The sequence below is a fragment of the Triturus cristatus genome, chromosome 7 (genome assembly GCF_964204655.1).
Source record: "Triturus cristatus chromosome 7, aTriCri1.1, whole genome shotgun sequence".
Taxonomy (NCBI): Eukaryota; Metazoa; Chordata; class Amphibia; order Caudata; family Salamandridae; genus Triturus; species Triturus cristatus.
The window spans coordinates 384,920,391-385,064,569 of record NC_140590.1 but is presented as its reverse complement, the minus strand read 5'-3'; the positions used below and the strand labels follow the sequence as shown (position 1 = coordinate 385,064,569).

Here is a 144,179-nt window from a genome sequence, read left to right as displayed (position 1 = left end):
GAAGGAAAGCTGGATGATTACGAAGGCCGTAGTAGGCGCAATAACGTGCGCATCATTGGTGTTCCGAAACGGGCGGAGGGACCAGCAGCGGACCTCTTTGTGGAAAGCCTGATTACCAAGTACCTCCAGCCCAAAGGCCTGTCTAATATCTTCGTCGTGGAGAGAGCCCATCGAGTACCGGGAGGACGACCGAAGCCAGGGGCCCGCCCCATCCCATACTGGCCATACTCTTGAACTATAGGGACAGGGACCTAATATTGCAAACGGCCAGAGTAGCTCCGCCAATACGACTGGAAAACTCGGAAATCAGCTTCTTTCCGGACTTCACCCAAGTAGTTCAAAAACAGCGCAGATCGTTCCTGGGAGTCAAAAAACGTCTGAGAGACAAAGGCCTCAAATACGCCATGTTATTCCCAGCGCGGCTCAGGGTGGAGGCCGGGGGAAAGACCAGGTTCTTTGAGACTCCGGAGGAGGCCTCCGAGTGGCTGGACGGATGGAGAAACTCAGTGGAACAAGGATCACAACGGGAATAGCACGGCGATTCGAACAACGGACCTTGGGTTTTCTGGAGACCGGCTGAGGTTCAGGTCATCTCACAGCTATGTCCGATACGAGATATGAGACTTACGGTACTATGGGGTAATCAGCTGTCACCGGGGGTCTCTTTTACAATCATTAGTGGGAGGGAGGGGAGAGTTGGAGGAGAGTATACCCCCAATTTTCTTCATTTAGTCTAAACTCAGTGGGCGACAGGCACTCTGCATAGTTGTAATCATGGGCAGTTTTGAGCCCAGAGTACAGGGGAGCAGGGAGGGGGGAAGTTGGGAGGAGTTTATGTTTTGTTCTATGTTTACTAGGAATCGTCAAGGCATCAGGATCCGGCGACGCAGACACATAGGTGATAAGTGAATGTTTATTAATATGCAAGGGGACAAAGGGTTCAAGTTGATGAGCTGGAACGTCAATGGGCTGGGGGACAAAGTTAAGAGGACAGTGGTGCTACAGTATATTAAGAGACATTCCCCTGACGCGATACTCCTACAGGAGACGCATCTGGTGGGGAATTCCTGCAAAGCTCTCAAAAGATGGGGATACAGTCTGGTAGCACACTCTGGCTTTACCTCGGGATTGAGAGGAACAGGAATACTACTGAGAAACTCCTTTCCCTTCACAGTCAAATCTACCTGGGTGGATGCCGGGGGGAGATATGTGGGCATTTCAGGCCTATGGGAAGGGAAACTATTGACTCTCATGTCAGTTTATGTACCGCCAGCCCTCCAAGACTTAGCTTTCAAGGACCTGGGCTCCATCCTGATAACAATCCCGGAGGGACTCTTAATAGTGGGTGGGGACCTGAACGCAGTAGTCGATGGTGCACGCGATAGAAACCCGCCAAGACAATTTCGCCCATCCAACAGTTGGTTAGCAAATTTTCTGGGGGCTTTGGGGTTGCAGGATGCATGGCGTTCATTACACCCAGACACCGCTCAATACACCTTCTACTCGGGTGCCCACAACACCCAATCCAGAATAGACTACATATTAGTCCCCCCTGAACAATTGCAATACGTAAGAGAGGTCAGACATATGGCGAGAGGTATATTTGATCATTCCCCGTTGTGGATGCGCATAGTGGTGGGGCACCACAGAGTGGGAAGGGTGGCCCCCATCAACCCCTGGTATCTTCGCAACCCAGTAGTACACAAAGCAGTCCGTGCCTCCATTGAACACTATTGCTTGGAGAATGAGGGATCGGTGAGTTCGCACCAAACACTATGGGAAGCCTTTAAGACGGTGGTCAGGGACCAAGCCCTCTCACAAATAGCGGGGTTTAGAAAAGAAAAGGTCAAGGAGGAGGAAGCGCTAGAGCTGGATATCCACTGTCTAGAAAAGTAGATGGCGGGGCAACCCCACCCAGATACCCTACACACTTTACTGCTAAAACAAGATAACTATAAGGCTCTCGTGACTGATAGGGCCAAAGAACTGGGTAGGGAGACGCTGGGCAGAATCTACGATCAGGGGGATAAGGCTGGGAAGTTAATCGCGTGGCTAGACAAACAAAAACTGGCAAGTAGATTAGTACCGGAACTACTTGATAAAGACGCGCACGTAGTCACAGACCCTCAGGACACCGCAAACACATTTCCCCACCATTTTCAGCAGGTCTATGCTTCCCAGAACCCCTAAACGACACAGGAATCTATCGTCCTTCTCAGGCCCAAGCTTTCAGAGTCGGAATTCGCGTATCTGGAGGGAGACCTCACGCCAGACGAGGTGGCACTGGCAATTAGAGGACTCAATTCAGGGAAGGCATCGGGACCCAACGGCCTTCCGATAGAACTCTATAAACTAGGGACGGATATCCTCGCCCCCCACCTGTGTAATATGTTCAAGGAGAGTCGGGAGATTGGGGAGCTACCCAGGATCAAAGAATCGCGATCTTAGGGATGATTCACAAAGAGGGTAAAAGCCGAACAGAGTGCGCCTCATATAGACCAATCTCTTTACTGAACGCCAAACCAAAAATCCTAGCCAAACTACTTGCTAATCGACTAATCAAGGTCATTCATAACCTCGTACATCCGGATCAATCCGGCTTTATGCCTCAGCGGAACACAGCGCTAAACCTGCGTAGAGTACATGGCGTGGTAGGGAGGGCACACACAATACAGGAGGAGGCGGTCTAAGAGTTTGAGCTGGGTAGGGGTACAAGGCAGGGGTGTCCGCTCTCCCCCATCCTATTTGCCTTAGCCCTGGAACCTCTGGCATCTTGGATAAGGAAGGATCCAATGATCCGTGGTCTTAGGTGGGCTGACTCCTGGGAGGACCGCATCTCACTGTATGCGTACGACATTTTGCTGTTTCTACCCTCCCCGAAGGCCTCGTTAAAAGCAGTGTTTGATATCTTTGCCATCTTTGGTAGAGACTCAGGATACACCATAAACTGGCTCAAATCAGTGTTGTATGTCCTCAGGGGACCCCGTACAGGCCTCCCTAGGGGCTGCCCAATACAGATCACCACACAGGGCTTTAAATACCTTGGCATTTATATAACCACTAACTCTGCAGACAGATTTGCCCAAAACCTGCTACCTCCTCTGCAGAGACTGAAAAGAGATTCCGAGCGCTGGATGAAACTCCCGCTCTCGCTGCTGGGCAGAGCCTCCCTGTTCAAGATGATGTCCCTGCCCCGGTTCCTCTACGTCCTGCAAAATTCGCTGGACCCAGTCCCCACTAGCTACTTCAAAGAGATTGAGACCCTACAACGCCGCCTCCTATGGTATGGGAAACAACGTATAGCATTGCCAAAACTGAACCTCTCCTGGTATGACGGGAGGATCGCCCTCCCGGACCTTAAAAAATATTATTGGGCAGCACATTTGGCTGCCATTAACCATGGCACCTATAGACAAGCAGGCGACCCGGGATACGCGATGGATCGGTGGCTACTACCTGGCGGGAACTACGACCAAGCGCTCTACTCGAATGCCAGGGGACGCCAATTAACCGGACCAACCAAGCACTCAGTGCAGGTCTGGAGGGCAGCCACCAGGAGCACAGGATGGGAACACAAGATAACCCTGGCGACGCCACTATGGGCCTCGGAACAGCTCGGGCACCTCTGGTCCACTAAAGGTTTTGACAAATGGGACCTCATAGGCAACTCAAAAGTGGGCGACCTATGGGTAAAGGGGGAGGTCAAGTCATTTCCCACTCTGCAGCAAGAGTTCGAGCTTGCCTCTACAGAACACTTTAGATACCTTCAAGTCCGCCACGCCTTATACTCCTGTCTCCAAAAGGGGGAGACCCCCCTGAAGCCACTCCCCTCGAGGACAGACTCCTGGATGGCTATCTTCCAGCAAAGGCCATCTCGCTCACATATAAGAAGCTAGTTAATCATTCTGTAGACCCCCTAATGAGATTGCGAGAGAAGTGGGAAGGGGATGGTATAATCCTAGACGAGGAGGACTGGGTGGCAGCCGTGTCTTCACCGTGGGAAGTAGCCATTGCAGCGAAATTGAGGCTAATACAACTCAAACTTTTACACCGGGTCTATATCACAGGACCTGGGATGGTACGAATGGGTAGAGCACCAGATGGAGGATGTAGAAGGGGCTGCGGACACGAAGGTACCTTCCTACACATACTATGGAAATACCCCTTGGTCCAGAGGTACTGGAAGAAAATACATGAGGTTATGGGTGAAGTGGTAAATCAGGCTCTCCCACTGGAAGCTAAGAGATGCCTCCTGACTGTATGGGAGCCCACTGACTTAAACAACACACGTATGACCTGGGTTACATTGGGGCTGATGATAGCGAAACGTAATATAGCCCAGAAACGGGGGGCATTACAGGCTCCAGAAGTGTGTGCGTGGAAGAAAGACATGGACTGGTGCATGTTCCGGGAAAAATATGTTTATGTAGCCAGGGGATGTCCTAAGAAGTGTTTCCGCATTTGGAACGATTGGAATGAATATAGAGGGACTATATGCACCCCACCACTGTTACCTGCTCAAGATGAACCACTATAGTAATTGCACAAATCACCTGTAACCAACAGATTATGCTTTGTACAAAAGATGTGTCCAACCAAGACATCTGAACGCATTGTATTCTTGCCTTGTAACTCTGATTCCTACTGTTAATAAAAAGAAATATAAAAAAAAAAAGAATCCCAGAATCTCACCCTCCTTAGAGACCCAAACATGGAGAGGTGTGCATCATGCCTCAACCCTTAAAAGCTGCACTTTTGTAGGTGCGAGTGCCGCATCTGTGTGCTTTATTCGTTGTTTAGTGGTATGTTAGGAAGCACTGAAATCTTGTCAACATTTTTTATTTCAAAGCTGAAACATGAAAATATCGGCGTTTGAATATTGTCTCCCTTTTTTTCAAGCCTCAGGGTAATGTATGAAGCCTCAGTCCCTCCTGCCCCCTACCCTTCAGGCTCTAGTTTTGAAGGGGGTCCGGACATGGAAACATTCGGTTCAAGGGGGGCTTGGGAGAAGAAGGTTTGGAGGTCTCTGCCCCAGAGGCACCCTGCGCTCTGAACATCCTGTTTACGAATGCTGCAGAAATCATGATAAAGCATCATACATATACCTATTATAAACAACCTCGATCATCTCCGTAGCGAGAGGCAGATTCTCAAATTAAAAATGCCACCTCCTAGAGCTCTAGCAGTGTTTGGTGCGGTCTGTCTGTCCATCGCTGACCTTGGCGTCGCCTGGACTATTTGCATCCGTTTATCTAACCTTCGACAGTAAGAGGCCTCATGCAGCGCTTAAACCATCTCAATTTACACCTAGCGCTTGAAGACCCTGTTTAACACTGATCCACCCCGTCCTGCTTTGCACACACTCGTTTCAATGGTAGTTGTTATTTGCCCGTCACCCTCCGGCCTCTACCTCCCTGCCCCCTTACCCTAGCAATTTACATGTCTCTTCAAAAAAGCATTATGTTTAGTTTCGTGCAACAGAATTTCATAGCGCTTAAAAGTCTATTTCTATATAATGACTGTATAACCACCTGTTGTCTTTATTTCAGCCCGGTTTCCCACAAGGAGTCTTTCACTGACCTCTCAAGGTTGTGACCTCAGAACCCCCTTTTGGGTGAAATTTCAGGGGGGCCTATTTTATTGATGTTGTTAATAAGGTGGCGATGTGTTGGGTTCAGCGCTACACGCTTGGTTGCAAATAGGCGCTTCCATGGGTTTTGTGCCCGAAAGAGGGCCTGGTCTAGAAGCACTGAGGTCTTCCTAAAAAAGACACTTAATATATTTAATTAAATCATTTTCGGCAGTTACATTTCAAATGCTGTTAATACCAAACAGTGAATGAATCCTATATTCCTCCCAGGAATACCTTTAACATTAACAGTTTTTTAATTTTATATCTCATGTTTCTGTCACCCTCACAGAGGCGTTATATCCGTCGTCTCATAGGAATGGGCAGGAAACTCACTGGGACGCTACACATTTAAGTGGACATCAGACATTTACGTGGTTAAGGGGCAGTGCAGTCTGGTGAAAGCTACAGCCAGGAGGTCAGGATGCTAGGGCGGAGTCTAGGGGACTTGTTGAACCTTTACTCAGACAGCAGGTTTAGAACAGCATTACTCCCCAAAACATGCCACTGGTTGGAGAGGCGAGGCCCATCGTGTCTTCCATTGCAGCTTCCAGTATTCAAGATGGCACCCCTTTAGGTGAATGGCTAATTGGAGCCATGCCCGTAGCCAGGGGTAGATGTTTAGGGGGGCATGGCCTCAAGGCATAACTAAAGGAGGGCTTCTGTTCTCAATATTTTACATTGGTTTTGTTCCACCAGAAATTTTTCGTCATTAATGGCACAATAAGTTAACATTTTAAAGAATGCAGCATATTTTGCAGTTTTTCTAAAGTGTTACCATTATTCGACATTTACCACTATTTTGTTTATCAGAGTTTTATATAGCGCAAACTTGACCCAAAAGTATCAGGTATCAGAGCGCTTTACATGAGCACCAGTTACGTTACACAATGGCACATTCCTTTTTGTTAGTCACGGGGAGATTAAGGGCCATATGTAGGAAGCCCAATACCGGTCGGTAACGGCCGATTTTCGGTAAATATCCCGTTACCGACCGGTATACAGGCTTTTGGTATGTAGGGGGCACATTTCAGGATTCAGTAATTTACCGAATCGGTAAAATTACCGATTCGGTAATTTTACCGATTCGGTAAATACCGAATCCTGAAATGATATGTAGGGGGAGTGTGTGGTTGTTGTGGGGATTCGTTATTTACCACCAACTAAAAGTTGGTGGTAAATGACGAATTGCTGTAAAAAAGCATTTTTTTGCACTTTGAAGTGTGCAATGTGGCAGACATACATGCCCTTAGGGCATGTATGTGTGCCACATGTGCACACATGCAGGAATCAGGGGTGCAACAGGGTGTCACTGTGACACCCTGCCACCCTTGATTGTGCTTCCCCCCATTACCGAATCGGTATTTACCGATTCGGTAATGGTAACTGGCTTCCCATTGATTCCTATGGGCCTCCTGGCCCATAGGAATCAATGGGAATTCAATGGGAATTCCTATGGGCCTCCTGGCCCATAGGAATCAATGGGAAGCCAGTTACCATTACCGAATCGGTAAATACCGATTCTAAATTACCGACCCATTCCGATTCGGTAAATATTACTGATGGATTACCTACATATCATTTACCACTTCATAAATACCGAATCGGTAAAATTCGGTATTTATGAAGTGGTAAATGTTAGGCTACCTACATATGGCCCTAAGTGATTTGCCCACAATCACATGATGTTGAGTGCCATTGCTGAGACTCAAACCCGGTTCCCCAGATTTGAGATCAACAGCTCTTGCCCGTTCGGCCACATCCTCTTCCCTAGTAGTCATAACAAAAAGGAAATGGTACCTTTGTAAGCACAGTGAGCAAGAACACTGGGAACTGTTAATTACATCTGTTTTAAAGGTTATTTTCCACGCACTTATATCTAGTAAAATTGAAGAAAACTAAATAGTGCGTAAATGTAATTAATCGTGGCTCTGTGTACCCTCGCACATGACGCCTTAGGGAAAAACGTTTCTAGATACATTTTCTAAACAGCAATTGACAATCATCGATTGGATTTTTAAGGGAGCTCTAAATCATCTTCAGAAAGGGAGACCTCAATGGAACAGTCAGTAGGAGTGATATAAAAGGTAAGCATAGGATGTTGGGGGATCATGGGTATAGTTGAGGGACAGTGGTGATAGCAGAACTTGCCAGGCAGCTGCCCAGTCATTGCTTCAGAGCCTTGTGCCCAGTACTTAATTTGTGTAGATGGTTTCAGGTAGAGAACACTGGAACTTATCTTTTGAGACCCAGACTTATTTTTCATCATTACATTTTGACCCAAACCAAAAGCAACACAGGTAGAAAAGAAAAAAAAAGGAGGAATAGAAATATCAGAAAATGGCGACAAAGACAACACACACAGACAAAAAAGATCTTGCAAGAGTAAGAAAACGAGCTAGACAGTGTAGAGTGATGGAAGAAAGAGGCATGCAGTGGAATCAAGACTTGACAGCCTTAGTATTCAGCGACCTCCCCATGCAGCAGGTCTGTCCTCATTGAAGCCCCACTGGACTGTGACAGTAGAAAGCATGTGCCTTTACTGTTTACAGAAACCAAAGTTGTATTCTGTCAACACTGACAGTAACAGGCAGAGATTTTGGTTATTTTAGACAGGACTGAGGGGACATTGCTAACAGGCTCCAATATAATCTAAAAAAAGAATGTTAGAAAGTATTGCTGATTTTCAGCACTTGCTAATACAATGCTTTCTTGGTGCTGTTAAAGAATGTTGTTTTTATGGGACCATAGGCGTGCCTATTCCTATGTATATAGTCCGAGTGTTTGTGGTCTCTGGTGTGTCTCCCTACATTTGTATCCATACATTAGTGCTTCAGCGCCAGTGATCTTGTATAATATTTAGTGCCTATATCTGTGCGTCTGTGTATGTGTAGCTCTATTTCCCAACTGTGAGAACTACAGTGTAAATATAATGAATTTATTGTAAGTCTGTCTTTCAGTATCTTGATATTAGTGACCTAATGACAATCTGCCCTCACCGGTTTAGGCCCCTGATGTCTACATGTGTCCCTTTAACTCCCTTTGTGGGCCTGCGTCAGTTTTACAGTGGTAATATCCCCATCAATGTCTGTGTCATTTTCCATGTGTCACATTTCCAGTGCCAGTGCCACTCAATATCTGTGGCTGTGTCTCAGTGGCAGTGATGGACTGCCCTATTGCTGTGCAAGTGTCCATTGTCAGGATTGATATATTTGTCTCTTTGTCAAGTCTCCCTGGCAGTGTGCTTGTGCTGGTATTCCAATGTCTCGGTCCATGCAACAGTTTCCTTGCGTTAGAGCTCTAGGGCCAATGACCAAGTGTCCATACTTCCATGCTTGTTGTTCATGCTCTCTTTGCATGTAGTATCTCTGACACAATATTTCAATGCTGACACCCTTGTCTAAGTGCCTCAGCATTAGTGTTTGTAGACTATTGTTCCTATGACACTGTTACTGCATATGTGTATGTGTCCCTTTATTTTTCTCCCATCATGAGTGCTCCAGTATCAATATCAGTGTATCTATTTCCCCATTTCCCCATGCCCCAGTGGCAGTGCCCTGGCACCAGTGTCCCAGTGTCATTGCTCCCCTTTTAGTTTTTCTGTGTCATTGTCCTTGTGACCATGTCAGTATATCAATGTCAATATACCATGTTAGTTTCAGTGTCTTTCTGTCAGTGTCCATTTTTGCTTTTGTCTCTCTGTACCCAAACAGGGTTTCTGGGAAGTAACCCCTTGGCAGTGTTGCAGTGCACATTGGCCATGTCAGTGTCTCAGTGTAAATTGCTGTGTCTTTGACACTATGTCCCCCTTCCCACCGTTTCCTCAAGACGTGGGTTTTAAACGGAGACCTCAAACCACAGCACCCATATACGCCCAGGGATGACAGTGTCACACTCCACAAATATTGATTGATAGATTGATATTTATGTGCCACCATGTCAGTGCCCTTGTGCCAGTATCCCAGTGTCAGTGGCCTATTTCAGCAACCACAGGTCAGTGTGTTGCGTCCACCCAGTGAGTGCCCTTGTATCACCTGATGTTATGTTCAAGCATAAATATCTAAGTGTTTCTAAAGTCCCTAAGAAAATCTCCCGATGTTACTGCCCCATGGCATTGGACGAGCAGCAATGTTTGTGCAAGTGTCTTTGTCCCTGTTAGAAATGGGTTTTCTGGTTGGCTAGGGTATGCACCTAAGCCAGGCAGAATCCACCACTCTAGTCAGAATAAGGGGATTACACGTCTAAAATAACCCCTGCTCATCCCCTTGGTAGCTTGGCACGAGCAGTCAGGCTTATCTCAGAGGCAGTGTGTAGAGCATTTGCCTATAACAAACAGTAATACAGTGAAAACACTACAAAGGGACACCACACCACTTTAAGAAAAATATCCAATATTTATCTGTGTAAAACAAGACCAAAACAATAAAAATACAACATATACTAATCCACAATACCAATAAAGAAAAAAAAGACTTTGTATAAAGTTCCTTGAAGTCGATAGCTTCCTCTGGGGCTATCACGGCGTTGTGAACAAACAAATCCAACAGTTCCGTCCGGTCGCGTTGTCGCGGGCCAACAATGTTGTCACAGAGACCCATACAACAGTACCTTTGGAGATGCACGGCGTCGGACCTTGTGGTGAGCTCTGGAGGAGCGGCATTGGCAGGCATCATTTCCAGGATTCAGTGCAGGAGTCACCAGGGCCCTTGAAGTCACAAGCGATGCAGGTTGAACTCCTTGAGTTTGAAGTCAGGAGTGCCGGCGGCGGCAGTCATCGGGGCTGCGTTGTAAAGTGGAGCAGTGCTCGTTGCAATGCGGGGCAATGCGGCATATGGGGCACACAGGTCACTATGCAGACAGCGGTGTTGGTTGACAAACTGGAGTCGATTGTACTGGTGTCGGTGTGCCAAGGCTGCGGTGTGGGACTGGGTGGTGCGTCGTGTAACTTACAAGCGGTGCCCCCAAACCATGGTGCAAGCGGTAGCAATGATGTCAGTTTAGAGTGTCGTGGTCGGTGAGACCAGGGCTGAGGTGCGAAGCGGAACGGCGCTCTGTCTACTCCATGAGCGGTGTCAACAGGTCACGGTGCAGGCAGTGGCTTCCATGACAGTGTTGCGTCATTGTTGGGGATACCAAGGCTGCTGTGTGAAGTGAGGCAATGTAGAGTGGGATGCCCACAGGTCACAGTGCAAGCAGCGGTTCAGGGGCGGCATCATTGGCGAGACCAGATTTGCGGTGCAAAGTGCAGCGGTGCCCTCTGCGGTGCCTTCAGGTCACGGAGCTGGTAGCAGCATGGTTGGCGGCATCAGGTTACCTCTTTTTCCCCTGTCAGCTGAAAGATCCAGTTACACAAGTCGGTACCCAGAAGAAGTTGAAGTCTTTGATTTCCCTCAGACTTCCAACAGGAGGCAAGCTCTACATCAAACCCTTGGAGATACTTAGAATGCAGAAAGAACACTCCAGTCTTTTAAAACCCACGACAAAAGGAGCAACTGCAGGCCAACGCAGCAAAGCAAACAGCAAATTGGTAGTCTCTTCTCACAGCTCTTCTAGCCCTTTTTCCTGGCAGGTTCCTTAGCCCAGCAATAATCTAAAGTTCTGGGGTCAGGGCCCGAATATTTATAACACATTTCCCTCTGAAGTCGGCACAAACAAAGTTCAACTAGCATACATAATTCAGTTCTTCCTGGCTCAGGCCATGCTAACTCCAGGAGGAGGATACAGCATTGTAGAAAACAGACACAGTCCATCCAGGTGCAAGCTACAACTCCTCCCACTACTCTAAATGCAGCCAGGTCTATTCAGCCTGGCTACGAGTCACCCAGGAAAGGCAGGACACACCTCAACCCCCCCATGTGTATGTCTAGTATGAATGCACAAATCAGCCCCTGTCAGTCTAAAACCAAGACAACGAAATACACGACAGGCAGAGGCACATAGATGGTTAGACAAGAAAATGCCCATTTTCTAAAAGTTTGGAAAACAAAGGGAGTTAGGCCCAAAGGACAAGGGTTAGGCAGGGCCGTATTACTAAATTGAACAACTGGGAATGAGCCTATGCCTCGAATTTTTCTAAAGCATATATGATTTCTGCTTCATGGACAAACACTTTAACTTTATGTTTATACCAATATTTTTATTTGTACCTTTTACTTGTATCTTTAATCTTTTTAGTTCATACATTAACACATAGAGAAAGAAAACATTGTCTCTTCATATCAACAGGACAAACACTTCATAAAACATTTCAAATTTACAGGTGATAAATCGTGCTATATACAAAACATCACAAGACTCTTTAACAAACAATTGTGAAAAAACAATATTGAAACAAAACCCAACTGACATCAACTACTTGTGTCTTATTGCACTAATTTTGTGTGAAAAAAGTCAATAATCTAAGACCTTCTTTTAGTGTCTACATCTGGTATCCATTTAATGAAAGGGAAAATGGTTAAAATTTGAACAAAAATAATTTTTTAATCCTAAAAGAAGGTCTTAGATTATTGACTTTTTTTCACACAAAATTAGTGCAATAAGACACAAGTAGTTGATGTTAGTTGGGTTTTGTTTCCATATTGTTTTTTCACAATTGTTTGTTAAAGAGTCTTGTGATGTTTTGTATATAGCACGATATCCCAATGTCAGTGTCCTTGCATCAGTAACCTCTGTCAGCATTTACAGGTACACTAATGATTTACTTTCCAGTCAGTGTCCCTGTGTCAGTAGTATATCATGTCACAGTCTAATATTATGTCCCACTGTTTAGTGTCAATATCCGTGTGCCCTGGCATCCCTGTGGTGGTGTCCCAGCATAACTGTCCTGTGTCGGTGTCCCAGCATTAGTGTTTGTGTCTCATGTCTACCTCCCAGTGTCACTGTTTCTGTGTTAGTATTGATGGTCCTCTTTCGGTACCCCTGTTCCAGTGCCCTAGTGTCAGTGTTGATTTGCCTCTCTCAGTAGCTTACTGACAGTGCCCATTTGCTAGTGCTCCTGTGCCTATTTGTCTCAGTGGCCACATCAATGTATCCATGTCATAGTTGGTTTTCCTTTGGCAGTGCGCAAGGGACTGTGTTGGAGGTTCATTGTATTCGCCCAAGAGTCATTCCTGCTGCCACTGTTTCAGCATCCTAGTTCCAGTGTAGGCCCCACTGTGCCACTGTACCAGCCTTAGTAACTCATTTGATGGCATTGTTTGCTTATAAACTATCTATAACCTCCTAGGTCCACTTCAAAGTACCAAGGGGATACACATGCACGAGGAATTTGGTGATATAAAATGTGGATCAAGGATGATAAAGTGTATTGGGAGGATTACATTGAAAAAAACAAGATCTTAAATAGCATTTTAAGAAGGAGACCTTTTAAACAAAAAGGGCGAATTGAAAAACCAAAACAAACGTTAGATTAATATATGTCATAAAGGTATGCATTTAACATTATGATCATTAGGCTAATTTTCTAAATATCTGTTGGACCCGGCCTCGTGGCGTGGTCCCGAACCCTCCTACCAGACTAAACGGGGGCTACCCGAACCCTTCAGGGTCCCCCTGGATTGTACCCCGCTACCCTCCAGCCGTCGCGACGCGACCCGCCCCCGGCCTCGGTCCCCGCGAAGCCCTGACCTCAAGGCGCCAAGACCTGACCGGAGGGGGTCGAGTGGCCACTCCACAGATTCCGGAGGAGGATAGTTTCGATGGGGCCTCCAGCCGTCCCCGACGCCTGGTGGCGATCGCCCTCCGGCCTCCCTGGGCGCTGGCTCCACCCCCGCTGGGTGTCTGGACGCTCTCTCCCGGTCCCTCCGACCTCCCCAGGCACGAGGGTCCGGACATCAAAGGGCTCCAGACCTATATCTGGGGCAGCCCAAAACCAGGACGGCAGTTGTATCCTGGAGTCGAGAGCCCTGCTGATCGGATCGCGGCTGACCCAACGGAGAGAGACTCATTGCCTGGAACTTGGAACTCGAACCCTGCTGACTGCGTCGCGGCTCCCCCTTGCTGAGAAGAAGACCCTCACGGAACCATCGGAGCCCTGCTGACCTCGCCGCGGCTCGACCTCGAAGAAGTAACCATCAGAGCCCTGCTGACCTCGTCGCGGCTCGACCTCGAAGAAGTAACCATCGGAGCCCTGCTGACCTGGTCGCGGCTCGACCTCGCAGAAGTAACCATCGGAGCCCTGCTGACCTCGTCGTGGCTCGACCTCATCGAGGCAACCCTCCGAGCCCTGCGGACGACGTCTCGGCTCCCGGAACCCCCCAGCTCGAGGATTGAGAGCTGAGCGCAGGGTGTTCCCGTACCAGGCTGGTACTGAGACTGACCCGCTACCCCGTCCCTGAACGACCCCGAGACTCTTTTGGGATCCCTTGATCCGCCTGTAAAAATTGCCACAGAAACCTGCCTTTTACAACCGATAAAGACTGGTGAGAATTGATACCCTTGTTGTGTCCCTTTGTGGTGGTGGGGGTGCTTGGCTGGTACGATCATAGGGGAAGGACCTCGCCCAGGAGGCATCTCAGCGGCGCTCGGCTACTTCCCTACGGAACGGTGGCTCTCGGGGTGGTCAGTCCGACACCCTCTGACTCCCCGGAGAGTGCCCTTCTAACAATATCCATGCAGGAGCAGTTTCATTAATCATTTGAAAAGGAAATAGTTTGAGGTTTGTTTCACAAAACTGGTAGCATCTGTATGTCTTAGCTTGTCAATAGAAAGACAGCCTCCCCATCCCATATCCTTCACACAGAGAAACACACACACTCACCTTCCCACAAGCAGACATATCAGTGGACACACATGCAGACACACACATTCATGTTGTTTAGCATCTAGATAAGGATATGAGGCGTTATATCACTACAATATAATAGACAGACTTTGACACTTTATTTATTTATTATTTATTTATTTTGAACATTTTATAGAGCGCAAACAAGATCCTTGCGGATATCAGAGCGCTTTACATAACAACCAACTGTAAGTTGAACAAACAATAATGTGCAGGTAACAATCGTATAAAACAAGATTTCGTGCAAATATCGTAGGAGGATTAAACATGGTAATGTATATTATAACAGGATCTAAAGAACTCGGGGCCTGAATAGATAGTTTTCATGTAAATTTTGCCATGAGAGACGCTTTAACTTCTTTTTTGAAAGATGCGGTAGAGGCATTCAGTCTGGTTTCAGGGGGATGTGTGTTCCATATTTTGGGCGCCATCCCTGAGAAGGATCGTTTATACGTTTTCTTCTTGTTGAACCTTTGCGGTTTCAGTAAAAGGTTTTCAGCACTCTTAGAGGATCTTAGACCACCAGAGATCGTCAGTTTCTGCGCGAGGTAGCTGGGAGTGCTATGATGTAAGGCTTTATGTGTCATGCACGCAACTTTTAGGTGGATTCTAGCTTCAAATGGTAGCCAGTTCAAGGTTTTTAAGTCAGGGGAAATGTGTGCACGTCTTTTCGAGCCAGTGATGAGTCTTGCTACAGCGTTGATAGAAGCTCTTAGGGGCGCTGTTGCAGCTTTTGGGAGGCCACATAAGGAGACACTTCCATACTCCACACGAGGGATAACTAGAGCTTGTACTGCCAGCTTGAAGTCATCAACTGGCAGGAAGGGTTTCAGCTTCCTTAATGTGTTTATCTACTTCTGCTTAATCTGAATTTCCTGCAGCTGACATTGCTGTCCCTCCCCCTTCCAATACAAGCATTGGCCTTGCATGTCTCTATCCACAAGCTTTTAATGCTACCTTCTGAAAAATACTGAGGGCCTTATTCGTGAAAGCCTGCACCACATTTACACCACCTTTGCGTTACTGTTAGTGATGCTGCTGCAGCGTAAATGATGCACCCTGTAGCGCCATATTTACGAAGTGAGGCATCTAGGCAGATGCAACACTTCGTAAACCCCTGCGCTTCATTATACCTGTGACAGGTATAATGTATGCTGGGTGGACATTCCCCCGCAAGAAAGGGTCATAGGAGTGGTTCAGTAAAATGTATAAGATTTCACTGCACCACTTCTAGGATGCCAATGCATCAAAACCTTACGCTTGCCTCATGACAGGCGTAAGGGTGATGCAGGCCCTTTCACATGGGGATTGCCCCATGTGAAAGGACACATTTCTGGAGTTGCGTCTGTTTTCAGACACACCCCAGCAATGCGCCACTTTTGTGCCGACAGATACGTCAGTAATACTGACGTATCTGTCATTCCTTGCGACTAGATACGTCATACGGTAAATATGACGCATCCATCGTGTCGCAAGGAGGGCACACTGAGAAGTGTTGCGTCGCTGCTTTCACGCAGCGATGCGACACTTCTCATAAATAAGGCCCTGAAAGTTGTATTTTTATTGAGCTCACTAATACCTGTAAACCCTGTGGTTCTGCACACTTGTAAAGACGGAAGAGCATATATTTCTCTACTACAATAAGCTTTTGGAATTAGACTGAGAGTGGAGGACTCCTTCTTCACAGAGAAGAAATCATGTCATCTCTTCAGGCACAAATAAAGATGTGCTGGAATGGGTAGGGGGTTAGAAACATATTCACTGCGGCACTACAAAAAACATATCCTACTCATCGATGTTATAATGCAAAAGAAGTCTGCTACCCCTTTCTTCCACTCACTTTCCAAGACCTGCTTTCCTCTTTTAACAGTTTTGAGCCCACGGTCATGGGATCACAGAAGATAGAACCTCTGTCTCCCTTCTCAGCCCCATAGTTGAACTGTGATGGAAAATAGAGTCAAACATCAAAATAAACGTGGACCCATTAGGAAATTAGATAGCTAGAAAAATCCCACATTTGCAAATCAGAGCAGTTGTGAGCTTACAGAGACACACTGTATGACTGTTTTGCAAAGTATGGTAGACTGCATGCATTTGTGCTTGCTGCATGCAATGGTTGTGGTAATATCACTGAAAGCAATTGTGAAAAAAACAGCTTTCCAGACAATAAAACAGACTGTAATGTTGGGCACTAGGCCCGCATGCTGGGTGAAAGGACTCACGCAGGACACATGGTTAGGGGTAATGGGAATGGCCACCAGCACGTGCGCTCGGCCCTTTTATTGACCGCGTCACCTGACACAGTGACGTTGGTGGTGGGTGGGTGTACAGTATATTACATGAGGCTCGAACACTAGAACGTGTCCATGCACGGACACTACATCCCTCCCAATTTTTTTTTTTTTTTTTTTTTTTTTTTTGGAAAACCTTTATTTCAAAAATCAGGACACAGCTATTCAGCCGACAGCCCGAAGGTTCGGCAGCATTGAGAGTTAGATACAGTGATGTGTCCCCAGTACAGTACAAAGAGTAGTGCAAAGGTCCAATTTTGAGTAAACACAGAAAAACCTCACAACAAACCCCAGCAAGGCAAAAACATTGAAAGCCCATGGTGAAAGCCCCCAGGGGAGGCCGGACCCCACTCATCTACTAGTTACAAGACAATGTACGGAGGAAGAAGGGGGACAGCAGAGGCCCAAAACGGTTCCTAAAACCAAACTGTGCTGGAAAGAGGGTCAGGGGGAAAGCTGTTCCTCGGGAGGTTCCAGATCCGGGGCAAGACATATTCCCCCCCTGTATTGGTTCCACCGCCCCCAGATGGCATGCCACTTCCGGGGGCGACCTCTGGAGCAATAGACCGTCTTCTCCCTAAACATGCTCCAGTCCATGTTCTCTTTCCACGCGGTCAGTGTAGGGGGTCCCGAGGAGCCCCACAATCGCGCGATATCCCTTTTAGCGACCATGTTACCCAGGGTCACCCATTGGGTCTGCGCCTCATCGAGGTCAGTGGGCCCCCAGACGTTCAGGAGGCAACACCGCGCCTCCGGCTGCACAGCAAGGCCCGTCACCTCCCCCATAACTGCATGGACTCTCCTCCAGAATTCCACAATGACACCACATTCCCAAATGATGTGCAGGAAAGTACCCACCATACCACATCCCCTCCTGCACAGGCCGTCCTCCGAGAATCCCATGTGGACCAGCCTTGGCCCCGTCACATACACCCGGTGCAGTACTTTAAGCTGCACCAGCCTCAGACGCGACGGGATCGCAACCTCCTTAGGAGAAGAAACCGCTGACTGCCAGTCCTCATTATCCAACTCAAGGCCATCCCTAGTCCACTGTTCTCTCAGCCCCAAAAGCATGTCTGCCCGGACGTTAATCAATTTCTTATATATGAGCGAGATCGTGCTCTCGGGCATATGACCATCAAGGACCCGGTCCTCAAGGGGAGAGGACTCCGGCACCTTCTCACCCTCCACGAGGACTGATCGGAGGGCGTGGCGCAGCTGGATATACCTGAAATACTCGGAGGGCCCCAGCTCATACTCAGTCTGCAACTCCTCGAAGGACTTCACCCTCCCCTTATGCAGCACATCTCCCACCTTGGATATACCTATCAGGTCCCACTTATCAAAGCCCTTCGTATGCCAGAGCCTTCCCAATCTCTCCGATTCAAACAATGGGGTAGCGAGGGTGAGCCTATCCTTCCAGCCCAGCGAGTCAGTCGCCATCTTCCACACACGCACCGCCACACCTGTGGGCCCCGTGAGGGACGAGTCTAGGGACCGCGAATACAACGCCCTGTAGTAGTTGCCACCACGCAGCAACCACCTGTCCATGGCATACCCAGGGCTAAGGGCGGGGCCATAAAACCCATGGTTGATCGCACTCAGCTGCGTGGCCCAATAGTACCGTTGGATGTCTGGGAGCGCAATGCCCCCATCGTACCATGGGAGCGTCAACTTTGCAATAGCTATTCGCGGCCGCCCATCCCACAGCAACGTCCGTTGGAGGCCTTCGACCTCCCGAAAGTATTTGGCCGGTACCCAGTCCAAAGTGTTCTGGAGGGCGTAGAGGAAGCGGGGAAGAGACATCATTTTGAACAGGGCCGCACGCCCAACAAGGGAGAGCGGCAGCCTCCGCCAACCTTCAACATCTCGCCTCAAGCGTGCCAGGGGGGGGGAGCAGATTCTTCTCGTAGCGCACAGCAGGGTCCATGGATATAAAGATCCCCAAATACACGAAACCCTGCTGGGTGACCTGTATCGAACATGTTCTAGGGATCGGTGGGACCTCGCCACTAAGAACGTACAAGTACGATTTGCCCCAATTAATAACGAGCCCCGAGTTCCTACCGAACGATGCGAGTACGTCACAAACCACTATAAGTGACTTCTTAGGTGAGGCAAGATACAACAGGATATCATCGGCATAGAGCGAGATACGGTCCTCGTGATCAGGCGACCACCGAAGGCCCCGTATATCCGGGTGCCAACGTATCCACGCAGCCAACGGTTCAAGGGCGAGGGCGAACAACAGAGGCGACAGGGGGCAACCCTGCCGAGTACCCCTACCAAGCTGAAACGGAGTAGATGCCCGACCATTCACCACCACATTCGCCAGCGGCCCCTCGTACAGCAACCTAACCCAACTCACAAAACCGCGACCAAAACCAAACTTGGCCAGCACGGCCCATAAATATGCCCATTCCACCGTGTCAAAGGCCATCGTGGCATCAAGAGATGCCACAATAGCCGGTTCACGCAGCGTGCCCGCCCTGGCGATGACGCCATGAAGACGCCTAAGGTTTAGTGCCGTGTTTCGGTGCGGGATGAAGCCGGATTGATCCGGGTGGACCAAGTCGCCAAGTACCCTAATCAAACGGGTCGCCAGGAGTTTAGCCAGAATTTTCGGCTCAGCGTTCAGGAGTGAAATGGGCCGATAGGAGGCGCACCTATCTCGGGGTTTACCCTCTTTATGTATGACCACGATCGACGCCAGCCGCTGATCCAACGGAAGGATCCCATCCCCCTGTGCCTCCAAAAACATGGCGCGCAGGTGAGGGGCGACCCTATCCGGGAACAGCTTGTACAGATCGATCGGCAATCCGTTCGGTCCAGAGGCCTTACCCGAGTGTAACGCGCGAATAGCCCCCGCCACCTCGTCGACCGTTATATCACCATCCAAATCGTCCCTATCTATGTCAGAGAGGCAGGGCAACTCGATATCACGGAGGAGATCAGCCGAGTCCTCGGGCGGCCTGTCCGACACAGAGGAATAAACCCTACGAAAGTACTCCGCGAAACACTTCACAATCCCCTCAGGTTCCACAATCGCCTCTCCCCTCTCTCCCATCAACTCTGGCACCACTCTATTGACCCGTTCTTTCCTGTCCAACCACGCCAGGAGTTTCCCTGCCTTATCACCAACATCATACAGGCGGCCCTGTTGTTCCCTACTGAGGGTCTTAGCGGCGTCCGTCACCAGGTCCCTATACTCCGTCTGCTTCAAGCAAAGCTCATGCAGCGAGGACTCTGTAACCCCCTCCTCCATAGCCCCCTCAAGGGCCGCGATCTCCTCCTCTACCTGCCGTACCTCGCCATCCCTCCGACTCTTGGCAGCCACCACCAGGGAGAGGGCTTCCCCCCGAAGCACGGTCTTAAAAGCTTCCCACAGCGACACCGCCGAGTCCACGGTTCCCAGATTGTCCTTGAAGTAATTATCTACCTTCTTTACCAGGGCGCTGCGCATCTTGGGGTCTCGGAAATACCATGGGTTAATGGGGGCCACCCTCCCTCCTCCCTCCCGACCTAGATCCAGCCGGATCCACACTGGCGAGTGGTCAGAGATACCGCGTGCCATGTGCCTCGCCTCAGATACCAACGAGGCATGTGCGGCCAGAGTGAGCAGGTAGTCAATCCTGGAGAGGCTACCATGTGCACCGGAGTGAAACGTGTATTGACTCTGTGTGGGGTGCCGGAGCCTCCAGCAGTCTATAAGACCAAGCGTGTCCAGGAAGTCTGGAAGCCATTTCTGAGTCCCCCCTGTATCCCTGGGCGGGTATCTATCCAACAGTCCGGAGCCCACAGCGTTGAAATCCCCTCCCACTACCAACATACCCCCCGGGAGAGTCAGCAAAGCCCTGCCCAGATCAGCAAATGTGGAGGCCTGCAGGGCCGGCGGGACATAAACCGAAACCAAAACCAAAGTCCTTCCTTCCCACCGCCCCGCCACCGCCACAAACCTCCCCCTATCGTCAACAATGGTGGAGTCCACCTCAAAAGGCAACGATGCTCTAACCAGGATGCCCACACCCCTGGACCCAGAAGAGAATCCCGAGTGTGCAATGAATTTATACCCCTTCCTATTCAAGGCATAGCACGTATTACCTATGAGATGCGTCTCCTGCAGCAGGGCAACATCTGGCATTGAGCGTTTCAAAAATTGCAAAACAATCCCCCTCTTGATGCGATCCCCCAAACCATTAACATTCCAGCTTATAACACTTAAGCCTCTACCCCCCCATCCTCAAACGGAAAGAGGCCCACCCCACACCCGAGGAGCCACCATGGAACAGCCCTGAGGATAATCATCATGCCTTGCAGAAATAAACCCCCCAACAACAAACTCCAAATCCCCGAAACTCCCCCCACCCTGCACCCCTGCTGCAGCTTACAAAGCCCCCCCAACTTGCAGTGTGCCTGTCGCCCTACAAAACCAAAAGTCTACAAAAAGTACCCTAAGGGAGGAAAAGAGCACCCCTCGTCCTCCCGCAACCCTCCACAGTTACTGCACTCTGTTCAAGTTCTCAAGTATAGTCAAATCAAGTCAGGCCGGCTCTGAGATATCAGCCCTGTCCATCCCGGCCACTGTCTCCATGCTCGGCTGTGTCGTCCCCCTTCCGTAGCCGGGGCAAAGCGTCCAGCCATTCGTCGGCCATAACAGGAGAGTCAAAAAAGAATGTCCGATCTTCGTGCACCACCCGTAGTCTGGCAGGGAAAAGCATGGCATACTTCAGATCCAGTTCCCGAAGCCTCCGCTTCACCCCCAGGAAGCTCTGTCTCTGTCTCTGCACCTGCTGGGTGAAGTCCGGATAAAAATTAATCGACGCATTCTGGAAGGGAACTGGGCCCGTCACCCTCGATGCTTGCAGGATAGCGTCCCGATCTCGAAAATGAAAGAGCCGGGCGACAATCGGCCGCGGCGGGGCACCCGCCTTGGGCCGCCCGCCCGGCACCCTATGGGCCCTTTCCACCGCAAAGAACTTTCCAAGGCCCCTAGGCTTCAGATGATTAAGGACCAAATCCTCAACAAGCAGGTCCGCCGAAGCCTCATCCGAGGACTCCGGGACCCCGATGACGCGCACGTTGTTGCGCCTGGCCCGGCTCTCGAAGTCCTCCAGCCGGCGGGCGACGAGGTCACTCTCGGCCCTTAGCTTACGGACCTCGGTCTGCAGTTCCGCTACATCGTCAGTGAGGCCCGTGGTCTTGAGGTCCAGGTTCTTAATGCGCTCGTTCGTCTTGCCCAGGTCCGAGCGGATCAGGTTGACATCCACCAGGATGGCATCCACCTTATGCGCCAGGGCCTCGAACTGTCTCCCCATCGAGGTCTGCATCCCGTCGAGCGCGCCCATGACATCCTGTAGGGAGAGCTCCGGTGTCACAGGCGAGTCCTCCTTCTGGGCCTCCGGCGCCTGGCTCGATCCACTCGGTGATGCTTTCTGGAGAGCGTAGCGGTCCATGCTGTTGACTTGGGTATACGTTCCCCGCCTGGTAGACTTAGTCTTCAGCCGATCCCCTTCTGCCTTGCCCGACATAATGGACTCCAGGCAGTCCAGTGCAGTTAAGACTGATCCCTCTCAGGGAGAGGAATAAGGAGTGAGCAGTTCTGCCTTATGCTGCCAGAGTAGCCCGCCGAGCGTCCTTGGGGTAATAAAGCCACCCAGAGCTCTCCAGTGTCCGGGCAGACAAAGGGAACGAAATCGAAAGTGAAAGAGCGGGGACCTCCGTCCGACCGTTCACACCTCGCCTGGCCGTTGTTGATCAACTAGGAGCCGGGCATCCTGCCAACTCTGGCCCCTGGCATCCCCGGGAGATAGGCCGCGATCTTCCGCCAGGCGTAAGTCCGGTTCCCGATGGGCGATCCGACCACGGGTGGCATCAATCGCCTCCCTGACAACTCAGCAACACGATGCCATGCATACCATCAGGATTAGAGACAGGATAGTCGACGGAGGGCGCGAGGGTCTCAGGAGCTCTAAGCTCACGCGGCCATCTTGGTCAAGCGCTAGGCTCCTCCCCTCCCAATTTTTAATGACAAAAACCCAAAGTCAAAATTCAACCTGTGCGAGAAAGAAAGATATACTCAGATACAATACAGTGACCAAACTTCTGCAGAGTCTCTTACGCCTCAGCTGCTTGGAGTCACAGACGACGTTCTTCCTGCCGCGGAGACCAACAGTTGACTGTGGCACCAGCCATGGGTGCTCGATGGATCCTGTCTGTTGACGGCTCTGCCTTGAAGTTGTCCTCACAGTCTTTTCTTCGCTTTACTTCCCTGGCGACAAACGCAGTCGGAGTTCTTGTGGTTCACCGCTGGATGTTGCCGTTCATCTTTCAGTCCTGTCCTCTTCTTCATCGGTGGCGTGTGTTCTGTTTGGCAAAAGACGGATTGTTTGCAAGACACCCCTCTCACCAGGATGTCCCTCTCGCAGGTGTTCCCCTGCCACGGGATATCCCTGAGGCCCTCTTCATCAGATCTGTCCTGGGTTGAGTGTCCTGTATCGTGTTACTCCCTTGCCGATAAGTGCGGGTGCGGAGGAGACGACAAGTCTCACCTCAGATTCCGCAGTCAGACCTGGAGGGTAGCTGTTGGCTCCTGTCTTCGCGCGCGATGTCTTCATCCTCCTGGGACCTTTGCTGAAGGGCGGCTGATGACCATCTCTTGTCGCGGGGATGCTCTCTCACTGGCATCCCTGAGGCCTCTGCCCCTGAGTCACCACGGCTGGCGTTGTCCAGTGTCCGTGTGACCCCAGAGTTGGATGTTCCGAACGGTCCGGCCTGCTCACCTCGGCAGATCCCAGGTGTGCTGAAAGCATCGTCAAGCAGATGGTCTTCTCTCCGTGCCACGGGTGTTCTCAGGACTTGCTCTCCATGTTCTGGCACTTGTCGCCTTCCTTATCTTCGAGGTGTGAGTAGTCTTGCCACACTCCTCTCGCTTTCCTCGGTTCTAATCTCCGTGAGGGTGTCGAGTCACTCTGACTTCTCCTCCCACTCTTAACAGTGGCCAACGTGCCACGGATCTATTTCCTTCTTCTCCTCTTCTTGCAGTGGCAACCGTGCCACTCAGATCACTTCTTTCTTCTTTCCTTGCAGTGGCAAACGTGCCACTCAGATCTCTTTCTTCTTCTTTTCTTGTAGTGGCGGACGTGCCACTCTGATATCTTCATCCCTTCGCTTCACGACCTACTCTGGACCGTTTCTGTTCTCCTTTTGGTCTGGCCAGGCTTCTCCATGCAGCGCGCGCACTCTGCACGTGTTCCCCCTGGTCTTGTCCTCGTCCGAGGACACTCTCTCCATCTTCCTCAGCATTCCGAGTTAGGGTTGTGACCTTCTCTTCGTCTTCTCCTTTTCACCAGCTACTTTGGGTGTTGAAGTTCGTGGGGCCATACTCTTGGTCCTCTTCGTTCTTGAACTTCTCGGACCACTTGACGGTCCATTCTGCCGATCTCTGGCAGGATACCTTCGGTCTTTTCGTCAGACCTCTTGTTCCGTAGTTTCACTGACCGGTGCGTCGGTCACCTCCTTTTGCAACCCCTGGTGGGTTGGCTTCTGTGTGTTGACCACCTGGCTGGTCACTTGGTGTGATGTCCACTCTGACCCGTGCGTCAGTCACCTCCTCTTGCAACCCCTGGTGGGTTGGCTTTTGTGGTGCGACCATTTGGCTGGTCGGCTTGGCCTTTGTGGTGCGACCATTTGGCTGGTCGGCTTCACAAGGTGTGTCACGTCGTGTGACTACCTGTGTTCACGAGGTGCGTCACGTCATGTGACTACCTGTGTTTGCTGCCTTGTCAGGCGCTGGTGCGTGCTCATCTCTTCGTACCGTCGTGGTACATCTTCAGTGTAGCGTTGCTCCTTGCGCCGTGTGATCTCTGGTTTTCGTGCACCCACTCCTTTCCTTCTCTAACTGTGGCAGCGCTTCAGACTGTGCCCTTTGGTTGCTTCCCTGGATGCACGTGCTGCGCACTTCCTTCTGATCCTCTTTTGAGACCTGCTGCCTGGACGAGTCTCTTCAAACCTTGCCACCCGAGGCTGGTGCACTCTGGTGTCTTCACTCTTGCAGCGACTACCCCTGGCCAGTAGGCATCCCCGCACTTCACGCAACTTTGGCAGCAGGTTCTTTCCTGGTGGATTCTTCGTATGCGCACTTGTCGGCGTTTGCCACCCCAGTGTGGGCAGTCGTGCATAACCCCACTCTGCTTTCCTGTTGCCTCTTTCCCCTTGCTGCTGTACATTCCACTTATCACCTTTGCTCTCTTTCGTTTTACTCCCCTTGCACTGGAGCAAAGCAGTTCAAACAGGGGCACAGGAGACCATACTGTCTTCTACTTTCTTTGGGGTTTGGCCTTTGAAGGGATTGTGGTCACGTCACTTGCTGTGGTTTACTCAGGCCGGGGGTGGGGGTAGCTCTTGAGAGGGTACAGTCCTTTTCTTCCAAAACCCGGTGTTGTTGGGGCACACCTAGTGCTGTTCAGGCAGGCGTTCTCCCCTATATGCTGCACCAATACTTGAAGAGCTATACCTTGGGCTGCCACCAGGTGGCGTTGCAGGCATCGTCTTTCCTCGTGGTCTGCCTCAGCACGGGTGTGAATGCATGGGCTGATGCACTCCACTCCTCCCGGGCCTCCTCACTACCCGGTGAGGACATTCCATGCCAGCCCGCTGCCTCCGGACGCCTGTTCTCCAGGGTGAGTGCAGCGCATGGCGCAGGGCTGAGGGAATGCCGGTGCATATTCTACCGTATCTTCTCTTTTTTTTTTGATGGGGCCACGGCGTCTCTTCTCCTGCTGCAGGCCGCAACGGTTGCGGTTGGCAGTCTCTGCCGGGCGATTTTCCCGCCTCGGGTCGCCGCACTACTTCCCTGCGGGTAACGGCGGGATCAGCCGTTCACGTTTAACTGTTCCCGCCCCTCGCAGCAAGCCCCTGCACTTCCCGGGCTGTGCGGGGGGGGAGGGGGCTGGAACTGTTACTGGTGGCGATGCGCTGGGACGCAGCTTTCGCTCACGCTGCACGGGGGAGGGGTGAAAAGCTAGTGCTGTTCTCGGGGCCGCCCGTTGCCTTCGGCCGCACCCGCTGAGAGCGGCCGCTTCTTTTGCCCGCAGTGCTCCCCTCGCCCCCACGGCAGCCTCGGTCAGTTCTCGTGCCGCATGGGGCAGGTGTGTAGAGTTTCCACCGATGAGCTGCGGGTGGGCTCCGCTTTTCGTTTCTGCTTCTTCCACCCCTGCGCGGCCCCTCACCTTCGGCCGGCGTGCCTCCTTCTCCCCGCGGGTGGGCTCCGCGTGATTCACACCACTTGCCGGGTCGCGGCCGATGCGGGTGGGCTCCGATCGGTCCGCTCTTCTCCCACGGCACTTCCACACCGGGGGTGGCAACGGCAAACACAACGGGGTCGGGGTGGGCACCCGACTTCCTCTCCTTCTCCCTGGGGCATTTGCACGCCCGCAGGTCTCCGCGGCGGTGCGGGGTGGGCTTCCGGTCACCGTCTTCGTGCCTGGGGCTCTTCGCATGCCCACAGGCGATCAGGCGCTTCTCGCCTGCCGGGGGGGGAGGCCTTCACGCAGCTAGCTCTCTCCACCTTTCCTTATCAGCTGGGCTGCTGCCCACCAGGGCACAGCCCCCTCGTCGCTAGTGTAATGTTGGGCACTAGGCCCGCATGCTGGGTGAAAGGACTCACGCAGGACACATGGTTAGGGGTAATGGGAATGGCCACCAGCACGTGCGCTCGGCCCTTTTATTGACCGCGTCACCTGACACAGTGACGTCGGTGGTGGGTGGGTGTACAGTATATTACATGAGGCTCGAACACTAGAACGTGTCCATGCACGGACACTACACAGACCACAAGCTGCAAAAATAGCCAACCCACTGACCTTTCAGACTAATCCTCCTACTACTGGTAGAGTGTCCCACAACCAGACCTACCCTGCTCAGCCCACTTATACTAGCAACAGGCACTTTGTGACTAATAATTCATTAAATTAAAGAAGCTTCTAACACAAAGAATGGGTGAACTTTATTTTGCTGTGTTTATTTTGCTGTGTTAAACCATAAACAGAATCAAAATCTGACCTGATCTTCAACTTGATTCATGGCCAGGGTATGGTGCTGTAGTCTCAATAGGTGCTGCAGACTGAAGAGAAATGTTGTTCCTGTTAGACTGGGAGGTGTGGTGGTTTGGGCCCGGGAGAAATCTGCTTCCTCCTACCACCCTGTGAAAAATCATTACAATGTTGCTGCTTTCCCTGTGCCAAAGCCTCTGACCCTGACATTAGCAGTGCCTTTCCTTGCAGGTAGTTTCTTTCTCTCGCCTAAACCCTCAGCAAAAGCGAAAGTCATTTGTGCAAAAAGTGAGGCCTGTTTCCTGGCTTTTTTTTTTTTAACTAGAACTGCTGCCTGTGGGATGACCTCACCAGTCCCATAAGCACTGCAGAGCGAGCTTTCGTTTTGAAAGCATTTCTCTGAAATGCTGGCAGTTGCATTTAGGGGGGCCAGGGATTTTTATAGGGGTGCCCTGCCCCTCCAGGCCCCCCCTACAGCCCTGCATACTGCTAATAAAAAGGCCTTAAAACGGCAGTGTGTGGGTTAAAGAGAAATTGCTCATTGCAGGCTCTAAATTGGCCCCCATAAAATACTCTCCTATGTCATTAAAAGTGGAGTAAGATTACCCTTGGCTCTGCAGTGTCCAAATCCTCCATGATGCTGCAGCTTCCTTCGGGTCAAGCTCGGGCTGCATAAAAACTGCAACATGGAGACTGTTGTTTACAAACTCCTCGCTTTGTGACCATCTTTCTGGGGTACACGGAGTAAAGACTGGGTAGGAAAGCAAAAATGGAGCACATTTTTAGTTTTCTGAAATGTGATAGAACCAAAGAAATAATAATAAAAATGTATGTCTGCAAATTTATTGGCCTCATTGGAAAAGTGAACTATCTCAGGTATTCACATAATTAATTCACGAATGGGAGCAGCACAAACACACTCTCATTTTTACATAGCTCAAAAATATTAGTTGAAAATTGCAATCAGTTTTTTGAGACCCTTAATTCATACATCTGTTCTTAGGTCTACAACTAAGCCGTGGGTGCCTACTGTATCTTGGTGACTCTTCTTCCTTGGCAGCTCAGCCACAGCTTCTCTGTGCTTCTTTTTTCTCTCTATAGGTCCTTTGCATTTACCCTTAGTTTTCTGTTTCTCTCCTCAACCCTTTTCCCATTTCCATGGGGCAACTATCTACTCAAACAAACTTTTCACAAATAAATAGACTTGTTTTAAACAGAGCTCAGTTTTGTTTAAGGAAAATGGACTCATTTAAAAGCAATCCTAGCCATGGTGGTCTGCTCATCCATGTTGGTCACTTTCTGCTGACCCCAATTGTTCACCTTCACTATAACTTCTCGCATGGTCCACCCTGCATGGAAACTTGGCAGTTTCAAACCACTTAATGACCTCGTCAGCTCCAGGTGTCAGGACAGCCTTGCACCATATACCATTTACACTGTAAGCTTTTTTTTTAAATTGCACTTGAATATCACATACACTGCCAAGAAATTCAATAGTTTGAATAGTAAAAGTGGCATCATTCTTCTGTTTATTCATTCTACACCAGTTTGCTGTTTTAACAGTGGTGAAGCAGGAACTCCAGGGAGAGCAAGATAGAGGAATGGGGCAGCTGTACTGGTTAAATTGACTAACACTTTATGCAAAAACTGAACGGAAGAAAAGCCCATTCCTACGCAGAACTTTTCCTCTAGTTTCATCTTTATGCATCCACCAAGACGCTTGAACCCAGTTCACTGGAAAATAGGCTAGCACAGTCATTGAAACCTTATGTTCAGTCAGGAAAAATGTCTGATTTATATGGAATATAATTCAGGATTGTCCCTATGTTCCCAGGGGTACCAAGTAGTTCACATCTTTGACCTTGATTATATTGTATGAATCTATTGACCAACTGCCAGAGCCACCCAGTTCACCAAAGTGTAATCCAGTCCTCTCAGTAAAGGGTGCAGTGTTTCAAGGTAGACATCTGGTCTGCTCTAAACCTTATCAATTCTTTCTCCATGTTCTCAAAGCCTAAGCTTTAATCAGCTCTAAGATCCTGTAGTTTCTGGCCAACACTGTAGTTACCAAACATCTGATCTAATGCTGAAACAGAAGTCATCCTGCTATTTCCTCTTCATTGATTCCTGGGTGATTCATTACATTCCATAAAGCTTTTGTGTCAGTGGAAACTTGGCTTTCTTTACGCCTGTTAGATTAAATTTCTGTAGGAAAACATATTAAAATCCTCTATTTCACCCTTCTCTTTCTTTTTCCCCCTTTTCCTGTCTTTCTTTTGTGCTGGATCAAATTACAAGGATGAAAAATAAGTCCAGAGCCCAAATCTAGTGGGAGTGCCAACCAGTGGCGACCACTTGCATAAATTCAGCATTGGTCTGGTCTAGTATGTGTTTAGTATATGTAGAAATTATATTTGTACAAAAATGTATGTTTGACTTGGGTACACGAGGAACATAAGCATAAACATTCTAACACATCTAATAGTCTTGTTATTGTTGTGCTGTTTGTATTCTAGAGGGTGTTATTGTGGTGAGTGTAAATACATGGAAGCACAAGCGAAGAATATCTGCTGCCATCAACACAACTGCATGCTGAAGAACATGAGTGGCTACGACGTGGGCTGCATTACCTCCCACCCAGCGTTTCAGACTGTGGTGTTAGATCCATTTGTCCTGGAGACGGCCTACTACAGCTACCGAATGACGCAGTATAGACGGGGCAAGCTGTTCACTAGTGATCTGAAGTGAGTATGATGACAACAAATGCAAACAAGAAGTAGCGTATGCAGTGGAGCACTGGAAGTTAGACAGAAGGAAAAATACCCAGACTACCTGCAATAATGCATGAAGCGAAACCTCCCGTTGCTGCATATAGGGTTACCATCTTTTGTTCAAGCCAGACCTAAAGAAGGCGATAATGAACTGTTATTTGTAAAGTGCATCCTCTACTAGAGAAAGCGATTTTTGTTCATGATTTAGGACTGCAGAATCACACCTGGCAATGAGGGGTTTATATGTATTTAACACCCTGGATAAAACCTGAAATCCATAATGTTCAAATAATAAAGTACTGACATTTGAATTCCGGTGTATATATCTATAGGCAAACTGTATCCTCAAATTCTCCCAGACACCATTGTAAGGACCCCAAACATGCATATCAAGAAGACCATGAAGGGACTTTAGACCCCATTCTACTTTTCGCCTCCTAAATAAGAGGAGAGGTCAACACAAATAGACATATTGGGCCAGATGTACTTACTTACATGGGACCTCTTCCTACTCTTAAAAATGTTTTTGCCAATATTTACAGTAGGGAAGGGGACTCTTGGGAACCCCTTTCCATTTGCAAATGGGTTGCCACCTCCTTTGTGGTGTCAGTAAAATATGATTGTTTTGCCACTTTTTGTCGCAAAAAGTTAATACATACCATAAGTAATTTGTATTTGGAATGGCAGCCATAAACATGCCCCTTTTAAACACCAATTTAATTTGTTAAACCCTTCTAGCGATTCTGTTACCGAATCACTAAATCAGTTAAGTAGATGCGAAAACCACACTTACTGGTCACAAACCCTGCATTTTGCCAAATCTCAGGGTCTGCGACCAGTAAATGCATTTATGCATGTGACCCACTTTCTCTATTATTAGGTTGAAAGTGCAGACATCAAATGTAAGTCTGATGACAGAGACAACATTAAGTAGAAAAGCTGGAGAACTACATTGAAATAAAACAATTTGACTTGTCCCTACAAAAAGTTAGGAAGTTAGTAAAGTTATATAAGCAACTGTTCAGTCCAAATCATACAGTGGTTTTTTTAGCTTCTAGTTTTTTATAACATTTAAAAAGTTGCAAGTTACTGGTAAAAAGCTGTAACATTTTCTATCTTTTTACCACTCAGGGCAATTATTTTTTCAAAGTTAAAGGTCATTTAGAAGTGGTTCTTAAAGTGGACATTGTTTGGTCAATGTTTTAAAGTTCATGAGAAAAAGCTCGTATTATCATATTAAATCAAATTATTATAGATATTCATAAATGGCTAGGAACATTTGAGGAGGTATTAAGCCTTTTTAAAAATCTTGGCATTTCTTCCTTACCTTTTGAATAATCTATTGAGATTTCTGTTCAGTTTTTTGAGTTAAGGAAACAGCCAAGTGCAGCATTATTATTATAGCTTAATACAGTCGGGCTCTGGCATCGCAGAACATACAACCTAGAGGAAAGACTGGTCTGGTCATGAAGCATAATTAAAGCAGCAGTGTAAAAATATGAAATGTTGCTTTTCTATTTCTTTTTTGCTCTGTTTTTCTAGTTTACAGTGGCAGGCGGAAAGGAGATATTTTTAGCAACATTTCTATTTTTGCACTATAGAAAGCTTATAATCTTTTTGCATGAATCTACAGATTCCAAACTACTGCAGTTAAAACAAGCATTGGCATAGCCAATAGGTCTCGCTTTTGGGACCTTATAAGTATTTAGTTATGCAACTGTTGCATGGCTAAACACTTATAAGGTCCCAAAAGCGAGACCTATTGGCTATGCCAATGCTTGTTTTTATTGAGGAAGGTGGGGTTTGGGTTCGAAAGTGCCTGTAGGTACTTCTTAGCTTCAAGGCCCCGTGCCCTCCTCACAGTGAGTTTTCTCTTCAAATTGGCAGGCATGAAACATAATCGTTGTTACTCGTTTACCTGATACTGTTAACAAGCACTGGCAAATACAATAGGTTTGGCTTGTTTTTAGATGTATGACCATTACTGTATGATATGCCTTTGATAAAAGCTCACAGAGAAGAACCATAATACTGGTCGAATAGAACTATTGGAAGCACATGGTTTTACTTTTCATGTTTATGTCACGCCCTTAATTATTTAGGCCACTACCCTTTAGAATGACTCTCAATTACACGTTAAGGCACGCCCCTTTTAGAGACCCTCACTCATCCCACTTAAAGCTCTGCCTGAAAGGGTGGTTGTTCGTTAAATGGCGATAACTGATTGATGTTCATGTATGTTTTATGGAGCTACGCCTCCTAAAACAAAATCTATGCACAGACATGACAGGTAATTCCCCACAACACTTATATATTCATTTATTCACAATTAGGATTTTGGAAAGTGGGACGGGCCTCCTTTCACACACAATCGTGTACACATAGATCAACTTAACATTGAAAACAACAGTGCTTGAATAAGGAATTTGGGCATCTTTGAAGTAACGGTTGGATAATCACTCTAAAATGGGCCATGTTTGGCCACCTAAAATAATCTTCGGGGGAGGTGAGAACTGACAGCCTCATTCCCACACTCCATCCAGATGGACACAGTGGGCCCGATTCACAGAACTAACTTAAGACAAAATCCTAAACTTACTACTTTTGGTATTCACAGAAGTTAGGATTTTTTCTTAAGTTTGTCTTAAGACAAACTTAAGACAAACTTAAGACAAACTTAAGATAAACTTAAGACAGACTTAAGACAGACTTAAGACAGACTTAAGACAAACTTAAGACAGACTTAAGTTAGGATTTTGTCTTAAGTTTGTCTTAAGTTTGTCTTAAGTTTGTCTTAAGTCTGTCTTAAGTCTGTCTTAAGTCTGTCTTAAGTTTGTCTTAAGTTTGTCTTAAGTTTGTCTTAAGTCTGTCTTAAGTTTGTCTTAAGTCAAACTTAGGACAAAATCCTAACTTCTGTGAATACCAAAAGTAGTAAGTTTAGGATTTTGTCTTAAGTTAGTTCTGTGAATCGGGCCCACAGTATTTCTACCCACCACACAGCCCCCAGACAGGCCCTTATCTTATGTGTTTAGTAAAACCACATGAAAGTTTGACAGCACACAGTACAGCTGGCTTTGAAACCGGTGTGCGAATACGGCACTTTTACATTTTTCTGCCATGAGAAAAACTGCTGAACCTGCGTTTTTGTTCAGTCCAAGAGCAAAACAAATAAATAAATAAATAAACAACAAATGTTATTTCAAATGGATCGAAAAAAGTAACCGATCTCAAATGCGTAGCCCTTTTTATCTGACAGACTAGCCCAGCCTTCATTGGTTCCCCTGTTATTTATCCTACATACAACAGTAAAGAAGGGGAAGACAGACGCTCTGCTTTTAATGACGGTCAAGTGCTGTACTGATGGCCATCACATGACCCACTGATTTAGGCTAGCTAGCGCCCATATTGTTAGGATCGACGGGCAATTGTAAACAACAGAAGAGGAATCCGGATGAACTGCATGCAGCGGCTAAAACAACCCAAACAATGATAAAGTAATGAGGGATACGTGCTAGCAACAGGACAAAACCCTTACAAGCGTACAGACGCGACACACAAACCCGAACACGGCGCACTCGGCAAAGCCACTACAAGATTACACCACTCAGCTGATAGTGCCCCACGCAGCCCCCGCCCTTGTCAACTCTGATTATCTGCAGAGCGCAAAACCCGGTCTCTTTGTAGGTTTTTGGTTTCCGTGGCAAATGCCGTAATATGCTTTAAAATATACGAGAAAAGCCTGTGTTCTCAAAACCAGAAGAGATTTGGCTCCCTGCGGTATCTTAGCAGGAAATCAGCCCGTCAACTTGCTAAGCACTGACACAGCTCAACAACAGACAGCGTGAGTCAGGAACACAAACAGACTTGGGGACTCTGCGAGCAGCAATAGCAACAAGTCGCGAGAGCGAAACTGTCAGAAAGTTTCCCAAACTGCTTACGAAGGGCGAATCTCAAACAAAATCTATTGGCAGACAACCGTCCTCCTAATACCAGCCTTGGCAGAGGCGACAGCCCCTAAACATAAGTATCAATCCATGTTTGTTAGAAAGTGGGATACGGTACATTACCTCAGGATAGGAAGCCATTATACAGAGCTGGTCAACCAAGGAAGTCTAACTACAACTCCCAGATCCCGTACAATCCACCCCCGCACTTAACCCACGAGTGGTAGGGTTTAATCCTTCTGAGCTCCTCTCGGATCTCAAATAAAATTCAATATCGTAAACCCTCTGGAAGGAAGTATTTGTGGCGGTGTTTTATCTTTTGCACTACTGCAGTATACTGCAGGAGAAGGGATCGAGCCGCAAGTTACTGACACATTCTAAACTAAAGAGGTGTTTTAGAATAGTGACTACAATAACAAGACAAGCCCGGCGGAGCGTGGCGCGCGCGCTTGGCGGGGGCAGGGGAGCGCATTCTAGGCAGAGGAGCGGACCCTTTGAAGTGCGATGCCAAACGGATTGCATGGCGGCACGATGCGAGTGATTGTGCACGTGCTCGCCGTGCAATCCGCTTTTCGGAGCACTTTTAAATGCCCCTTACAATAGTCTCGCCTTGTGATCGCTTACGCGATAGCAAGGCGAGACCTAAAAAAACTTTAAAAACTGACTTGTATCAAACTGACTCTTATCTTTTTGGAACAAATATTTAACAGATTTTCTGGTTTGTTTATTTTTTCGCTGGAGATACTATTTTTATTCTTCATATTTGCAAACATCCTCTCTCTTTCATATACGAGAGCTACACACTGAGGATTTAAGTGGTTTGAGGGAAAGGTGAGGGTGTCACCATGTATTATCTGGGATGGTAAGGAAATTAAAGTCAAGGGCCTTGTACCTCAATTTGATCATAGAACCCCTCGGTGAAAGTCAGTTGTAAAAAGCTGTGAGCTTTAGGTGGGGGAGACTTGTGGGCTGTTCAAGTTATTTCCCTTTTTTTGGGTGTTGTTTTGGTGCCCATTTCACAATAAATGTATGTGTGGTAAGTAGGTTATCGCAAAAAGTGTTTTTGGATGCCTTAGTAGACAATTACATAATTTGGGCTATGTTGAGTGTATCATAAGAGTTCTGTTTTAACATGCTTTTGTAGGGTGGTGTGTAATATGTCTTGGGAGGCGGTCCATTTGTGAGCATGTTACAACCCCATTAAATCATGTAAAAGCGGAGGAGGAGCCAAGATGGCGATCGGGACGGCAGCGTAGGCTCCCGGCTCCGTGCACCTCCGCACCCTGCACAGATATCCTGCATGAGATCCTCAGCCTGTGCTATCGGCCCGGGTTTGTGAACGCGAGCGGTACCTGATCGTGTGACCCCGAAGTTTCTGGCAGCGGTACCGCCGGAGAAATGTCCGACTGAAGTTTGCGGCCTCCGCAACCCTGGAACCGGGACCTCGAGTGGACACCATGGCCGGGCGGCAGTGCAACAACAGCGGCCTTTGGTGACTGGGTGCGGTCGGACAACCGGAGTGGTCCGAATATCGGCCTATGTTTCGCCGTGGTCGTTCCCGCCACTACGCGTAGCGGAACGGGTGCGTGCCTGAGGTGGCAACTCCAAGACTCTCCGGCGATTGCCTCAACCTTCGCTGTGAGCTGCCCGGACGCCGCCCGTAACTCGCCTCGATTCTTGCGGGCTGCTCCCGGATTTTCGCGGGCGCTGGTCCGTGGTGGGGACGACTGTGGCCTGTGACCACACACCGGACACATTATCTGCCTGCCCCCGGAACCCTGTTTCCAGTGACAAGGAACCCGAGGCGCTTGTGCCTGAGTCCCGGTCCCGAGCTGGTTTGGACCTACCCAGCGGCCATTTTGATAGGACAGTGTCCACCATCCTGTACACTGGGTTGCAGCAGGATTGGGAGGGTGCGACTCTGAGGAGCGTAGCGGAGCGAACCCCGGGAGCTGTACTGGGGTACGGTGACCTTATCAAAGCTCTCGGCGCCCTTCATTCCGCCTTGGTTCACGGCGCCCGGGTGTTGGGGGGTAAGCTCGATGGAGTGACATCAGCGTTGGAACAGTTGCGGCCTGCCTGTCCCCAGGTACGCTGGGACTTCTTGCGCTGCACACGGGAGGACAGTGTCGTGGCCGCCCCTGTGAATGGCGCACACCTGGACACTCCGGACAGTATATTAACGTGCGATCAGCTGGCTGTGGATCTGGTCTGCTCCGGAGGTTCTGGACCTGAGTGGGGGGTGGCGGCCCTGTCCCGTGCACGGCCTCCGGCGACTCAGGCAACATCCAAGCAACGGTCGCCTGCTCTGCCTGATTCTGCCCTCCTGGACCTGGCGTGCAGTGTAAATCCTGGGTCGGTACTGGGAAAGACGACCCTCCATAGGGCTGACTGTGTCGATCTTCAGAGCCTTCTACCCTGCCTGTGTATGTCGCTTCCTGATCTTTATTGGACGTTTCTCTTCCTGGCAATATTGGACATGGCACTGGGTCGAGGGGTATGCATGGGTAGGTTTGCAAAGAGTGGCCAAGGATGAGGCTGACCCTCCAGAGGTGGTCATCTAATAGGAGGGCGGACTCGGGAGTTGTGTGCTCTCACGGCATAACTGTTAGTGTACTGAATGCGTAATGCTCCTTACTTACTTTGATAGGGTCGATTTTGTGTTGTTTATTGTATGCTTTGCGGGAAAACAGATGGTGCGGGAGGGAGCAGCCGGGGGCAAGTTTTGCAGGCCCTCCTCCAGTTTATTAATACTCTCTCTACCCCCCCATCTGGTGGGGGCTCTTTTCCTACTCCTTTTCCTCTGTTTCTTCTATATTTCGGGTCTGGTTCCGGGGCGACAGGCACACTGCTGGGGGGGGGGGCCGTACTCATCTGCAGAGGTGCAGGGTGGGGGGTTGGGGGAGGGGATTCTTTAGTCTTTAACTCCTTTTTCCATGGCCTCCTTTTCTTCTCTTCTTCTTCTTTGCCTTTTTCTGGGATCAGCATGGTAGACCTCCTTTGTTGTTAATCACTGCTGTTTCCTGAGTGCCATAATTTCCGTGGGGTTTCCTGGGTCTTAGGGCAGGGGGTTGCAGGCGCAAATGGCCGTGTTATTCCTCTACATCCTGAACTTCCTGTCTCAGCGCCATTGCTTAGATAGACTGCTGCTTATTGTTTACGTTCATCATTCGGCCTGCCATTTTTCGCTGCTGGGAAACTGTTTGGCACCTGATCCTTCCATCCTCTTCTATTATAAAATGTAAACCTATATTATCCTGATCTCCTAATTGGGCCGTTCTGAGACTGAGAGTATGCTAGCGTCGAGATTCTGCTCCCCGAGGTGCTGACTGTGATAGAATTGCTTTTTGTTATTCTGACTGTTTAGCGGCCGGCCCCGGAGGTTGTAGGCCCATACGTGTAATTGATTGGAATATCAATAAAGGTTTTTCAAAAAAAAAAAAAAAAATCATGTAAAAGCACATATTCAGGACTACCAGGTGCAAAACCCTAAACTTCTTCTGCTTCTGCTTTTAGAAACTACCGTCCGTACCTCTACACGGCATACCGGCAGCTGATGAGGTGGTGCTGGGGGATGCTAGGAAATGACAACCACACGGACCTGCCAGCCTGTGCCATAACTGCAGTCCGCATCACTTTCCATTCTGGTTATTCACGCTTGTAGATTAATTTTGAAAATATGTTTCATTCAAATTTTTGTACAGTTTACAAAATTCAATAAAAAGACATTTATCTATGGTGCACTAATCGCCAGTTTCTCTCAAATCCTTTATTGCAAAATAGTTGGTGGTGCAACAGAGTTAAGAGCAGGAATTGTTGGAAGGGACTAGTGATTACCTTAATTAGTGTATTATACTTTCCACCCAGTGAGACTGCTCCGAGAGTGCATTGGCATCACTTTTTATGTTCTTATTTATCATGCCTTGATTGGCGGCATTCTACAGTGAGCCAGTAATTTTCTGGCTGGCAGGGATAGGCCATGCTTTGGTTACTTTCTGAATAAAATCTCTTTCTTTCTACAAGGTGTTACAACATAATTTTGGCTGCGAGTTACAGCCAGCACAGCATCCAGTTACACATGAGGTTATTTTATCATGATATAACCAACTATGGGCGTGATTACGATCTTGGCAGACAGAGTAGCTCCATGACAAACGTGACAAATATCACGTCTGCCAAATTGCAATTCCATTATATACTATGGAACTTGATTTACGGCAGACGGAATATCGGTCACGTTTGGGACGAAGTATCCCAGGCGCCAAGATAGTAATCTAGCCCTAAGTCTACTCATCTTAAGTGTATTCCTTGCTCTTTACTGAGTTCACAGTGAGCCTGTGTATAAATAAAAGTGCGATTACATGCTACGGCCACCCGCAGAGCGCATGTCACAGCTCAATTAACTGGCCAATGGTGCTCATACCACTGCAACAGTAAACTCACAGATATAAGAAGATCAGGGCACTCGAAAACCTGCACCAATCAAAATAATACAATGTTGTAAATGAGTAAAGCTATGGTGCAAAGAGCCAGGGACGTGACCTTCATACGCCCCTAATATTTGGTGTCACCCAAAAAAATGCATAAGACAGAAGTGGCTCAGCACACAACTTAAATACAAATATTATGGACAAAATTATTTGTCAAAATCAATAAACAAACAAATATGTGTTGTATCCCCAAAGATTCACGATAAACTTCGAAGTCTTGAAGATGAATTTTTCTTTATTTGATAGTTCAGATTTTTTGATTTAAAAATACAGCATACAGTTCATAGCCAGTTCATAGCCGACGCGTTTCGTCTCTACGGGACTTCTTCAAGGCTATAAGGATACATATATAAGACATACATTATTATATACAGTTAAAATTACATAAAAAAGACGAAAATATGCTATTATCACTTCATTGGACATAAGAAATGTACTAAGATAATACTTTAGATCTTGAAGTGATAATAGCATCTTTTCGTCTTTTTTTATGTAATTTTAACTGTATATAATAATGTATGTCTTATATATGTATCCTTATAGCCTTGAAGAAGTCCCGTAGGGACGAAACGCGTCGGCTATGAACTGGCTATGAACTGTATGCTGTATTTTTAAATAAAAAAATCTGAACTATCAAATAAAGAAAAATTCATCTTCAAGACTTCGAAGTTTATCGTGAATCTTTGGGGATACAACACATATTTGTTTGTTTATTGATTTTGACAAATAATTTTGTCCATAATATTTGTATTTAAGTTGTGTGCTGAGCCACTTCTGTCTTGAACAGTAAACTCACAGGCAGCAACCAATCTACATCGCAAATTTATTTTCTACTGCAAACCTACTGTTCCTCACTGTATCGTTCCAGCCTGCCCTCCTGCTCTGACTCTCACGCTATTTTGTTGTTAGGTTTCCTATTAACCCCTTCGACGCTCATGACGGAACCGTTCCGTCATGAGCGTCGGTTGAGCTGTGCTCATGACGGCACGCCCGCGCAGGTAACGGTCAGCACAGCGGGGGAATCCGCCCCGCATGGAAGGGGTTAAAGGAATGGACCTTATGAAAAATAATGCCCAGAAGGTCATTGTATTTGTTTTAAGATAGTTATATTGCACCATAATTAAACTGAATATCAAATACTTTGCACACAGTGCTTTCAACATGAAATCTTCATCTATAATCCCACCACCAATATTCTTGACATATTTAGGCAACCCAGCAAAGGAATGGGAAAAATGGATGGACACGATTAAAAACTTTGGAATCCATGGATGGTCTAGACTTTTGTCTTAACAGAAAGAAAGCATTTGTTTTTTGATGAACGTGGAAAACAAAACACAGCAGGAATTGAGATACCTGCAGAAGGCTTTGGAACAAGATGTCCAACCAATTCGGGATGCCTATAAAGAAGAAATACACATTTATAGAAATCATTGGGTGCATGCATTATTAGAAATATGGGACAACATCACTACTATATTCTAATTTATATCACATTGCGGAAAAAAAAAAAAATTGGAGGGAAGATGTCATATTTGATTTAATTTGACTTTATGACGGGATCCTACAAAACAACCTTTCGGTCCTGACGAAAGCCATTGACCCATGGGCTCAAAGTTGGCTGAAGCCTGTTGACGTGGCTCTTCCAGAGATACATGTGAGAGACACCAAATACCTCTCTTTTCTCATATCACATTTTTAATCAGACCACTACCTTTGAACTTCTTAATAAAGTGTGTCCTTTCTAAAGTTAGGAGGTATATTTAAAACCTTTTTCCTCACATGGTGGATCCCATATGCCCTTGAATTCAAGAGACAATCCCTCCTGGTGAAGGAAAAGGCCCAATGATGTAATGATCAGTGGCTAAGGACGTCTACAGGAGACATGCCTTTAGCGGAACAATACTGTTGAAGGTCTCGCAACAATTTTGGTGTTGCCCCCCCCCATCCCCCATCTCAACACAACTCTTCCACTCCTTTTTAATATTTTATATGTTCATTTAAGGAACGTTGAGTGGAACTTTAACTTCTCCCCCCTCTTTTGATTCTTGAGATCATAGCACACAGTCACATATGTGGATGTATTATATGCATTCCTTATTATTCCCATATGGGTGTTTGCACACTCAGCCAGCAGTTCTATTTTCCATCAGTGCAACCTAGAACCTGGTTAGCTTGCACTCAGTGTTTTCTTAGAATCATTTGTCACAGCTGCACCTAATTTTAGGTGAACATGTTGGGTCATTTGACTTTCACAATGCCCCACTGCATGTAATTCCGATCCAATCTGTACAGTCCAGGGAATGTGCGCTGCACATCATGCAGAAGAAGCCCAGTTAAAGAGAAATAACTTTTCTATCTTCTGGTTGAGTCAGTCTCACTGTCTGGTTATGGTGTCCTTGGCCAGTTGTTACATTGTGTGGTAAAATAAGATCCCCCTCTGGGTATAGTGGTCTAAGCTTTGTGAAGCAGACCAGGCCCCCACTTTTTTGCTAGGTCTCCAGTGACTCAGATTCAGTATATGGAGTGGGTGGAGGGGTAAGCTATTCTTCTGCAGGTTCTAATAATCCCCTACAGGCAAATTAGTGTTTTCAGCAGACTCTGTCTGGACCTCCTGTACAGTACTTCAAGAGCTGAGAATCTTGGTATGAGTCTGAACATCATCTTCAGGAGAAAGCAGAGGAGGGCAAGATCCCCACATGCTCAGGTAGCATCTCCTATTTCACTAGTACTGAAGAAGCAAAATACCAGGAGAACAGCCCGCGGACACATTCACAGATTATTTATGGGGTTAGCCTACAGTCCACACCAGATCCAGCAGTCGGGTAACAGGGCATTCCTATCAAGCCAGTAGTCCAGCTCACCCGTCATCATCTTTACCAGGCACTCCAGGGGCCCTCAACTCCAAACATCACTGGGCCAACTGGGCTGGTGGAGAGATTCCTGATATGCTCATCCTTCTTTGTTCCAGAAATTATTTTTGATATCAGCTAGTGTCAAATTAAAAATACATGACTATGCACGTTCCTCACTGTCAGATCCCTCCTTTTCTGGAGAAGGCCTTTGTGATTCTAACCCTAAGGCAGCTACCTCCCAAGGCACTGGTACAAGGATCCTAATAGAGAGTCCAGGACCACAGTACCAATACAAATGAAGAAGAGTGCAGGGGATTATGCAGATATACATCTTACAAGAAAAACCTGACCAGTTCTTGCCAGTTCAATGCGTGCTGCCTCTAGGCGCAACCTAAAAAGTACCTCCAGTGTTGCATAGTAATAGCGATTTTGAAAAGTCTGCAGGGGCCGTGTGAGGTGCGCTCTGTCTCGGTGATTAATGGGGGTGAGAGCCGTGTGATGGCAGGGAAGTTGTAAAACTTGCTACGGCATGAATTCCTATGCTGTAGGTTTAAAAACAACAGTGATGTGGTTGAAAACTATGGCGGAGGGTGTTGGTCAACAAGAGAGACTGCAAGCACATGCTCTGTCCACGAATGCTGTTCTAAAATTAAAAAAGAGTACCTGCAGGCAGTGGAAAAACTAGCCTCTGGCCAGTGACTGAAGATGTACTTGGACCATGCTCCACGCCATGGCATGGACAGGCAAAGCAGGAAGATGTGCAAACTGACCAATGAGAAACATGTAAAATAGAGTGATGTTGAAATCAACAAACGGTATGGGTAAATAATGGGCGGGTTCTAAGACCCTTTTAAGATTTTTATTTTTTAATACAAGAGGTTTGTCAAGCCCAGAGCAAGCGATGTGCAGACGTAACCTAAAAAGGCTCTGATGGCCTTATTGGCATGCGTTTCCATTAAATGAGCCCCTCCTAATCAAACAGCACATTATGAAAGATACTCAGGAAGCTTAGAAGAACTCAGATCTGAGCTGACCATACTCAGTCTATGAATAACACCCACAGGGCACCAAAGATAATACATTGTTCTTTTCTTCAACCTATCCAGTTTAGTCTTCTAGAACTATTTGATCTGAAACAGTTTCTCCTTCTCCAGGCATTCAAAGAAGTGATTTTATCTCAGGTAATAATCTGGTGCTTTAAGACCACAGAAAATGCTTTAGATTTGTCACCTAGCAAACAAGTAACAGTTTTCTAAAGCACTCAAATACGGAAGTGTCTTGGAGTTAGCGACCTCCAGATAGGATTAAGGGACAGATGGCCTACTTTAAAGAAGAAACAAAGCCATGTCTGTAATGATTTCCTGAAGGGGACAAGCTTTGTTTAAGATCTTATAGACAGGGGCAAAGAATTCCAGGGTTTGCAAGCTAAAAATTAAAAGCTTGTGCCTCCCCATCTAGTCCTCTTTATTTTGGGGGTAGCCGCTGATCTGGTCTCGGAAGATCTTAACTCAGACACGGAACATACCACTTCAAGGTCTTTTGTGCAGGGCCTTATGCACTATGCAGAGAGCCTTGAATGTTACTCTTTCAGATACGGGCAGCCAATGAATGTCAGGAGCAGAGCACTAGGATCCAGCTTTGGGAGGTCAGCCTAAGATGGTCCTCCTCCTGTCTCTAAGATGGTGGATGGATTCTCTCAGTCTGATATTGGACAGCTGCTTCAGCATTTCTGGTGACTATGGATTATTTAGAGGGCTTACTGTTGTGCCATTATGTGACAGACCAGATGCATCCCACTTCATTAATACACTGGGCCAAATGTCAATCAGATTGGCTCCTAAAATATTTCAATCACCGAGCAGGTAAAAGGTGATCATATTTCCTGAACTTTGCCCTCTCAAATCCATATCATGGCTTCACTTACTCCTCTACAAACTGTAAAATTGGAAAGGGCTAATTCAATACATAATCTCTCACTTTGATTTCCACTTTGGTGATGCTTAAACTACAGTTGGGCACATTCAACAGTTTCTTATCTACATAAAAAGGCATGGCAGGTCAAGCCGAGAGCTTTGAATTTTTGCTTCTTTGCCTTTGGTCATCTGGACTCCGATCTTTCGCATCTCACATCAAAACCAAATGCTTTGCCAGGAGTCATAGCTCACTGAGAGACAGTTCCATAAGCAATTAGGTGGCAAGTTTGCCATCACTCCAATCCTGTCCTGCCTGATGGAGATGCTGCATCTCCATCACAAGATGTTATTTGACTCCAGTTAAAAGAGGTTCTTCTTACAATGGATGAGGCAAGCCCTTACCTGCCTTACATTTTAAATAACAGTTCTGCCAGTTCGCAACTCCCACACGGCTCCTACATCTTCCGATATATTCATGGAATGTCTCATTTTTGGAGCACAAACTCTCTTCTAGATTCACATGCTATGCATTGTTCTGCCATCTGACTATTAGGCCTGGAACTTTGATATTTCCCTGTCTTTTATCTTCCTTAACCCCTTCGCTGCTAGGCCTTTTCCCCTCCTGTGCTAAGCCTTTTTTGGGCTATTTGGGGTAGTGCGCGCTTAGGCCCCTGTAACGTTTTGACCACATTAGGTATCCACGCTAAATTTGCGTCCTTTTCTTCCAACATCATGAGGATTCTAAAGGTACCCAGGGTTTGTGGATTATCCTAGAAAGTTCCCAGAAATTAGTCAAAATACAGCAAAATTTTGTTTTTTGGGTGAAAAACGGGGAAAAGTGGCTGCAAATGAAAGCGTCTGGGTTTTTCTATGTAAATGATATCAAAAAAGGGTTTGTGGGGCTGAAATCACCATTTCTCCAGCTTTTAGGGAAAGATAGATTTTTGTCAGAAATCCAACATTTTTTACACAGTTTTGACATTTTACTGGGACATACCCTATTCTTGCTATTTCTTGTGCTTTCAACCTCCTTTCAGATAATGGTAGAAATGGGTAGAAAAGCAACAATGGATCCTGAAAAGCTATACGTTTTTGAAAAGTGGACAAAATTCTGAATTCAGCAAGGGGTCATTTGTGTAGATCCATCAAGGTTTCTTTATAGAAACTAACAGTTAAATATAGGAAAAATTAAAAACTTGTTGAAAAAAGCAGCCTTTTGTGTCAACGTTTTCACCTGTAACTTCTTTTAATTATGACATCTCTATGAAAGCAATGTACCGTTACATCCGCTGGACCTTCCTGGTTGTGGGGATATATGGGACTTGTAGGTTCACTAAGAGCCCAACAAACCCAGAGTAAAAAACTGTGCAGCATTTTGTAATGTTTTTTTTTTTTGTTCCAGGTATATAGCAATTATTGTGTGAAAATGTATACATGGAAAAATTGGTGTGAAAGACACCTATGTATTTCTGAAATGGGAACAAATTATAGAGTTTAGAAACAGTGCATATTTGCACATTTTCGAAATTGGGAATACTCATACTTGCATGACAATTATTGGTCATTTTTCAAAATGACTTTTTTTTTTACACAATGTCATTTGGAAGGGAGAAATGCATCAAAAATCAATAGGTATTAACAGTTGCTTTACAAATCTGAACTACCCTAAAAATTGTACCTCACTTGTGTGGGTAGGCATAGTGCCCACGACAGGAAGTAGCTCAAAACCTAAGGTGAACACACCACATTTTCACACTGAAAATGTACACATTTTTTGTGAAGAGTCTAGCTGTAGTTTTTGAACCCTAGCTCTGCCGGCACCTAGGGAAACCTAGCAAACCTATACATTTTTGAAAACTAGACACCCAGGGGAATCCAGGATGGGGTGACTGCCTCCCACCATGATCTGTTACCCAGAATCCCTTGCAAACCTAAAAATTGACAACAAAAAAAACTTTTTCCCCACATTTCTGTGATGGAAAGTTCTGGAATCTGCGTGGATCCATAAATTTCCACCCACCCCGCGTTCCCCAAAGTCCTACGAGAATAATGGTACCTCACTTGTGGGGCCGGCCTAGTGCCCGCGACAGGAAACGGCGCAAAATGCAACGTGGTCACACCTCAATTTTGCAGTGAAAAATGACCCTTTTTTGGCAAAGTGATTAGCTGTAGTTTTTTAACCCTAGCCCTGTCGGCACCTAGGGAAACCTAGCAAACCTATATATTTTTGAAAACTACACACCCAGGGGAATCCAGGATGGGGTGACTTGACTGCCTCCCACCATGGTCTGGTACCCAGAATCCCTTGCAAACGTAAAAAATTGACAAACAAAACACATTTTCCCCACATTTCTGTGATGGAAAGTTCTGGAATCTGTGTGGATCCACAATTTTCCACCCACCCCGCGTTGCCCAAAGTCCTATGAGAAAAATGGTACCTCACTTGTGCGGGTCGGCCTAGTGCCCGCGACAGGAAACGGCGCAAAACGCAACGTGGTCACACCTCAATTTTGGAGTGAAAATTTACCCTTTTTTGGCAAAGTGACTAGCTGTAGTTTTTAAACGCTAGCCCTGCCGGCACCAAGGGAAACCTAGCAAACCTATATATGTTTGAAAACTAGACATCCAGGGGAATCCAAGATGGGGTGACTTGATTGCCTCCCACCATGGTCTGTTACCCAGAATCCCTTGCAAACGTAAAAAATTGACAAAAAAACACATTTTCCCCACATTTCTGTGATGGAAAGTTCTGGAATCTGCGTGGATCCACAAATTTCCACCCACCCCGCGTTGCCCAAAGTCCTACAAGAAAAATGGTACCTCACTTATGCGGGTCGGCCTAGTGCCCGCGACAGGAAATGGCGCAAAACGCAACGTGGTCACACCTAAATTTTGCAGTTAAAAATGACCCTTTTTTGGCAAAGTGACTAGCTGTAGTTTTTTAACCCTAGCCCTGCAAGGCAACTAGGGAAACCTAGCAAACCTATATATTTGTGAAAACTAGACACCCAGGGGAATCCATGATGGGGTGACTTGACTGCCTCCCACCATAGTCTGTTACCCAGAATCCCTTGCAAACGTAAAAAATTGACAAAAAAAACACATTTTCCCCACATTTCTGTGATAGAAAGTTCTGGAATCTGCGTGGATGAACAAATTTCCACCCACCCCGCGTTGCCCAAAGTCCTACGAGAAAAATGGTACCTCACTTGTGTGGGAGGCCCAAGTACCCGCGGCAGGCAAGGGCCCAAAACGTTTTTTTGATAGGCAATGTGGATTTCGCCTCACCAAGTTTTGGGCCCTTGCCTGCCGCGGGTACTTGGGCCTCCCACACAAGTGAGGCACCATTTTTACCGGGAGACCTGGGGGAACGCTGGGTGGTGGTAAATTTGTGTGAGCCCGGTGATGCCACAACTTTCCCACACCAAAATGTGTGAAAAAAGTGCTTTTTTCAGCAAAAATTGAGGTTTGCAGGGGATTCTGGGTAAGGAAACGTTGGGGGATCCACGCAAGCCATACCTCCCTGGAAGCCGCCGGGTGTCTTGTTTTCAGAAATGTGTGGGTTTGGTAGGCTTTCCTAGATGGCCGCCGAGCACCGGGCCACAAACCAAAGTGACCCCCTTGCAAAACCAGATAGTTTAGACATAATTATTGGTTTGTTTCTACAGCGTGAGAATTTTGGAACAATATTGCAATGAAAATGTGGCAGACATATTGAGGTTTGCAGGACATTGGGGGAAAAAAAAATGTTGATTTCACAAGAGAGACATCACCATGAACTCCCAAGGGTTTTCAACAATATCTACAGTTGGTGGGTTATTCTTACATGGAAAGTACACCTTGGCAGAGAAACTAAAGACAAAGATTCCTGCACAACCATCTTTTCCTCAAACACACACGTACTGGTTGGATTTGGCACAAGGGCGAGTCATGGTTCAGTGTATTAAATTTTATTAACAAGAGATTTCACAAAAATGAAATGCACTGTCAATAATTAAATTCACAAAAAACCAAACCAGTGACTCGCAGCTCGTGAGCTGTAAAGCCACGTCAAGGCACCAACCACTTTACAGGCCATTCACACACCTTTCATACATGATACAAACAAGACCATTTGCACCACCAGGCACAAAAGCAAAACACATTACAAAATTCACAAAAAGGGACACCCTGCTTCAGAAAGACAAATATTACTGCACAGCAATCTAATCCTCAAGCACACACACATACTGGTTGGATTTGGCAAGAGGGTGAGTGATGGTTCAGTATATACAATTGTATTAGCAAGTGATTTCACAAAAATGAAAAACACTGTTAATAATTGAAAGGGCGAGAAACTGAACCATTGACTCACAGCTCGTGAGCTGTAAAGCCACAACAAGGCACCAACCTCTTTACAGGCCATTCATACACCTTTCATACGTGTGAGACATACAAAACCATTCACACCGCCAGCCGTGGGCCCATCACATAACAAAACTCACACCATTCAAGGGCCCATCACTTTCACACGCCAACATTCCTGACACAGCAACTACACAAGCTAATGGATTGCGTGGAGTGGCACTCAGCTAGCAGTGTGTATAGTGACCAGCAGCAAGTCACTACTCACACACAGCCAGCTGAGCGCCAGTCCACACACACCGCTAGCAGAGCGCCAGTCCACGCACACCGCTAGCCAAACACCAGTCCACGCACACCGCTAGCCAAGCGCCAGTCCAGGCACACCGCCAGCCAATCGCCAGTCCAGGCACACCGGCAGCCAATCGCCAATCCACGCACACCGCCAGCCAAGCTCCAGTCCACGCACACCGCCAGCCAAGTACCAGTCCACGCACACCGCCAGCCAAGCACCATTCCACGCACACCGCCAGCCAAGCTCCAGTCCACGCACACCACCAGCCAAGCACCAGTCCACGCACACCACCAGCCAAGCTCCAGTCCACGCACACCACCAGCCAAGCACCAGTCCACGCACACCGCCAGTCCATGCACACCGCCAGTCCACGCACACCGCCAGCCAAGCACCATTCCACACACACCACCAACCAAGTGCCAGTCCACACACACCAACAGCCAAGCACCAGCCTACACACACCGCCATCACATTTAGAATTTTTTTAGAAAAAAAAAACACAAACAAATCACAAATAGATACAAATCTTCAAACACAAAATCAGCAACTAAATACATTGCACTAACACCAACCTTGAAAGAGAATCAAATTTTCAAAAGAATACATACCAGGCAGTTCACTTTACCACTCATGACTGCTCCCAAAATTTCTTTTGCGTGTGGTACGCTCTAAAACAAGCAGGGACACACAGTCCAGGTTGAGAAGGACAGTCGGGGCAGTACATACGACTCTCCTTCCGCGTACCTTTTCGCCAACAGACTCTACATCTCCTACTGGGAAAATGTTTTGAGGGTGTGGGAGGAATGTGATCAGGAAAGTGGCGATCTTTCAATCTAGCAACATCCTCCACCACTCCAACTCTAGGAACACTTGCCTGTTCCACTACAACAAGGCTGCCTATAACAGACTCCTGAAACTTAGCAAAAGTCATCTTTGACTCATGGCAAGAATCCTGGAACACAACAAAAGCATTAAACATTGCCAAGTGGAAAAGATGAATAGCCAACTTCTTGTACCAAATGTAAGCCTTACGAAGAGCAGTGTAAGGTTCCAACCTCTGATCTACTCTGTCAACACCACCCATGTGCCTATTATAGTCTAAAATGCACACAGGTTTGCGCGCTTCAGCGACCTGACCCCAAACAGTCACAGGTGCAGTCCTTTCATCTTGGATGGTAGTCAGCATGTAGACATCTGTCCTGTCTGAAAACTTTACAGCAAGAAGCTCCTCGCAATGCAACGCACTGCACTGTCCCCGCACAAGCTTTTGACAAACCAGTTCTTTTGGGAAACCTTTACGGTTAGAGCGGATTGTGCAACAAGCAACAGTGTCCACTTTGTCCAATTCCCTGAACAACCGCACACCAGTGTAGAGGTTATCTACATATAAATGGTGGCCTTTGTTATAAAATCCTCTACCAAGTTCCCAAACAATTTTCTCAGTCACTCCAAAAGTGGACGGACAACCAGGGGGGTTAATCCTGGATTCCTTACTGTTGTACACCCTGAAGTTAGAGACATATCCAGTCCTACTGTCACACAGCATATACAGCTTTATTCCATAGCGTGCCCTCTTACTAGGAATGTATTGCCTAAAAACCAAGCGGCCCTTGAACAACACCAAAGACTCATCCACTGCAATTTGTTTCCCAGGAGCATAGATCTCAGGAAATCGATCAACAAAGTGATCAAGGACAGGCCTAATCTTAAAAAGACGGTCACAATCAGGGTGATCTCGTGGCAACGCTAAACCATTATCAACAAAATGCATCATCCGAAGCAGAAGCAAATACCTGTCACGACTCATGACTGCCGGAAAAATAGACGTTGCCATCAAGGGACTGCTAGACCAATATGAAGACATTGATGGCTTCCTTAGCAAGCCCATCAAAAAAGTTAAACCCAAGAACTTCTTCATCTCTTCAAGATTTGTGGGAGTCCACCGGGTAGCACTAGAGTGTGGCTTAAGACTGGCACTGTTGTCCCTCAAAAACTGTTCGGCATACAAATTAGTCTGCTCAACAATCTCTGCCAAAAACACATCGTCCATAAACAACTGAAAAAAATGTATTGGCAAAAAGTTTTCAGTATTCACTCTACACCCTGGAACACCAGTAAACTCTGGCAATGCCGGCTGCACCATGCCAGGGGCAACCCAGAGGTCATCACTTTCAAAGGGAAGCCTTGCAACCCCAGCCTGCAGCCCAGATGCCTCTTGCCGCACTACACCAACGGGAAGCCTTGCAGCCGCAGGCTGCAGCCCAGAAGCCTCTTGCCGCACTACACCAACGGGAAGCCTTGCAGCCCCAGGCTGCAGCCCAGATGCCTCTTGCCGCACTATCGGCACATCAGTCTCCTCCTCTAACACAGGCACTTCATCCGCACTAAGAGTATCTTCATCATCCGATGACTCCATATGGAGAGAAAACTCACTGCCAGAATCGTCCCCTGCCTCCTCTCCCTCAGATGCAGAATCAGTCTCTGAACCATGGTCAGAGGAAGACTCAAGCAGCAAACCAACAACCTGCTGAGCAGTAATGCTGCGGCTAGCCATTATACTTACTAAGATAGAAGACTGCATAAACAAGTCAACAACAACCAACAATGTGCAAACCAAGTAAGTAAAGAAATGTGTACCTTTATCACAAAGATCAATGTACTCAAAAGCTATAGAATTCAATTACAAGAGACAGCTACACTCACCAGAACCTACTCTGCAGTGACACAGCAAAAACCAACGATATCCGACTAGAAAGAAGAAAAAAAAAAATAATTACTCACAAGACAACAAAATACACATCGAGCACAAATGCAAACAGTTTTTGACACTCAAAAACCAAACATACTGGTATTATTACACCATTGCAAAACAAATCATGCAGAGAAATGAAACACATTTACATTGCACAAAAAAAAGTCTCTTACCAAACTACACAAACAGCAGAACCACCAGTAACGAAACGGCAAACTGGAAAGAGCAAAAGCCTTCACCTAGAACAAAACAGTAAAAAAAAAACAATAAACATTATAACATGCTATGTTATTACCCAAATGGTCAATCGGGTTGTGTGCCAGGTGGGGCAGAAAACAGCAGGAAAAAAAAGGCTACTCTGTCCCAGGGCGGGTGGGCCAAATACATATTATAAAAATTGCACCCTGGAAGCGACCCTTGCCCAAGGGGTCACTTCCTTTTTTATTTACACTAATTCCCTGGTGTCTAGTGGGCTTTTCTGCCCCCCCCCCGGGACCAGAAACGGCTACACAAAAGACCGATCTGCCCCCAGGGGGGGCAGAAAAGTCTTGAACAATATTTGGGCCCCCAGGAAGCGACCCTTGCCCAAGGGGCCGCTTCCTTTACTCAAAAAAACACACCCCTGGTGTCTAGTGGGCTTTTCTGCCCCCCTGGGAGCGGATACGGCAACAAAATGAAACCGATCTGCCCCCAGAGGGGGCAGAAAAGTCTGACTAAAAAAATGGGGGCCCTGGAAGCGACCCTTGCCCAAGGGGTCGCTTCCTACAACAAACACACACATCCCTGGTGTCTAGTGGGCTTTTCTGCCCCCCCCTGGGAGCGGATACGGCAACAAAATGAAACCGATCTGCCCCCCGTGGGGGCAGAAAAGTCTGACTAAAAAAATGGGGGCCCAGGAAGCGACCCTTGCCCAAGGGGTCGCTTCCTACAACAAGCACACACATCCCTGGTGTCTAGTGGGCTTTTCTGCCCCCCCTGGGAGCAGATGCGGCAAACAACGAAACCGATCTGCCCCCAGAGGGGGCAGAAAAGTCTTTTCACTGTAATGGGGGCCCAGGAAGCGACCCTCAATCACAAACAAAATCCCCCCCCGCGGCCCCACCGGAGCACAAAACTCACCTGCTCCTTGCTGGGATGCCTGGAAGCAAATGGCTTCCAGGCGTCCCAGCGCTTCCTGATGACGTTGGCGCGCGCTGTGCGCGCTGACATCATGGGGAAGAGTGGGGGGGGCTCGGGGGTGGCAGCGGAAACTCTTCCGCTGCCATCCCCCTCTGTGGTGCCAATATCTATGCCCCAGGGGGGGAGCGCCAGCGCTTCCCCCAGGGGCTGTGCTAATGACGGAGCGGTTCTGTCATAAGCACAGCCCAACCGATGCTCATGACGGAACCGCTCCGTCATGAGCATCGAAGGGGTTAAGGCCATTGACCACAGGTGGAATTCTACCAACTCCCTATGACACTGAACATAACCCCGGAATGCCCCAGTAAGTAGTCGCCATTGTGTTTCTAAGCAAAGTCAAGCTCTGGGTCAAATCTTCTCAAAAAGAAGCAGTGGCGCATGTAACAGTGAAATTCAGTGCAAAGCGTGAAACTGAAGTTGCGGAGGTATCACAGGATACACTGGAAGGATGAGACGTGTGTTTTGGAAAATGAAGGGGGCAGATTGTTCTTGTTGGCCTTTTACAACGGGAATAAGTGGAGAGAGTCAAAGAAAGTGTACTCGGGTTGACAATTATCCTCAGTCTTCTGAGTTTTTCATTCAGAAGTTATGGAAAATACTCTCATTTAGATGTTGAAAAGCTGTCACCATATGTTGGCGCAGAAAGATATTAATAAGATTTGTAATGTATGCTTCCCAGAAGCTCTGAAAGTTGTGATGTCTTTCTACCAAGAACTTTGAAGATGTGAAACTACTTTGAGCACATTATACGATGTTGCAGGCAAAGCGGGTATGCCTGAAAGATATGATTTTATTAAAAGAAAGAAGACATCATTTATTGAAGAGGCTTAAGCGGCCTTGAAAGATCAGCAAGGATCTGATGTTGAGGAGTTAGCATCAGTGCACTTAGATATTTTGAACATGCTGCTGTACATCCACAATGCCTCCTGAGCTGAGAAAAACAAACTCAAAGACAACTGTTGATGTCTGGCAGTCAAATCAGCATTCAACACCAAAGCGACCCTAGATCAATAACAAAAGACAGCAGTAGGGACAAACTTTCACACTCTGAAGTGACACTGAAATGGGATCGTGATCAGCGGAAGGAAAATGATCCCCATAAGGAGAGAGGTTCACCACCATCTTCAAACAGGAAGAGCAGTTTAACTATTGACACTGAGCCCAGAGAACATACACTTGACTTTGAAAGGAAGCAGTACTGGCTCGAGGCCAAAATGGCAGCATTGCTCCAAAAGAAGAGTTAGATGGTCCTCTAAAAGCCTTCTGAGATGCCTGACAAGAGGCCCAGTGAAAACACTGCCTTAGATCTAGAACTTTGAAGCTCCCCTGCAATTCAGGAAGTGCAAGCGGTACTGGAGGAAGAAATGTATCAAGACGCTGTGCTGGCCTCACTTAAAGAGGGCACACATGAGGAGGAAGCTATGTGGCAGGCTCAGGACCCTGACTCACCATAGGAGGAGGTAGACTCCTGCACATCAAGAACCTCACCACAAGATGATCGCACTTTTTTCAATGCCTTAGTGAATAAGACAGTGGACACGTTATTCAATGCCTTAGTGAGAAGGACAGTGGACATTTTATTCAATGCCTTAGTGAAAAGGACACTGGAAACTTTAGGTGTGCAGCTGAATAAAGAACAAGCTAAAACTTGATTCTTGCTTGAGACTCTTCTCTCAACACCTAAAGTGCAATCAACATGCACTTCACAGGAAACAATCTCTTTGGGCCAGCAGTGGATGAATCATTACAACAAATGAAATAGTATAACACTATAGGAGGAATAGGAGCACTGCAGGCAAGAGGCTCTTTCAGAAGAGGCTCGCCAAGTGACTGAATCCTTTCTCACAGCTTCACTCTCACACTAGGGATCAGGTTAATATGGGAAAGTCCACAATGGCAACATCCTGCAGAAATGAAACACTTCTTTCAAGTCATAGGTAAAAAGCATTCTCTAGGGGATCAGGCCCCTTTAACCAATGACTTATACACAGACTGTCTCAGAATTCAACAACTGTAGGGGGCAGACTGGAAGGTTTTCTTCAGGAATGACATAAAATAATCCCAGACAGGTGGGTAACGAACAATAGAAAACATGTACCGCTCAGAATTTCACCAAAAATCAGGAGTGCACCTCAGCATACTACAACAGGAAGTGAAAGATCTTTAAAGAGTAGTGCAACCAGGGAATTTACTCTGTGTCCTTATTAATCCCCCAAAACACAATACTTTAAGGCCAATAATGGACCTAATGTTCCTGAATAAGCTTGTTACAGTGCAAAAAGTTTAACTTCTTGCATTGATGGAGGAAGTTTACCTTTACCAGACATCACAGAGAATGAGAACTGTGAGAAAGATGTTACACATTATGGAATCATGCATCCCCTAACACCTTTGCCATGCTACATATGGAAATCAGAAGTAGATTGGGAGTCAATAGCCGCAGCTGACAGAGCATTGAGAAAATTTAACGGCTGTCACGAGCACAGGAGTTAGTGTTGGACATGGACCATAGAGAACATGATAATAGCCAGGGCTCGAGTCGGGGTACCACGCGGGTGTACGGCGTCCCCCCACTTATTTTACCGGGTTTTTGCCGGGTGGACGCCGTCACCCCTGCCCAAAAGATGTAGCCGGTACCCGAGCCTGCGCGCGCGCTCAGCACTCACCAAACCCCACCTTCTATTGTCGAGAGAGGGCAAACAGAGCTCTTTAAGTTGTTTCACGTTGATGGAGCCGTTCAGTGTGACAGACCGGCGCTCGTGGCCGTATATTAGAAAAGGTCAGTATGTGTTTATGCATTTCAGACGGAGACCGGCAAATTTACTGTGGGCAATAAATACGCACCGAACAAGAGCATCTTTAATTTCCCCGCTCCTTTGAGTGTCAATACGGTGACTAATTCCAATGTAAACATTCTCCTTTGCCCTTTGTACCTGCCCCCATCACCTTCTAACCTTTGTTAATTAGTGGGGACTACATCTCGTGACGTCACTTCCTGCCGTGAGGTCACTTCCGGTGATACCACCTAACTTGGAGCGTTCCCCCACTTCTTTTTTTAGGACTTGTGCCCTGATAATAGCCAGGAAGTTCAAACCAGCAATCTCTGCAGTGACCATCACCACTGATGCATTACATGCAGGCTGGAGTGCACACCAATGTTTACTCATTTTTTTTCTTCTGTGTAGCAACAATGGGACTCTGCACTGGGCCAAAGCTGGTGGCACCAAAGAAGCAACCACTCAATGGGGAAGAGAGTGCAGCACGGAAGATGCTCAGTACTAAAACTTGTGCTTTGATTTGACTCCCATTGACTTCTCAGCCTTTTATATATTTTGTATATGTTGATAAAATGAGTGCCTCTCCTTTGGTTCAAATACAATTGTTCAGAAAACTTTGCATAATTCGTTCCTAGACAGAAAATGAGCGCATTTCATAGTGATAATGAAGCTATTATACCCTACCTTCCTATTGCTTGTCCAGCCTCATAAGATAGCAGCTTGGGGAACTTTAGTGTAGCAACCAAATCAGAAACAGGGTCGGAATCTCCTTTAAAATAACTACAAACACCAACAAGCACTGGCAAAGTCAATAGTCCTCGCCTACGTAAGGTATTGCCTTCAACAATGTTTTAACATTGTGTACAGAAGCAAGACTTCTGTGCAGCATGAATGGAAGTGTAAACAAGCATTTGCAATGCAATAGGTCTCGCAACTGCGAGTTTTGGAGCTATTGGCATTGTAAATGCCAATGCTTTTAATACATTAAAAAGCATTGTTATTTACAATACCAAAAACAACACCTATTGCATTGCAATGTATAAGGGGCCATTTTGTATGCAAAAGTACACTGAATCGTCACATAAGTGATAAGTTATTCAAAGATCATTCGTATATAGAGAGCAGTATGTTTTGTTTTTACTGCAACAGGCCTTTAGAATATTATAGGCAGCACTCAAAATACAAGGCAGATTTGCTTTGCAAATGGTAGTTTCCATTTTTTAACCTGAGTGTCATTGGTGAACACATTAAAATGGTGCAGCTAATAACATACCAGCGTGACCTTTGTTCTATTGACAAATGCAGTTCTCTGAATTCACTTCTGTGGCTTGCTTGGGTGTAGCACCGGAATGTGCCCAGGACTAGTGCAGGGCAGCCCTTGTGGTTAAAGCACCAAGGGCTGAGAGGTTCTCTGTGTCCGGGGGTGGCGGCAGCGTCAGGGGGTGTTGGGGGTCTGTGGGTCTGTGGTGAGGCATGAAGGTCGGAAGCAGACACTACAGCACTAAACCATGTGTCACGGTTGTGTGCACACATTGATGACATTACTCACTCTGACTCATAAGCGCCCCAAACAACAACCAAGCCAACCACTGGAAGCCGTCTTCTGGCGAGCAATGAAAGGATTCGGGGACACATGCCAACATTTGGGCTCAGATAAGAGTAAGATTGAGAACAAACGCAGCGTGCATTGAATTTACAGGTTAACTTGCATTGAAGTAGAAGAAATGTTAAGTAGGAGGAAAACAAAGCAATGCTCGGTTTACAGAAATCTCGATCAGTGGCACACACATCAATGCAGACCGCACCACTTTCAGAGAGGTCGAGAGATCACCACATGGCTACGAGGCCATAAACTTGCCTTTTATGGCCAAGCAATGGGAAAGGAGGCAGGGAGCAGGACGTGGTGGGTCACGCGGGGGACGTGGGGAGGGGTGGGGGGGGTCAAAAGCATTGGTTAGTTCAAAACAGCAACTACAGAAAGGGTGGGGGGTTAGTAAAGACGGCTGCAGATGCACTGGGCTATGTGTCCCTGTGTAATGGAAGTGCTGCTCATGCAAAGCACTTCACGTGGCGAGTTTTTTTTTTTTTTAGATTAATATAGCGCAAACTCAACCCGAACGTATTGGAGCGCTTTATATGAGCACCAGTTATGTTACACAAGGACACATTCATTAGTTGTTAAGTATGGGGAGATTCAGAAATTTGCCCAGAATCACAGGAAGTTGACCCAAGCCGACGTTGAGGCTCAAATCTGGTTCCCCAGCTCCAAAGTAGGCAAAATCAAAAATTAAAAAATAAGCTGTGGCCCTAAGGCCACAACCTCTCCCTAGTTAGTGCTACATGTATGCGTGATAAACGGAAATAAATAAAGGGCAGTGCAAAGCTAGATCCTTGTGCAGATTTCAGTAATTTGTAACTACCCTCTGTGATGTGGCTGCAGAGTGAGTCTTTGCGCAGTGTGACCTTTGGTGTATGGCACCCAGCCAGTAAAGTCCCCGCCCTTCCTGTCACCCCGGTACATGTCACCTTAAGGCCCTGGAGCCCTAATTATGATTGTATTGGGGGGAGGGAGGGCGAAGTACTTTGTAATTACCTTCCGCGCTCTGGCTGCAGAGTGAGTCCTTGCGCACAGTGTGACCTGCGGCGCATGGCACCAGCCAGTGAAGTCCCCGCCGTCCGTCCTTGTCACTGCTGGTACATGTCGCCGGGAGGCTCGGGAGTCCTGATTATGATTGAATGGTGAGGGGGGAGTGGATTACAGGGTGCAGATTTCAGTACTTTCTCTCTACTCTCCGTGCTCTGGCTGCAGAGTGAGTCCTTGCGCAGTGTGACCTTCGGCGCACGACACCAGCCAGTGAAGTCCCCGCCCTCCCTCCTGGTCACCCCCGGTACATGTCACCGGGAGCCCTAGATGCAGCCAGACGGGCAGTAACACCAGCCCTGGTTTGAACACTCCATGATAAGAACGGTTCAGCGGCTCCAGTGCGCCCAATGACCACCTGCCCCATCAAGCAGTAAGGAGTTCTGATATGTCATGAGCTTGACCTGCTCTTGACAGAGACTGCAATTGCCAGAATGCACTGGGGTAGCCAGAGTGACAGTTGGCATGAGGGGGATATAGATGAGATCCACAACATATCTTGACACATGCTAACAGCGTGTTCCCTGGCGGCATATGATGCCACCATCAGTGATGTGGTTGGTGGTGTGACGTCCTTAGTGGTGCAGGTAATTTAATGAAGCATAAAGTGGTGCTGAAATGTCTGTGGGGCGAGGGAGAGGAATGCGATATTTATGCATTTTTATATAGCGCGAAAATTACCAAAAGTTATTAGAGTGCTCTAAAAATAAATAACAGGTTTTATTATAAGACATACAGTTTTACAAGATGCAACATTACGGGATAGAGGTTAGTGTCAATTGTTACTAAGGGACGGACTCACAATTGGTGGTGAATATACATGGTATGGGGGTAGAAGCAAAATAAGAAGGAGTAGGGCAGGTGTGGTGCTGTAGAGCTCACCCAAATATATCTGGCCGAATCAGCAAACTCACGTGAAATTTTCTAATCTACGCCAGTCGCAAGGTTGGGTAATTTTTTCCAGACAGTTCTCGGGTCATAAAGGCTGCTCAGAGCAACCACATGTGGGCAACATCAAAGGCGGCCGAGTGGACTTAGCAGCGTCAGCAAAAGTGAAAGCAGGCTGGCTGGCGAGTGGTGTGCGATGTGCGCGCACCATGACGAGAGAGGAAAGCCATATGGCGCCTCTGCTCGTCATTGTGCGCGTAACCGCACGCCCGTCGCCAGTGCACGCGCCAGTGGCCTGAAGCGCTTCCTCAAAAGTGGATTGCATGGCGGCACGATGCACGTGATTGTGCGCGTGCTCGCCATGCAATCCGCTTTTGGGAGCACTTTTCGGAGCCCCTTACTAGAGTCTTGCTGAGCGATCGCTTACGCGATAGCCTACGCGATAGCCAGGCGAGACCTAAAAAGTGCTACATGCTGGTGGGAGGGAGGGTGGGAAGCAACACAGATGGTGGGTGGAGAAAACAATGTGCTATGAGGCGACCAGCAGTGTCTGAGTCATAGCGCTTTTGTTTTTGTTATAGCGGGGGGCAAGCAACGATGGAAGTAGGGAGGGCTGGTGCGGCTCAATGAAAACGGGCGGGTGGGGTAAAAAAAGCGATATGCCTCATAATAGCCTCTATTTCTTGTAACAGCAGGGGGCAGCAACAACAGGAGGAAGAAGGGCAAAGGGGGGTGGGTAGCAACAGCAGAACGAGAGATGGCGTGTGGGGGTCAAGCAATAACAGATGGAGTAGGGCAAGTGGGGCAAGCAACAACAGAAGAATGGAAGTAGTATGGGGTAATGAAGGCAGAACAGCGCAGGAAGAGAAGTGCACAAGGGAGTCCGCTGAAAAAGAGGCACACTAGTAGAGTGATTTAAACACAAAGAAAAAAGCATTGCCCTCAAAATGAGCACTGTAAGGACATGAGGATAGCATCCTTGCTCCAGGGGAGGGAAAGACAGAAGAAGAAGGATGCCAACGGCAGCTGACCAATAAGAAACAAGCAAATAATAGTGACAATGAAGCTGCTAACCAGTGGTAATCAATGGGTGGTCTCTGAGCCCACTGACAGAAAACTAAAGGTTTTGAACAGATAGGGCAGAGCTTGTCTAGGTTAGACCTAAAAATTGACCTGCAGATCTAACTAATGCTGCCAGTATATCTCAGACCTTATAAAGCTCATCCACACCTCACTCTCATTTCACTCGCCACCCTGCTAAGAATTGTGTCCCATAACGCAATTACTGCACTTCAGCATTCATCCCGCATGATTAGGAAGCTTGTCTCATCTGCAAACTTTAAAAAAGGGTCAATTTTGGTAGTAAATGCTATAAAGTAAACAACAACAGGACTCAAACAAGTTGAGCAATTCACTATATTGGGCAGAAGTCATTACTACATGTGGTCCAGAGGATGCGTTTCAGCCATGGAAATGGAAGACTTAACATTTTAAATGCCTCATTTACCACTAATTAAATATGCTGGTAATAAACGCTGTTTCAGAAATATAGGCATGGCCCCCAATAAACTGGTATTTCCCTTGTGAGGGAAATCTACTTGCTTAGCCGTCAGAACCAACCCCTGCACAAATTATGGTCTGCTGGGGAGGTTGGAAACAGTCGAACCAGGAAAAATGGCTTGTTAGCCCAGCATCTCCATATAACCAGATTGCTCTCTGGCAACACTTGTTGAATTTATTCCTCTTCTCTATTGTTTGCCAACTTTGCTAGCACTTAGAATCAGGCTAAAAGCTGCCATACATGTGACCTAAAAAAAGAACTGGACTGAACCCAACACACATTAGCTATTATCTGGGGGAGACAGCACCCAGCTTCATGGTCTACTTACCATTTTATTGTCAAGGTTATATCCCTCAGAGCCTTTAATACTGCCTTGTCTGGGTGTCCTGATCAGCCAATATTTGAGAACTGAGTTCCCTTTGGCAGATTTTGGAGCAGGCTGTATTACCAAGAGCCACCTCTTGTCTCTACAGACCATGACACCTGAGGCCTTCTTCCTCACCGAATTACCTGCATCTCCACAGAGTACACACACCAAAAGACAGATTAACTTTCCACCTTCGTGAAAATTAATTGACACGTGTCCAAAAAGGGCCCAATTTATGTCTTGTTGTAAGCATACTCTGTCGGAACAGCGATTGAGTATGCTTACCGCCAGGGTAGTGGTCCGCCTGACGGATTTAGATGCGGGCAGACCATAGGTTTGTCTATGGTGGCGACTACCTACTACCCAACGGAGCAAGGGCCATCGGAGACATGGCTATATTCCTGCCCACCCAATTATGAAGGATGGACATATAGCAATTTTTCCGCTGTCCGTCATGGCGAGGCAAGCCCGGGCAGCAAGGGACAGTAAAAGTTGAAAAATTCCCCCCTTGCCATGGGAGATAACTTTCACGGTGAGGGGGGGCATTTGCTTCTTGAAGGGCTTCATCATGTAGCCAGAGCCCTGCACCGCACAGCGAAGAGCATTGACAGATTGCACCGTGGAGGTGGTTCCTACCAATGATTTATAAACGACCACTGGCTTGGCAGTCATTAATAAATTTGGCGGGTGGGTAATCTACTTCAACACCATTGTGAAACAACAGGCCATTTGCCGAAATATAGATTGGGCCCCAAGTTTCATTTATGGTGTGTAGACGAGTGAGCATACTCCCTCAAAGAATTTGGGCTCTGTAGGGAGGCAATATGTGGACATGCTCCTTACAGGGAAATTAGCATAGAAATAGAGTGTTTCCTAGAATTATCCATGCGCTCACAATGTGTTCCTTGCTCGGGATTCCTGAGTTATTTACATGCTCATATACAACAACCATGATTTGTTCTATGTTGGTTTCGCACCATTTTAATTTTTTTGAATTAGAACTTATTGGTGTCCTATTAGTTCCTTTGTTTTGCTTGTCTGCTGCAGCGTAAGTGTAATGGTCAACACTAGAGGTAAGTGGTCGTTCTCCGGATGGGGATACATTTTAAAGGAGTTCACTGTGTGGAGAAACTCTTCACTAACGAAGGTGTAGTCGATAGTTGATTGCCTCTTACCACCCAAGAGCGTAATTGCTGTTGTATTATCCGCCTTTGATTTACCATTCAAAATTATCAGGCCTTGTGCTTCCAGCTCTTGTTGTAGTTTCACTGCTTCTAGCGCACTCTGATTCTGCCTCATGTTTGAAATACTCCCTACAAAATGTATGTTATAGTTCCCTGAAACAATCATTTAGCCATGCTGGTGCAAGATTTGCAGCAATTTAATCAGATTTACCAGACTTGCTGATCTTTCGTTCTTCCTTTTCTTTTCCGGGTGTGTATAAATGTTTTTGATGAGTAACTGTCCGATCCTTGTTTGAGTGCTACTTTTGCATTCAAGTTTCAAGACTTACAGCCAGTTCTCCCCTACGTCCAGTTCTTCTGGGATCTAGGTATATTTTGAGAAGGCGTATATTAACAAGAGCCCCCTTGGATGTCCGAATCTGGAAAAAGTTTCCGCCAATATATGGTGCTCCTCATAACCTCAAAGACAAATGATAGAATGCACACCTTTCCTTTTCTGTGCAATTCGTTTTGATATTAATTTTCTCACGCAGCACGCTCCTCATAACCTACCATGGGTCTTGGTGTTAAGTTCTAGGTTTCTTGTAATAATATTAAGTCAAAATTTTGAAAGAAGGTCAGGGTCTCATTATCTCATTTCTCCAAAACCATGGACGTTTCATGAACAAATCTTAATGAGCTCCTCTGTGTTTGCTCTGAGACGGGCCTCTAATGATTCACCTACCTTGTCCTTCAGAACTTCATCAGGTCAGCTGTGGTACTAAGGCTCTAGGAACCAATGTCCAGTCCTGCTTGTCTTCTATCATTTGCTTGAATTGTGTGTGGCTTTGCCTGTGTTACTTCTGGGTTAGGGCTTGATTTATCTATGCTTTGGGTGAGGCGCTTCATGCTCCCCTAAAATATGATTTTGGCCCTTTATCTGTCGCTTGAAGAGGTTTAGGCCATGCTATTTTTCGTAGCAGAGGATACAGATATTTAGGAGGTTTATGGTGCAATAAAGGTATTCCCCAGGCTTCAAAAGAATTTCTAGAAACAGTGAGGTCCTGCACTTCTTCATTTCCATTTAAAGCACTGGTGTAAACTATCTCAAAAGAAAACCTAACCTTAAAAGGGTCAGCCTCTTGTTCGCCAGGACACCATAAGACCAGACCAGAGTGCAAAAAAAGAAACAAGCATTGGCATAGCTAATAAGTCTCGCCTTTGGGACCTTATAAGTGTTTAGTTATCCAGCACAATATCCTTGGTGCAACAACATCGACTGTTGCATGGCTAAACACTTATAAGGTCCCAAAGGCGCGACCTACTGGCTATGCCAATGCTTGTTTAATCTTACTGGTGGCAGCCAGTGCGCTGCTCCCTTACTTTGTAATATACGCCAACTGCCTCGCCTCCGCACTTCAGAATATTCCTGTGTAGGCCTTTCCGGCAGACGCTGCAATGCTCCCCATTAACAGACTGTATCTCCTGTGAAGGCGGATGGTGAGACATCCCTAATTGGCCAACTCAGTGGAATCTTACACTTCAATCCCAGTGCACGAGGCCAACACTCATTGGAAATTTTCAGGACCAGTAGCCAACAGAACTTATCCTTTACTGCATCGCAATCCTTGCAAACTGCATTTATCTGCTCATTGTACTCCAAAATACTGCTCTGCAAATATTTTCTGTCCTGATGAGCCTTAAGTGATTACGGTTGAAACGCTGTTGATGTCTGTTAAATAAATGTACTCTATCAATGTATCAGATTCGTAGCTGTATTTAAACAGACTAAAGGGATATTATCCAGCTCCGACAACAGTTATATTCCATTGCCTCATTTGTACAGAAATACACACCGTTTTTAATTTTCTTCACATATCTTTGGAGAGAGAGAGAGAGAGAGAGAGAGGGAGAGAGATAGAGTGAGAGAGAGAGAGAGAGAGAGAGAGAGAGAGAGAGAGAGGGAGAGCGGCAGAGGGAGAGAGAGAGAGAGGGAGAGGGAGAGAGGCAGAGGGAGAGAGGCAGAGGGAGAGAGAGAGGGAGAGAGAGGGAGAGAGAGAGTGAGAGAGAGAGAGAGAGAGAGAGAGAGAGAGAGAGAAAGAGAGAGAGAGAGAGAGAGAGAGAGACTGCTATGCTACCAGAGTTGCGAAATTCAACTATATGAGGACCTCACACAGAACACGCTAGCAAAGCATAAGGAGATGCAGACAGAACTCATGCTCTATGTAGCAGAGAAAAAGGAGATGAGAAGAAAACCAAAACACACAGTAGGTGTTAAATAAAGCACCTTCGTGTTGTTGGTTCCTACACATTTGATGACACCCCAAGGTACATTCACGGATTTAAGTTCTGAAAGTTAGTTTGTATCACTGAATAGATCCGAGTCGGTATTATGGTTTTAAGATTCCAATCTGTCAAATCTCACTAAGTATGTGAAGCCAGTGGCTCCTTTACTTTCAAATTAAGCACCCTAAAGTGGAGAATCTCACAGGATTGCCGGTGAGCATCAAGTAAACTGATTGTCCCATTTCTAAAATATATATGTGCAAGTCTTCTACAAGTATCAGCAAATGCTTGAATAGAGAAGCAATAAATATAATTGTTGTATCTTACCCCTGTTGGTTTGCCCCGGTTCCCCCCTTCCTCCCTGTACTTGTGGATCCGCCCTAGAATGTTGGGAAGAAGGCTCTCTTGGAATGTTGGTGAGAGCCGGACTGTGACAGGCACTAGCGGCAAGCTGGAGATGTAGCTGTACTGACAGAAGAATAAAGAAGTTGTTACTTACGTTGGCGTCTGTCTTTACTTCATTTATTGGCGACGAGGACGGGATGCTGTGAAGGGACAGCGCTGCATCTTCCCCTTAACATTTCGTCTTGCCAGCTGGTTGAAGGTTCCATCGCAGTAGTGTCAGCGCCAGGCTATGGTGAAAGTGGTGTGGTTTCAGCATATACGAGGAAAAGCTGGGCGCGTCGGCTGCCACTTAAGGACAATACTTGCTTTGAAATTATTACGGAGCCGTGAGGAGAAAGGTGAGGACGCTGCACTGATGTGGTAAGCAGCCCCAGAGACACACAGAGTCGACGACGGTATCCAGTCACAGGGCGTAGAAAACTTGTAGTGCACTGCTGGTTGACCGAGTGTTCGCAGGTCCCTCACCGGCGCAGAAATGTGAAGCGAAGCAGTGAAAAGCGGGTCTGAAGACGCGGAGCGACGCTGTTGAAACCACACAGGTTCAGGTTGCTGAGGGATCCTGTGAGGAGTCAGGAGGAATACGCTGTCTACGGACTGGCAAGGCGTTCCAACAGCTGATCGTGTGAGGTAAAGCGGAGCTGTCCAGGCGTCGCGCTGAGAGGAATTCGTGAGGAGATTCGTCTGCGGGATCAGAGGAGTTCCGGGCCAGGCTGTTTAGGGTAAATGTAGCGGTGATTTTCTGCAGCAGTTTCCTCAAAGCGAATGAAGATTACAAGACTGGGACTTCAAGAGCAGGAGGCAGGGAATCGGCGCGGGAGGAAATTTGCTACATTTACTTGGACAACACTGGTATTTTTGGATCGAAGGTACAGAGTCCACGGAGGCATATTCATTAAACCAAGCTAACCTTTCAAAGCAGATTCAACAATGCAAGTAAGCATAATATGACTTTGACTGTAAGTGCTGTGACAGGGAAGCGGCGAAGGAGGAGAATATCAAGATCTACTCTGCCCTAACAAGTAGTTTCAGCTCGAAGGGACATAATCTAGGGTTAGGTATTGTTGTTTCTGTGGTTAACCTTTTCCTTTTCAGAGGGATGGCGGATGAAAGGGATGGTCTGCTAACACTCTATTGAAGGGGTTTTACGTGGTTTATATCTTAGCCCAGAGCGAATAGGGAAAGGCATAGCAAGCAAGTTAGTAAAGCGCATTTAGGGCTCATCCAGCATTGTGTTTTGGCATCAGATAAGTTTCCTCTCACACTAAGGTATGGCTGGAGCAGGCATGAGTCAACCACCCGCGTTCTTGAATAAAGTAGGAGAACCAGATATACCATGGCATAGATGGGAAGGTATTTTTAAATCATATCTAATTGCCATTGGGGGTGGTAATTTTTCGAATGTGAGAAAACAGCACATTTTACTGCACAATCTTGGAGTTCAAGGAAGGAAGGTTTTTGAAGATATCACAGGAAGGTTAGTGGAGGATGAGACAGATGATGAAGAGGTTGGAGGAGATGTGTATGAATACACATTGAGGAAGTTGGAAGAGCACTTCAGACATAGGACAAATGTGGTGCTAGAAAGGCATACATTTTTTAAAAGGAGTCAAAAAAGGGAGGAGAAAGTTTCATCGTATGTGGCAGTTCTGAGGGGTTTATCGGCAACTTGTGAATTTGGAGCCTTAACGGATTCCCTTATCAGGGACCAGTTAGTGCAGTGTACCAATGATACGAAGGTGCAGGAAGAGTTGTTAACAAGGAACCCTGACTTAGAGGAAGCGATAAACATAGCGAAGGGATTAGAACACACAGCGATATGCATGAAGGAGATAAGATTGTCATCTGGTGAGAGAGGTGACAAAGGGGAAGCTAAAGCTGGTATAACAGAAGAGGCAGTATGTAAGGTTAGTGAAAAAATAAAAGAGGCCCCCAAGAAACAGATGGAGAACTGGTTGTGTTTCAGATGTGGTAGTCCCAATCACTTGGCAAATAATTGGAGGTGCCCAGCTAGGAGCATGGTATGCAGGAAATGCGAAAAAAAGGGGCATTTGGCGAAGGTGTGCAAAGCATTTATACCCAGAGTACATGAAATTGGGAGTGCAGAGGATGAATTGGGGAATGAAAAAAAGTATATCTTCCAGATTGCTCAGGGGGGCATGGAAGGGAAAGTACAATCTCCCTCTTGTGAGGTTAACTTGGAGGGTGAAAAGTTTCAAATGTATGCTGATTCGTGTTCACCATTTACACTCATTGAGGAGAAGGGATTTAAAGAGAAATTTACAGAGAAAAAAATGGAGATAGAGAACGCAGACATCAATCCCTTGGGGTACAACAAGGAACCCATACCATCAGTGGGGATGGTGAGAATGAGAATTACCTTTAAGGACAGGCACACTGTTGGGAAGGTATACATCACCAAGAAAGGGTCAAATCTTCTAGGGTGGAAGCACCAGAAGGACTTAGGAATTAAATTGGACCCGAACAATGAAGAACAGGTTATGTTAGTAGAACCACAGGGAGTGAGCAATGATTTCATTAAAGAATTTCCAGAAGTGTTTTCTGATAAACTGGGTAAATTGAAGAATTACATGCACAAAATTGTCCTAAAGGAGGGAGCCAAACCGGACGTGCACAAGACCAGATCCATTCCACTGCTCATGAGGGAGCCTTTAAAGGAGGAACTAAGAAAATTGGTAGAGCAGGGGGTGATAGAGGAAATAGAGAGTTCGGAATGGTTGACACCCATTGTTATTACGACCAAGGATAAAGGGGGCAGCATCAGATTATGTGTGGACTTGAGAGACTTGAATGCTAACATTCTGGTTGATAGACATCCCTTACCAAGGATAAATGAAATGTTGAGCACAATCCATGGGGCAAAATTTTTCAGCGTGCTGGACTTGTCGTCGGCCTACCACCAGGTGGATCTTCACCCTGAGTCGCAGCTGTTGACGGCCTTCACCACCCCATTTGGCAATTTTAAGTTTGTAAGGATGCCATTTGGTTTGGCGTCGGCCGCTGCTGCATTCCAAAGGATAATGCAACATATCCTGAAAGACTGTAAGAAAACGATATGTTTCCAAGATGACATACTAGTGTACGGATCTAACGAGCAGGAACATGGAGAAAATGTTGAAATGGCACTCAACAAATTGAAGGAGGCGGGTTTTACAACAAAGGAGAGCAAGTGCAAATTGGGGGTGACTTCAGTGGATTATTTGGGGCACGTCATTTCGGAAGAAGGCATTAAACCTAAAATCGACTTGGTGGAAGCAGTCAGGAGAGCACGCCCTCCTGCAAGTAGAGAAGATGTTTTGTCATTCTTGGGCTTGGCAGAATTTATGGCAAAGTATATAAAGAACTTCTCAATGCTATCTCAACCCTTAAGGGAACTGATAAAAAAAGATTCAACATTCACCTGGGGGAAAGAGCAGGAAGAGGCCTTCAAGTTGATAAAGGACGCCATAATTACAGCCCCTTTCATAGGAAATTTCGAGATAACAAAGGAAACCTTGATAACCACGGATGCTAGTGGCAAAGGGGTTGGGGCAACTTTGGCTCAGAGAGTGGATATTTTATAGTGCGGGTGGTAGCATTTGCATCCAGAACATTGACAAGTGCTGAAGCAAATTATTCAACAGTAGAGAAAGAAGCATTGGCAGTGTACTGGGCAATACAACATTTCAAGTTCTTTGTGTGGGGCGCACCATTTGAGGTATGCACGGATCACAAACCCCTACTGGCCATTTTCACAAAAAAAGATATGGAGAACATGACTCCCCGCATTGCAAAATGGGTGTTGGGGCTACAAGGTTACAACTACAAGATGGTGTATGTACCAGGACCGCAGAATAAGGTGGCAGATTTTCTGTCACGAACTCCCATGGATACAGATTTAGGGAGTCAGGGGGAAAAGGAGGCAGTTCTGGAGATTTCAGTCAAAGCTGTGGCTAAAGAGCAATGGGACCTCCATATGGAACAAGATGGCATCATTAAGGCCGTAAAAAATTATGTAATTAAGGGGTGGCCAACCAAGTGTAAGGCTCTTCCTGAAGAAATACAACCCTATGGAATGTAAGAGATGAGTTGTCGGTGGAAGGGGATTTTCTTCTAAAGTCAGGAAAGTTAGTTCCCCCGGGGGGTCTCAAGAACCGCATTATGGATCTCTCACATGAGGGACATCTAGGCAAGAGTCTGTGCAAAGCGAGATTAAGAGCTGATTTTTGGTTTCCATGTATGGACAAATTGATGGACGAGAAAGTGAGTGAATGTGAGGCGTGCAGCATGAGTGACAAAAGCAAGGTTACCAGGCGGATTCCGCTGAGACCAGTAGAGGTACCGGAGGATCCATGGCAAAAGCTGGGATTGGACATTGCTGGTCCCCTCCATGGTTTAGGTCCACAGGAAAGGTATATGTTGGTCCTGATAGATTACTATTCAAACTGGATCACACATAAATTTGTTAACAAAATCAATACTAGGACGCTTATAGAGTTTTTGACAGAAGTATTTTCAACAGAGGGCATACCGAGTAGTATCATCACAGATAATAGGGTACAGTTTGCATCAGAAGAAATGAAGGAATTTTTAGCAGACATGTCCATTACACACATACGTACGCCTTTGTATTGTCCAAAAGCCAATGGAAAGGTGGAGAGAGCAAATAGACTGTTAAAGGGATGCATTCAATTGGCAGTAACATCACGTAAGCCCGTAGAATCGGCCGTAAGGGACATGTTATGGTCATACCATACCTCTCCCAACCTAGCCACTGGGTATTCACCGTTTGAGCTTTTGAGGGGGAGAAAGGCAGGCTCAAAGTTGTCTCCAAATTGGATGCCTCAAGGGAAAACAAGGGTGGTCAACCCGGTAGAGTTAAAAGAGAAAGTTTCAGACAAGCAACAAAAATACAAGGAGTGGTACGACAAGAAATGGGGGGCCAGACACAGGTCATTGGTCCCGGGACAAAGAGTTTGGATTAGAAAACCGTTTGGCTACAGCAGCAAAGGCGAAAAATTCTTTCCCCCAGAGAAGATCAGGGAGGTTAAGAGCAATGTGGTCATACTAGAGAATGGAAAAATGTGGAGTATGGATAGAGTGGCCACGAATCAAAGGGAAACTAGGACAAGTGGAGCAGACAAGACAATGGGGCAGGGTAGCAGACGGGAAGAGGAGCAGAAGAGTTGGGGGCAAAGATCCAGAAATGTTCCCACGTGGCACAAAGACTACATGATGTGTTAAAAAATGTTACCACACCCCTGCATGCATAGGTTTCCCGCAGGTCCCCTGTTGGGGTCCTCTCAGGGGAGGGAGATGTGTTGTATCTTACCCCTGTTGGTTTGCCCCGGTTCCCCCCTTCCTCCCTGTACTTGTGGATCCGCCCTAGAATGTTGGGAAGAAGGCTCTCTTGGAATGTTGGTGAGAGCCGGACTGTGACAGGCACTAGCGGCAAGCTGGAGATGTAGCTGTACTGACAGAAGAATAAAGAAGTTGTTACTTACGTTGGCGTCTGTCTTTACTTCAGTAATATTTAGTTGCATCGAAGATAGCAACTCACTTAGACAGTTAAAAAGAGAAGCCATAGCATTTGGCGCGACTCCATCTATCGGTTCAAGAGAACCATGTTACAACACACATAAACGGCACAGGTGAAGGGAGTTTCGTCGGGGAAGTCCGACATAGACAATCTTTGTTCGGCATCTTAAAAAATATATGAATAGCATCTGGAGAACGACACTTGGGTATCGTGAGATTAGATGGTTACCCGTTTCGTACAAAAAAACGTAAAGGAAGAGACAGAACAAAGCAGCAGCTGTTGGGATTAAAGGATGCGCCCGGTATTATACACTTAACGGAAAACTCTAGGTACCCAACCAACCCCGGTATGTTCCGCTTAAAAACTCTTACAAGCACTTAGCAACAGTTCAAATTGTGACGATTCCTTACTCCTGGTTGCCAGGGACTCATAAGACTGACAGCTGATAAAACGTGAAATCAATACAAAGGGAGAAGGGGCGCAAAGTACATATTAGCACTAACATAACATGCAAAAGTAGCCCAGGGATGAACCAATGCAAGACATATAAATTGCATACGCCCTTGGCGAGGGACAGCTCTGGGAAGCAGCATTGTGTTTTTTTAATACACAAACGGGCCAATATGGAAACAAGCACTGGCCGCGCGGCCGTGAAAGTGACACAGCCGCGCGGCCCGCAAAAGTGAAAGTGATCGAGATCGTGATCAAGCGCGGCGAGCGAAGCGATCTGTGGTGGGGGAGGGGGAGAAGCGGGAGTTGTGTGATGGAGGAAAGACAGATGGCGGCTGCACGCATGCACGCTCGCGTGCACGCAAGCTTGAGGATACCAAAAGCCTGTGGCAGCACTTTGAAAACCCACACACTAAATGTCTTGCAGACAGTGCATGCGCTGGCTCAGCGAGACGTAAAAAACAAGCCAACAGGTTCTAGAACGGCATCCTAGTATCCATTAAGACCAGTCTGGCCCTGTTGTGGTTTAGGAGAAATCTGAAGGTACATTTTTTTTTAAAACACTACATCACCACACAGTAAAAGTCTGTTCCCACTCTCAGAACCCAGCTATTGTTCAATCATTGACTGTATCTTCACTTTGAAACTCTATAGTGCTTATTATATTTTGTCATAATTTTTCGGCCAAGTACATGATGGTCATGATAATGATATTACACTTTATAATTGTTCAGATAAAGAGAAAGAAGAAACCTGACTGACCTCCTGCCTTCAGCCTCAGAGCCTGATGCGATGCCTCTACCAGTCACTAAGTCCCTGATTGCCTTGTAGTATTAATTATGTTCAGCCCCCATTCTTTTCTCAGTTTGCGGTGGCTGTGCGTTACTTTGGACGTGATGACTTGTATTTACTGCGTCACATGCTACGTAGTGACTTTGTTCAATGAACCCCAAATAGTCAAATTCTGTGTGAATTATATTAATGTGCATGTGGCAAACCTGCTTGGCCACCCCTGGAGAAGTGGAATGTTCCCTTTGTCTTCGTCCCACTTCACCCCTGCCTCTTGCAGAGCCAATTCTGGGCAAATCCGTTAATCTACCTGTGCCTATCAAAAAACAATATATCCTTGTGTAACGTAACTGCTCTGATATAAAGTGCTCTGATACCTTCGGGCCACGTTCAGTCTATATAAAACTTCAAACAAACCTGAGAACATTGAGAAAATATGCATTGCATTAATAATCCCATTTGTACAGGAATTATGCCACCTCCAAGTACATAAACTCAGAATGGATGCCATTAATGCAATGCTAGTGATGTGTGGATTGTTCATTAACACCTGGGAATGAAAACACGCTATTGGTAATGGCCTGAAAATGGCTTACAGCCTATGTAAAGTGGTTTGATGAAAGCAGGGCTTCCAAATGCAAGAAATAAAATGCAAGCCATGTCTCAGGACATAAACAAAAACACCAGACCTGGTCAGAGACGTTTTAAGACATGGGCAAAGTGGGCTCAGCTCTGGCCCAAGGCCTCGGAATTTCATGTGCCCCCTTATGGAGCCAGCACTGTTCTGCAGAGATTCTTGACCTGATGACATTGAATAATTTTTAAACAAACTGTTTTAAATACGATTTTCCTTCAATTTATTTTGAATTTAGGTGGTGTGAGAGGCTATTATGCACGTTTTTCAGAGAAATGCTGTGTTAGCTTTATGCAACATCCATATTAAAAGATTCTTTAAGATCAAAACGGGACCTCACATATGAGAAATGTGAGTGTGTCACAGAGAATATTTGCAGTAATATTAGTGAGCATTATTGACGTCATAACTAGAATTCAACAATTGCTTTAACCTTCTTGCTTTCTGAAATATGCTTGAAAATGCACCATTTGCCTGCTCTTTTTTCAAAATGTTCTCGCAGGGCGGAGAACCACCCCAAACTCCCCTTATGGCTGTCAGGCGCTCGCTCGCCACCGGCCTCTCCCCACAAACTTTTACGCCTTACCACTTTCAAATGTCACCAGCCGCCACTGACTACCTCCCTAGCCCGGCCACATCCATGAAAGCTATCCATCAGTAAACTTATGTTGATAGAAGTTATGAGCCCCCTCCTACTTTATCTGCAATTAATAAAACTCACTTTTCTTAAATATCGAAGCTAAATGACCTTTAATACCAAATTATGGTATTTGCGATTTTTTGATCAATTCAAACGATGCATGATGCCAATATTACATCAAATTATGCACGTTCGTCGAACGTTAAATTACTCGTTTGCAGCATTGTGTATCTCCACCCCTTCCAACCCCTCCTTCCGTTTGTTTTTGCGCTTAGAAGGTGCAAACGTTAGATTTCGGCGGAGGGCTCTGGTTCTGGATGAAAAGGGTCGTGGGAGGGGCTGGTAGGCGGGTGCATTCTTGACACAACGACCCCTTCCCTTCATAAGCAGAGGAAGAGGCCGAGAGACGGACGGACGTCTGGGGTACAGTGCAAACCCTGCAGAAGCCAGGAGGAGGCGGACGACCGAGGCGAGGGAGAGAGAGAGAGAGAGAGCAGGCAGACCGACGCGACCGAGGTGCTGAGATGGAAGACTGGTGGTCAGACTATAGTCAAGGAGAGACCCCCTATTGGGAAGACTCAGACTGGGGTGAAGGAGAGACCCCCGATTGGTGAGTACCTGATTCTCTCAGACGTGCCTCCTACGGCGGCAGCACTGCCTGCAGCTTGTACACATGCCCCGGAATCGGTACTTGTTGTTCATAGTATATATGTACCTCTTAATTGTTTCTAAGCGCTATCAATTGTTGCAGCGGAGGGAAGACATCCTGGAGTTGTACTTGCTCATGCTTTATATACCTCCGTACTGTTTCTAAACACTATTAATTGTTGCAGCTAGAAGAATCGAAGGTAAGTAACCAAAAGTGACTTTCGTAAAATGTCGCCGTGCGTGATGCAGAGGAGCTGGTTTGTGTTCTCTAAGACCCACCAGCTGCATGTATGCGCCAGGCCTTAATACTAATTCAAGGTTCCCATTGATCCAGACACCTCCCACATATCGTAGCCGGCGGCCTATTAAATAGTGCACCGTGTACCTTATTGTCTGGTTGTACTGTGGTTTTCTGTTGCATTCTGTTATGTTGTGCCGTTACCTTGCTTTGTGCGTTATGTTTCCAGCCAATAGCAGCATTTACTGCCGCTCTCTGGGATGATTTGCGCTGCTCCGGCTCTGATCTATTTAAGACACCAACCATTCAGCTCTGGTGTGACTCGGGCCCAGGAGACGAGTCTACAGACCGAGCGTGCAGTGAAACACTTTATTTTTAATATACCGGCGCTGGGCCCCAACCAGGCCTGGACGGATGAGGCCTGCGTGTATCCGCTTTACAACTTTGCACCTTTCCACGGACACCCGCCGGCACGCGGGCGCAGACACACTCACGAGCCGCGGTGTGGCGCACTTCTGAAAGGCGACCCGCGTGAGGGCGCAGCGCCCTCAGACGGGTCATGTGAAAGCTCACCACCCTCGGGCCTGGTCTGCTTCGGTGGGCAGTAGAGTGTCCACATCAGGGCAGTTGGTGAGGGTTGTGGAAGCCTCAGCAGATATATGGCAGCCATTAAAACACATGTCACAGCCTCGTCAAAAATAGTGAGATCAAAGCAGACGAGAGGGGTATGGATGGGACCCGCCACCGTACCCCACTGACGGCACGTGGTTCACCCCTTCTCACACCGCCCCGTAGCCTGTCAGCCCGTAGTTGTTCTTCTGTACATTCGAGAGTAGTGCGCCGAGGTTAGGTGCTTGTTCTTCCGTTCTTTGCCACCATGACCCCCGAGACCTGGGGAAGCAAGGCCCTGACACTGACAGATATCCCCAATATACACCCATGACACACGTGCCCTTACCACGGCCCGGGCCGCGTTTGGGGCATAACGGGGAGAAGCACCAGTTTCATCACACAAGGATATATTAATTTTTGGTAAATACGGTGTGATCGCGCTACATTAAAACTGCAAAAAAAGACAGTGGACATGTGTCAGCCATGTCTTCTGACAAATTGCTCACTTTTTGTAGCCACAGTAAGTAAAGTAAATAGGTGACAATCTTTCTGGGGTACTCGCAGCTAAAGGCTGTGGTAGGGAAACAGAAATGGGGCTCGTTTTTTTAGTATTCTGAAGAGTGATGGAAACAACGGTATGGTGTGGTATATTTTTGTTGTTTGATTGATTAAAACCCTTGCAATAAAACGCACAGTAAAACATTATAACACAAAAAAAATCCCATCCAAATCCATTTTAATAAAAAGTATTGTAAAATTTTCCATCTGCAATTCAAATTAATGAGCACATCCAATAAGCAAAGTAAAGCATATAAACCATAATGTGAGAGAGAGACTCTCGTCTACATACCCATCTGCCCCAAAGCCCTGTGTTCTTTGGAGTACTCTATATAGTTAGCAAAAAGTAGGAATTCTACATTAAAGCCTACCGGCTTAGCAGGTGGGGGCACTGCCGTCGAAACATTGTCCGTGCCACCCACATTACTCAGTTTTGTGTGCCATCCTAAATAGGCTGGAGTGACCGGCAGTGGGCTAGAAACCAAATCTAATTGTTTCTCTTCAACGGTAAAAAAAAGAAAAAACATAATTAAAAAAAAAAGGAACTAAGATGCAATCGTTCCCATCAGCTCCAACTCGTGGCCTGGAAACTCACAACTCCCAGGCCATACTTCGCGCTTGAAGAAAGTATTAAACTTGACATGCTGCCCTCATCCGTTTCGTGGTTAACACACAGCACCACCCTCCTAATATGAACAGCACACATATCATGTGACCGGCAACCAATTGAAATGCTTAGCACCGTGTGAGGGTTAAAGTGCAAATGCTCTTAACAATGTCTTCAAGTGCTTTTGCCTCCCCCAATATGCACACCTTTCGTAGGGGCATTTTAAGGATTTTGGTGTCCCTGGGCAGATGTATTTAAGGGGCCCCTGATTGGACCACATTTGAATTTATGATACAATTGCCGCGCTTTGTGCCCTATTTAGCCAAGTCCCTGACAGTGCAAAGGAACACTGCCCAAATTCAAATATGTGTTTACATTTTTAAAATTCACGGATAGTGACGTGTTTTTTTTGGGGGGAGCTTTATTTAGCATTTTTATGCTTCAAGGATGTTACATTGTCAAAGAGGATTGGTCTTTACGGCAAAGAGCTAGTTTCCTACTAATAATTTGCTATCCCAGACAAAATGTTATTTTATTTACATAAAAAAAGAAATCCCGATTGCTATTTTCCCAGATGCTCCAAGATGCATTAATAGTTATGTAGTGCCCAGGACAACAAAAGGCGTAGAGCAATCCAGTAGCTCTTCAGCAGCATATATTTTGTACTATCCACCAGTTTCGGGAACAGGTTCCTTTTCAAGCCATTCTATTAGTCATGATCTTGACAGTCAGGGGTAAACGAGATGAAATACATTAAATAAGATTAACCTGCATTAAACAACTCTAAATAAAAGTTTCAGATTTGACTAAATGCAACCAATGGCAATGAAGCTCGGTCCCTTTAAGAGGACAAAATACTGACGTCAATCCCGACAGAGTGCGCAGTCAAACACATCTCCTACCATGACTGACACACGTTTGACAGCCACACACACAAGTTATTCGAGTCACAAGGCTTCCGTTTGAAGTTCAAGAAATTGGTTACTAGTTAAACTTATCGAAGATACTGACAGACTTTCAAACTTATGGGTGGCATGGTGGAATGATCATTAATGTGCACATTGTTTTGCAGAAGGTATTAACCACGCCTGCACTGTCTGGTTACAAACGTTCTGAGGTGGGCCAGCTCCTGCAGACGAGACAAATAATTAGAATCTGCGTCCAATTAAAACGAGTGGTTGCAGTGAGGTGACAATATGTATGCGTATCACTGAAATGAGCGCGTGCACACGTGTAATCTTTACATGGACACTTACAACAGTAAGCCCTGTGTGCCTTCGGTGTATGCAGCACAGTGGGGCATATCGCCCAAAACAAACAGACCCTCACACATCTTTGTATAGTAGAAAGGCCACTTTATTTAGAACAGGTAAACTCTCAACTAACTCGGCAAATTTATTTATTTATTTCTCTTTACAATTTAGAATATTAAGCCAAAACCATTTCTAAAATCACATTTCCCCATTTCAAAACTTTAAACCAACCTTCAACTTCTCTGTGTTACCTTTACCATGTCATTCTTATCTTCCCCAGTTTTCCTACCCGTCTTCCTGGGATGCCGGGTAAGACCGCTCCTGCCTCACCCACCCCAAACCTTGCCTTTACCAATGAACATTGCCTAAGAGTAACCTGTCTAATAGTGACATTTTGGTTTTTTTGGGTTGGGAGGGTGGGACTTCGTTATCTTCCTCTCCCCCTCGCTCGCGCTTCCCTACTCCTCGCACACCTGAATAACCTAACTACGCACGCGCGCGCCTCTCTCTAACGCTCCTACGCGGCCCGTTCCATTCGGGCGAACAGCCCCAGGGGGAGACTGTTCCTCTGCTCCCCCTGGGGCCCCCTCGCCCAAAACAAACTGACCCTCACACATCTTTGTATAGTAGAAAGGCCACTTTATTTAGAACAGGTAAACTCTCAACTAATTCGGCAAATTAATTTATTTATTTCCCTTTACAATTTAGAATATTAAGCCAAAACCATTTCTAAAATCACATTTCCCCATTTCAAAACTTTAAACCAACCTTCAACTTCTCTGTGTTACCTTTACCTTGTCATTCTTATCTTCCCCTTTTTTCCTACCCGTCTTCCTGGGATGCCGGGTAAGACCGTCCTGCCTCACCCACCCCAAACATTGCCACCCAGGAAAACCGAAGCGTTTTCCTGTCCCCACCAACCATTGCAGCCGTAACCACCCTTCAGCAATCTTTGCTGTTGCACCACAGGTCAACAGCCAATTCCATTGACAAACAATCCCTGATTTCCAAAAGGTAATATGCCAGGACCAACTCCGACAAATGAACCCCATCCCCTCTGAATAACTGTCCCTCTGTACTGGTGATGTTTCCATGTGACAGATACCTTATGCCCATTCCCGCACAATAGTTCTTCATTTCTTTATTCAGCTTTTTGCGTGCTCTGTCCATTGCCACTTGGTCTCCTCTCGCTTGCCTCCAATGCTGCCGATAAACAAACTCAGTCCATACAACTGTCGCTCCCAACCAGTTGTCCTTGATCACTGCTAGATCTAATTTCATGTTTTTTAACAGCGTAAGACCTGAAAGCGATACGAGATCGTTCTCTCCTAAAAGTATCAACAGCAAATTTGGCGGCCGTCTATCATACCTCAATCTTATGAGAGTTGGGAACAGTTCCTCCCATTTCATGCCGCCTTTTCCATGCCAAAGCAACTCATGTCCTGCACTTGGGAGGCTGAGGCTGCAACCATAAATCTGTCTTTCAGCGAAGAGGCCTGCCCATTTGACAAAGGAATGTCCGATGATCCATACGTGGCGTTTACCGGACAAAGTGCGGATATCACCTAATATAAAATAAAAAGAATTAGCACTCCTTACTAACATTTACTAAATCTACTTGCGTACATAACGTGTACAACACCTGGATTTCTACCTGCCAATTCTTTGAATGGCATCCCACCCTAACCCCAACTTCGCAGCGTCCGTCGCTGCTCCTATTCTGAATGAATGAGTCGCATATTCTGAAGGTGATTCTCCCACTAACACCAAAACCTTTCTCAGCACCCCCAAAAGCTGTGTACTGGTAACATGATGGCCTGACTTATCCACGAAAATATAAGCTGCTGTGGTGGTAATGGATTTGTCCTGAAACCCCTCCCACTCCAAAACTGGGCAACACTCCGCCAGGCCACTTTTATTCAAGAAAACCCAAACACCCCTCCCCAATTGGTCAGTTTTTGAACTTCGTAACCAAATCCGAAGCCTTTGCTGATCACAAATCACTTCGTCATAACGTAGGCCACCTGTCCCTCTGCCCCCAATATTTCTGAAACGCTCCAAAAAAGAGCCAAATCATTGCCAGCCTGAACAATGCTGTCTCATGAGCGCTATAACAACAATGTGGTAACTGTTGCACCAGTCTCTGCAGCAGCTGAAAAGAAATGGGGGCCTAGGCAGCTGCTTTGTTACCCTCCTTCTGCTCAAACCTTTTAACATTCTTAGCACCAAAATGCCGTCAACAGGGTCAAAACCCCAGTGTAACTGTCCGTAAAAGGATACCCCAGCCAGTTTGCCTGCTATGGTATTAGATGACAACCCTTGTTTCGCCAGCCATAAAACAAAGTTTAAGATAAGGTAAGTAAACTGTTGCTTCTTCCACCCCTTGTACATAACTCGTAAATTGTAACCACGCTTGTCTGTAAGATTTCTTTGTGGAGTCCGCTACTGAATTTTCCACGAGCCTTTCAATTGTCAGTTCCCCAACGCCCAGATGCTGTCTGACAGAAGGGTTTTGCTGTCGTCCGCCCCTGGCGCCAGTTCGCGAAAAAGCTGCCAATTAAAACGTGAAAGGGCGTCAGCAATGCAGTTATTTACCCCTGGTATGTGTTTGGCTCTGAACATAATATTCCATTGTAAACTCACCAACATAAACTTCCATAACAAGAGTAACACTCTCACATCTTTGGCTTTTTGATGATTGAGTAGATTCACCACAGACATATTATCAATATTGAACAATACAGATCTATTTTGAAGCTCTTTGCCCCATATGACCAGCGCTACCAAAACCGGAAAAAGTTCTAAAAAGGCGATGCTGCGCTCTTGTGGCCAGTGCACTGGCCACTCCTCCGAGCACCACCGACCGTCCCAAAAGATACCAAAACCTTTGTAACCAGCCGCGTCTGAATATATCTGTACTTGCCAGATGAAACGGTCTTCAATGAAGTGTAACGGCACTCCATGGAAATCCTCCAAGAAAACCAACCATACTCTCAAATCTTCTTTCACCATTTTGGATATGCGGACTCTATGATGTGGCCTCCAGGCGCCCGACAGCGCCATGCCTAAGGCCCGACAAAACGTCCTACCTGCCCTTACTACTCTGCAAGCGAACGTCAAATAGCCCAGTAGGCGCTGAACCTGCCTAAGCTCCAGTTTTGTTTTTTCCAATGTTTCCTCCACACATTCTCGAATTTCACGTACTTTCCCTGCTGGCAGCCTGGCTATTTGTGCTGCCGAGTCTATTTCAATGCCAAGAAATGTTAATCGGAGACCCTACTGTTTAGTCCTGCGCCAATGGCACTCCCAGCTCCTTCATCAATTTGCCAAAAACGTCCAAGGCTGCCTGGCACTGCCCAGTACCTGCCTGACCCATGAAAAGGAAATCATCCAAATAGTGACAGGAGGCTCCGTGCTGGTAACTCTGCGAAAAAACCCAGTGCAGGAAGGTGCTAAATCGCTCAAAGAGGGCGCAAGACACTGCACACCCCATAGGTAACACCTTGTCAAAATAATAGTGCCCTTCAAAATACATTCCCAACAACGGTTGGATGAATCGGGAGGAGCCTAAACGCCGACTTGATATCGCATTTAGCGAGCTGCGCACCTTCCCCAACAAAATTCACCTGCTTCAGGGCCTCGTTAACTGACGTATAAGACACTGCCGTGTCTGCTGGGGCAATAAAATCGTTAATGGAATAGCCTTCTGGCCAAGACAGGTGCTGGATCATTCAAAACTCCCCAGCTGCCTTTTTAGGGATGACCCCAATAGGCGAAATGATCAAATTTGGCAATGGACTCCTCTTGAACGGACCGGCTACTCTGCCCAATGACACCTCTTCAGACAGCTTATCTCGAACTATGTGAGGGAACTCCATTGCTGATTTCAAATTATCTGCCCACCGACCTTCTCTGGGCCCTTGATAACTAATCTTGAAACCCTCCAAAAAAAAAAAAAACAATGTGCTAGCCGCTGTCTTATCATGATATCCTTCCAACCACGGTATCATCGCCTCCAAATTAATTGGCGTAGCCGCCTTTTGGCAGAAATTGTAATGGTGCCCCTCTACCCCTGTCCCCCCATCCCAGCTTGGGCCCTCTCTGCCCACCAGCTGCATTAAATGTGGTGAAGCACTGGGCAATTGCATGTCGCCCCCCACATTGTGAACATTCATGTCGAAAGCGACACGCCTGCCTGGTGCATAATCCCCTATTAAAATTCCAGCAGGCTCCAATCCCAGCCGCCTATCCCCGCCCCGTGGCCCCCGCCCCTGATAGAGCGGGACGTGGTAGAAAGGGCACCGGCAGACCGCTGGCCGTATGAGTAGTCGCCACAGGATTAGCCGAAGCCATCCACTGGAGCCACAATTCTGCGTCTGCCTCACCCCATGGTTTATTTGCTGCCATGCTCATCCTGGCCCTAAATTCCTCATCATAATTGAGCCAGCAATAACCCCCGAACTGCAGCTGAGCTTTCCGAACCACATCTATATATTTAAAAATGGACACTGCTCTCTCAGGGTATTTCTCCGTATATATGCTGGCAAAAATGAGAAACGCAGACGTCCAATTCTCCACGTTACGTGGAACCCTTGGCCGCCTCACCAGCTCCCACTCTTCTTCCTTGGAACCTTCTTTTGCCTGGACCTCCCTGTGTAGTAATTTAAAGATGTCGACAAACTCATGGTCCCAAATTTTCTGTTTCGTCTTTAACAATAAATGTGTACCTAGGGGCATCGCTAAACCCATGTAAGGTAAACGTTTAGCTACCTTACCCACTGCCTGCGATGTGTACCCCCTGTCTTTGCATCGTCGAACTCCCTACTTTGTCCTTGTCCTGTTCAACAACTGAGGCCCCCTCCCCCCTAACCTTACTTGACAGTACCTCTGGCTGACTCGATCCGCTGTGTATATCCCTCAACTGTGGTAAGTCTAAAGGTGAAACCGAAGGGGCCCACACCTCCCACCATGGTGTCGTACCTCTAGGAAGATGTTCTGCTGTCCCTCATGCCCACTGGCCCACACGCTCGACGTCGTTTCTTTTGAGACTCCTCGACTGGCAGGTCCGCACGTGACTTCTGTAAGGTAGAAACATAGGCAGTTGACCCTTTCCCTCCCTCTCCCACCCCTTTTTCCCTTCTGACTTGCTGCAGGACTGCATTGTCTTCCTCTCCAACTTCATCCCAAATCACCTCTTCATCCCCACCCTCTTCTCCATACCCCACATTTTATCTACTACTGCTAGGCAGGGCTCCATCTCCTATCCCTCCGTCAAACAGGCGCCAATCTGGGACACCCATCTGCGCTTGAGCTCTGCGTCTTCGTGAAAAATCCACACTAAACTTCTCTTGCTGAGTCGCTGAATCGCTAGCCACCGCTACCTGTGGCGCTAGTCGAGACCGCTGCTCGCCTTGAGCTACAGTCCGCCCAGAAACAGCTTTTCACCTCCGGGCGCTCTTCCCGCCGGTAGGCTGCTCCGCCACTGGTACCCTCGCAAACGGTGATTTTCTAGCAGCTTCCTTCTCCTGCGCCTCGCCTCTTTGCCCTGAGTGTGGCACCCACACCCATTGCCCTTCATCACACCCTATCTCTGCTACCTGCCTTGGCTCAATTTGACCTGGTGGTAACCTACGCTCCGGAAAAATACTTTCCTCCGTGTCACGCTCTAACCTATGAGAGGGCCAAATATCGCTCTGCCACAAACTCGCACCCAGCTGGTCTACACTATATACCCATTTATCCTGTTCTGCACTGGACTCACCACCTGTCTCAACCACCCGCGCCACAAAATCCACACCTTCTTCCCTTATACCAAACCCTTCACCCCTCACTTGCTGCAACCGTTTTCCCTTGCTACCAGTACCCCCACCAGGCCCTTGCTTATTCCTTTTCTGCGCTGGCCGCAACCTGCCCACCACCTCATCTTGGTCCCCGTCACTCCCTGTGTCTGACGAATAATCCACCAACGGACAGCCTTGTTCCCCCCTAGAGTGCAACGTCATACCCAGCGGTTCTGTCATCTCACTAACCGGTTGGTCCCCCGTTCCCACCTTCGCAACGCTACCTTGCTGCTCCCCGCTGATGAGGCATGGTGCAGTACCCCTCCCCCCACCCCTCCTGCCCCTTACTCTACTCCCTCTGGAAATGAGCCCCTTAAACATTGCCAATGGGGCCCCCCTCCTGCTAACCTCCCGCCCTGTTATGGCACCTTCTACCATCCCCTGAGGCATTGCTATCACCGGGCGCTGTGCAAGGCGTTTTGCCATACCTCTGTCCTCACTGCCATATGCACCTCCGCTCCTGAGGCGCGTGGCTCTTCGTATCCTAGCCTGCTGAGGCAGGCAGGCCGCTACTGCACTCCGCTTGCAGCACGACGCCTCATTGTCCTTCCCCTGGGCGCAGACGCCGCCCTCGCCTCAGCTGACAGCAGGTCTTGTCTCCCTGCCTTCTTCAGTAATTCCACTGCTGCCCTCACTTGCTTGTCGTCCTCCATGTCTCTCCTGCTCCTCCCCGACGATGCTGGTGCTTTTTCCTCCTCAGGGAAACAACCTTTTCCCTCAGCGCTGCCTACGACTTCGTTATCTTCCTCTCCCCCTCGCTCGCGCTTCCCTACTCCTCGCGCACCTGAATAACCTAACTACGCGCGCGAACGCCTCTCTCTAATGCTCCTACGCGGCCCGTTCCATTCGGGCGAACAGCCCTAGGGGGAAACTGTTTCTCCACTCCCCCTCTGGTGCTTTTTCCTCCTCAGGGAAACAACCTTTTCCCTCAGCGCTGCCTATGACTTCGTTATCTTCCTCTCCCCCTCGCTCGCGCTTCCCTACTCCTCGCGCACCTGAATAACCTAACTACGCGCGCGAACGCCTCTCTCTAATGCTCCTACGCGGCCCGTTCCATTCGGGCGAACAGCCCTAGGGGGAAACTGTTTCTCCACTCCCCCTGGGGCCCCCTACTGAACTGCGCAAGATGTGCTGCTGCATGACAAACACAGGTGTCTGGTAGGGGCACGGGATCTGATGACGTGCGATCCTGTGTTGATTTTCATTGGCTTGTGCCAATTGTCCTTTGTAAAGGCTGGCTTCTGATCTGTTAATAGGCTTGTTAGTCCTTCCTTAGTACCTCCTTGTCTTCATTTGTAACCTCCCACGAGGACTAGCCCTTTTACTTCTGTTGTTACACCGTATGTCTTATTTAGTGTGTAAGCACTATTTTCTTTAACAAGTTTCTCCTATTGTGGGCACAACATGCTTTCCTGCAACATTCCGCGCGCCATGCACGCTTTCACTTTCCAAGCAGCCCGGGACAATGGTGGCCGCTTCTTTGAAGTGAAATAGGTCTTGCATTTACAAGAGTTTGAGCGATTGGCATTGTAAATAACAGTGCCTTTTATTTATGTGTAAATTATCAAAACCGATCAATAAAACGCATTGTCATTTACATTGCCAATAGCTTAAACTCTTGCAAATGCAAGACCTATTGCATTGCAAATGCTTGTAAAGCAAAAGTGACCATCTTTCTGGACTACATAGAGTAACGACTGGGTAGGACAGCAAAAATGGGCACATTTTTAGTTTACTGAAATGTGATGGAACCAAAGAAATAATAATAAAAATGTATGTCTGCAAATTTATTGGCCACATTGGAAAAGTGAACTATCCCAGGTTGGGGTGATAATTCATTCACAAATGGAAGCAGCACAAAAACATTATAATTTTTTAGGCATGGGGACATTTAAGTGATGCGCCCAGAATCACAGGACATGTTGAAAGTCAGTAATCCGCATCAGTTACAATTTGCAGCCTAAATCAGTCTTATTTATGAGGTAGTTCAATCTGCGACCTACCTCGAATCAAAATTTTATGAACCAACCAATCAATACATAGATCTGTTCATAAAATTCTTCACTAACTGCAAAAATATTATTTGCAATTTGCTAACCGTTTTTGAGTCCCTTAATTCATACATCTGTTCTTAGGTCTACAACTTAGCTCTGGGTGCCTACTGTATCTTGGTGACTCTTCTTCCGTGGCAGCTCAGCCACAGCTTCTCTGTGATTCTTTTTTTTCTCTATAGGTCCTTTGCCTTTACCCTTAGTTTTCTGTTTCTCTCAGTTTCTCTCCTCAACCCTTTTCCCATTTCCATGGGGCAACTATCTACTCAAACAAACTTTTCACAAAAAATAGACTTGTTTTAAACACGGCTCAGTTTTGTTTAAGGAAAATTGACTAATTTAAAAGCAATCCTAGCCATGGTGGTCTGCTCCTCCATGTTGGTCACATTTTGCTGACCGCAATTGTTCACCTTCACTATAACGTCTCGCATGGTCCACCCTGCATGGAAACTTTGCAGTTCCAAACCACTCAGTGACCTCGTCACCTCCAGGTGTCAAGACAGCCTTGCACCATATACCATTTACAATGTAAGCATTTTTTTTAAAATGCACTTGAATATTACATACACTACCAAGAAACTCAATAGTTTGAATAGTAAAAGTGGCATCATTCTTCTGTTCCTTTATTCATTCTACACCAGTTTGCTGTTTTACCCGTGGTGATGCAGGAACTCCAGGGAGAGCAAGATAGAGCAATGGGGCAGCTGTACTGGATAAATTGACTAAAACCTTATGCAAATAGTTAATGAAGAAAAGCCCATCCCTAAGCAGAACATTTCCTCTAGTTTCAACTTTATGTAGCCACCAAGACGCCTGAACTCGGTTCACTTGAAAATAGGCTAGCACCGTCAATGAAACCTTATCTGCAGGCAGGAAAAACGGAGGCACTGCCTATCCTGAACCATCAATGTCTGATTTACATGGAATATAATGCAGGATTGTCCGGATGTTTTATGGGGTACCAAGTATTTCACATCTTTGACCTTGATTATATTGAATAAATTTATTGACCAACTGCCAGAGCAACTGCGGTTCACCAAAGTGTAATCCAGTCCACTCAGGAAAGCGTGGAGTGTGTCACGGTAGTCATCTAGTCTGCTCCGAACCGTATCAATTCTTGGCTGACTTAGGGTTCATCTTTGCATTTCTCCATGTTGTCAAAGCCTAGGCCTCAATTAACTCTGACGGATTTACGGTATGTAGTTTCTGTGGCCAGCACTGTACTTAGCAAACATCTGATCTGTTGCTGAAAGATAAGTCATGCTGCTATTTGTCTTCATTGGCACCTGAGTGATTCATAAAATTTCACAAAGCGTTTGTCTCAGTGGAAACTTGGCTTTCTTGACTTGTTATGCCTGTCTGTTGGAAAACATATTACAATTCTCCATTTCATCCTTCTCTTCCCCCTTTTCCTGCCTTCATTTTGTGCTGGATCAAATTACAAGGATGAAAAATGAATCCAGGGCCCCAAATCTAGTGGGAGTGCCAACCAGTGGCGACCTCTTGCACAAATTAAGCATTGGTCTGGTCTAGTGTGTGTTGAGTATAAATATAAATGATATTTGTACAAAGATGTATGTTAGGCTTCTGTACACCAGGAACATAAGCATACACAATAAAATCTAATTGTCTTCTTATTGCTGTGCTGTGTGTCTTCTTGAAGGTGTTATTGTGGCGAGTGTGGATACATGGAAGCAGAAGAGGAGAATATCTGCTGCCATCAACACGACTGCATGCTGGAGAACATGAGTGACTACGATGTGAACTGCATTACTTCCCACCCAGCATTTCAGTCTGTGGTGTTAGATCCATTTGTCCTGGAGACGGCCTACTACAGCTACCGAATGACAAATTATAGTCGGGGCAAGCTGTCCATCGGTGAACTGACGTGAGTATGATGCCAACAAATGCAAACAAGAAGTAGTGTATGCTGTGAAGTCTTGGAAGTTAGACATAAGCAAAAATACCCAGACTAACCTCCCTTTGCTGCATGTAGGGTTACCATCTTTTGTTCAAGGCAGACCTAAAGAAGGCGATAATGAACAGTTATTTGTAAAGTGCATTCTCTAATTAAAAAGTTCCCATTTTTGAACTGTGTTGTAAACAGAAATACACTTTTCTGCTATCCCCAGAACCCAAGGCCCTCCTGTCTTCAATCCATTTTGATCTTTTATAATGTAACAAAAACAGCACCAATGAATTGCAATGTAGCAAGCTGGTATCATAATATGCAAGCAACAGTGTGGGCCTTGTGTGTAAAGGCACTATATTCCAATAACACATTCTGGGAACCTATCATTATCGCCCCTAAGATATAAATGTCTAGAAAATCTTTGTCAAATTCTTTCAACGAGTTCCCTGAATACTTCAGGGTCGAATGGACGGCACATTAATGCTATCAAAGAGGATTGTAACTTCTGTATACAGCCCCTACTGTTCTATTTATTTCAGATCTTAAAGTGATCCCAGGTAGCATGGCAGACATCGACTATCCAACCAATATTCAAATGAGCATTGGCAAATCCAATAGCTCTCGCCTATGAAAGGGCTATCAGCTTTGCCAATGTGTTTTAGCTATGTTTGTACACATGCATGACTGAGTTAGAGGCATAGAGGAGAGTGGTGTGGTGTCAGAATGGAATGGTGAAGAGTAGAGAGGAATGGAGTGGCATATAAGTATTTTGCAGGTAAGTATAAAGCCTTTATGTATGTATGTATATGTGTATATATATATATATATATATATTCACTTAAAAAACCATAGGTTTCACACACGTTATAGTTAGAAATTAGCATTTAAAAAACCTTGCAAATTCACTTGAAAAACCATAGGTTTCACACATGTTATAGTTAGCTGGACATTTAACTCGTAAAAAACCAATGAAATTCCCCCGTTATAGTTAGTTCAGATAACTATAACTCGCGCGCCCGCAATCCACTGCTGATGACGTCACATATTCCATCATTCATGACATGGTCAGTGGCATCACTCATGACATCATCCTTGTGATAGAGTGGCGGTCGTGCGAGTTATAGTTATCTGAACTAACTATAACAGGGGAATTTCATTGTTTTTTTACGAGTGAAATGTCCAGCTAACTATAACATGTGTGAAACCTATGGTTTTTTAAGTGAATTTGCAAGGTTTTTTAAATGCTAATTCCTAACTATAACGTGTGTGAAACCTATGGTTTTTTAAGTGAATTTGTACGTTTTTTTAAATGCTAAGTTATGTATGTATCATTATATTTTTTATATATTTATTTTACAATAAACTACCTATGTATATAGTTATAGATTGACTGTATCCTGTAATATGGAATGGCTCGTTGAAATTTTTTTTTTTTAAACGTTTTCCACGGTGCGCGCACCCCGCGATTTTTTAAAAAAAAAATGTTACTTTTTTTTCCAGCCTTCGGGGTCCTTCAGGGACCCCCTGACAAAGGCTAGGGGGTCAGAAACTCTCTACCCTGCCCCCTTTTCACGTTCGCCACCTTCCTTTTTCCCTGTCGCACACAAAACAAACCATGGCGGCCGACACTTCCTGATTTCGACCGATTCGAACGTTGACTGACATGTAACGACCAATCAGAATTACGCTCGCGCACGTTAGGGTGCGCGCACGGTGCGCGCTTATAGATATTTATGTGCTTTTAACTGCAATTTTCTCAGGAACTACTGAACAGATTGACTCCATATATGCAAAAGGCACATGCCTGACCTGAAGACTACCTCTCTGCCAAATTTCAAGTAATTCTGTTCAGCCGTTCGGGCTGTACCTTCGACTAAAGGTCCTATGGGAAAATGCATGGGGAAAACGCGTTTTGGGACCCCCTTTTTTCGCGACCCCCGCTTGACGAATCACCCCGAGACTTTCAGGGTAGGAGCTGAGCGGAGCGCCCCATTAGTTTTGAAAATTTCGCGAGGATTCGTCAACCGGCGCCAAAGTTATTCAAAATAGAATTTTCAGATTTCCTATGGAAACACGGTCCTAACTATTACTATCTACTGGCCGCCAGTAGATTATATATATATATATATATATATATATCATCGCTCCCACTGCACCTCCAAACCAGCGCACTCAAAAGACGGGTGCTTTAAAACGCGAGGGTGCATTCGCGTTCATAAATGCGCGCTCAGGAAGTCAGGAATATACCGAGAACCACCCTGTTGGATGGGGATCCAAATAGGGACACTCAGCAAAAGAAAGAGGGCAGAAAGGAAAACAAGATGGATGAGTCAGGTATTAACAAATTCAGGATGGTTACAACTTATTCTAACGATGCCAACCAAGTAAAGAAGATTCTGAGAAAAAATTGGCATATCCTGAAAACGGATCATATTATTGGTCCGGATATCCCTCCTGCCCCTCTAGTAACTTTTAGAAAAGCCAGATCTTTAAGGGACAGCTTGGTGCAAAGTCACTTATCTACTAGACCCAAGGTGATGGGAACCCTAAGGGACCTTAGAGGTTTCTTCCCTTGTGGTAAGTGTAAAGCTTGTGTTGGCAGCAAGAGAACACTGACCTACATGGTCACTGGTCTAAAGAATCCTCGACCCATCAAAAAGTTCCTCACTTGTAATACCAACTATGTGGTTTATTGCCTGGAATGCCCATGTGGCTTACGCTACGTGGGCAGTACGATCCACTGTGCTAAGATTCGCATTTTAGAACATATGCGAGCGATAGCCAAGAATGATGTCACCTATCCTGTGGCGAGGCATTTCGCTGAGAAGCATAATGGCAATAGGGAACTGCTGCGCTATTATGTTATAGATCAGGTCCCCGCTAACATCAGGGGGGGGGATAGAATAAAACGACTTCGCAGGCTTGAATCACGATATATCATCGATTTGGGAACTAAGAATCCGAAGGGTATGAACGTGGGGGAGGAGCTGTCAGTTCACCTTGGTGATTGAAATGTAGTAAGAATTCTTACACTATAGGAAAGACTAGTAATTAGAGAATAGTAATCTATAACATGATGTGAATATAAGGTTTTTTGTGATTGAATTTGTGAGATTGGTTATACACGTTGGCTTTTGGACATTTTGTCCCAATTTTTAAATGGCAATATTGCAATAGAGGCCTTGATTTATGGATCACCAGACTTTTCAAAGTCAGCAACACTGATGAGGTCTTAGCCGATACACGGCGTTATTTTTCTTAAGTTTTACTTGAATGTAGGACAATAGATAGGTGACGAAATGTTATTTTGACATATTCAATGTAATTTAACATGTCAAGAAATTTCGAACGACCCTTACGTTGCTTTGAGATCTCTCATGTGACATTGGTGTGCCGATACACGGCTTTATACTTGTTATTTTTGAGGGATATCACATGCCAATACATGGCGTTATGCGTGAAGTTCTATAACTTCAATTCTAATTTGGGATTGTTTTTGAAAGCCGATATACGGCGTAATATGCAATATTATGAAACAGTTGTAAGATGTTTTTAGAAATCACATTCCAAAATGGCGACGATTTGCCTATAGTGATTCTTCTAATGTGTTTGTCCTTCTACGATGTCTATGTAATGTGATGTCATGTGACCCACGTAACGCCTCTTTTAAATATGCTGCTTCTTTGGCGCGAAATTTGTAAAACATCAGACTAAGGCATAGCCGAAACGCGTCATGTTTTCTATGCTCGCTATGCAATAAACGACTTAATAACTGCAGGAGAGTCCCGTGAGTGCTTTCCCGAGTTTCTGAAGTGACTGGGAATGAGCGCGTATATATATATATATATATATATATATATATATATATATATATATATATATATATGTATATATATATATGTATATATATATATATGTATATATATATATATATATATATATATATATATATATATATATATATATACGGAGATTTCGCCTGAGAGGCTCCTGCTATCCCCAAATCTTACAGGATATCACAGGAACAGACGATAACTGACCCGGTTAAAGGTGTAGTAGCGCCCTGTCTGTAAATGTTCGCACCCTCACTCCCCCCGCACTATGCTGCCTGTGCCTTTCCGCCCCCTCCACCGCCATTGCAAATGCTTGTTAGAAGTCACGTTCCAGTAAAGCAGGAATGAAGCTGAGGAGGGCGGCCCTACTCCTAATCCAGGTGCACTTCTGTCGTTTTGCATTATGTTGTGAGGTGTGTTTGTTTCATGTGAGCGTTTTGTTTGTAGTAGTGCCCTGTCTGTAAATTTTCGCACCCCCGCCCGCACTCCGTGGATTTTCGCACCCCCGCACTCCACTGTCCGTGCCTTTCCAGCCCCCCCCCCTCCACCAACATTGCAAATACTTGTTAGTTGCGTTGGTCGCCTGTGTATAGGAGCCCTTAAGTTGGTCCTGGGAACCATTATGTTCGAGGCATATGAGCTGCAGATTACATACTTTTGCATAGATCGCCATCTGGTGTTGGGCCCGGATTTTTGCAGTTTGTTTTTCCTCTTGGAAAGTCTTTGGAAGTCACGAGGTCGGTGACTCCTCCTTTGGATCGTATTGCGCATGGGCTTCGGCTCCATCCTCAGATTGTTTTTTTCCGCCATCGGGCTCGGATGTAATGTTCGCGCTCCGGTTCCGAACAGCTTCCAGATCGACGCGCAATCCTCACCCCAAATCGCGGTATTATTTCAATCGCGATCTCTTCAATTACCGCACATTCTCATCGGCACAAACCCTCGGTTCCAGTCGTCGACGGCGGCCTTCGGGCCTACCCAAGCTCTGGTCCCGGCTCATGGAAAGAACTCCATTTAAAAAGTGCCCTCAATGTGGGTTCCCCACACCGACCTTCATGAGGTATGTAACCTCTGCCTCTCCCCTGAACACGAGGCTCGAGACTGTCCGGCCTGTAAGTCTTTCCGATCCAAAATATTATTCGGGACCGAAGAGCCAGAAGGAACATGGCACACTCCTCGACGTCCATTCCAGTCGACATCTTCGGAGACGACATCGACGATCCGGGACAGCATCACACCGAAGAGGACCTCGTCAGCGCTAACGAGGTCGACGAGTCAGATGTGGATGACATCACTCTGGCGCAGAGGGTTGTGAGTACCAAACCCCCCCCCCCCCACACCCGCGCCGACACCCAAAAAGGCTTCGGTCACACCTTCGCCTCCGGGCCTAAGCAAGACCAGAGACACTGCTTCACACACCCCACCTTCGGGCCAGGTGAAGAAGGCAAGTAAGCCTTCCGGCGGCTCGGGCTCGAGCCAGCCTACTAGCGGTGCCGAGAAACACACTTCGGCACCGAAAAAGAAACCAGCCTCTACCTCGACACCGAGCTCAGCACCGAAGCCCTCGGGGTCGAAACCCAGCTCTTCGGTACCGACGCCATCTTCGGTACCGACCAAACCACTCAAGGCCACCGACACTTCCAAGCCGAAGCCCATCTCGGCGCCGACCAAGAGACCAGAGGTTCCCAAGCCGGGTTCTAAGCAACAAACCGGCACAGAAAAACCTAAAAAGACATCGGCCCGACCCCTTCGGCGCAAAAGGACCGAATAACCTCACCAGAACTATTTACATCGTATCCCTTGCAAAAAACTCTCACCAAGGATCCAAAAACTGGACATTTGACACTCTCTACCAAAAAGAGACATTTGGAGAAGCCTGCTCCGCCTCCACCTCCAAAGAGGAAGGACTCTGCTACCTCTCCGTTTAGAATACCGTCCCCTCCACCTCCTCCTCCTTCCCCACCTCCGCCCTCTCCACCCCCCACCTCATCGTTCTCCGACCCCGTCTCTTGACGATGATGATCAGGGGGACCCATATCATGATATAGGGGATGTGCCACAGGATCCCACCCCTACAGGATCCCCAGACCCATGGGACGATTACAATATTCCAGATATCCCCAACGTTCCACAAGACGATCTTTACCCTTCTAGGCCATCTCCACCAGAAGATTCACTAGGGTTCAACCATCTTCTGCAAAGGGCCGCACATTATCACGGGGTGGACTTGCATACCGACCCCGTGGAGGAAGATTTCCTACTAGACACATTTGATACCGCACATAGCTCCACCTCCATACTGCCCATGCTCAAAGGAGTGGTAAAGCATGTGACAGAAGTTTTTAAGGATCCAGTTAGAGCCAGGGTCATTAACCCACGTATTGAAAAAAAATACAAACCTGCTCCCTCAGATCCCTCATACATCAGAGGACCAGCGACACTAGATTCTTTAGTAGTATCTACTGCACGTAAGAGGGCAAATTCACAAGCGTCAGGTGATGCCCCACCACCTGACAAAGAATCAAAACTACTAGATGCATCAGGCAAACGCACAGCATCCCAGGCGGCCAACATGGCGTATAGCAAACACTCGGGCACTACTGGCCAGATATGACAGGGCTCATTATGACGAGTTAGAAAGCATAATGCACCATCTCCCTGAAAAATATAAGGCTAGGGCCAACGAGTTAATTCAAGAGGGTAAAACAATCACAAATACCTCCATACGTTGGGCCCTAGATGCAGCAGACACAGCCTCCAGGGCCATCAACACCAGCGTCCTTCTCCGTCGCCATGCTTAGCTAAGGATATCTGGTTTTAATCCAGAAGTACAAGCCTCCATCCTTAAACATCCCTTTGACCAGGAACATCTATTTGGGCCAAAGGTGGATGAGGCCTTAGAAAAAATGAAAAAAGACACGGATACTGCAAAATCCATGGGGGCCCTACAGTCACACCCGCCCAGACGCTCCTTTCGCCGCTCCTCCTTTAGGAGTACATCCAGAGGCTACTCCTCAGACACAGCGTCCACATCATATAAATCCCCTACTCAGACCACCTTTACAAAAGGTTACCAAAGAGGCGGCTACAGGGGTAACAACAACAAGGGCAGAGGCAAAACAAACAACGCCTGTTCTGCCACACCTCCTACCCTATGACTTCCCCCCGCTCCCCCCAGACCATTCCACTCCGGTCGGGGGCAGACTCCAAAATTTCCTTCATGTCTGGGCGTCCATCACCTCAGACAAATGGGTGACCCAAATAATTCGGTCAGGCTACTGCCTAGAACTAACATCTACCCCCCCAAACATTCCACCCAAGCTACGCCCAATGTCACAAGAACATTCAAAATTACTAAAGCAGGAGGTAATCTCCTTTCTACAAAAACAGGCAATAGAACATGTTCCTGTCCATCAACAAAATATAGGGGTCTACTCCCTATATTTTCTCATACCAAAAAGGGACCAGACTACGACCTATTCTAGATCTCCGGCCCCTAAACACATACATACACTCAGACCATTTTCATATGGTAACGCTTCAGCAGGTACTTCTGCTCCTCTCCCAAAACGACTTCCTCACCACTCTGGACTTGAAAGAGAAAGACGCATACTTCCACATTCCAGTGCACCATGCTCACAGAAAGTACCTCAGATTTGTAGTGGACGGCCAACACTACCAATTCAAAGTGCTCCCGTTCGGAGTCACAACAGCACCACGGGTATTCACCAAGTGCCTGGCAGTGGCGGCACACTTGAGAAGACAGCACATTCACGTCTTCCCATACCTAGGCGATTGGCTGATAAAAGCCACTTCATACAATCAGTGTGTACAACACACCTCCACCACAATCAAACTACTTCACCAACTAGGCTTCACGGTGAACCACCAAAAGTCCAAGCTACAACCATTCCACATAAAACAATACCTCAGTGCCACCATAGACACCTCAAAAGCGATAGCCTACCCCAATCCGGCCAGGATTGCAAGCATTCAGGCTATACGACAAATATTCCTACCTCAACACTCCCTTCCAGCACGAGTGTTCATGCAACTAATAGGGATGATGGCGTCTTGCATTTTCATAGTGCCCCACGCAAGACTCCAGATGCGTCCCCTCCAAGAGTGCTTAGCGCACCAGTGGAACCAGGCCCAAGGTCAACTGACAGATCTGGTGTTGGTAGACGGTCGCACCCATCGCTCTATGCAGTGGTGGAACACCACAAACCTTTCCAAAGGTCGACCGTTCCTGGTCCCGGTTCCCCAGATAATACTAACAACGGACGCATTGCTCTCCGGCTAGGGAGCTCACCTATTACATCTCACCGTGCAGGGCACATGGACGCTTCAACAAAAGTTACTCCATATCAACCATCTGGAGTTACTAGCAATCTTTTTAGCCCTAAAATCTTTTCAAACACAGATTTCAGGCAAGGCAGTCCTCATTCGCACAGACAACATGACAGCCATGTATTATAAACAAAAACAAGGCGGCACACACTCTCCACAGCTCTCTCAATTAGCACCGAGCATATGGAGATGGGCAATTCCCCACAAAATCTTTCTCCTAGCTAAACATGTCCCAGGAGTCCAAAACACTGTAGCAGATCTGCTCAGCAGACAGACACAACAAATCCACGAGTGGGAACTTCACCCACAAGTTCTTCATCCGTTCTTTCAAATGTGGGGGCATCCACAGATAGACCTCTTTGCCACCCACGAAAACACAAAATTCCCAAGCTTCGCCGCCAGATACCCACACCCATTGCCCAAAGGAAATGCGATATGGATGAACTGGTCAGGCAAATTTGCGTACGCTTTTTCGCCTCTCCCACTCATTCCATTAGTGGTGCGCAAACTACAACACTCCCTCACACTAATCCTAGTAGCTCCAACGTGGGCCAGACAACCGTGGTACACCACGCTGCTGGAACTCTCTGTAGTACCACACCAAAAACTACACCTCTCACCATGCTTCCTAACCCAGAACCATGGAGAGATCAGACACCCGGACCCAGCTCAGCTCAACCTTGCGATCTGGCTCCTGAAATCCTAGAATTTGGGTACCTAAATCTTCCCCCTGACTGTATGAACGTCATCAGAGAAGCTAGGCGACCTACTACTAGAGCGTGCTACGCGGCCAAGTGGAAACAATTTGTGGTTTATTGCCATAACAACACCATCAATCCCCTGGACGTATCCATTCAACACATCATAGGCTACTTACTCCACCTACAAAGGTGTAATCTAGCCTATACGTCCATTCGACTACACCTCGCAGCAATAGCAGCTTACTTACAAAACAGGCAACACCTATCGCTCTTTAGAGTACCTGCCATTAAAGCCTTCATGGAAGGCCTAAAAAGAATAATTCCCCCCAGAGTACCACCCTCACCTGTGTGGAACTTAAATATCGTTCTCACAAGGCTAATGGGGCCTCCCTTCGAACCTTTGCACAAATGCGAACTACAATTCCTAACATGGAAAACAGCTTTCCTTGTAGCCATCACTTCCCTTAGAAGGGTCAGTGAGATACAAGCACTTACTATACAAGAACCTTTTCTTCAAATGCACCATAACAAGGTTGTTCTCCGTACCAACCCAAAATTCCTACCTAAAGTCATTTCCCCTTTTCACCTAAACCAATCTGTAGAACTACCAGTATTTTTCTCGCAACCACAGACCGTTGCAGAAAGGGCTCTGCACACTTTAGATGTCAAATGAGCATACTCTACTACATCAAGAGAACACAACCTTTCCGCAAGACCAAACAACTGTTTGTCTCTTTCTCTCCACCACACAAGGGCAACCCCATCTCAAAATCAGGGATAGCTAGGTGGATTGTAAAATGCATTCAGATTTGCTACCACAAAGCAAAACGAACGCTATCCGTTCCCCCTAAAGCCCATTCTACATGAAAGATAGGGGCTTCCATGGCATTTTTAAGGAACATCCCATTAGATGATATCTGCAAAGCAGCTACATGGTCAACACCGCACACTTTCACTAAACACTATTGTGTAGATGTGCAGACTAAGCAACAAGCGAGTGTGGGCCAGGCTGTACTCAAAACATTATTTCAAACCACTGCAACAGATACCGGTGGTCGCCGCTAAGGTGGGAACTGCTATATAGTCTATGCAAAAGTGTGTAATCTGCAGCTCATATGCCTCAAACGGAACATGCTACTTACCAGTATGCATCTGTTCTTGGCATGTAGAGCTGCAGATCTACACACGCCCACCCGCCTCCCCGGCTACCTGTATCTGTTCCAGTTTTCTTATTGAGATACACACACATGGGTTTCTTCACTGTTATTACTTCCCTCCATCTTTCCCTGCTGGCGAATAACAACCTGAGGATGGAGCCGAAGCCCATGCGCAATACGATCCTCGTGACTTCCAAAGACTTTCCAAGAGGAAAAACAAACTGCAAACATCCGGGCCCAACACCAGAAGGCGATCTATGCAAAAGTGTGTAGATCTGCAGCTCTACATGCCAAGAACAGATGCATACTGGTAAGTAGCATATTCCTTCTCCCAACCTCGCACACAGAAACATGAATGTGTGTGCGTCCATGTGTGCGTCCATGTGTGTGTCATGTGTGCGTCCATGTGTGTGTCCATGTGTGTCCATGTGTGTGGCCATGTGTGTGTGCATGTGTGTCTGCATGTGTGTGCATCTGTGTTTGCCTGTGTGTGTCTGTGCGCGCATCTGTGTGCACGTATGTCTGCGCGTATGTCTGCATCTGTGAGTTTGTGCCTGTGCAAGTGTGTGCATCTGTGTATGTGTGCGTTTGCCTGTGTATGTGAATGCATCTGTGTGTGTTCGTGCCTGCATGTGCATGTTCAGGGCAATGCCATCCTTCACTTCTGTCAACACTAACATAAAAAGCATTGAAAATGCAATAGGTCTCGCCTTTCATTAAGTTAAAGCCATTTTCTTTGCTATACAATACCCTTAGCAAAGCAAATGGCTTTAACTTAATCAAATGCGAGACCTATTGCATTTTCAATGCTTGTGTTAAATGGTGTAAATCCGTTGAGTAGTTCCTGAGAAATTAGAAAAAGTAAAAATATCGATATCTAGGGCACCGGTGGGTTCGCGAACCCTCCCGACCACGAGCTTCATTCTAATTGGCTGCCAACACTCCAAACCAGGAAGTGTTGGCATCCATCTTGTGACTCGGTAGAACCGAGTCACAAGAAAACAGTTGAAAAAAGATTTTAAAAACCAAGAAAAGGGGCAGGGTAGAAACACCCTGACCCCCTAGGCTGCTCAGGCTGTCCCACAAGAACCCCAAGGCCCAAAACATTTTTTAAAAATGATTTCATCGGAATTCACACTGGGGTCGCGAATCCAGCCAGAATTCTAAAACAAAATGAAGCTCGGGCTCCCGTGCTTCATTTAAATGAGGCCCCCCGGGTGGGCCAGGTCTCGGGGGCATTGCCCAATTAATAATTTTAAAATTACCGCAGCCCCGGGGACCGCCACCTCCCCGGGGCAATGTTAATAATATGCGGGAGGGCACGTGGCCCTCCTGCAGCCCCGTGGACTGCCACCTCCCCGGGGCTATGTTAATAATATGCGGGAGGGCACGTGGCCCTCCTGCAGCCCCGTGGACTGCCACCTCCCCGGGACATCTTTTTAATTAATCTGTGGGGGGGCCTCCAGGGCCTCCCCCCAGGTCCAGGGGACAGCCACCCCGAGGCTTTTCTTAAATATGCGCTGGGCCACACGGCCCACCTACTGCCCCGGGGACCGCCACCCCCTGGGGCTTTAAAAAAAAGAATTAACCCTATGTGGGGGGCTCGAGCCCCCCCCACACTCCCTGGGGACCACCACCTCCCCGGGGCACTAATAATGCAAATGCGGGGGTCCGTTATGGAGCCCCGGGGACCCACTACCTCCCTGGGGCTATGTAATTAAAGGGAGGGGGCCATGTGGCCCCCCTCCAGGGCCGGCTCCTGCAGTGTCATCAGTGATGTCACTGACCATGTCATGAATGATGAAATATGTGTCGTCATCAGCAGTGCATTGCGGGGGCGCGAGTTATAGTTGGCTGAACTAACTATAACGGCCTACTTTCTCTGGTTTTGTACTAATGTCCCTGAAACTTTTAATTTTTTTCAGTGAATTTCTAAGGTTTTTTAAATGCTAATTTCTAACTATAACATCCCTGAAACCTATGTTTTGTTCAGTGAATTTCAAAGGTTTTTTTAAATGCTAATTTCTAACTATAACATCCGTGAAACTTAATGTTTTTTTCCAGTGAATTTCAAAGGTTTTTTAAATGCTAATTTCTAACTATAACGTCCCTGAAACCTATGGTTTTTTCAGTGAATATATATATATATATATTCACTGAAAAAACCATAGGTTTCACACACGTTATAGTTAGGAATTAGCATTTAAAAAACCTTGCAAATTCACTGAAAAAACCATAGGTTTCACACATGTTATAGTTAGCTGTACATTTCACTCGTAAAAAACCAATGAAATTCCACGTTATAGTTAGTGCAGGCAACTATAACTCACGCGACCGCAATCCTCTGCTGATGATGTCAGATATTACATCACTGATGACATATGTGTCTTTATGAAAAATAAATATTTGTAATATATGTATAGCTAAAGATACAGTATTAGCATCAACAGAGGATTGCGGTCGCGTGAGTTATAGTTGCCTGCACTAACTATAACGTGGAATTTCATTGGTTTTTTTACGAGTGAAATGTACAGCTAACTATAACATGTGTGAAACCTATGGTTTTTTCAGTGAATTTGCAAGGTTTTTTAAATGCTAATTCCTAACTATAACGTGTGTGAAACCTATGGTTTTTTCAGTGAATTTGTACGTTTTTTTAAATGCTAAGTTATGTATTTATTTTTAATTTTTGCACGCACGGTGCGCGAAGGCGCGCGCAGTGGGTGCTCGGTGCGCTTCGCGCACCGAGCGCCCACGTTGCACATTTCGTACCGTGCACGCCTCGCCATTTTTTTCAAAATATCAATTGTTTTTTTCTCCCTTGGGGGTCCTTAGATTTATATATTAAATGTGATTGTTTTTTTTTTGTTTTTTTTTACCGTACGCGTACGGTAAGCTTACCGTACGCGCACCCCGCGATTTAAAAAAAAAAAAATTTACATTTATTTTTCATACTTTTTGGTACTTCGTGAACCCCCTGACGAACGCTAGGGGGTCTGCAACTCTCTTCGTTGCCCCCTTTTCATGTTATCAACTTTTTTTTTCAGTGCGACAGACAGAAAATGGCGGCCGATACTTCCTGGTTTCGACCGATTCGAATGTTTACTTTGATCTAACAACCAATCAGAAACGCGCTCGCGCACGGCACCGTACGCGTACGGTAAGCTTACCGTAAGCGCACGGTAAGCGCACGGAGCGCGCTTACAGATATATATATTGATTTAAACGCTATTTTCTCAGGAACTACTGAACAGATTTACACCAGACCTACAAAAGGCACTTCCTTGACCTGCGGACTACCTCTCTGCCAAATTACAAGTAATTCTGTTCAGCCGTTCGGGCTGTAGCTGTGTCTAAAGGTCCTATGGAAAAATGCATGGGGAAAACGAGTTTTGGGACCCCCCTTTTTTCTCAGCCCCCGCTTGATGAATCCCCCCGAGACTTTCAGGGTAGGAGCGGAGCGTAGCGCCCCATTAGTTTTGAAAATTTCGCGAGGATTCGTCGACCGGCGCCAAAGTTATTCCAAATAGAATGTTGCGGATTTCCTATGGAAACAGGGTGCTAACTATAACTACCTACTGGCGACTGCAAGTAGGTAATATATATATATATATATAATATGAACACGGACACACATTAATTAGTATTGCATATTAGTGTAAATAATGTACATGATATTAAATTTATATTTTACAATATTTAACATTTACTACTTTTACACTTGTGTATTTTTGGATATTTTTTGCGGCAACAATATTTCTTTCCGATAATTTGGCACTTACCAATATAGGTATAGGAGCACGATATTGTGTCAAACAATATTTTCGGCACAATTTTTCGCACCGATATTTTTTATCACAATATTGTGTCAGTGAAGCTGCAGAGACAAATTGCGGCACGCAACATAAATTAATCTGCACTCGATGATACAGCCAACAACTAGAAAACATTTGTATAATAATCAGCATGACCAGTATCAGATCACTGCTCAGAAATAAGCATGGGCCCTCTCATTTGCGGCACAGTTTTAACATAAAAGACGATACCGGCAATGCCACCACATTAGATGGCATAATGCAACAACAGTAAATAAATACCATAGAAAATGTGCATCTAATCACACTGATGGCTTTTCAATAAGACCTCCCATAATTATATCAGACTCCACTCCCAACGCACCAAACAACTGTGTAGTGCCCAGAAACAAGCATACAAGGCAGCACTATGAAAAGGCACATCTGCATATTGCACATTCCACCACAAATTCAGTAATCACAAACACCTATCTCAGCAGAGGTAAGGAATCTTTATAACAATATTTACTGTTGCATTTCTGTTTGCAACTAAGGTTTAGAAACTGATAATATGTTTGTAATATTTGTGATTTACATGCCACTACTCACTAAGGGCCTGATCTTGGTGGGTGGGTTACTCCATCACATCAGTGATGGATATCCCATCGGCTGAAAAATAAATCCCATTGTACCCTATAGGAATTATATTTCGGCAGACAGGATATCCGTAAGCCCTAAGTTTCCAAACAGATGCATTGCCTATTGAGATTATGTTTCTAACAAACACACACTCAACCATTAGACAGTAGACTTACTCTCAGGCCACTTATAGAGTATCTCTTCACTTAACAGTCAACCTCATTCATCTTCATTTTATTTTACGGAGACCGCTAGTGATTGTGCTGCTTGTTTGAAATCTGGTGGTGGCTAGAACGGTTTGACTTTCTTCAGTAGGCTGAGTTGGAATGATGCAGTGTGCGTGTGGTGATGGCACGTGCTTGCATGTTCAGTTTCTTTTCCAGTGTTATTCCAATGGATTCAGTACATTTGCAGTTGGGCGTCTAGGTGAAAAAGTAGTCTTGGATGAGTGGGGAGCCGTTATGAGGGGAGATAAGTATGAATTCTGATTTTAGAGAGTTCAGCTCGAGGCTGTTTTGAAAAGGCCAGGTTTGTATTTTAACTATTAAATGCAATCTGTTTAATGAGGCTAATTTTATAAGCTCGTACTTCCTCATAAACATGAGGTCTTTTATTAGTCCTGATCTCATGTAACAAGGAATAGTGTGTTACAATGTCTGCATCCATGGTTCTTCCGCACTGTTCTTAGTTCTGCTTATTTGTTTTGAGTTTGGAGGTTTTAATCCACAAGGAGGAGGTTCATTTATAGGGGCAGGTTGACAGGTAGAGGGGGCCAGGGATGGGGTACTTGTTTTTATTTTGCATTTATCCCCTTTATTTTGTATATGTTATTGTGGTAAAGAAGAAACGTGAAGCGTTGAGGTAAGTTGATTGAAGATTTATTCAATGTAGTACAGCAGCCACGACCGAGTACTCCCGCTGCGTACCAGAATCTCTGCCAACTGATTAACGTTGACAGAATCCTGGCACGCATCAGAGCCCGATCGAGGTTTGAACACAACACACGAGACATCCTCGCCCAGTGTACAGCGTGAGAACGAAGATAATCACTACAGTTATGTAAAGATTCACCATGCAGCATGTAGTTAAATCTGAGATTTAATCTCCAACAAGTTGCCTCCCGCCCTCTTACAGTTATCTCATTCCAACTCCCCTTTCTTTATAAGGACACATTCCTTGGTCCTAGTTCCATATTCCACATTACATAGAAACATTCCAGCAACTCTACAACAGCGTATTTACTATACCAAACAGCTGGGTAGGGGCGGGGCTGCTCTTTGCTTGTTCTTCATGCAGGCTGCATAACAGCCTACACGGAGAACATACCCAACCTCCCATTCTCTGGCTGAGCGCCGATCCACAGCGCACAGACCATTGGTTTCTTCAAGAATGCTAAAGCCATCTGAGACACCACAGCACCATTGAACGCGAGGCACTCGCGTGCGTTTGGGCGATTAATAAATTCAAGAATTACATTTGGGGACGTGAATTTGAACTGTTCACTGATCACAAACTCCTTACAGATATACTTAATGGTATGGGGCTGTCACCAAATTTGGTAAAGAAGAAATGTGAAACGTTGAGGTAAGTGGATTGAAGATTTATTCATTGTAGTACAGCACCCACGACCGAGCCTCCCGCTGCGTACCAGGATCTCTGCCAACTAATTTACTATACCAAACAGCTGGGTAGGGGCGGGGCTGCTCTTTGCTTTTTCTCCATGCAGGCTGCATAACAGCCTGCATGGAGAACATACCCAGCCCCCCATTCTCTAGCTGAGCGCCGATCCAGGGCACACAGACCAATCAAAACACGGCATCGCTATTGAGAGGCTGGGAACTGGGTACTTCCTGCCCTGGATCGGGCGAAGAGGAAGAGAGGCAGTGGCGACAGACAGTAGACAGGTAAGTGTTTATTAATTTCTTTCTTCATTCCCACACCCGCGACCTGCCCCTCTACCACCGTTTAAAACCAGCTGCCACTGATACCAAAGTAAGGTATAGTGTGCACAGAGTTCACCAAAGTATGGTATAGTGTGCACAGAGTCCAGTGGATCCCCAAAGGTTTACAGAGGCTTAAGTAGAAAATTCCAAAAGATCTATGTGTGGCAGTGTGGTTGAGCAGTTAGGCTTATTAGACAGCCGCGGTGCGTCCATTGGGGCGTAGGGGCGTAGCCCCACCAGCCAGCCCTGCTTGGACCCGCGGCTGAGAACAGCAGACTTTCAATCATGTTTAGTGCAATACATCTCATTTACTCAGGAACCTAGCAAAACACACCTATCAAACACAATTTACAAAAGTCCTTTGGGTTCCCGGTGATAACGTTAGCATGGCTCTCGCATGCTTGTGGATATAAGCACAGTGTGTGAGAAGCTCTGAAAAATCGTCGTGAATGCGCAGCAAGAGCTTGGACCCGCGTCTGAGAACAACTGACAATTATGTCAGTCAGCATGACGTCAGACCACCCGTGGGCGGTCCGGCGTCATGTTGACTGACATGCAGTCAGACCGTTACCAGGGGCATGGAGCAGCACAATGCACAAGTGCGCATGAGTGGGGACGGAGGACGAATTTTCGCACCGTGCCCAGTCATGCGCACTTGTGTTTGCAGTTCTGGCGCATGCCCATTAGGAGAGCGAGGGTTGAGCAAAGGCTCAAACCTCGGTCTCCTAATGGGCAGGCGGGCGGAGTGTAAAACGTGCCTCCAGCCAATCCTGGCGCTGCCAGCAGCGCCAGGATTGGCTGAGAGGGTTTTGCACGCCCACTTGCAAGCAGTCAGTGATGTGTGCGTGGCTGTTCCCGAGTGTAGGCGCCATTGCGCCAACGGACCCGTCACCCGAGGCAGCGGACCGACCTGCTCAGGTAGGATTTTTTAATTTTATTTCAAAACTCCCCCCTCCACCTCCGCGATACACCCCCCCCGCGACACCCCACGAGCCGCAACTGTTAGGTTTCCATTTCAAGCACTCACCTTAATGCTGCTTACATTCCCTCCGCTCTGCGCTGTAATCTCCGGATTTTTTTTAAAGAAGTAAATTGTCTTTCAAAACTAGCGTGCGTGCTCCATAGATAGCAATATTATTCCATGTATGTTAAAGACGAGTCGGTAAAAACACTGTACGGGGAATGCTGTAGATGAAAACGTTCCCTGCGCTTCCCATACGCATGCAACTTTCTGCATTCCTGGAATGGTAAAGAGGTTGGCAGATGTTGGCCTGCAGCAGCTCCAAGAGTTAACACTACGGCCCACATTTGCATAGTTTTGCACGAGCGCCCACAGGGCTTTAAAGCATATAGTCGACGACAGCGCCCGTTTGCACTGCTTTTCTTCAAAGAACGCCTACGCAAAACCTTAGTACATTTGGGCCCAGGAGAGAGAGTGTAGTCTTACGGGTGTGTACAGTTTATTTTTTTATATTCATTCTTTATAGGAAGCCGCTACCGAGTAGTAGGATGAGATTAGAGTTCTAGGCAAGGGTGTCCAAAGTGGTTTCAGGAGGGACGTTTCAGCGTGATTTTTCAGAATAACCCATGAACATGTTGATCAAGTCCACTGAGGTTCGTTGTATGCAGATGCGTGTTAAGTTGGGCAGCCCTGATGCAGAGCAGCGGTTACAAGCATCATTTTCATGGAGAGCAGCGAGTGAGCTGGATGGGCCTCCAAGTGGTGGGGCAGCCGTGCCTGGGACGCACTGAGTGCTGAGAAATACCCTTGTCCATGACAGTTCAAAGTTCGCGTGCATGTGATCTACTGTGCGTGTAGTTGGAGACGGCTCATTTGGGTGTAAAGGTGATGCGCTGAGATAGCGAGAGCAGTGGAGGCCACCTCAGTCACTCAACATATCTCAAATGTTCAGGTACCTGGGGTGTCTTATCTAGGGACTGCCCACACTGCTCTTGAGCAACGGTTTACAATGGGAATGGTTGCTTGGTTCATGGACATCTTAAGGGATTTGGCGGCCTTGTGTCAAACGTATTTTACTCTTAGAGCTGAGATTTCCATGAGTCTTATAGTCTGAATTCAGCACCTGAGCATAATAGGACAGAATGTATGAAGCTCTGTGGTAATACTGAATAAGCAGCTACCTATGTTATGCCATCTATTAATGTAATAACTGCACTTTCACAATTGCTTTATTAACCTTCCTGCTTTCTCAAATTTGCATTTTCTGGGGGGGGGGCAACCCCCCTTTTGGGGTTCGGGCTCGCTCGCTGCACTCGCTCGCTACGGTGCTGTATGCTAATTCGTTTGCGCCCACCACTTTAAAATCTCACCCACCGCCCCTGTTATCAGAGGACTTTGTTAAGCATTTGTTGTACACACTAAGCCACGGGTACTCATAGTGCGGCCCGGCAAGCCTTCCCTGGCGGCCCGCGGACCTTGCTGACAACATACCTCTGTTTTTTAATATCGCCGGTTGCAGCAGCGCGGAGCTATGGGGGCCGGGCGATTCTTTTAAAAACCATTCACTTGTTAATAAGGCTTTGTTGTATTTCGCCTCTTCTTAGCGCCCCTGCATCTCCACTCTGATTAAGTGGAGATGAAGGGGCGCTAAGAAGAGGTGAAATTCAACAAAGCCTCATTAACAAGTGAATGGTCTTTAAAAGACCTGAAAAGTACTTGGGTGCGGCGGCTGTGTGTCTTCCAGGGAAGCTGTCTCAGTGTGAGACGGAGAGAGAGGGAGACAGACAAGGAGACAGAGGGAGAGGAAGGGAGAGGGAGGGAGACAGAGAGAGGGAGGGAGACAGAGAGATGGAGGGAGGCAGAGAGAGGGAGACAGAGACAGAGGAAGGGATACAGGGAGAGAGACAGAGAGGGAGGGAGACAGAGAGAAAGAGAGAGAGAGGGAAGGAGAGAGAGAGGGAGAGGGAGGGAGACAGAGAGGGAGACAAACAGTGAGTGAGACAGGGAGGGAGTGAAACAGAGAGGGAGGGAAACAGGGAGGGAGACATAGGGAGGGAGACAAGAGGGAGGGAGAGGAAGGGAGGGACTGAGACAGAGAGGGAGGGAGACAGAGGGAGGGGGGAGACAGAGAGAGGGAGGGAGACACAGAGTGAGAGAGACAGAGGGAGGGAGACAGGGAGGGAGACAGAGAGAGAGAGGGAGGGAGAGAGAAAGGGAGACAGAGTGAGGGAGACAGAGTGAGGGAGACAGAGTTAGGGAGATAGATAGATAGATAGATAGATAGATAGATAGATAGATAGATAGATAGATAGATAGATAGATAGATAGATAGATAGATAGATAGATAGATAGATAGATAGATAGATAGATAGATAGATAAGATAGATAGATAGATAGAGATGTGTGAATGCCGGGTCTGGTGGCTCAGTGGACGAAGGCGTCCGCTGGAGGGGCCTGTTTTCAACCTCATGGTCATAGTTTGTTTTTTTTGCTCTAGCCCCGCCCTCTCCCCCACTGCCCCCGCCCCCACCGGTGCGGCCCTCGGCCACAAACCACACTGTAAAATTGGCCCCAGAGAGAAAGTTTGTGAGTACCCATGCCCTAAGGCAAGAAATGATCTTCGGGGGTTTAGACTAACACTAGGCAAGGGTCAGATTGAGGTAAGTACTACACTGGGGTGGCCGGAGGCAGAGGTCACTGGTCCCAGTGTTAGTCAATGGAGACTGGGGCACCCAATAAGGTGCAGATTGCATGTAGGTACCCGCAGTTTCAGGGCAAAGGCCCCTGGGGTTGAAGCAAGCAAGCACAGGGGGAGCCACAAGTAAGCACCAACCATACACCAGCGCCACTGACGCAGCTGGGTGCAAATCAGCTTTGGGCACAAAATGCTTTTCAATGGTGAATCTCTGTTGCACAAAGAGGCTGCAGTCTCGGTCCAGGAGACTGGATGAAGGTAACCACTGGCTGGGCAGGTAAGTTGGGATGTAGAAGGAGGCTTGAGCACAGTCGGTAGAGCTCCCCAAAGTCAGGGGCTGAGGATGTAGAGGTACCCATTGGGGTCTAATTTATTTTACCGGAGCCAGTCACGGGGATCCTTCAAGATAAAGCTGCAGGCATCTTCGTGGAGAGAGGGAACACACCTCTCCTAATTACTGATTTCCCCACCGACCTTGCTGCCCAAATTGGAGCTTGGTCAGGGGGGCAGCAATTCTACTAGCTGGAGAGGCCCTGGCCAGCATATCACATATTTACATGCCCCATGTGCCACCGGTGTGTCACTTTTTGTGACGCACCGGCGGCGCATTTCACTGCCCATATTTACATGGACAGGAAAAGCCACCCTGTGTGACTTTTCCTGTCCTTGTAAAGATGGCCCCTTTACACGCAGCACTTTGTGTGAAAGGGGCGTTCCATGGGTATTGCTGTGGGTGTTTTCTCACACAACACCCCTGGAACCGGACACATTTCCAGATTTATGAGAAATCGTAAACCTGGAAATACGTCTGAATTCTATGCCTCCCCAGGGGAGGTGTAGGGAGGTGCAACGAGGAGAAATGTATCCATTTCTCCTCGTTTTTTCCTCTTTCCAAGCGTGCTGCATTCTGCGGCACACATAGAATGAGGAAAATCACCTCAGGTGTCCCTTCCTGCACATAAACAATCATTAAAAAACATGATGTTTTGCAAGTTCTGTGTGCGCTAAGCCCACATAGAAATTGAAAACCACTAGTTCGAGGCATATGAGCTGCAGATTACACACTATGCATAGATCGCCATCTGGTGTTGGGCCCGGATGTTTGCACTTGTTTTTGTCCTGGAAATTCTTTGGAAGTCACAAGATAGGTGACTCCTCCTTAGGATGCTAGTGCGCATGGGCATCGGCTCCATCTTCAGATTGTTTTTTTCTGCCATCGGGCTTGGATGGGTTTATCGCGCTCCAGTTCGGAACCGTTACTGATTCTACTTTCGACGCGCAATCCTTCACCCTTTTCGATGGTATTGTCTCAATTGTTTTCCAATCGACGCGAGTCTCAACAGCTTAGAAGTCTTCGATTCCGGTCGTCGACGAAGGCCTTCAGGCCTACCTGGGACTTATCTTCTGGCTCATGGAAAGGACGCCGTTCAAGAAGTGTCCTCAATGTGGGTCGATGTTTCCCCACACCGATATGCATGAGGTGTACAACCTCTGCCTGTCACCAGAGCACGAGGCCAGAGACTGTCCAGCTTGTGCCTCTTTCTGCTCCAAGAAGACCATTCGGGACCGACGGGCTCGAAGAACCATGGCCCGCTCGTCTGCATCCATACCCGACGACATCTTTTAGGAAGGCGTGCCAGAGCAGGAGCGGGTCGAAGAAGGCCTCATCAGCACCTCCGAAGCAGATGACTCCGACGTCGAGGACATCACTCCGGCACAGTGGGTCGTAAGTAGAGACATCGACCCCGACCCCCCTTCTCTACCATCTAAAAAGGCTTCGGTCACACCTTCACCTTTGGGCCCAGGTGTACCCCGAGAGACTGCTTCCCATGCTCCGCCCTCGGGCCCGGCAAAGAAGCCTACTAAGCCTTCAGGTGACTCTGGCTCGAGTCAGCCTACCCTCGGTGCCGAAACACACTCACCGGCATCAAGAAAGAAGCCGTCCTCCTCCTCATCCACGCCGACCGCTGCTTTCACATCTAAGCACTCTGCACCGAAGACAAGCACCGGCTCCTCGACACCGAAACACTCGGAGCTGAGCAAAAAACTCCCTCCAAAGGACTTGCATGCTCCGGAGCCGAAAAAGGCTTCGGAACCGAAGAAACAACAGGTTCCAGTGGCCACAGAGACTGTAAAACCCCACAGTTCGAAACCAAAAGAGCACAGAACCGCTACTAAGCCGGCGCCGAAAAAACCTCCGGAACTGAAACTGTCTGCGCCGAGGGATCTGCCTCCTACAGAAGAACTGTTTAAACCAGATCCAACTCAAAAAACTCTTATAAAGGATCCTAATACTGGTCACTTGACTCTTAGCTCCAAGAAAAGACCACTGGATACGCCTGCGCCAGCTCCACCACCTAAAAAGAGGGACATTGCCACCTCTCCTCAAAGGATCCCTTCTCCTGCTCCTCCTTCTCCTCCTCCTCCTCCTCCTCCCCACCCACGCCGCTCTCCTACACCATCCCCTACTCCAGTGGATGATGATGACGATAACACCTGATGACACGGGGGGTGCGGACGATCAGCCACTAGGGGACCCTAGTCCACCTGCTTCCCCCTGACCTCTGGGGTGACTGTAGGAGAGCAAGATCTGCACCTTATGTTGCCCCCACTTTTTTTCTGATGTTTACACTGGTTTCTGGCTATAGTCTGGCTGGGACCCTGCTAATCAGGGCCCCAGCCTCTCTGTTCTCTCTAAACAACTTGGAGTGCATATTAGAGGCACTAGTGATTGGATACTGTGGTACCTTATGAGCCCCTAGTATATGGTACCTTAGGTACCAAGGGCACAGGTACGTCACAGGCCTACCAGGGGCTGAAGCATGTATTATGCCACCCCTGGGAAGCAGACTAAATCTGACACCACAGGCCTGCTACTGCAGCCTGGGTGAGGTGGTGCTATCACTCTTCACTGAGATATAGGTTCACTATATCTCTACCTGCACACACATATAAACCTATCAGTCACCCCTAAGGCAGGCCCTATCAATCCTGAGGGCAGGGTGCTTGGTTTCCATGTGAGGGGGTGCCTCTGCCTGAGCAGGGCCCCTCTGCAGCTCTCAGAGTCTATTCTCTGGGGCTGTTTGTGGATGCGGTTAAACCATATACTCTTAAGTGCATTATAACCTCGCGGTTAATGCTAACTTTGGGATGGCTGCATCAAAACAGTAACTGGTGTGGGAGTATGATCTCACCCTTCTAGAGGGATAGACATGACCCACTGCGGAAACACAGTAGAATCCTGAAGAACCCTGGCATCGCAAAATGGATGCCACCAGTCACTGACACTGGGCTGCCCTCCTGCTGCTGACCGAAACTTGCAGTGGAGGAGGCCCAACAATAGGTATCCTGTCACAGGGAGGTGTGACCACCTCCCAGACAGGGTTTAGTGTATTGGGGCTGGGTGGGTGCACTCCTAGAGTGCTTTGAAGTCCTGCACTGGGGCAGCAGCAGGCTCCTCTGTGCATATGCCAATTCAAACCGGCTCAGGGGCTACCTGCCCCTGCTCTGGCGCCAAACTGGACAAACCACCCACTCCCCTGACCCTCCCTTAGGAGGGGTCATAGAGCTAGTCCTACCCTTCCTTTCAGTATAAGTTAGGGAACCCTTGCCATTGCAAACTAGATATCCCTGGACGACGCTCTAAAGAAGAATCCTGGACCTTTGACGTTCCATTATCTCTGGAAGACGGAAGAATCTCCCTTGGAGTCAAGGAATGACTCCCTGCTTGGGAGGCACCAAAGCTTTGCAGCCCAGGAAGAGGATTTCCTGACTTCTCCAAGGCCAACGTGAGTCCCCAGCGAAGCTGAGGCAAGTGGACCTCACGAGTGACGAGGAACCGCAATCCCTGGGTACCGTGCACTATTTTCGAGTGCAACCCCTTCACGACTTTCTATGAACTTGTGCATTGGACCACGTGTGGTCCAAGCTTCCAGCAGGATTTCCACTGAAGATCAGAGGCCTACCTCGTCCCGAGTGACCGTGGGCCCCTGTTGAGTGAATCCTCCCGAGGCGTCTTCGCGATCCCTTGCCGGTTGGCTTGTGGGTCCCCAGAAGACTTTTCTACAGTTCCAAAGGGCTCCCCTGGTTGCTCCAGGCCTGCCCTGACTGGTTGAGTCCCTCAGACCTTGCTGGTCTGCACCGCTGACTTTTTACACTTTCCACGAGACTTGCTGTTACCAAAGCTTGTTGGCTCCAATCTGGTCACCAACACCGCAGTAAGCTGCAGACTTCGTGGGACACGCCGAATTCAGCTCCTGGTCATAGTCGACGCCTCCTGAACCTCGTGGCTGAAGAGTCAAGACACCCGTGATCACCTGAAATCATCCGACGACTGTGGGCATCCAGCTTCCTTGCCCCGGGTCACTGCCAAGTGACTTTGAACACTGTCCCCTCTGCTTTAAGGTCTTCCTTCTTCTGAATCCAGCCTTGGATTCCGGACTCTTCTTCTGTCTTCACAAGCAGCAAGTCTTCTTTGGCTCCCATTGAAAACCACGCCGCGATCTGACACCAAAAGACACCTATGCACCCGGATTCCCTGGGTGAGGTAACTCCAGCATTACGGTGCTCCTGTGTGTGTTGGCTCTAGAACTACTTACCCTGTAAGTGACTTGCTTGTAGACTCTCCTGAAGTATCCTAAAACTCTAAAATTCCAACTGCAACTCGCAACATTGAAGTCAAAATGGGATCCGCGCCTGTGTTCTCACACTGCATGCGTCTCCCGTGGGTCCTTTACTTACCTGCCTTGGGTGGATTAGTGAGGCCCCAGCGCTTCTGAAGGCCCTAGGCCTTTTCCCTTCTCAAGTCGTTGTTCTTAAGTCTCTTTTTTAGTATATGGTCTGGTACGCCCTTAGGGCCCCAGCCATATTTGTGCTTAATTTATTGTGAAACTATTTGTACATATGTTCCTGACTTCTAATCTCATAAATTGATTAGTAGAGTGTGTCTAGTAATAAATACATATATATTTGATATATATACCTGTGTGGTGTCCTTTCATTTAGTGATTCAAGAGATTATAAGGTAAAACAAGCTGCTTTACATTCCTCTAAAGACTTAGCCTGAAGGCTGCTCTCCACAGCTACCACTAAGATAGCTTTCTTTAAAAGGTTGTCTTAAACCTACTACCATGAGAGTCGAATTGTACTGGTGCAAGGTGTCCACTTTAACTAGTGAACAACATATACCAGGCCAACTTCTCACAGTGACTATAACACTCCAGATGTCTCTTATGTCCCACAGGATGACATCTACCCTTCCAGGCCTCCCCCCCCCCCCGAGCACACCATGGGCTTTAACCAGCTCGTCCCTAGAGCTGCCCACTACCACGGGGTTGAACTACACACAGACCCCGTGGAGGGAGATTTCCTTAAGGACACTTTTGATACCACACAAAAGTCCACCTCAATTCTACCCATGCTTAAAGGGATCATCAAGCATGCCCCAGAAGTCTTCAAAGATCCTGTTAGGTCTCAAGTCATTAACCCCAGGATCGAGAAAAAGTATAAGGCTGCCCCTAGGGCCCGCACCTCTAGACTCCCTCTTAGTCTCCAATGCTAGAAAGAGGGCCAATTCTCAGACATCAGGTGACGCCCCACCGCCAGATAAGGAGTCTAAACTCTTGGACGCCTCTGGCAAGAGAACAGCGTCTGGCGCATCGCCAACACTCGGGCGCTATTAGCTAGGTATAATAGGACACATTATGATGAACTTGAGTCCCTAATGCAACACCTCCCAGAGAGATACAAAAATAGGGCCATTGAACTCATACAAGAGGGTAAGGTTATCACCAACACCTCCATCCGTTGTGCCCTAGACGTAGCAGATACCGCTCCAGTAGGCATGCCTGGTTACGCATTTCAGGTTTTAAACCTGAAGTTTAAAGTTCCATCCTCAACCAGCCATTTGATCAGGAACACCTATTTGGCCCTAACGTAGACCTATCCCTTGAAAAAGGATACAGACTAGGCAAAATCTATGGGAGCCTTGCAGTCGCAAGCTCCCAGACGTTCCTTTTGTCGCTCATCCTACAAAAGCACCCCAAGAAGCTACTCCTCAGATAGCCCCTCCACTTCTTACAAAGCTCCCACCCAGTACACCTTCACCAGAGGTTACCAGAGAGGAGGCTACAGGGGCAACAATAACAAAGGCAGAGGCAAATCAACAACACCTGCTCTGCCTCCACCCCTACCCAATGACTTTCCCCCACTTCCCCCAGACCATTCCACTCCAGTTGGGGGAAGACTACAACAGTTCCTTCCTGTCTGGACCACCATCACATTAGACAGGTGGGTGCAACAAATAATTCAATTGCTGTCTCGAACTTACCTCTAACCTCCCAAACATACCACCCAAACAGCATCCAATGTCACACGAACATTTGTCACTGCTAAAGCACAATGTAATCTCCCTACTACAAAAAGGTGCAGTAGAACTCGTTCCCCTGCACCAGCAAAACGCGGGAGTTTACTCCCTGTATTTTCTCATACCAAAGAAGGACGGCTCTCTGAGACCTATTCTAGACCTCAGACCCCTAAACCTATACATTCACTCAGACTATTTCCACATGCTCACACTTCAGCAGTTTCTTCTTCTTCTTTCACAGGGCGACTTCCTTGCTACCCTAGATCTCAAGGACGCCTACTTTCATATTCCCATTCACAGGAAGTATCTCAGATTTGTTGTGGACGGGCACAACTATCAATTTAAAGTACTCCCATTCGGAGTCACAACAGCACCACGGGTATTCGCCAAGTGCCTAGCAGTAGTGGCAGCCCACTTATGAAGACAACACATTCACGTCTTCCCATATCTCGACGACTAGCTCATAAAAGCCAGTTCATACAACCAGTGTGTACAACACACTCACGCCACTATCCAACTACTTCACCGCCTGGGGTTCACAGCAAACCACACCAAGTCCCATCTGCAACTGTCCCACACACAACAATACCTTGGTGCCACAATAGACACCTCAACAGTGCTAGCCTATCCCAGTCCAGCCAGGATAGCAAGCATGCAGGCTCTTCTCACCAAATTTCAGCCGCAACACTCTCTTCCAGCTCGAGTGTTCATGCAACTCATAGGGCAGAGCAGGTGGACACCTCAACAGAAGTTACTCCACATCAACCACCTGGAGTTACTAGCCATATTCCAAGCCTTAAAAGCATTTCAAAGGCAAATATCAGGCAAAGCGGTCTTAGTCCGCACGGACAATATGACAGCCATGTACTACATCCAAAAACAAGGCGGGACACACTCTCTGCAGCTCTCCCAGCTGGCACAGAGCATATAGAGATAAGTTATACATCAAAATATTTTTCTCCTAGCCCAACATGTCCCAGGAGTCCAAAACACCATTGCAGATCTGTTAAGTCGTCAAACGCAACAGATCCACGAGTGGGAACTTCATCCGCAGGTTCTTCAACCGTTCTTTCAAATGTGGGGGCAACCACAGATAGACCTCTTCGCCACCCATGAAAACGCCCAAGCTTCGCCGCCAGATATCCACACCCATTGTCCAAAAGCAATGCGATATGGATGAATTGGTCAGGCAGATTTGCGTACGCTTTTCTGCCTCTCCCACTCATTCCACTGGTGGTGCGCAAACTACAGCAACATTCACTAACTCTCATTCTAGTTGCTCCAACTTGGGCCAGACAACAGTGGTACACCACATTGCTGGAACTGTCCGTAGTTCCGCACCAAAAATTACACCTCACCATGCCTCTTAACCCAGAACCATGGAGAGATCAGACACCCAGACCCAGCTCACCTCAACCTTGCGATCTGGCTCCTGATGTCTTAGAATTCGGTTACCTTAACCTTCCCCCTGACTGTATGAACGTCATTAAAGAAGCTAGACGTCCCACCACTAGAGCCTGCTATGCAGCCAAGTGGAAACGTTTTGTGATATTGCCACAACAATAATATCAATCCCCTAGACATGTCTATCCAACACATCATAGGTTACTTACTACACTTCCAAAGATGCAACTTAGCCTATACGTCTATTAGGCTACATCTTGCTGCCATAGCGGCATATCTACAAAATAGACGGCATCTATCACTTTTCTGAGTACCTGCTATAAAAGCCTTTACGGAATGTCTCAAAAGAATAAGTTCGAGGCATGTGGGCTGCTGAATTCATATCTGTGCATAGATCGCCGCCTAGTGTTGGGTCCGGATGTTTGCACGTTGTTGTCCTGGAAGAGTCTTCGAAGTATCCTTGGATAGGTGACTCCTCCCCTGGACTACAGTGCGCATGGGCATCCTCTCCATCCTCAGATTGTTTTTTTCCGCCATTGGGTTCGGATGTGCTATCTTAGCTCAAGTTAGGAAAAAATTTTGTCGAGGCCTTTAGTTCGCGTCGGTACTGTTTATCGATCGGTTTTCGATACTCTCTGTTAGTTTACTAACTTCCAGCACCGACTTTGTTCGCATTTACCTGTCCATCAACTACTTCGACGATGGAATCGAGGACGCCATTCAAAAGGTGTCCGGTATGTAATGCGAAGTACCCACACATCGACGTCCATCCGGTGTGCAACAAATGCCTTTCGCCGGACCACGACGAGTCGACATGTATGGCCTGTGCCCGGTTCCGTTCAAAGAAGACTCTGCGGAATCGTCGAGCGGCGAGGCTCGAAGCGCAGCACGCGGCACCGGCCCCAGCTGACATCTTCGACGACGCGGACGACGTCGAAGAAGTAGAAGTCTTACCCTCCAGTCCCGTTTCCGACCAAGAACCCGGATCGGACGAGGCCGACGAGTCACTCTTCCACAGAGGTGAAGACGACACCGAGGTAGGAGACGACGAGGAGGCCTTAGGGGCCGAAGAGAGTAGCTCCGATGATGAACAAGGCCTACCTGTTCAAACCGAGAATTCACCAGTGCCACAGACTATGGCTCCGGTCGAGGGATCGCCTTCGGGCCTTACCCGAGACCTATCACGCAGTCCTTCGGCCCCGCCCTCGGGCCCGGCCTCGGACGTTCAGCGGCAGCCATTACCGCTTAAGCCAGCTGGTTTCCCTTCCACGAAACCGAAACCGAAAGCTGCTCAGGTTCCTACGAAACCGAAACTGAAAGTGGCGCTAGTCGGATCGAGGCCTTCAACACCTTCGACGCCGGCGCACCGTGTCGGCACCGACCGCACCAAGGGGGACTTCGGTGCCGAACTCGAGACGGGCGACATGGGAGTCGACAAACGGAAGAAGGCCATCGGCGCCGAAAAACCTGCTCGGTTACCGGCGTCGACGCCACCGACACAGAGGGCCGTCCCGCCTGCTACGCCTCGCAGCACCCCCTCGACGACACCGAAACCTCACGTGTCGAAGACGTCGACGGTGATCTCCGCACCTCGGCTCGATGCACCACGGGCGCAGAAGATATCTGCAGCCGCCTCGACGACCCTGGCGGGGGCCACGACCTCTAAGGCGCCCCGAGTACGGCCTGGCGCAATGCCAGGCTGCAAAACCAAGGCTGCCCTCCAGGACCAGTCGGGTTCGATCGATCCAGCGGTTTCGTCGGTGCCGACCAGCATTACCTTCGGCTTGCCTCCATCCACAATCCCGAAGGCGTTTCAACTCAGGACACAGGCCACCAAAACTGCGGTTACGCCTGTCGAGCCGTCACCGTCACGCGTCATCGACGCCGACACTGGCAGGATGATTCTCCACGACCGAAGGATAACTTCGGAACCGCCATTGGAACCTTTCAGGATCCCGCTAAAGAGGAAGCTGCCTGTGGACACAGAACCTCTCCTGTATGAACCCTTTCATTCACCCTACCAGGATCCACACCGGGCCTCCCCCACACGCTCCGACACGGATGCATTGGAGGACTACATGGGTGAACAAGTCCCCTACCATGTGGACACGGACCCTGATGACCAGCAGGACCCTGACCAAACTTGGGGCGACCCTGCAGACCCCAGTGCACCTCTTGATGCACAGGACCCACAACTATATGGGGCAAAAACGTCACCCACAGAGGATACTGCGGCGTTCAACGCTCTGATTGAACGGGCGGCGAACAACCATGATGTACAGCTTCACTCTGATATCATCGAAGATGACTTTCTAATGGACACCTTTGCATCCTCAGAAAGACATGTAAAGACTCTGCCAATGTTGAAGGGGGTCCTTAAGCCAGCCACTGACATTTTCAGGGAACCCACCAGGGCACGAGTGATAAACCCCAGGATCGATAAGAAATACAGATCAGCACCTGGGGATCCTACTTACATCAGAGGACAATTACCACTCGACTCCATCGTTGTGGCGAATGCCCGCAAGAGGGCACACTCGCAGACAACGGGTGACGCTCCTCCCCCGGACAAGGAGTCCAAGGTGCTGGAGACCTCCGGCAAGCGAGTTGCCGCACAAGCTGCAAGCATATGGCGCATAGCTAACACTCAAGCGCTCCTCGCTCGCTACGATAGGGCGCACTATGACACAATGGAGCAACTCCTTCAACACCTCCCTGACCCCTACAAAGAAGGTGCAGAAATCCTTATCAGAGAGGGACAGCTACTCACAAATGCTGCCATCAAATGTGCACTAGACGCTGCTGACACGGCTGCCAGGGCCATCAACACTAGCGTCATCCTACGACGTCACGCCTGGCTACGTATCTCAGGATTCAAGCCTGAGGTACAAAACAATATCCTTAATCAGCCTGTCAACCCCGACTTTTTGTTCGGGCCTGAGGTTGACGCCACCCTCGAGAAGATAAAAAAGGACACGGACACTGCAAAGTCCATGGGCGCCCTACAAACTCAGTCCTTTCGGAGCGGCTCCTTTCGTCGCCCCGGAAACAAGGGAGCAGGCAGAGGACAGGGGTCACAACAAACATATAACAAGGGTAATACGCAGACCACCTACGATAAGAACACCCGAGGTGGCTATCGTGGCTCCAGTACCAAGGGCAGAGGACGTGGCTACGGCAACACCAGGTCCTCCCCCAAGAACAAGCAGTGACGCCCTCTCCCTTCCTCCCGACCACATAACACCTGTCGGGGGAAGGCTACAACGGTTCCTGTCCACGTGGAACTCCATCACCACGGACAGGTGGGTCAAAGATATTATAAAATACGGTTACTGTCTGGAGTTAACTTCCACTCCACCCACAATACCACCAAGAAACCGTCCTATGTCTTCAGAGCACTTGACGCTCTTACAGCAAGAGGTAGAAAGTATGCTTCTAAAAGGCGCTATCGAGGTCGTACCCGTCCACGAGCGGGGCACGGGGGTTTACTCCCTCTACTTCTTAATTCCAAAAAAGGACGGGTCGCTCAGGCCTATATTAGACCTGAGACCCCTGAACCAGTACATTCTTTCGGAGCACTTTCACATGCTCACTCTACAGCAAGTCCTTCCGCTTCTCCAGCAGGGAGACTTCCTAGCATCACTGGACCTCAAGGATGCGTATTTTCACATACCCATCCACCCCTCACACAAAAAATACCTCAGGTTCACTGTTCAGGGGCAGCACTATCAGTTCAAAGTCCTTCCCTTCGGCGTGACAACAGCGCCCAGGGTTTTCACAAAGTGCCTAGCTACGGTGGCGGCACATTTACGGAGACAGCACATACACGTCTACCCCTACCTAGACGACTGGCTCGTTCAAGCGAGATCGGCCCAGCAATGTGCAAGCCACGTGTCCCGTACCATTCACCTTCTTCACAGTCTGGGATTCTCACTAAATTACCCAAAGTCTCATCTCCAGCCCGCACACGTACAACAGTACCTAGGTGCGACTATCGACACTCTGGCGGCCACAGCTCAGCCATATTTAGTGAGGATCAACGGCATACAAGCGCTGATCTCCAAGTTCAGACCCAACCACTCGCTTCCAGCGCGAGTGTTTATGCAGTTGATAGGCATGATGGCCTCCTGCATCTTCATAGTCCCGCACGCGAGATTACATATGCGCCCACTTCAGGAGTGCCTAGCACGTCAGTGGAATCAGGCTCAAGGACAGTTGAAAGACCTAGTGTTGGTGAGCGGTCGGGCATACAACTCTCTGCATTGGTGGAATCCACAAAACCTTTGCAAGGGCCGACCGTTCCAAGAGCCTGTTCCACAAATAGTACTGACAGCGGACGCGTCTCTCCAGGGATGGGGAGCTCATGTACTCCACTACACAGTGCAGGGACTATGGACGACACAACAGAAGAAGATGCACATCAACCTTCTGGAACTGATGGCAATCTTCCTGGCCATGAAGGCTTTCAAAGTACATCTGTGCAACAAGGTCGTGTTGATCCGGACGGACAACATGACCGCAATGTACTACATACAGAAGCAGGGAGGGACACACTCTCCACAGTTGTCTCATCTGGCTCAGAGCATGTGGAAGTGGGCCATTCAGAGGAACATGTTCCTCATGGCGGAACACCTCCCCGGCAAGGACAACCAGATGGCGGATCTGCTCAGCAGACACAGCCACCAGATGCACGAGTGGGAGTTACACCCATCGGTACTCCAACCGTACTTCCAGCAGTGGGGTCACCCAGAAATAGACCTATTCGCGACAAGCGAAAACGCAAAATGCCAAAGCTTCGCCGCCAGATTCCCACACCCGCAGTCGCAGGGCAATGCGATATGGATGAACTGGTCCGGCAAATTTGCGTACGCTTTTCCTCCAGCACCGTTGATACCGCTGGTGGCTCGCAAACTCCGACAACACTCCCTGACACTCGTCCTAGTTGCTCCCACGTGGGCACGCCAGCCGTGGTACACCACCTTCCTCGAACTTTCCGTGGTACCGCATCAAAGGCTGCGGATCAAACCCGCGCATTTGACGCAGAACCATGGAGAGGTTCAGCACCCAGATCCGCAACAGCTGAACCTGGCGATCTGGCTCCTGAAGTCCTAGAGTTTGGCTATCTCAATCTGCCACCTGACTGTATGGACATCATCAAGGAGGCCAGGAGACCCACTACAAGAGCTTGCTATGCAGCCAAATGGAAACGGTTCGTCATTTATTGCGGTAATAATGACATTAACCCGCTGGACGCATCCATCCACAACATCATATGTTACCTCTTACACCTATACCGATGCAATCTGGCGTACACCTCTATACGGGTCCATTTGACCGCAATATCAGCCTATCTGCAAACCAGGCAGCACCTCTCTCTCTTCAGAGTGCCTGCCATCAAAGCATTCTTGGAAGGACTCAAACGAGTCATTCCACCTAGTCACCCACCGGCTCCAATGTGGAACCTCAACTTGGTCCTCACACGCCTGATGGGTCCACCCTTTGAACCTCTACACTCATGCGAGATTCAATTCCTTACCTGGAAAGTAGCCTTCCTGGTAGCGATCACTTCCCTAAGAAGAGTTAGTGAACTCCAGGCACTAACCGTTCAAGAGCCATTTATTCAGGTTCACGCCAACAGGGTCGTACTACGTACCAACCCCAAATTCATGCCCAAGGTAATATCGCAGTTCCACATGAACCAGACTATTGAACTGCCCGTTTTCTTCCAAAACCCACAAACTGTTGCAGAGAGGGCATTACATACACTAGATGTACGGAGGGCCCTCATGTACTACATCGACAGGACTAAACCCTTCAGGAAGACAAAACAACTGTTCGTTGCCTTTGCCCCACACCACAAAGGTAACGCCATCTCCAAAGCAGGGATAGCCAGATGGATAGTTAAGTGTATTCAAATCTGTTATCAAAAGGCAAAACGCACATTAACTATTCCACCACGAGCCCACTCAACACGCAAGTTGGGGGCTTCCATGGCCTTCCTAGGAAACATTCCCCTGCATGATATATGCAGAGCAGCCACATGGTCCACTACACACACATTTACAAAACACTATTGCGTAGATGTGCAGTCAAAACAGCAGGCAGCTGTAGGACAGGCTGTTCTCAAAACACTTTTTCAGACCGCTGCAGCTGGCACGGGTAGCCGCCGCCAATAGAGGGCACTGCTATGTATTCTATGCACAGATATGAATTCAGCAGCCCACATGCCTCGAACTGAATATGCTACTTACCAGTATGCATCTGTTCTTGGCATGTAGGGCTGCTGACATTCATATCGCCCTCCCTCCTCCCCGGCGCCTGTCGCAGCTGCAGCTCTCAGAATTATTGCAAGCATGGTCATCACTTTCTGTATCTACTCCATCACTGCCACAATGGCGAAAAACAATCTGAGGATGGAGAGGATGCCCATGCGCACTGTAGTCCAGGGGAGGAGTCACCTATCCAAGGATACTTCGAAGACTCTTCCAGGACAACAACGTGCAAACATCCGGACCCAACACTAGGCGGCGATCTATGCACAGATATGAATGTCAGCAGCCCTACATGCCAAGAACAGATGCATACTGGTAAGTAGCATATTCATTCCTCCCAGAGTACCACCTTCACCTGTGTGGAATTTGAACATCGTTCTCGCACGTCTGATGGGTCCTCCCTTTGAACCTCTACATAAATGTGAGCTTCAATTCCTAACATGGACAGTTGCTTTCCTAGTGGCCATTAACTCTCTACGGCGAGTCAGTGAGCTACAAGCACTAACTATTCAAGAACCTTTTCTGCAAATCCATCATAATAAGGTTGTTCTCTGAACAAATCCTAATTCCTTCCTATAGTCATTTCGCCCTTCCACCTCAATCAGTCTGTAGAGTTGCCCGTATTTTTCTCGCAACCACAGACTGTCACAGAAAGAGCTCTTCATACTTTAGATGTTAAAAGAGCATTGCTATATTACATGGAGAGAACACAACCCTTTCGTAAGACAAAACAACTTGTTCGAGGCATATGAGCTGCAGATTACACACTTTTGCATAGATCGCCATCTGGTGTTGGGCCCGGATGTTTGCAGTTTGTTTTTCCTCTTGGAAAGTCTTTGGAAGTCACGAGGTCGGTGACTCCTCCTTTTGATCGTATTGCGCATGGGCTTCGGCTCCATCCTCATATTGTTTTTTCCGCCATCGGGCTCGGATGTAATCTTCGCGCTCCGGTTCCGAACATTTCCAGTTCGCCGATCGAAGCGGAATCCTCACCTCACATCGCGGTATTGTTTCGATCGCGATCTCCTCAAATCAAGGCACCTTCTCATCGACAAATCTTCGGTTCCAGTCGTCGACGGCGGCCTTCGGGCCTACCCAAGCTCCGGTACCAGCTGATGGAAAGAACTCCATTCAAGAAGTGCCCTCGATGTGGGTCCAAATTCCCCCACACCGATCTTCATGAGGTATGCAACCTCTGCCTTTTCCCTGAACACGAGGCTCGAGACTGTCCGGCCTGTAAGTCTTTCCGATCGAAAAAGACTATTCGGGACCGAAGAGCCAGAAGAAACATGGCACACTCCTCGACCTCCGTTCCAGTCGACACTTCGGAGACGACATCGAAGATCCGGGACAGCAGCGCACCGAAGAGGACCTCGTCGGTGCTTCCGAGGCCGACGACTCAGATGTGGAAGACATCACTCCGGCGCAGAGGGTCATGAGTACTATACCCCCCCCTCCCACACCAACACCCAAAAAGGCTTCGGCCACGCCTTCGCCTCCGGGCCTAAGCAAGACCAGAGACACTGCTTCACACACCCCACCTTCGGGCCCGGTGAAGAAGCCAACTAAGCCTTCCTGCGGCTCGGGCTCGAGCCAGCCTGCCAGCCGTGCCGAGAAACACACTTCGGCACCGAAAAAGAAACCAGCCTCTACCTCGACACCGAGCTCCGCACCGAATCCCTCAGGGTCGAAACCCAGCTCTTCCGTACCGACGCCATCTTCGGTACCGACCAAACCCCATAAGGCCCTCGGCACCGACACTTCCAAGCTGAAGCCCGTCTCGGCGCCGATCAAGAGATCGGAGATTCCCAAGCCCAGTGCTAAGCAAACTGGCACGGACAAGCCTAAAAAGTCATCGGCCCCGAAAACTTCGGCGCCGACGGACCAACCATTGTCACAGGAACTATTTACACCGGATCCCTTACAAAAAACTCTCACCAGGGATCCAAAAACTGGACATCTGGCACTCTCTTCCAAAAAGAGACATTTGAACAAACCAGCTCCGCCTCCACCTCCAAAGAGGAAGGACTCTGCTACCTCTCCTTTCAGAATACATTCCCCACCTCCTCCACCTCCTCCACCTCCCCCACCCTCTCCACCTCCGCCTTCTCCACCCCCACCTCATCGCTCTCCGACCCCGTCTCCAGACGATGATGATCAGGGGGACCCATATCACGATATAGGGGATGTGCCCCAAGACCCCACCCCTACAGGATCCCCAGACCCATGGGACGACTACAATAACCCAGATATTCCTGACGTCCCACAAGATGACCTTTACCCTTCCAGGCCATCTCCACCGGAAGACTCATTAGGGTTCCACCATCTACTTCAAAGGGCGGCACCCTATCACGGGGTAGAGTTGCACATTGACCCAGTCGAGGAGGATTTCCTCCTCGACACATTTGATACCACACATAGGTCTACAGCCATACTACCTATGCTTAAAAGGGTGGTAAAGCATGCGCCAGAGGTTTTTAAGGACCCAGTCAGAGCCAGGGTCATTAACCCACGCATAGAGAAGAAGTACAAAGCTGCCCCCACAGATCCTGCCTATATCAAAGGGCCAGCGCCACTAGATTCCCTAGTGGTTTCCACTGCACGAAAAAGATCAAATTCCCAGGCGTCAGGCGAAGCCCCACCACCTGACAAAGAGTCAAAGCTACTGGACGCATCAGGAAAGCGCACTGCGTCACAGGCAGCCAATATATGGTGTATCGCCAACACCCAAGCGCTATTGGCCAGATACGATAGGGCACATTATGATGAATTGGAAAACATAATGCACCACCTCCCTGAAAGCTATAAAACTAGGGCCAATGAATTAATTCAAGAGGGTAAGATGATCACTAACACCGCTATACGCTGTGCCTTAGATGCAGCAGACACAGCCTCCAGGGCCATTAATACTAGTGTCCTCCTCCGTCGCCATGCTTGGCTAAGAATATCAGGATTTAAACCAGAGGTACAAGCCTCCATCCTGAATCATCCCTTTGACCAGGAACACCTATTCAGCCCAAAGGTAGATGAGGCCCTCGAAAAAATGAAGAAGGACACCGATACGGCGAAGTCCATGGGAGCCCTACAGTCACACCCTCCCAGGCGCTCTTTTCGCCGCTCTTCCTTTCGGACTACATCTAGAGGCTACTCCTCAGATAACGCGTCCACTTCCTACAAATCCCCCACTCACACCTTCACAAGGGGTTTTCAAAGAGGCGGCTATAGGGGCAACAATAATAAAGGCAGAGGCAAAACAAATACCGGCCGCTCTACCACACCGCCTACCCAATGACTTCCCCCCGCTCCCTCCAGACCATCCCACTCCGGTCGGGGGCAGACTTCAAAATTTCCTTCATGTCTGGGAGACCATCACCTCAGACAAATGGGTGACCCAAATTATTCGGTCAGGATACTGCTCGGAATTAACATCTACCCCCCAAACATTCCACATTACTAAAGTAGGAGGTAATCTCCCTCCTACAAAAACAGGCAATAGAACACGTTTCCGTCAATCAGCAAAATTTGGGGTCTACTCCCTATATTTTCTAATACCAAAAAGCGACGAGACTCTACGACCTATTCTAGATCTCCGGCCCCTAAACACATACATACACTCAGACCATTTTCACATGGTAACGCTTCAGCAGGTGCTTCCGCTCCTCTCCCAGAACGACGTTCTCACCAGACTGGACTTGAAAGACGCATACTTCCACATTCCAGTACACCATGCTCACAGAAAGTACCTCAGATTTGTGGTTGACGGACAACACTACCAGTTCAAGGTGCTCCCATTCGGAGTCACAACAGCAGCACGGGTATTCACCAAGTGCCTAGCGGTAGTGGCGGCACACCTCAGAAGACAGCACATTCACGTCTTCCCATACCTGGACGACTGGCTGATAAAAGCCACTTCATACAACCAATGTGTACACCACACCGCCACTACAATCCAACTACTTCACCAACTAGGCTTCACGGTGAACCACCAAAAGTCCCAGCTAACACCATCCCACATAAAAAAATACCTCGGTGCCACCATAGACACCTCAAAAGCAATAGCCTACCCCAATCCGGCCAGGATTGCAAGCATTCAGGCTTTGCAACAAAAATTTGTACTTCAACACTCCCTTCCAGCAAGAGTGTTTATGCAACTGATAGGGATGATGGCCTCTTGCATTTTCATAGTGCCTCACGCAAGACTCCAGATGTGTCCACTCCAAGAGTGCTTAGCGCGCCAATGGAACCAGGCCCAGGGGCAACTGACAGATCTGGTGTTGGTAGACGGTCGCACCCATCGCTCTCTGCAGTAGTGGAACACCACAAACCTTTCCAAAGGTCGACCGATCCTGGACCCGGTTCCACAAATAATACTAACAACAGACGCATTGCTCTCCGGCTGGGGAGCTCACCTATTACATCTCACAGTGCAGGGCACATGGACGACTCAGCAAAAGTTACTCCATATCAACCATCTGGAGTTACTAGCAATCTTTCTAGCCCTAAAGTCCTTTCAACCACGGATTTCAGGCAAGGCAGTCCTCATTCGCACAGACAACATGACGGCCATGTATTATATTCAAAAACAAGGCGGCACACACTCTCCACAGCTCTCTCAATTAGCACAGAGCATATGGAGATGGGCAATTCCACACAAAATCTTTCTCCTAGCCCAACATGTTCCAGGAGTCCAAAACACCGTGGCAGATCTGCTCAGCAGACAGACACAACAGATCCACTAGTGGGAACTTCACCCACAGGTTCTTCATCCGTTCTTTCAAATGTGGGGGCATCCACAGATAGACCTCTTCGCCACCCACGAAAACAAAAAATGCCCAAGCTTCGCCGCCAGATACCCACACCCATTGTCCAAAGGAAATGCGATATGGATGAACTGGTCAGGCAAATTTGCGTACGCTTTTCCACCTCTCCCACTAATTCCATTAGTGGTGCGAAAGCTACAACAGCATTCCCTCACACTGATCCTAGTAGCTCCAACATGGGCCAGACAACCGTGGTACACCACGCTGCTGGAACTCTCGGTAGTACCACACCAAAAGCTACACCTCTCACCATGCCTCCTAACCCAGAACCATGGAGAGATCAGACACCCGGACCCAGCTCAGCTCAACCTTGCGATCTGGCTCCTGAAATCCTAGAATTTGGATACCTAAACCTTCCCCCTGACTGTATGAACGTCATCAGAGAAGCCAGACACCCTACCACTAGAGCCTGCTACGCTGCCTTGTGGAAAAGATTTGTGGTTTATTGCCATAACAACACAATCAATTCTCTAGACGTGTCTATACAACACATCATATGCTACTTGCTCCACCTACAAAGGTGTAATCTAGCCTATACCTCCATTCGGCTACACCTCGCAGCAATTGCAGCTTACCTACAGAACAGGCAGCACCTATCACTTTTCAGAGTACCTGCCATTAAAGCCTTCATGGAAGGCCTAAAAAGAATAATTCCCCCAGAGTACCACCCTCACCTGTGTGGAACTTAAATATCGTTCTCACAAGGCTGATGGGGCCTCCCTTCGAACCTTTGCATAAATGCGAATTGCAATTTCTCACATGGAAAACAGCTTTCCTTGTAGCCATCACTTCCCTTAGATGGGTCAGTGAGATACAAGCACTTACAATACAAGAACCTTTTCTTCAAATGCACCAGAACAAGGTTGTTCTCCGTACCAACCCAAAATTCCTACCTAAAGTCATTTCCCCTTTTTACCTAAACCAATCTGTAGAATTACCAGTATTTTTCTCGCAACCTCAGACCGTTGCAGAAAAGGCTCTACACACGCTAGATGTCAAACGAGCCTTACTTTACTATATGCAAAGAACACAACCTTTCAGAAAGACCAAACAACTGTTTGTCTCTTTCTTTCCACCACACAAGGGCAACCCCATCTCAAAATCAGGGATAGCTAGGTGGATTGTAAAATGCATTCAGATTTGCTACCACAAAGCAAAACGAATGCTATCCGTTCCCCCTAAAGCCCATTCTACACGGAAGATAGGGGCTTCCATGGCTTTTCTAGTGAACATCCCATTAGATGATATCTGCAAAGCAGCTACATGGTCAACACCGCACACTTTCACTAAACACTATTGTGTAGATGTGCAAACCAAGCAGCAGGCTAGTGTGGGCCAGGCTGTACTAAAAACATTATTTCAAACCACTGCAACAGATACCGGTAGTCGCCGCTAAGGTTGGAAACTGCTATATAGTCTATGCAAAAGTGTGTAATCTGCAGCTCATATGCCTCAAACGGAATATGCTACTTACCAGTATGCATCTGTTCTTGGCATGTAGAGCTGCAGATCTACACACGCCCACCCGCCTCCCCGGCTACCTGTATCTGTTCCAGTCTATCTTATTTAGATACAACACACATGGGTTTCTTCACTGTTGTTACTATGCTCCATCATGAGGATGGAGCCGAAGCCCATGGGCAATACGATCCAAAGGAGGAGTCACCGACCTCGAGACTTCCAAAGACTTTCCAAGAGGAAAAACAAACTGCAAACATCCGGGCCCAACACCAGATGGCGATCTATGCAAAAGTGTGTAGATCTGCAGCTCTACATGCCAAGAACAGATGCATACTGGTAAGTAGCATATTCCTTCGTGTCTTTCTCACCACCACACAAAGGCAACCCCATATGGAAATCGGGGATAGCTAGATGGATTGTTAAAAGTATACAAATTTGCCACCACAAAGCAAAACGTACTTTATCTGTTCCTCCTAAAGACCACTCTTCATGAAAGATAGGGGCTTCCATGGCATTTTTAGGGAACATTCCCTTAGATGACATCTGCAGAGCAGCTACATAGTCTACACCGCACACATTCGCAAAACACTATTGTGTAGATGTGCAAACAAAACAACAAGCTAGTGTGGGCCAGGCTGTACTCAACACTATTTCAAACTACTGCAACAGATACTGGTGGTCGCCGCTAAGGAGGAGTACTGCTATACATACAATCTGTGCATGGTGTGTAATCTGCAGCTCAAATGCCTCGAACGGAATATGCTACTTACCAGTATGCATCTGTTCTTGGCATGTAGAGCTGCAGATCTGCACACGCCTCCCCGGCTACCTTTATCTGTTCCAGTAAGATCTTATTTAGATACACCATACATGGGCATATTTCCTGTTTTTTACTAAGCTCCATCATTTCCCTGCTGGCCAAAAACAATCTGAGGATGGAGCTGATGCCCATGTGCACTAGCATCCTAAGGAGGAGTCACCTATCTCGAGACTTCCAAAGACATTCCAGGACAAAAACAAGTGCAAACATCCGGGCCCAACACCAGATGGCGATCTATGCATAGTGTGTAGATCTGCAGCTCTACATGCCAAGAACAGATGCATACTGGTAAGTAGCATATTCCTTTCAGATTGTTTATGTGCAGGAAGGGAATCCTTCCTGCACATAAACGATCATCCGCATGGCGCAGGCATCCTTGCACCATGGTCCAAGCGTGCCTGCGTCGGTTCATGGCAGCCCATTGTGTGCCATCGCAGGGGAGAGCACAGGAATGCAACATATTGTAAATATGTCGCATTCCTGTGCTTTGAAAGAGCCGTGTGGCACGCTGCAGCACTTTCTTGTAAATGAGGCCCCAAGGACATAAGTGGTTTGAGGGAACGTTGATGGTGTGACCATGTATTATCAGGGATGGTAAGAATATTAAATTCACAGGCCTCGTACCTCTATTTGATCTTGGAACTCCTCTGTGAAAGTTGGTTTTAATAAGCTGTGAGCATTTGGTAAGGGGAAACTTGTGGGCTGTACCAAATTACTTAGTTATTTCTTTGGTTTGTACATGTGCCCATTGCACTGTAAATGTATGTGTGGTAAGTAAGTGATCCCAAAAAGGGCTTTTGGATGCCTTAATAGACAATTGCCTAATTGGACTTTGTTGAGTGTATCATAAGAGTTCTGTTTTAACATGCTTTTGTAGAGTGTGTGTAATATGTCTTGGGAGGTAGTGATTTTGTGAGCATGTTATGACCCCACTAAATCATGTAAAAGCACATACTCGGTACTACCTGGTGCGAAACCCTAAATTCCTTCTGCTTCTGCTTTTAGAAACTACCGGATGTTCCGCTACACAGCATACCGGCAGCTGACGAGGTGGTGCTGGGGAATGCTAGGACATGACAACCGCGTTGACCTGCCAGCCTGTGCCATAGCTGCAATCCGCAACACTTTCCATTCTGGTTTTTCATGCTTTTAGATTAATTTTGAAAATATGTTGTATTCAAATTTTTGAGCAGTTTATAAAATTCTGTTAAAAAGACATTTATTATGGTGCACTAATTGCAAGTTTCTGTAAACAATCCTTTATTGCAAAATAGTTGGTGGTACAACAGAGTTAAGAGGAGGATTGGTTGGTGGAGACTAGTGATTAAGTGTATTGTACCTTCCACCCAGTGAGAATGCCTTGGCACAATGTTTTATGTTCCTTTTTTGTTATGCATTGATTGGCGTTATTCCACAGTGTGCCAGTGATATTCTGGCTGGCAGGGGTGGACCATGCTCTAGTTACTTGCGGAATAAAATCTTTTTTTCTACCAGGTGTAGTCCTCCAGTTACAACATAATTTTGGCTGTGAGTTACAGCTAGCACAGCATCCAGTTACACAGGAGGTTGTTTTAACGTGATATAACCAACTATGGGCCTGATTACGATCTTGTCGGACAGAGTAGCTCTGTCATAAACGTGATGAATATCCCATCTGCCAAATTGTAATTCCATTATATACTATGGAACTTGTAATACGGCAGACGGAATAGGCGTCACATTGTGACGACATATCCCATCCGCCAATATTGTAATCTGGCCCTAAGTCTACTCATTTCAGTGTATTCCTTGCTCTTTACTGAGTTCACGGTGAGCCAGTGTATAAAAAGAAGTGCAAATACATGCTAAAAACCTCGCTTTATTGTTGGATATACAGGCACATGCATCAAAGCTATTTGCGATCGCAAACGGCGCGAATCGCAAAAATCGGCCGTTTGCGATCGCAAAAATAGCTTGTTCGAGGCATATGAGCTGCAGATTGTACACTTAGCATAGGTCGCCATCTGGTGTTGGGCCCGGATGTTTGCAGTTTGTTTTTCTTCTTGGACCGTCTTTGGAAGTCACGAGTTTGGTGACTCCTCCTTCGGTCCGTACTGCGCATGGGCTTCGGCTCCATCCTCAGATTGTTTTTTTCCGCCATCGGGCTCGGATGTGATACTTCGTGCTCCGGCTTCGAACTTCTACGGTTCCAGCCTCGACGGAAAATCCTCGATTCTTCGAGTTCCTCATCATCTTCATCTCTCGAAGCGGCACTTTTTCCATCCCGTACATCGACACCGGCCTTCGGGCCCTCCGCGACTCCGGTCCCGGCCGATGGAAAGGACTCCGTTTAAAAAGTGCCCAAAATGTGGGTCTAAATTTCCCCACACCGACCTCCATCAGGTGTGTAACCTTTGCCTCTCTCCAGAACACGAGGCTCGAGACTGCCCCGCCTGCAAGTCTTTTCGATCGAAGAAAACGATCCGAGATCGAAGGGCTCGACGCACCATGGCGCACTCATCCTCGACAGCTCCACCGGACATCTTCGGAGACGACGCCGAAGCTTCGGGGCAGACACACACCGAACTGGGAGAAGACATCGTCAGCGCTTCCGAGGCCGACGACTCCGACCGGGAGGACGTAACACCAGGACAGCGGGCCGTGAGTACAATACCCCCTCCCAGCCCCGCACCGAAAACCAAAGAGACTCCGGTTACTCCCTCGCCTGCCGGCCTGGGCAAAACCAAAACCAAAGCCTCGATCACCCCACCTTCGGGCCCGGTGTCGAAGCACTCAAAGTCTCACGGCAGCTCGGGATCGAGCCAGCCGACGCCCGGTGCCGATAAACACCACTCGGCACCGAAGCCTGCAAAATCCAGCTCGACTCCGAAACCACCGGTGCCGAAGCCTGGACACTCGGCGCCGACCAAACACAAACAGAAATCGGTCGGCACCGACGCTCCGGCGCCGAAACAGCATTCCACGCCGAAACACACGGAGACCTCCAAAAAGCATGGCGTACACAGAACATCGAAACCTCCGGTTCCGAAATCGCCGGTGCCGACAGACAACTCGGCGCCATTGGCTCTGTTTACACCAGACCCTTTACAAAAGACTTTGTCCAGAGATCCAAAGACTGGCCTTTTGACTGTGATTACTAAGAAGCGTCGCCTTGAGGCTCCGGCTCCTCCTCCTCCACCCAAAAAGAGGGACTCAGCTACTTCTCCCCTTAGAGTACCCTCCCCACTGCCACCCCCCCTCCCACCACCACCCCCTCCACCTTTACCTCACTACGATCCGGCCCCATCCCCAGATCCGGATGACAGGGACCCGGACAATGACCCAGGGGACGCCCCAATGGATTCCACTCCACCAGGGACCCCAGATCCATGGGAGGATTATAATAACCCTGATGTACCCAATGTACCTCAAGACGACCTATACCCATCAAGGCCGTCTCCTCCAGAGGACTCCTTAGGGTTTCACCATTTAGTGCAGAGAGCAGCACACTACCATGGGGTGGACATGCACACTGAACCAGTGGAAGAAGACTTCCTACTGGATACATTTGATTTACAAGATCGTTCCACTGCTATTTTACCCATGCTTAAGGGTGTCACCAAGCACGCTACAGAGGTATTCAAAGACCCTGTCAGAGCCAGAGTACTAAACCCTAGAATAGAGAAGAAGTACAAGGCGGCACCCACAGACCCTGCATACATCAAGGGCCCTGCTCCTCTAGATTCCCTAGTTGTCTCCACAGCTAGAAAACGGGCTAACTCCCAATCCTCAGGAGATGCCCCACCACCAGACAAGGAATCTAAACTTCTGGACGCGTCTGGTAAACGCACCGCCTACCAGGCTGCAAACATGTGGCGCATTGCAAATACACAAGCACTGCTTGCGCGATATGATAGAGCACACTATGATGAATTAGAGGCTCTTATGCAGCACCTTCCAGAGAAATACAAACGCCAAGCTCATGACCTGATACAGGAGGGCAAACTAATCACAAACACCTCCATTAAGTGTGCCCTCGATGCAGCAGACACTGCTTCTAGAGCCATAAACACCAGTGTCCTGCTTCGCCGCCATGCCTGGCTCAGGATATCAGGGTTCAAGCCTGAGGTCCAGACATCAATACTTAATCACACCTTTGACCAGCAAACACTCTTTGGCCCAAAGGTAGACGAAGCGCTCGAAAAAATGAAGAAAGATACAGACACAGCGAAGTCTATGGGAGCGCTCCAGACCCAAGCCTCTAAGCGTTCCTTTCGACGCTCGTCCTTTCGTGGCACAGGTAGAGGCTCCTCCACCGATAATGCCTCTACCTCCTACAAATCCCCTCCTCAAAATACCTTTTCAAAGGGCAACCAAAGAGGTGGTTACAGAGGCAACAACAATAAGGGCAGGGGCAAAACCAACAATACCCGTTCTGCCACCCCACCCGCACAATGACTCCCCTTCGCTCCCCCCAGACCATTCCACTCCGGTCGGGGGCAGACTACAAGATTTTATCCACGTATGGGAGTCCATAACATCGGACAAATGGGTGACCCAAATCATTCGGTCAGGGTACTGCCTCGAGCTAACATCTACCCCACCCAATATCCCACCAAGGCACCGTCCAATGTCCCAAGAGCATTCCACACTGCTCAAACAAGAGGTACTCTCGCTCCTCCAGAAACACGCTATAGAGCAGGTACCCGACAATCAACGAAATCTAGGGGTCTACTCCCTATATTTCTTAATCCCAAAGAAAGACGAGACCCTCAGACCCATTCTGGATCTCCGGCCTCTAAATGCCTACATACATTCAGACCACTTTCACATGGTCACCTTACAACAAGTCCTCCCACTCCTCTGCCAGGGAGACTTTCTCACAACACTGGATCTGAAAGACGCGTACTTTCACATTCCAATACACCCCTCTCACAGAAAATACCTCAGGTTCGTGGTGGACGGGCAACATTACCAATTCAAGGTTCTCCCCTTCGGGGTCACCACTGCACCACGGGTGTTTACCAAATGCCTAGCAGTAGTAGCAGCACACCTCAGACGTCAACATGTTCACGTCTTCCCTTACTTAGACGACTGGCTCATAAAAGCCGCGTCCTACCACCAATGCGTGCAACATACAAACAGCACCATCCAACTGCTTCATCAGCTAGGCTTCACGGTGAACTACCAAAAGTCCCACCTCATACCATCTCACACAAAGCAATATCTCGGGGCCACCATAGACACCTCAAAAGGTATTGCCTATCCAAACTCAGCCAGAATCACAAGCATTCTAGCCTTACGCAAAATATTCCTTCCTCAACACTCTCTACCAGCAAGAGTGTTTATGAAGCTCATAGGGATGATGGCGTCTTGCATCTTCATAGTGCCCCATGCAAGACTCCACATGCGTCCACTTCAGGAGTGCCTAGCACAACAGTGGAACCAGGCCCAGGGTCAGCTGACGGATCTGGTGTTGGTGGACGGCCGCACACATCACTCTCTGCAGTGGTGGAACACCACAAACCTTTCCAAGGGACGGCCGTTCCTGGACCCGGTTCCCCAAGTGACTCTAACAGCGGACGCATCGCTCTCCGGCTGGGGAGCGCACCTCTTACACCTCACAATGCAAGGTCTATGGACGCCACAGCAAAAAACGCTCCACATCAACCATCTGGAGCTTTTGGCGATCTTTCTAGCCCTAAAATCTTTCCAAAAGCAGATTTCAGGCAAAGCAGTCCTCATTCGCACAGACAACATGACTGCGATGTATTATATACAGAAACAGGGGGGGACACACTCTCCCCAGCTCTCCCGCTTAGCCCAGAGCATATGGAGATGGGCAATTCCCCAAAACATTTTTCTCCTGGCACAACATGTTCCAGGCGTACAAAACACCATAGCAGATCTGCTCAGCAGACAGACTCAACAACTACACGAATGGGAACTGCATCCACAAGTTCTTCACCCATTCTTCCAACAGTGGGGGCATCCTCAAATAGACCTCTTCGCCACCCACGAAAACAAAAAATGCCCAAGCTTCGCCGCCAGATACCCACACCCATTGTCCAAGGGCAATGCGATATGGATGAACTGGTCAGGCAGATTTGCATACGCCTTTCCACCTCTCCCACTAATTCCATTAGTGGTCAGGAAACTACAACAGCACTCCCTCACACTCATTCTGGTAGCTCCGACGTGGGCCAGACAGCCGTGGTACACCACGCTACTACAACTATCAGTGGTACCACATCAAAAACTGCACCTTTCCCCATACCTCCTAACCCAGAACCATGGAGAAATCAGGCACCCGGACCCAGCTCAGCTCAACCTGGCGATCTGGCTCCTGAAATCTTAGAATTCGGGTACCTTAACCTTCCCCCTGATTGCATGAACATCATCATGGAAGCCAGACGTCCTACCACTAGAGCATGCTATGCCGCAAAGTGGAAAAGATTTGTAATGTACTGCCGTAACAATACAATCAACCCTCTAGATGCATCCATACAACACATCATATGCTATCTGCTCCATCTTCACAGGTGTAACCTGGCGTATTCATCCATACGCCTACACCTAGCAGCGATCGCTGCCTATCTACAAAACAGACAGCATTTGTCACTCTTCAGAGTGCCCGCTATTAAAGCCTTCATGGAAGGCCTTAAACGAGTAATTCCTCCCAGGGCACCACCCTCCCCTGTATGGAATCTAAATTTGGTCCTTACACGACTAATGGGTCCGCCCTTCGAACCAATGCACAAATGTGAGCTACAATTTCTCACCTGGAAAACAGCTTTCCTTGTAGCTATCACTTCCCTTAGAAGGGTTGGCGAAATACAAGCGTTCACCATACAGGAACCTTACATACAAATGCATCACAGCAAGGTCATACTTCGAACTAATCCGAAGTTCCTGCCCAAAGTCATTACCCCCTTCCACCTCAATCAATCAGTGGAATTACCTGTCTTCTTTTCGCAACCCCAATCTGTTGCGGAAAGGGCCTTACACACACTAGATGTGAAAAGAGCGTTGCTTTATTACATACAAAGAACGCAACCCTTCAGGAAGACCAAACAGTTGTTCGTCTCCTTTTCTCCACCACATAAAGGCAACCCCATCTCAAAATCAGGGATAGCTAGGTGGATTGTAAAATGCATACAAATTTGCTATCAGAAGGCAAAGAGAACATTATCTGTTCCCCCTAAAGCCCACTCTACAAGAAAGTTAGGGGCTTCTATGGCTTTTCTAGGGAATATACCCTTAGATGACATATGCAAGGCAGCCACATGGTCTACACCGCACACATTCACAAAACACTACTGTGTAGATGTGCACTCCCAGCAGCAAGCTAGGGTGGGCCAGGCTGTACTAAAAACACTCTTTCAAACAGCTGCAACGGATACCGGTGGTCGCCGCTAAGGTTGGGTACTGCTATATAATCTATGCTAAGTGTACAATCTGCAGCTCATATGCCTCGAACGGAATATGCTACTTACCAGTATGCATCTGTTCTTGGCATGTAGAGCTGCAGAGTTGTACACGCCCACCCGCCTCCCCGGCTACCTGTATCCGTTCCAGTCCATCTTATTTCGATACAACACACATGGGTTTCTCACTGTTATTACTACGCTCCATCATTTCCCTGTTGGCGAAAAACAATCTGAGGATGGAGCCGAAGCCCATGCGCAGTACGGACCGAAGGAGGAGTCACCAAACTCGTGACTTCCAAAGACGGTCCAAGAAGAAAAACAAACTGCAAACATCCGGGCCCAACACCAGATGGCGACCTATGCTAAGTGTACAACTCTGCAGCTCTACATGCCAAGAACAGATGCATACTGGTAAGTAGCATATTCCTTGCGATGCATGAAACAACTTGCCACTCGCAATTTAAGAAATCGCAAATCATTGTGATTTCTTAAATAGCGATTGCATTTAAGGAATCCCTAATTGAGATTCCTTAAATGCAATGCATTACAGTTTAAAAAATAGCGATTTCGCTATTAGCGTGAGCAAATTACCATGAGGCTGGACCTCATGGTAATTTGCGAAAACTTAGAAAAATGCACTTATTTGCATTTTTCTAAGTTTCATGTTGCCCACACACATGCCCTTAGAGCATGTGTGTATGCAACATTTGTGCAGAGTGAACATACATGGGTGCAATAGGGTGTCATTTTGACACCCTTGCACCATCGAAATTGCGGGAGCAATTTGCGAGTGCCTACTGGTACTCGCAAATTGCTCCCGCAATCTCTAATTCATTCCTATGGGCCTGGAGGCCCATAGGAATGAATGGGAAGACATTCCTTAATTGCGACTCGCAATTTGCTAGTCGCAATTAAGGAATTTGTGGGAATCGCTATTTCTTTAGCGATTCCTACATGCATAGGGTTTTGCTATTCCTTAATTGCGATTCCTTAATAATCGCTATTAAGGAATCGCAAAACCCTATGATGATGCATGTGCCTGATTGTTCAGGGGACTATCAGGCACATGCATCATCATAGGGTTTTGCGATTCCTTAATAGCGATTATTAAGGAATCGCAATTAAGGAATAGCAAAACCCTATGCATGTAGGAATCGCTAAAGAAATAGCGATTCCCACAAATTCCTTAATTGCGACTAGCAAATTGCGAGTCGCAATTAAGGAATGTCTTCCCATTCATTCCTATGGGCCTCCAGGCCCATAGGAATGAATTAGAGATTGCGGGAGCAATTTGCGAGTACCAGTAGGCACTCGCAAATTGCTCCCGCAATTTCGATGGTGCAAGGGTGTCAAAATGACACCCTATTGCACCCATGTATGTTCACTCTGCACAAATGTTGCATACACACATGCTCTAAGGGCATGTGTGTGGGCAACATGAAACTTAGAAAAATGCAAATAAGTGCATTTTTCTAAGTTTTCGCAAATTACCATGAGGTCCAGCCTCATGGTAATTTGCTCACGCTAATAGCGAAATCGCTATTTTTTAAACTGTAATGCATTGCATTTAAGGAATCTCAATTAGGGATTCCTTAAATGCAATCGCTATTTAAGAAATCACAATGATTTGCGATTTCTTAAATTGCGAGTGGCAAGTTGTTTCATGCATCGCAAAAGCTATTTTTGCGATCGCAAACGGCCGATTTTTGCGATTCGCGCCGTTTGCGATCGCAAATAGCTTTGATGCATGTGCCTGAATGTCACTCAAATAATAACAAATATGTGCTAAATGTAAGCATTGTTAAACTTTAAAAAACATGCAGCAGAATCCTGAGTTTCTGTAAAGTGGGTCATGCTAACTCTAATTATCCTTTAAAACCCTTTATACTTCTACTGTTATTTATACAGCTACTGTTACTGTATCGTTCCAGCCTGCCCTCCTGCTCTGACTCTTGTGCTATTTTGTTGTTAGGTTCCCTATTAAAGGAATGGCCCTTCGAAAAATAATTCCCAGAAGGTCATTGTATTTGTTTTAGGATAGTTATATTCCACCATATTTAAATTGAATGTCACATTCTAATCGATTGGTTTGGAGTTAAGGAGTTTCCACATAGTGCTTTCAACATGAAATCTTCAGCTATAATCCCACCACCAATATTCTTGACATAGTCAGGCAACCCACCAGTAGAATGGGAAAAGTGAGTGGACATGTTTGAAAACTTTGGAATCCATGTATGGCAGTGGTTCCCAAACTTGACTCCTGAGGACCCCCATTGAGTCACCACTGGAAGCCGGGGACCCCCAAGCAATTTGTAGGATTTAAATTTCAAACATTAAAACAGTAATTTGAAAAAAATAAACACGTGTGCACACAAAACAAATACTCAAATTACTAAGGATTTTAGGAGCATATTTACAAGTTTCTATTGCCATGGGAACGTCACTTTTTGCGATGTTCCTGTGGCAATAGGGGCTTATCCTTATTTACAAGGCAGCGTTAAGCCACTTATTGTGGCTTAACGCTGCCTTGTAAATAAGGCCCCCTTTCATGCAATGCTTAGCGTGAAAAAGGTGGGCAGTGGGCGTTTCACTCCAACAACCATTGATTTTGACGCTGCCCTCTATTTACAAGGTCAGCTTAAATAGGAGACAGCACCAAAATTAAGACCATGAAAAACCTGGTCTTAACTTTGCAAAATGAGGAGAAATGCCTTATTTCTCCTCGTTTTTGCTTTTTCCAACGGAAAAAGCAAAACACCTTTGATTGTTTATGTTCAGGAAGGTGGCCCTTCCTGCACATAAACAATCTTTAATAAAAAATGACGTTTTGTAACTTCCATGTGTGCTGCATTAGGCAGCACACATAGAAGTGACAAAACGGCATTACAAAATAGTTCATGTGCAGGAAGTGAGAACATAGCCGCATCAGGATAATGACAGACTGGGAATAAACATATGTTGCTAACTTTTACCATGCAGTTTGCAAGCGGCTCTTTGATGACAGTTTATAGGACACTGCTAGATTACGATAGTCCCTTATGAATTGCACAGTGACAAAAGAATCTGTGACAAAATCAGTAACCCACTGACCTATGCACATAAAATACTGTTTTTTAAAATGCATTGTACACGTTCTTTGCAGTAGGCATATTAACCCTCTGTGTTGCATAAGATAAGTCAAGGCTGCCACTGGACAAAACAGTCATCTCTCTCCAGCAGGTAAATTAATCACTGGCATTTTCTTGATACTTTTATAGTTGCTCGAAAAACTGCTAATTTTACAAGGAACTTTGGAGTGCTTTTAAAACTGCTGCCTGGGGACCCCCTGGGAATGAGCCACGGACCCCTGGGGGTCCTCGGACCCCAGTTTGGGAAACACTGATGTATGGTCTAGACTTTTGCCCCAACAGAAAGAAAGCATTATTATTTGATGAACTTGAAAAAGAAATACAGCAAGAATTGAGTTGGCTTTGGAACAATATGTCCAACCAATTTGGGATGCCTATAAAAGAAGAAATACACATTTATAGAAATCATTGGGTGCATGCATTATTAGAAGTATGGGTCAACATCACTACTATATTCTAATTCATATCACATTGTTCTCCATGTCTTTTTGCCTCCTTTTAGGATAGGACAAAGAGTCCCATATGTCAAAAAAAGAAGAAGAAAAAAAGTGTCCCATTTGATTTAATTTAACTTAGTGAAGGAATTTTACAAAAGAACCTTTCGGTCCAAGCCATCGACCCATAGGGCGGAAAGTTGGCTGAAACATGTTGACCTGGCTCTTCCAGAGAAATATGTGAGAGACACCGAATACCTCTCCTTTCAAATATTGCATTATTTAATCATACCACTACGTTTGATCTTTTTAATAAAGTGTGTCCTTTCTAAAGGTAGGAGGTATTTTTAAAACTTTTTTCCTCACATGGTGGATCCCATATGGTCTCGGATTCAAGAGACAGTCCAGGCTAAGTACGCCAATGGCAGACACGCCTTTGGCGGAGCACCACTGTTGAGGGTCTCACAACAATATTGGTATTGACCCCCCCCCCCCACGGTCTCAACACAACTCTTCCACTCAATTTGATTTTATATGTTCTTTTATGGGAAGTTGAGTGTAATTTAAAACTCGTTCCCACCTCTTTTGATTATTGAGGCCTTAGCACAGTCACATATATGTGCATGTATGATATGCATTCCCTATTATTTCTACATGGGTGTTTGCATACTCAGCATTTCTATTTTCAATCAGTGGATCACTGGTTAGCTTGCACTCAATTTATTCTTAAATTCTGTTGTCACAGCTGCACCAAGTTATAAGTGAGCACGTTGTGTCATTTGACTTTCGCAATCTCCCACAGCATGTACTTCTGATCCAATCTGTACAGTCCAGGGAAAGTGTGATGCACATCAAGTAGGAGCCCAGAGGAAGAGAAATATTTTTTCTATCTTCTAGTTGAGTTAAACTCGCTGTCTGGTTATGGTGTCCTTGGCCAGTTGTTACACAGTCACAGATTATGGGGTTAGCCTACTGTCTGTCCACTGCAAATCCAGCAGTGGGGTAACAGGGCATTCCTATCAAGCCAGTAGTCCAGCTCACCTGTCATCATCTTTACCAGACTCTCCAGGGTCCCTCAACTCCACAAAGATTAATGAGCCAACTGGGCTGGTGGAGAGATTCCCAACATGCTCATCCTTCTTTTTCCAGTAATAATTCTTGGCGTCAGATAGTGGCCAATTTAAGATACATGACCTTGGCAACGCATGACTACACGTACTGCACTGTCGGATCCCTCCTTTTCTGGAGAAGGTCTAGACTCTATACGATTCTAACCCAAAGGCAGCTACCTCCCAAAGCACGGTGGTACAAGGATCCTATTATGGATTCAAATTCAAATGATGAAGAGTGCAGAGGATTATGAGGACATACATCTTACAAGAACAAACTGACCAGAACTTGCAGTGGTACAGCCAGCTCTATCTCAACTGCCTAACCAGCATTGGCAAAGCTAATAGATTTCGCAGATGCCAAATCTGTTGGCTTTGTGTTTTTTATATGTTGTAGAGGAATACAAACAGCGTGATGGGGAAAGAATTGGCAACAAAAATAGTTGACAACTAAGAAGAACATACCGGCTGAACCACCTCTCTCCCACATGCTATACTTAAAGAAGAGACACTTTCAACCATTAAAAATGAGCAAAGTTACTGAATTCTGTGCATGGCAGTTCCTGGGATCATTTTAGGATGCCTCGTTAGGGGTAGTAGGTGCTATAAATGTAATTTTAAAAGTTCATGTTGGATTTTTCTAATTAATGCTACACCATGAATTTATATGCATGAAGCGGGGAAGAGAGTAATTAAAAGAAAAGGTACCACTAGTGTTTCATAGAAACAGTAAACTGGAAAGACTGCTGGGGCTGTATGAAGTGCGCTCTGTCTTGGTGATTGCTGGGGTTGATAGCCGTGTGAAAGGCAGCTGCCAGTCACTACAAACTGGCAAAGTGATTTTACTGAAGAACAGAATGCTGTTCCGAGTCAACCTCATCAAAGGCTCTTTAACGCCCAGCTGACTACTTTCATCGAGGACAACGGCATCCTAGACGCACCCCAATCCGGCTTCCGCAACACCCACAGCACCGAGACAGCCTTGATCGCCGCCACCGACGACATCCGCATGCTGCTCGACCAGGGCCACACCGCGGCCCTCATCCTCCTGGACCTCTCCGCAGCCTTCGACACCGTCTCACACCGCACACTGACCCACAACGCAGGGATCATGGGATGGCCACCATCGTCAGACAGCACGGATTCAGCATCATGTCCTACATTGACGACATCCAACTAATCCTCTCCCTCACCAGTAACCCAGAAGGCACCAGACTCAGCTTTCAGGAAGGAATGAGGAACGTGGCCAGCTGGATGAAGGACCGCTGCCTCAAACTCAACTCCGAAAAGACCGAGGTTCTCATTTTCGGACCCCGCCCCTCCGCATGGAGAAACTCATGGTGGGGTCCCGCCCTCGGCCCACTGCCCATCCCTACGGACCACACCCGTAACCTCGGCATAATCTTGGACTCCTCCCTCTCCATGAACCGCCAAATCAACGCTATCTCATCCACCTGTTTCAACTTCCTCCGTATCCTGCGTAAGACGTTCAAGTGGATCCCCCCTGACTGCAGAAAGACCGTAACACACGCACTCATCACCAGCAGGCTCGACTACGGCAACGCCCTCTACGCAGGAATCAACAAACCCCTACTTTGCAAACTCCAAAACGCGGCCACCAGGCTCATCTTAGGGATACCTCGCCACAAACACATGACCCCTCGCTTGCGAGACCTCCACTGGCTCCCCGGCGAGAAGAGAGTCACCTACAAGCTACTCACTCACGCCTACAAATCTCTCAACAACATTGGACCCAAATACCTCAACAGCAGAATGAGCTTCCACGCACCCGATAGGAACCTCCGTTCAGCCGACCTCGCCCTGGCAGAGATCGTCCGCCGAAGCAGATCCGGAGGGAGAGCATTCTCCTACACCGCAGCCACTGCATGGAACACTCTCCTAGTAGAAATAAGACGCTCACCAACCCTGCACTCCTTCAGACGGGCTCTCAAGACCCTGTCTCTTCGACTGACCGGAGTTGCCCAACCTTTCCCCTCAGCGCCTTGAGACCCTCACGGGTGAGTAACGCGCTTTACCAACCCCTGATTGATTGAACCCCCAACTCCCTCCCCAACAATGGCCAAGCCTAATGAAACCGTGCGTGGTGTCCCTGAAGCAGGCGCCACGCTCAGTATTTAAATAAACTGAGTGCGGTGTCCCTGAAGCGGGCATCGCACTCAACATGCAAATACAACAAAATAAGGCAGCCACCATTGTCTTCCATCATTGTCAATAACAAAAATAGTGCTCACTCATTAGATAAAGTAACGTGCCAAGTAAAAGGTCTAGTCCTTATCAGCATTAAAATGGCGACAAGGCGGTAACAAGGAGGGACTAACAAGCCTATTAATGAATCGTAAGCCAGCATTTACCAAGGACAATGACACCAGCCAATGAAAAATATGGGAGGAGAGTGGGCGGGGCTTCCACAGCATACTCTATTACAGCATGCCTTGCAGAGCGAGCAGTGCATGCATTCTGCCGCTAGGCTCGACCTAAAAAGTACCACCAGTGTTGCATAGTAGCAGTGAGTTTGAAAAGTCTGCAGGGGCCGTGTGAAGTGCGCTCTGTCTCGGTGATTTATGGGGGTGAGAGCCGTGTGATGGCAAGGAAGTTGTAAAACTGATGGCAGGGAAGTTGTAAAACTTGGTACGGCATGAATTCCTATGCTGTAGGTTTAAAAACTACGGTGACGTGGGTTGAAAAATATGGCGAAGGGTAGTGGTCAACAAGAGAGACTGCAAGCACATGCTCTGTCTTCGAATGCAGGTCTAAAATTAAACAAGCATTGGCATAGCCAATAGGTCTCGCCTTTTGGACCTTATAAGTGTTTAGCCATGCAGCACTTTATCCCGGCTGCTGTGCCCTCTAAGCTATCTCAGGAGGAGTGAAGCCTGGGAGTGGGGGGCAGGACAGTAATGGGCAAGCAGCAAGGAGGGTGAGGGGCAGGGCAGGCAACTTCAATTGGAAAGCAATGATGCAAGGGGGAGGACAAGCAGCAACAACGGGGAATCAACAAGTGAGGAGCGAAAAAGAGGATCAGGGGGAGCACTGAGGTGTGTTGAAAAAAAAAGGGCTGTGAACCCAGGCAACACACAACAAAATGTAGACACCTAAATGAGTAGGTTTGAATATTGAATTGCTGATTTTGAAATGTACCCTGGTGAGGACTTTTTTCATCCTATGCATATATTTAAAATCACATCATCTCCCTGTGAGCTATCGGATTCGGTGTGTCGGTGCTTTACCTGATTCGTTGAATCATGTAGTACATGCCCATGGTCAAATTTTGTTACCACCTTAAACTTTTGTGGTCACATTTTACACAATCACATGTACTGGGGAAATATTTGTAAGCTTTGAGAAAGGCTTGGGAAGAGAAGGCGAGGACTGGGGTAAGTGTACAAGATTCGTAGCAGTGTGGTAAGAAGTGTTACACACCAGCAACATAAAGAAAAAATACGCAATTATGCATGTAAAAATTGTTCACTGTGGGTGAACAGTAAACTCCCTTCTGTCCTCTATAAATGTCTTGAGCCCTTATAGTGCTTGTTGTGGTGCTGTATTCAGCAGTAGACAGTACTACCTGTCATATTAATGAATCAACTGCATTAACACCAACAATCGGTAAAAAAGAAAACAGCAAGCCACTCCTGCCAGCACACACCTATTTGCATAGAAAAACGTAGACACACATAACACGCCCACAGACACACAGAAAAACACACACAGCTAAACATATAGAAATATTTAAATAGGCACACACACAAACAAGACACAAAAACAGAGGCATGAGCATATACAACCAAATACACAGAAAGGGAAATGTATATATATATTTAAAAGTCCCAGTGTAAAGTCCCAGTGTAAATGTTCAATACAATCATTGAACACACATTAAATATATTAATTTGGTGTTCGAGGCATATGAGCTGCAGATTATACACTGTGCATAGATCGCCATCTGGTGTTGGGCCCGGATGTTTGCAGTTAGTTTTTCCTCTTGGAAAGTCTTTACGAGTCACGGGGTTGGTGACTCCTCCTCTGGTTAGTATTGCGCATGGGCTTCGGCTCCATCCTCAGATTGTTTTTTTCCGCCATCGGGCTCGGATGTAAAACGAAAAGTTTCTTACCTGTCGGTGTAGTTTTGCAGCTTGAAGATCTTTCTGGATTCACTATGCTGTGCATTATTCCGCGATCTTGTGGTTGGGTCCGGATTCGTAGTCTTTTCTTTGTTTTTTGTAGCCCAGGTGGGCGGCGACGACCACCATTTGGTGCACCTTCCGTGACGTCGTCGTGCTTCCTGCGGAAGTCCAACCTTTGGGGCGCCATCTTCGGGTTCTTTTTTCCCTTTTTTTTTGTTTTTTTTTTTTTTACCCTAGGCGATTGTTTAATCCTTTTGTCCATTTTCTGAACGTTTCCCTTTCTTTGATCTTTTCCATTTCACCCCCTCTTCCTCCAGCCTCATCTTCCTGGCGGAGGTGGGTGGGTTCGCTAGTGAATCCAGAAAGATCTTCAAGCTGCAAAACTACACCGACAGGTAAGAAACTTTTCGTTTTGCAGCGTGAATCTTTCTGGATTCACTATGCTGTGCATAGACTTTGTAGCGGTTTTCCTAATTTTGTGGTGGCTGGGTGGAAGATGATCGTTGGTCGTTGAAAATGTGTTGTAGCACCTTCTGTCCGACCTGTGCTTCCTTATTCATCTGAATGTCCACGCAGTAGTGTTTTGTGAACGTGTGCACAGATGCCCAAGTTGCAGCCAGACAAATGTCTTGGATGGGCGTGTTTGCCAGGAAGGCAACGGTGGCCCCCTTCTTCCTTGTGGAGTGAGCCTGGGGCCCCTCCGCTAGCTCCTGTCCAGCCTGTTTGTGACAGAATTGAATAGTGAGGGCAATCCACCTAGCGATGGTGCCCTTGGTCACTGGTCTACCCATGAAGCTAGTAGCAAAGGACACAAACAGCTGCTTCGACTTCCTGAGTTCCTTGGTTCTTTGAATGTAGTGCATCACCGCTCTTCTGGCATCGAGGGTGTGCAGTGCCTTTTCTGCGTTTGTAGTCGGGTTTTGGAAGAAACTTGGTATCTGGATACTCTGATTCATGTGGAACGCCGACACTACCTTGGGCATGAAGTGTGGGTCCGTCCTCAGGACTACCCTGTCTTTGTGAATTTGAATGTAGGGTTCCTGTAGCGTTAGTGCCTGAAGCTCGCTCACCCTGCGTAGTGAGGTTATGGCCACTAGAAAGGCAGTTTTCATCGTCAACATTTGCAGAGTGGCCTTGTGAATGGGTTCAAACGGCGCCTTCATGAGCTCCGTCAGAACCACGTTTAAATTCCATGCCGGCGGCGGCAACCTTTTCGGGGGGGCCATTCTTTTGGCTCCCTCCATGAATCTCTTCACCACCTGCGAGGTGAAGAAACTCGTACCCTTCTCACCTCTGGTGTAGGCAACGATCGCTGCTAGGTGTACCCTTAGGGAGCTCGAGCAGAGGTTACTCTTTAGAAGGTGTGTGAGGTACCTCAGCACAGTTGAGTCTCTTGTCATTCTGTTTTGCAGGCCTTTTTTCCTGCACCACACCGTGAATCTTTTCCATTTTGCGCTGTAGCATTTTCTTGTAGTTGGTTTCCTTGCCTCCCGTAGCACTCGCATAGTGCTCTGAGGCAACCTTAGGTGTGCGAACTCTAGGTCTTCAGGAGCCATGCTGCCAGGTTGAGGGTCTCTGGCTCTGGGTGCAGGA

The 144,179-nt window shown here is 47.3% G+C and overlaps 1 protein-coding gene across 1 annotated transcript; it reads left to right on the top strand.

The window, feature by feature from the left end:
• The first annotated feature begins 71,811 nt into the window (after positions 1 to 71,811).
• On the top strand, positions 71,812 to 127,863 carry LOC146809748 (uncharacterized). Its single transcript, XM_085614377.1, has 3 exons — positions 71,812 to 72,038; positions 84,899 to 85,123; positions 127,367 to 127,863. The coding sequence occupies exons 1-3, from the start codon at positions 71,953 to 71,955 to the stop codon at positions 127,512 to 127,514; spliced, it is 459 nt and encodes a 152-aa protein (XP_085470503.1). The 5' UTR covers positions 71,812 to 71,952; the 3' UTR covers positions 127,515 to 127,863.
• Positions 127,864 to 144,179: the final 16,316 nt, after the last annotated feature.

Excerpts from the sequence above, each read along its gene's own strand:
- LOC146809748 (XM_085614377.1), top strand. The coding sequence starts at position 71,953 with ATGGAAGACTGGTGGTCAGACTATAGTCAAGGAGAGACCCCCTATTGG. Across the intron at positions 72,039-84,898 it reads GAAGGAGAGACCCCCGATTG|GTGTTATTGTGGCGAGTGTG; the intron begins GTGAGTACCTGA and ends GTCTTCTTGAAG. Across the intron at positions 85,124-127,366 it reads CTGTCCATCGGTGAACTGAC|AAACTACCGGATGTTCCGCT; the intron begins GTGAGTATGATG and ends TTCTGCTTTTAG.